This window comes from Diceros bicornis, chromosome 41, assembly GCF_020826845.1.
Source record: "Diceros bicornis minor isolate mBicDic1 chromosome 41, mDicBic1.mat.cur, whole genome shotgun sequence".
Taxonomy (NCBI): domain Eukaryota; kingdom Metazoa; phylum Chordata; class Mammalia; order Perissodactyla; family Rhinocerotidae; genus Diceros; species Diceros bicornis.
Window position 1 is genome coordinate 16,107,545 of NC_080780.1, and position 144,179 is coordinate 16,251,723.

A 144,179-nucleotide genomic window follows, 5' to 3' on the forward strand; every position below is an offset into this window, starting at 1 on the left:
AATGTTTGTTAGGAAGTATGTGATCCTTACTAGCTGGAAGTAAGGGTGTTGGGGCAGGAAGTTATTTCTAGAGGTTGGACACATACCAAGTTTACCTCAGTTCTGGGCATCTTTGAAATACCTATAAACTTGTTCCTTCATAGGAACTTGCAACTTTGAATGAGAATGTGCTTGCTTACAGCAACGTGCTATATGTTCTGAATGCCCGAATTGGGAATCTGTGTCAAAACTTTGTTAGGAATTATGTGACCCTTACTAGCTGGAAGTAAGGGAGATGGGGCATGAAGTTATTTCTAGGAGTTGGAGACATACCAAATTTAGCTCAGTCCTGGGCATCTTTGAAATACCTATACAAACTTGTTCCCACATAGTAACTTGCAACTTTGAATGAGAATGTGCTTGCTTACAGCAACGTGCTATATGTTCTGAATGCCCGAATTGGGAATCTGTGTCAAATGTTTGTTAGGAATTATGTGATCCTTACTAGCTGGAAGTAAGGGTGTTGGGGCAGGAAGTTATTTCTAGAGGTTGGACACATACCAAGATTAGCTCAGTTCTGGGCATATTTGAAATACCTATAAACTTGTTCCTTCATAGTAACTTGCAACTTTGAATGAGAATGTGCTTGCTTACAGCAACGTGCTATATGTTCTGAATGCGCGAATTGTGAATCTGTGTCAAAACTTTGTTAGGAATTATGTGATCCTTACTAGCTGGAAGTAAGGGAGATGGAGCATGAAGTTATTTCTAGGAGTTGGAGACATACCAAATTTAGCTCAGTCCTGGGCATCTTTGAAATACCTATACAAACTTGTTCCCACATAGTAACTTGCATCTTTGAATGAGAATGTGCTTGCTTACAGCAACGTGCTATATGTTCTGAATGCCCGAATTGGGAATCTGTGTCAAAACTTTGTTAGGAATTATGTGATCCTTACTAGCTGGAAGTAAGGGAGATGGGGCATGAAGTTATTTCCAGGAGTTGGAGACATACCAAGTTTAGCTCAGTTCTGGGCAACTTTGAAATACCTATACAAACTTGTTCCTACATAGTAACTTGCAACATTGAATGAGAATGTGCTTGCTTACAGCAACGTGCTATATGTTCTGAATGCCCGAATTGGGAATCTGTGTCAAAACTTTGCTACGAATTATGTGATCCTTACTAGCTGGAAGTAAGGGAGATGGGGCATGAAGTTATTTCTAGGAGTTGGAGACACACAACCTTTAGCTGAGTTCTGGGCATCTTTGAAATACCTATACAAACTTGTTCCTACATTGTAACTTGCAACTTTGAATGAGAATGTGCTTGCTTACAGCAACGTGCTATATGTTCTGAATGCTCGAATTGGGAATCTGTGTCAAAACTTTGTTAGGAATTATGTGATCCTTACTAGCTGGAAGTAAGGGAGATGGGGCATGAAGTTATTTCTAGCAGTTGGAGACATACCAAGTTTAGCTCAGTTCTGGGCATCTTTGAAATACCTATACAGACTTGTTCCTACATAGTAACTTGAAACTTTGAATGACAATGAGCTTGCTTACAGCAACGTGCTACATGTTCTGAATGCCCGAATTGGGAATCTGTGTCAAAAGTTTCTTAGGAATTATGTGATCCTTACTAGCTGGAAGTAAGGGAGATGGGTTATGAAGTTATTGCTAGGAGATGGAGACATACAACGTTTAGCTCAGTTCTGGGCATCTTTGAAATACCTATACAAACTTGTTTCTACATAGTAACTTGCAACTTTGAATGAGAATGTGCTTGCTTACAGCAACGTGCTATATGTTCTGAATGCCCGAATTGGGAATCTGTGTCAAAACTCTTTTAGGAATTATGTGATCCTTACTAGCTGGAAGGAAGGGAGATGGGGCATGAAGTTATTTCTGGGAGTTGAAGAAACACAACCCTTAGCTCAGTACTGGGCATCTTTGAAATACCTATACAAACTTGTTCCTACATAGTAACTTGCAACTTTGAATGAGAATGTGCTTGCTTACAGCAACGTGCTATATGTTCTGAATGCCCGAATTGGGAATCTGTGTCAAAAGTTTCTTAGGAATTATGTGATCCTTACTAGCTGGAAGTAAGGGAGATGGGGCATGAAGTTATTGCTAGGAGTTGGAGACATACAACGTTTAGCTCAGTTCTGGGCATCTTTGAAATACCTATACAAACTTGTTCCTACATAGTAACTTGCAACTTTGAATGAGAATGTGCTTGCTTATAGCAACGTGCTATATGTTCTGAATGCCCGAATTGGGAATCTGTGTCAAAAGTTTCTTAGGAATTATGTGATCCTTGCTAGGTGTAAGTAAGGGAGATGGGGCATGAAGTTATTTCTAGGAGTTGGAGACATACCAAGTTTAGCTCAGTTCTGGGCATCTTTGAAATACCTATACAAACTTGTTCCTACATAGTAACTTGCCACTTTGAATGAGAATGTGCTTGCTTACAGCAACGTGCTATATGTTCTGAATGCCCGAATTGGGAATCTGTGTCAAAAGTTTCTTAGGAATTATGTGATCCTTACTAGCTGGAAGTAACGGAGATGGGGCATGAAGTTATTTCTAGGAGTTGGAGACATACCAAGTTCAACTCAGTTCTGGGCATCTTTGAAATATCTATACAAACTTGTTCCTACATAGTAACTTGCAACTTTGAATGAGAATGTGCTTGCTTACAGCAACGTTCTATATGTTCTGAATGCCTGAATTGGGAATCTGTGTCAAAACTTTGTTAGGAATTATGTGATCCTTATTGGCTGGAAGTAAGGGAGATGGGGCATGAAGTTATTTCTAGGAGTTGGAGACATACCAAGTTTAGCTCAGTTCTGGGCATCTTTCAAATACCTATACAAACTTGTTCCGACATAGTAACTTGCAACTTTGAATGAGAATGTGCTTGCTTACAGCAACGTGCTATATGTTCTGAATTCCCGAATTGGGAATCTGTGTCAAAACTTTGTTAGGAATTATGTGATCCTTACTAGCTGGAAGTAAGGGAGATGGGGCATGAAGTTATTTCTAGGAGTTGGAGACATACAACGTTTAGCTCAGTTCTGGGCATCTTTGAAATACCTATACAAACTTGTTCCTACATAGTAACTTGCAACTTTGAATGAGAATGTGCTTGCTTACAGCAACGTGCTATATTTTCTGAATGCCCGAATTGGGAATCTGTGTCAAAACTCTTTCAGGAATTATGTGACCCTACTAGCTGGAAGGAAGGGAGATGGGGCATGAAGTTATTTCTGTGAGTTGAAGAAACACAACCCTTAGCTCAGTACTGGGCATCTTTGAAATACCTATACAAACTTGTTCCTACATAGTAACTTGCAACTTTGAATGAGAATGTGCTTGCTTACAGCAACGTGCTATATGTTCTGAATGCCCGAAATGGTAATGTGTGTCAAAACGTTGTTAGGAATTATGTGATCCTTACTAGCTGGAAGTAACGGTGATGGTGCATGAAGTTATTTCTAGGAGTTGGAGACATACCAAGTATAGCTCACTTCTGGGCATCTTTGAAATACCTATACAAACTTGTTCCTACATAGTAATTTGCAACTTTGAATGAGAATGTGCTTGCTTACAGCAACGTGCTATATGTTCTGAATGCCCGAATTGGGAATCTGTGTCAAATGTTTGTTAGGAATTATGTGATCCTTACTAGCTAGAAGTAAGGGAGATGGGGAATGAAGTTATTTCTAGGAGTTGGACACATGCCAAGTTTAGCTCAGTTCTGGGCATCTTTGAAATACCTATACAAACTTGTTCCTACATCGTTATTTGCAACTTTGAATGAGAATGTGCTTGCTTACAGCAACGTGCTATATGTTCTGAATGCCCGAATTGGGAATCTGTGTCAAAACTTTGTTAGGAATTATGTGATCCTTACTAGATGGAAGTAAGGGAGATGGGGCATGAAGTTATTTCTAGGAGTTGGAAACATACAACGTTTAGCTCAGTTCTGGGCATCTTTGAAATACCTTTACAAACTTGTTCCTACGTAGTAACTTGCAACATTGAATGAGAATGTGCTTGCTTATAGCAACGTGCTACATGTTCTGAATGCCCGAATTGGGAATCTGTGTCAAAATTCTGTTAGGAATTATGTGATCCTTACTAGCTGGAAGTAAGGGAGATGGGGCATGAAGTTATTTCTAGGACTTGGAGAAATACCAAGTTTAGCTCAGTTCTGGGCATCTTTGAAATACCTATACAAACTTTTTCCTACATAGTAACTTGCAACTTTGAATGAGAATGTGCTTTCTTACAGCAACGTGCTACATGTTCTGAATGCCCGAATTGGGAATCTGTGTCAAAACTTTGTTAGGAATTATGTGATCCTTACTAGCTGGAAGTAAGGGAGATGGGGCATGAAGTTATTTCTAGGAGTTGGAGACATACCAAGTTTAGCTCAGTTCTGGGCATCTTTGAAATACCTATACAAACCTGTTCCTACATAGTAACTTGCAACTTTGAATGAGAATGTGCTTGCTTACAGCAACGTGCTATATGTTCTGAATGCCCGAATTGGGAATCTGTGTCAAAACTTTGTTAGAAATTATGTGATCCTTACTAGCTGGAAGTAAGGGAGATGGGGCATGAAGTTATTTCTAGGAGTTTTAGACATACAACGTTTAGCTCAGTTCTGGGCATCTTTGAAATACCTATACAAACTTGTTCCTACATAGTAACTTGCAACTTTGAATGAGAATGTGCTTGCTTACAGCAACGTGCTATACGTTCTGAATGCCCGAATTGGGAATCTGTGTCAAAACTTTGTTAGGAATTCTGTGATCCTTACTAGCTGGAAGTAAGGGAGATGGGGCATGAAGTTATTTCTAGGAGTTGGAGACATACAAAGTTTAGCTCAGTTCTGGGCATCTTTGAAATACCTATACAAACTTGTTCCTACATAGGAACTTGCAACTTTGAATGAGAATGTGCTTGCTTACAGCAACGTGCTATATGTTCTGAATGCCCGAATTGGGAATCTGTGTCAAAAGTTGTTTAGAAATTATGTGATCCTTACTAGCTGGAAGTAAGGGAGATGGGGCATGAAGTTATGTCTAGGAGTTGGAGACATACCAAGTTTAGCTCAGTTCTGTGCATCTTTGAAATACCTATACAAACTTGTTCCTACATAGTAACTTGCAAATTTGAATGAGAATGTGCTTGCTTACAGCAATGTGATATATGTTCTTAATGCCAGAATTGGGAATCTGTGTCAAAACTTTGTTAGGAATTATGTGATCCTTACTAGCCTGAAGTAAGGGTGTTGGGGCATGAAGTTATTTCTAGAGGTTGGACACATACCAAGTTTAGCTTACTTCTGGGCATCTTTGAAATACCTATACAAACTTGTTCCTACATAGTAACTTGCAACTTTGAATGAGAATGTGCTTGCTTACAGCAACGTGCTATATGTTCTGAATGCCCGAATTGGGAATCTGTGTCAAATGTTTGTTAGGAAGTATGTGATCCTTACTAGCTGGAAGTAAGGGTGTTGGGGCAGGAAGTTATTTCTAGAGGTTGGACACATACCAAGTTTAGCTCAGTTCTGGGCATCTTTGAAATACCTATAAACTTGTTCCTTCTTAGGAACTTGCAACTTTGAATGAGAATGTGCTTGCTTACAGCAACGTGCTATATGTTCTGAATGCCCGAATTGGGAATCTGTGTCAAAACTTTGTTAGGAATTATGTGACCCTTACTAGCTGGAAGTAAGGGAGATGGGGCATGAAGTTATTTCTAGGAGTTGGAGACATACCAAATTTAGCTCAGTCCTGGGCATCTTTGAAATACCTATACAAACTTGTTCCCACATAGTAACTTGCAACTTTGAATGAGAATGTGCTTGCTTACAGCAACGTGCTATATGTTCTGAATGCCCGAATTGGGAATCTGTGTCAAATGTTTGTTAGGAATTATGTGATCCTTACTAGCTGGAAGTAAGGTGTTGGGGCAGGAAGTTATTTCTAGAGGTTGGACACATACCAAGATTAGCTCAGTTCTGGGCATATTTGAAATACCTATAAACTTGTTCCTTCATAGTAACTTGCAACTTTGAATGAGAATGTGCTTGCTTACAGCAACGTGCTATATGTTCTGAATGCGCGAATTGTGAATCTGTGTCAAAACTTTGTTAGGAATTATGTGATCCTTACTAGCTGGAAGTAAGGGAGATGGAGCATGAAGTTATTTCTAGGAGTTGGAGACATACCAAATTTAGCTCAGTCCTGGGCATCTTTGAAATACCTATACAAACTTGTTCCCACATAGTAACTTGCATCTTTGAATGAGAATGTGCTTGCTTACAGCAACGTGCTATATGTTCTGAATGCCCGAATTGGGAATCTGTGTCAAAACTTTGTTAGGAATTATGTGATCCTTACTAGCTGGAAGTAAGGGAGATGGGGCATGAAGTTATTTCCAGGAGTTGGAGACATACCAAGTTTAGCTCAGTTCTGGGCAACTTTGAAATACCTATACAAACTTGTTCCTACATAGTAACTTGCAACATTGAATGAGAATGTGCTTGCTTACAGCAACGTGCTATATGTTCTGAATGCCCGAATTGGGAATCTGTGTCAAAACTTTGCTACGAATTATGTGATCCTTACTAGCTGGAAGTAAGGGAGATGGGGCATGAAGTTATTTCTAGGAGTTGGAGACACACAACCTTTAGCTGAGTTCTGGGCATCTTTGAAATACCTATACAAACTTGTTCCTACATTGTAACTTGCAACTTTGAATGAGAATGTGCTTGCTTACAGCAACGTGCTATATGTTCTGAATGCTCGAATTGGGAATCTGTGTCAAAACTTTGTTAGGAATTATGTGATCCTTACTAGCTGGAAGTAAGGGAGATGGGGCATGAAGTTATTTCTAGCAGTTGGAGACATACCAAGTTTAGCTCAGTTCTGGGCATCTTTGAAATACCTATACAGACTTGTTCCTACATAGTAACTTGAAACTTTGAATGACAATGAGCTTGCTTACAGCAACGTGCTACATGTTCTGAATGCCCGAATTGGGAATCTGTGTCAAAAGTTTCTTAGGAATTATGTGATCCTTACTAGCTGGAAGTAAGGGAGATGGGGTATGAAGTTATTGCTAGGAGATGGAGACATACAACGTTTAGCTCAGTTCTGGGCATCTTTGAAATACCTATACAAACTTGTTTCTACATAGTAACTTGCAACTTTGAATGAGAATGTGCTTGCTTACAGCAACGTGCTATATGTTCTGAATGCCCGAATTGGGAATCTGTGTCAAAACTCTTTTAGGAATTATGTGATCCTTACTAGCTGGAAGGAAGGGAGATGGGGCATGAAGTTATTTCTGGGAGTTGAAGAAACACAACCCTTAGCTCAGTACTGGGCATCTTTGAAATACCTATACAAACTTGTTCCTACATAGTAACTTGCAACTTTGAATGAGAATGTGCTTGCTTACAGCAACGTGCTATATGTTCTGAATGCCCGAATTGGGAATCTGTGTCAAAACGTTGTTAGGAATTATGTGATCCTTACTAGCTGGAAGTAAGGGAGATGGGGCATGAAGTTATTTCTAGGAGTTGGAGACATACCAAGTTTAGCTAAGTTCTGGGTATCTTTGAAATACCTATACAAACTTGTTCCTTCATAGTAACTTGCAACTTTGAATGAGAATGTGCTTGCTTACAGCAACGTGCTATATGTTCTGAATGCCCGAATTGGGAATCTGTGTCAAAAGTTTGTTAGGAATTATGTGATCCTTACTAGCTGGAAGTAAGGGAGATGGGGCATGAAGTTATTTCTAGGAGTTGGAGACATACCAAGTTTAGCTCAGTTCTGGGCATCTTTGAAATACCTATACAAACTTGTTCCTACATAGTAACTTGCAACTTTGAATGAGAATGTGCTTGCTTACAGCAACGTGCTATATGTTCTGAATGCCCGAATTGGGAATCTGTGTCAAAACTTTGTTAGGAATTATGTGATCCTTACTAGCTGGAAGTAAGGGAGATGGGGCATGAAGTTATTTCTCGGAGTTGGAGACATACAACGTTTAGCTCAGTTCTGGGCATCTTTGAAATACCTATACAAACTTGTTCCTACATAGTAACTTGCAACTTTGAATGAGAATGTGCTTGCTTACAGCAACGTGCTATATGTTCTGAATGCCCGAATTGGGAATGTGTGTCAAAACGTTGTTAGGAATTATGTGATCCTTACTAGCTGGAAGTAACGGTGATGGTGCATGAAGTTATTTCTAGGAGTTGGAGACATACCAAGTATAGCTCACTTCTGGGCATCTTTGAAATACCTATACAAACTTGTTCCTACATAGTAACTTGCAACTTTGAATGAGAATGTGCTTGCTTACAGCAACGTGCTATATGTTCTGAATGCCCGAATTGGGAATCTGTGTTAAATGTTTGTTAGGAATTATGTGATCCTTACTATCTAGAAGTAAGGGAGATGGGGCATGAAGTTATTTCTAGGAGTTGGACACATGCCAAGTTTAGCTCAGTTCTGGGCATCTTTGAAATACCTATACAAACTTGTTCCTACATCGTAATTTGCAACTTTGAATGAGAATGTGCTTGCTTACAGCAACGTGCTACATGTTCTGAATGCCCGAATTGGGAATCTGTGTCAAAATTTTGTTAGGAATTATGTTATCCTTACTAGCTGGAAGTAAGGGAGATGGGGCATGAAGTTATTTCTAGGACTTGGAGAAATACCAAGTTTAGCTCAGGTCTGGGCATCTTTGAAATACCTATACAAACTTGTTCCTACATAGTAACTTGCAACTTTGAATGAGAATGTGCTTTCTTACAGCAACGTGCTACATGTTCTGAATGCCCGAATTGGGAATCTGTGTCAAAACTTTGTTAGGAATTATGTGATCTTTACTAGCTGGAAGTAAGGGAGATGGGGCATGAAGTTATTTCTAGGAGTTGGAGACATACCAAGTTTAGCTCAGTTCTGGGCATCTTTGAAATACCTATACAAACCTGTTCCTACATAGTAACTTGCAACTTTGAATGAGAATGTGCTTGCTTACAGCAACGTGCTATATGTTCTGAATGCCCGAATTGGGAATCTGTGTCAAAACTTTGTTAGAAATTATGTGATCCTTACTAGCTCGAAGTAAGGGAGATGGGGCATGAAGTTATTTCTAGGAGTTGGAGACATACAACGTTTAGCTCAGTTCTGGGCATCTTTGAAATACCTATACAAACTTGTTCCTACATAGTAACTTGCAACTTTGAATGAGAATGTGCTTGCTTACAGCAACGTGCTATACGTTCTGAATGCCCGAATTGGGAATCTGTGTCAAAACTTTGTTAGGAATTCTGTGATCCTTACTAGCTGGAAGTAAGGGAGATGGGGCATGAAGTTATTTCTAGGAGTTGGAGACATACAACGTTTAGCTCAGTTCTGGGCATCTTTGAAATACCTATACAAACTTGTTCCTACATAGGAACTTGCAACTTTGAATGAGAATGTGCTTGCTTACAGCAACGTGCTATATGTTCTGAATGCCCGAATTGGGAATCTGTGTCAAATGTTTGTTAGGAAGTATGTGATCCTTACTAGCTGGAAGTAAGGGTGTTGGGGCAGGAAGTTATTTCTAGAGGTTGGACACATACCAAGTTTAGCTAAGTTCTGGGCATCTTTGAAATACCTATAAACTTGTTCCTTCATAGGAACTTGCAACTTTGAATGAGAATGTGCTTGCTTACAGCAACGTGCTATATGTTCTGAATGCCCGAATTGGGAATCTGTGTCATAACTTTGTTAGGAATTGTGTGACCCTTACTAGCTGGAAGTAAGGGAGATGGGGCATGAAGTTATTTCTAGGAGTTGGAGACATACCAAATTTAGCTCAGTCCTGGGCATCTTTGAAATACCTATACAAACTTGTTCCCACATAGTAACTTGCAACTTTGAATGAGAATGTGCTTGCTTACAGCAACGTGCTATATGTTCTCAATGCCCGAATTGGGAATCTGTGTCAAATGTTTGTTAGGAATTATGTGATCCTTACTAGCTGGAAGTAAGGGTGTTGGGGCAGGAAGTTATTTCTAGAGGTTGGACACATACCAAGATTAGCTCAGTTCTGGGCATATTTGAAATACCTATAAACTTGTTCCTTCATAGTAACTTGCAACTTTGAATGAGAATGTGCTTGCTTACAGCAACGTGCTATATGTTCTGAATGCCCGAATTGGGAATCTGTGTCAAAACTCTTTTAGGAATTATGTGATCCTTACTAGCTGGAAGGAAGGGAGATGGGGCATGAAGTTATTTCTGGGAGTTGAAGAAACACAACCCTTAGCTCAGTACTGGGCATCTTTGAAATACCTATACAAACTTGTTCCTACATAGTAACTTGCAACTTTGAATGAGAATGTGCTTGCTTACAGCAACGTGCTATATGTTCTGAATGCCCGAATTGGGAATCTGTGTCAAAACGTTGTTAGGAATTATGTGATCCTTACTAGCTGGAAGTAAGGGAGATGGGGCATGAAGTTATTTCTAGGAGTTGGAGACATACCAAGTTTAGCTAAGTTCTGGGTATCTTTGAAATACCTATACAAACTTGTTGCTTCATAGTAACTTGCAACTTTGAATGAGAATGTGCTTGCTTACAGCAACGTGCTATATGTTCCGAATGCCCGAATTGGGAATCTGTGTCAAAAGTTTGTTAGGAATTATGTGATCCTTACTAGCTGGAAGTAAGGGAGATGGGGCATGAAGTATTTCTAGGAGTTGGACACATGCCAAGTTTAGCTCAGTTCTGGGCATCTTTGAAATACCTATACAAACTTGTTCCTACATAGTAACTTGCAACTTTGAATGAGAATGTGCTTGCTTACAGCAACTTGCTACATGTTCTGAATGCCCGAATTGGGAATCTGTGTCAAAAGTTTGTTAGGAATTATGGGATCCTTACTAGCTGGAAGTAAGGGAGATGGGGCATGAAGTTATTTCTAGGAGTTGGAGACATACAACGTTTAGCTCAGTTCTGGGCATCTTTGAAATACCTATACAAACTTGTTCCCACATAGTAACTTGCAACTTTGAATGAGAATGTGCTTGCTTACAGCAACGTGCTATATGTTCTGAATGCCCGAATTGGGAATCTGTGTCAAAACTTTGTTAGGAATTATGTGATCCTTACTAGCTGGAAGTAAGGGAGATGGGGCATGAAGTTATTTCTAGGAGTTGGAGACATACAAAGTTTAGCTCAGTTCTGGGCATCTTTGAAATACCTATACAAACTTGTTCCTGCATAGCAACTTGCAACTTTGAATGAGAATGTGCTTGCTTACAGCAACATGCTATATGTTCTGAATGCCCGAATTGGGAATCTGTGTCAAAACTCTTTTAGGAATTATGTGATCCTTACTAGCTGGAAGGAAGGGAGATGGGGCATGAAGTTATTTCTGGGAGTTGAAGAAACACAACCCTTAGCTCAGTACTGGGCATCTTTGAAATACCTATACAAACTTGTTCCTACATAGTAACTTGCAACTTTGAATGAGAATGTGCTTGCTTACAGCAACGTGCTATATGTTCTGAATGCCCGAATTGGGAATCTGTGTCAAAACGTTGTTAGGAATTATGTGATCCTTACTAGCTGGAAGTAAGGGAGATGGGGCATGAAGTTATTTCTAGGAGTTGGAAACATACCAAGTATAGCTCACTTCTGGGTATCTTTGAAATACCTATACAAACTTGTTCCTTCATAGTAACTTGCAACTTTGAATGAGAATGTGCTTGCTTACAGCAACGTGCTATATGTTCTGAATGCCCGAATTGGGAATCTGTGTCAAAAGTTTGTTAGGAATTATGTGATCCTTACTAGCTGGAAGTAAGGGAGATGGGGCATGAAGTATTTCTAGGAGTTGGACACATGCCAAGTTTAGCTCAGTTCTGGGCATCTTTGAAATACCTATACAAACTTGTTCCTACATAGGAACTTGCAACTTTGAATGAGAATGTGCTTGCTTACAGCAACGTGCTGTATGTTCTGAATGCCCGAATTGGGAATCTGTGTCAAAACTTTGTTAGGAATTATGTGATCCTTACTAGATGGAAGTAAGGGAGATGGGGCATGAAGTTATTTCTAGGAGTTGGAGACATACAACGTTTAGCTCAGTTCTGGGCATCTTTGAAATACCTATACAAACTTGTTCCTACATAGTAACTTGCAACTTTGAATGAGAATGTGCTTGCTTACAGCAACGTGCTACACGTTCTGAATGCCCGAATTGGGAATCTGTGTCAAAAGTTTGTTAGGAATTATGTGATCCTTACTAGCTGGAAGTAAGGGAGATGGGGCATGAAGTTATTTCTAGGAGTTGGAGACACACAACCTTTAGCTCAGTTCTGGGCATCTTTGAAATACCTATACAAACTTGTTCCTACATAGTAACTTGCAACTTTGAATGAGAATGTGCTTGCTTACAGCAACGTGCTATATGTTCTGAATGCCCGAATTGGGAATCTGTGTCAAAAGTTTCTTAGGAATTATGTGATCCTTACTAGCTGGAAGTAAGGGAGATGGGGCATGAAGTTATTGCTAGGAGTTGGAGACATACAACGTTTAGCTCAGTTCTGGGCATCTTTGAAATACCTATACAAACTTCTTCCTACATAGGAACTTGCAACTTTGAATAAGAATGTGCTTGCTTACAGCAACGTGCTATATGTTCTGAATGCCCGAATTGGGAATCTGTGTCAAATGTTTCTCAGGAATTATGTGATCCTTGCTAGCTGGAAGTAAGGGAGATGGGGCATGAAGTTATTTCTAGGAGTTGGAGACATACCAAGTTTAGCTCAGTTCTGGGCATCTTTGAAATATCTATACAAACTTGTTCCTACATAGTAACTTGCAACTTTGAATGAGAATGTGCTTGCTTACAGCAACGTGCTACATGTTCTGAATGCCCGAATTGGGAATCTGTGTCAAAAGTTTGTTAGGAATTATGTGATCCTTACTAGCTGGAAGTAAGGGAGATGGGGCATGAAGTTATTTCTAGGAGTTGGAGACATACAACGTTTAGCTCAGTTCTGGGCATCTTTGAAATACCTATACAAACTTGTTCCCACATAGTAACTTGCAACTTTGAATGAGAATGTGCTTGCTTACAGCAACGTGCTATATGTTCTGAATGCCCGAATTGGGAATGTCTGTCAAAACGTTGTTAGGAATTATGTGATCCTTACTAGCTGGAAGTAAGGGTGATGGTGCATGAAGTTATTTCTAGGAGTTGGAGACATACCAAGTATAGCTCACTTCTGGGAATCTTTGAAATATCTATACAAACTTGTTCCTACATAGTAACTTGCAACTTTGAATGAGAATGTGCTTGCTTACAGCAACGTGCTATATGTTCTGAATGCCCGAATTGGGAATCTGTGTCAAAAGTTTGTTAGGAATTATGTGATCCTTACTAGCTGGAAGTAAGGGAGATGGGGCATGAAGTTATTTCTAGGAGTTGGACACATGCCAAGTTTAGCTCAGTTCTTGGCATCTTTGAAATACCTATACAAACTTGTTCCTACATCGTAACTTGAAACTTTGAATGAGAATGTGCTTGCTTACAGCAACGTGCTATATGTTCTGAATGCCCGAATTGGGAATCTGTCTCAAAACTTTGTTAGGAATTATGTGATCCTTACTAGATGGAAGTAAGGGAGATGGGGCATGAAGTTATTTCTAGTAGTTGGAGACATACAACGTTTAGCTCAGTTCTGGGCATCTTTGAAATACCTATACAAACTTGTTCCTACATAGTAACTTGCAACTTTGAATGAGAATGTGCTTGCTTACAGCAACGTGCTATATGTTCTGAATGCCAGAATTGGGAATCTGTGTCAAAAGTTGTTTAGAAATTATGTGATCCTTACTAGCTGGAAGTAAGGGAGATGGGGCATGAAGTTATGTCTAGGAGTTGGATACATACCAAGTTTAGCTCAGTTCTGTGCATCTTTGAAATACCTATACAAACTTGTTCCTACATAGTAACTTGCAACTTTGAATGAGAATGTGCTTGCTTACAGCAACGTGCTATATGTTCTGAATGCCCGAATTGGGAATCTGTGTCAAAAGTTGTTTAGAAATTATGTGATCCTTACTAGCTGGAAGTAAGGGAGATGGGGCACGAAGTTATTTCTAGGAGTTGGAGACATACCAATTTTAGCTCAGTTCTGGGCATCTTTGAAATACCTATACAAACCTGTTCCTACATAGTAACTTGCAACTTTGAATGAGAATGTGCTTGCTTACAGCAACGTGCTATATGTTCTGAATGCCCGAATTGGGAATCTGTGTCAAAACTTTGTTAGAAATTATGTGATCCTTACTAGCTGGAAGTAAGGGAGATGGGGCATGAAGTTATTTCTAGGAGTTGGAGACATACAACGTTTAGCTCAGTTCTGGGCATCTTTGAAATACCTATACAAACTTGTTCCTACATAGTAACTTGCAACTTTGAATGAGAATGTGCTTGCTTACAGCAACGTGCTATATGTTCTGAATGCCCGAATTGGGAATCTGTGTCAAAACTTTGTTAGGAATTCTGTGATCCTTACTAGCTGGAAGTAAGGGAGATGGGGCATGAAGTTATTTCTAGGAGTTGGAGACATACAACGTTTAGCTCAGTTCTGGGCATCTTTGAAATACCTATACAAACTTGTTCCTACATAGGAACTTGCAACTTTGAATGAGAATGTGCTTGCTTACAGCAACGTGCTATATGTTCTGAATGCCCGAATTGGGAATCTGTGTCAAAACTTTGTTAGGAATTATGTGATCCTTACTAGCTGGAAGTAAGGGAGATGGGGCATGATGATATTTCTAGGAGTTGGAGACATACAACGTTTAGCTCAGTTCTGTGCATCTTTGAAATACCTATACAAACTTGTTCCTACATAGTAACTTGCAACTTTGAATGAGAATGTGCTTGCTGACAGCAATGTGATACAGGTTCTGAATGCCAGAATTGGGAATCTGTGTCAAAACTTTGTTAGGAATTATGTGATCCTTACTAGCTGGAAGTAAGGGTGTTGGGGCATGAAGTTATTTCTAGAGGTTGGACACATACCAAGTTTAGCTCACTTCTGGGCATCTTTGAAATATCTATACAAACTTGTTCCTACATAGTAACTTGCAACTTTGAATGAGAATGTGCTTGCTTACAGCAACGTGCTATATGTTCTGAATGCCCGAATTGGGAATCTGTGTCAAATGTTTGTTAGGAAGTATGTGATCCTTACTAGCTGGAAGTAAGGGTGTTGGGGCAGGAAGTTATTATTAGAGGTTGGACACATACCAAGTTTAGCTCAGTTCTGGGCATCTTTGAAATACCTATAAACTTGTTCCTTCATAGGAACTTGCAACTTTGAATGAGAATGTGCTTGCTTACAGCAACGTGCTATATGTTCTGAATGCCCGAATTGGGAATCTGTGTCAAAACTTTGTTAGGAATTATGTGATCCTTACTTGCTGGAAGTAAGGGAGATGGGGCATGAAGTTATTTCTAGGAGTTGGAGACATACCAAGTTGAGCTCAGTTCTGGGCATCTTTGAAATACCTATACAAACATGTTCCTACATAGTAACTTGCAACTTTGAATGAGAATGTGCTTGCTTACAGCAACGTGCTACATGTTCTGAATGCCCGAATTGGGAATCTGTGTCAAAACTTTGTTAGGAATTATGTGATCCTTACTAGCTGGAAGTAAGGGAGATGGGGCATGAAGTTATTTCTAGGAGTTGGAGACATACCAAGTTTAGCTCAGTTCTGGGCATCTTTGAAATACCTATACAAACCTGTTCCTACATAGTAACTTGCAACTTTGAATGAGAATGTGCTTGCTTACAGCAACGTGCTATATGTTCTGAATGCCCGAATTGGGAATCTGTGTCAAAACTTTGTTAGAAATTATGTGATCCTTACTAGCTGGAAGTAAGGGAGATGGGGCATGAAGTTATTTCTAGGAGTTGGAGACATATAACGTTTAGCTCAGTTCTGGGCATCTTTGAAATACCTATACAAACTTGTTCCTACATAGTAACTTGCAACTTTGAATGAGAATGTGCTTGCTTACAGCAACGTGCTATATGTTCTGAAAGCCCGAATTGGGAATCTGTGTCAAAACTTTGTTAGGAATTCTGTGATCCTTACTAGCTGGAAGTAAGGGAGATGGGGCATGAAGTTATTTCTAGGAGTTGGAGACATACAACGTTTAGCTCAGTTCTGGGCATCTTTGAAATACCTATACAAACTTGTTCCTCCATAGGAACTTGCAACTTTGAATGAGAATGTGCTTGCTTACAGCAACGTGCTATATGTTCTGAATGCCCGAATTGGGAATCTGTGTCAAAACTTTGTTAGGAATTATGTGATCCTTACTAGCTGGAAGTAAGGGAGATGGGGCATGATGTTATTTCTAGGAGTTGGAGACATACAACGTTTAGCTCAGTTCTGGGCATCTTTGAAATACCTATACAAACTTGTTCCTACATAGTAACTTGCAACTTTGAATGAGAATGTGCTTGCTTACAGCAACGTGCTATATGTTCTGAATGCTCGAATTGGGAATCTGTGTCAAAAGTTGTTTAGAAATTATGTGATCCTTACTAGCTGGAAGTGAGGGAGATGGGGCATGAAGTTATGTCTAGGAGTTGGAGACATACCAAGTTTAGCTCACTTCTGGGCATCTTTGAAATACCTATACAAACTTGTTCCTACATAGTAACATGCAACTTTGAATGAGAATGTGCTTGCTTACAGCAACGTGCTATATGTTCTGAATGCCCGAATTGGGAATCTGTGTCAAATGTTTGTTAGGAAGTATGTGATCCTTACTAGCTGGAAGTAAGGGTGTTGGGGCAGGAAGTTATTTCTAGAGGTTGGACACATACCAAGTTTAGCTCAGTTCTGGGCATCTTTGAAATACCTATAAACTTGTTCCTTCATAGGAACTTGCAACTTTGAATGAGAATGTGCTTGCTTACAGCAACGTGCTATATGTTCTGAATGCCCGAATTGGGAATCTGTGTCAAAAATTTGTTAGGAATTATGTGATCATTACTTGCTGGAAGTAAGGGAGATGGGGCATGAAGTTATTTCTAGGAGTTGGATACATACCAAGTTTAGCTCAGTTCTGGGCATCTTTGAAATACCTATACAAACTTGTTCCTACATAGTAACTTGCAACTTTAAATGAGAATGTGCTTGCTTACAGCAACGTGCTATATGTTCTGAATGCCCGAATTGGGAATCTGTGTCAAATGTTTGTTAGGAATTATGTGATCCTTACTAGCTGGAAGTAAGGGTGTTGGGGCAGGAAGTTATTTCTAGAGGTTGGACACATACCAAGATTAGCTCAGTTCTGGGCATCTTTGAAATACCTATAAACTTGTTCCTTCATAGTAACTTGCAACTTTGAATGAGAATGTGCTTGCTTACAGCAACGTGCTATATGTTCTGAATGCGCGAATTGGGAATCTGTGTCAAAACTTTGTTAGGAATTATGTGATCCTTACTAGCTGGAAGTAAGGGAGATGGGGCATGAAGTTATTTCTAGGAGTTGGAGACATACCAAATTTAGCTCAGTCCTGGGCATCTTTGAAATACCTATAGAAACTTGTTCCCACGTAGTAACTTGCAACTTTGAATGAGAATGTGCTTGCTTACAGCAACCTGCTATATGTTCTGAATGCCCGAATTGGGAATCTGTGTCAAAACTTTGTTAGGAATTATGTGATCCTTACTAGCTGGAAGTAAGGGAGATGGGGCATGAAGTTATTTCTAGGAGTTGGAGACATACCAAGTTTAGCTCAGTTCTGGGCATCTTTGAAATACCTATACAAACTTGTTCCTACATAGTAACTTGCAACTTTGAATGAGAATGTGCTTGCTTACAGCAACGTGCTATATGTTTTGAATGCCCGAATTGGGAATCTGTGTCAAAACTTTCTTAGAAATTATGTGATCCTTACTAGCTGGAAGTAAGGGAGATGGGGCATGAAGTTATTTCTAGGAGTTGGAGACATACAACGTTTAGCTCAGTTCTGGGCAACTTTGAAATACCTATACAAACTTGTTCCTACATAGTAACTTGCAACTTTGAATGAGAATGTGCTTGCTTACAGCAACGTGCTATATGTTCTGAATGCCCGAATTTGGAATCTGTGTCAAAACTTTGTTAGGAATTATGTGATCCTTACTAGCTGGAAGTAAGGGAGATGGGGCATGAAGTTATTTCTAGGAGTTGGAGACACACAACGTTTAGCTCAGTTCTGGGCATCTTTGAAATACCTATACAAACTAGTTCCTACATAGTAACTTGCAACTTTGAATGAGAATGTGCTTGCTTACAGCAACGTGCTATATGTTCTGAATGCCCGAATTGGGAATCTGTGTCAAAACTTTGTTAGGAATTATGTGATCCTTACTAGCTGGAAGTAAGGGAGATGGGGCATGAAGTTATTTCTAGGAGTTGGAGACATACAACGTTTAGCTCAGTTCTGGGCATCTTTGAAATACCTATACAAACTTGTTCCTACATAGTAACTTGAAACTTTGAATGACAATGAGCTTGCTTACAGCAACGTGCTATATGTTCTGAATGCCCAAATTGGGAATCTGTGTCAAAACTTTGTTAGGAATTATGTGATCCTTACTAGCTGGAAGTAAGGGAGATGGGGCATGAAGTTATTTCTAGGAGTTGGACACATGCCAAGTTTAGCTCAGTTCTGGGCATCTTTGAAATACCTATACAAACTTGTTCCTACATAGGAACTTGCAACTTTGAATGAGAATGTGCTTGCTTACAGCAACGTGCTGTATGTTCTGAATGCCCGAATTGGGAATCTGTGTCAAAACTTTGTTAGGAATTATGTGATCCTTACTAGATGGAAGTAAGGGAGATGGGGCATGAAGTTATTTCTAGGAGTTGGAGACATACCAAGTTTAGCTCAGTTCTGGGCATCTTTGAAATACCTATACAAACTTGTTCCTACATAGTAACTTGCAACTTTGAATGAGAATGTGCTTGCTTACAGCAACGTGCTACATGTTCTGAATGCCCGAATTGGGAATCTGTGTCAAAAGTTTGTTAGGAATTATGTGATCCTTACTAGCTGGAAGTAAGTGAGATGGGGCATGAATTTATTTCTAGGAGTTGGAGACACACAACCTTTAGCTCAGTTCTGGGCATCTTTGAAATACCTATACAAACTTGTTCCTACATAGTAACTTGCCACTTTGAATGAGAATGTGCTTGCTTACAGCAACGTGCTATATGTTCTGAATGCCCGAATTGGGAATCTGTGTCAAAAGTTTCTTAGGAATTATGTGATCCTTACTAGATGGAAGTAAGGGAGATGGGGCATGAAGTTATTGCTAGGAGTTGGAGACATACAACGTTTAGCTCAGTTCTGGGCATCTTTGAAATACCTATACAAACTTGTTCCTACATAGGAACTTGCAACTTTGAATGAGAATGTGCTTGCTTATAGCAACGTGCTATATGTTCTGAATGCCCGAATTGGGAACCTGTGTCAAAAGTTTCTCAGGAATTATGTGATCCTTGCTAGCTGGAAGTAAGGGAGATGGGGCATGAAGTTATTTCTAGGAGTTGGAGACATACCAAGTTTAGCTCAGTTCTGGGCATCTTTGAAATATCTATACAAACTTGTTCCTACATAGTAACTTGCAACTTTGAATGAGAATGTGCTTGCTTACAGCAACGTGCTAAATGTTCTGAATCCCCGAATTGGGAATCTGTGTCAAAACTTTGTTAGGAATTATGTGATCCTTACTAGCTGGAAGTAAGGGAGATGGGGCATGAAGATATTTCTAGGAGTTGGAGACATACCAAGTTTAGTTCAGTTCTGGGCATCTTTGAAATACCTATGCAAACTTGTTCCTACATAGTAACTTGCAACTTTGAATGAGAATGTGCTTGCTTACAGCAACGTGCTATATGTTCTGAATGCCCGAATTGGGAATCTGTGTCAAAACTTTGTTAGGAATTATGTGATCCTTACTAGCTGGAAGTAAGGGAGATGGGGCATGAAGTTATTTCTAGGAGTTGGAGACATACCAAGTTTAGCTCAGTTCTGGGCATCTTTGAAATACCTATACAAACTTGTTCCTACATAGTAACTTGCAACTTTGAATGAGAATGTGCTTGCTTACAGCAACGTGCTATATGTTTTGAATGCCCGAATTGGGAATCTGTGTCAAAACTTTCTTAGAAATTATGTGATCCTTACTAGCTGGAAGTAAGGGAGATGGGGCATGAAGTTATTTCTAGGAGTTGGAGACATACAACGTTTAGCTCAGTTCTGGGCAACTTTGAAATACCTGTACAAACTTGTTCCTACATAGTAACTTGCAACTTTGAATGAGAATGTGCTTGCTTACAGCAACGTGCTATATGTTCTGAATGCCCGAATTTGGAATCTGTGTCAAAACTTTGTTAGGAATTATGTGATCCTTACTAGCTGGAAGTAAGGGAGATGGGGCATGAAGTTATTTCTAGGAGTTGGAGACACACAACGTTTAGCTCAGTTCTGGGCATCTTTGAAATACCTATACAAACTAGTTCCTACATAGTAACTTGCAACTTTGAATGAGAATGTGCTTGCTTACAGCAACGTGCTATATGTTCTGAATGCCCGAATTGGGAATCTGTGTCAAAACTTTGTTAGGAATTATGTGATCCTTACTAGCTGGAAGTAAGGGAGATGGGGCATGAAGTTATTTCTAGGAGTTGGAGACATACAACGTTTAGCTCAGTTCTGGGCATCTTTGAAATACCTATACAAACTTGTTCCTACATAGTAACTTGAAACTTTGAATGACAATGAGCTTGCTTACAGCAACGTGCTATATGTTCTGAATGCCCAAATTGGGAATCTGTGTCAAAACTTTGTTAGGAATTATGTGATCCTTACTAGCTGGAAGTAAGGGAGATGGGGCATGAAGTTATTTCTAGGAGTTGGACACATGCCAAGTTTAGCTCAGTTCTGGGCATCTTTGAAATACCTATACAAACTTGTTCCTACATAGGAACTTGCAACTTTGAATGAGAATGTGCTTGCTTACAGCAACGTGCTGTATGTTCTGAATGCCCGAATTGGGAATCTGTGTCAAAACTTTGTTAGGAATTATGTGATCCTTACTAGATGGAAGTAAGGGAGATGGGGCATGAAGTTATTTCTAGGAGTTGGAGACATACCAAGTTTAGCTCAGTTCTGGGCATCTTTGAAATACCTATACAAACTTGTTCCTACATAGTAACTTGCAACTTTGAATGAGAATGTGCTTGCTTACAGCAACGTGCTACATGTTCTGAATGCCCGAATTGGGAATCTGTGTCAAAAGTTTGTTAGGAATTATGTGATCCTTACTAGCTGGAAGTAAGTGAGATGGGGCATGAATTTATTTCTAGGAGTTGGAGACACACAACCTTTAGCTCAGTTCTGGGCATCTTTGAAATACCTATACAAACTTGTTCCTACATAGTAACTTGCCACTTTGAATGAGAATGTGCTTGCTTACAGCAACGTGCTATATGTTCTGAATGCCCGAATTGGGAATCTGTGTCAAAAGTTTCTTAGGAATTATGTGATCCTTACTAGATGGAAGTAAGGGAGATGGGGCATGAAGTTATTGCTAGGAGTTGGAGACATACAACGTTTAGCTCAGTTCTGGGCATCTTTGAAATACCTATACAAACTTGTTCCTACATAGGAACTTGCAACTTTGAATGAGAATGTGCTTGCTTATAGCAACGTGCTATATGTTCTGAATGCCCGAATTGGGAACCTGTGTCAAAAGTTTCTCAGGAATTATGTGATCCTTGCTAGCTGGAAGTAAGGGAGATGGGGCATGAAGTTATTTCTAGGAGTTGGAGACATACCAAGTTTAGCTCAGTTCTGGGCATCTTTGAAATATCTATACAAACTTGTTCCTACATAGTAACTTGCAACTTTGAATGAGAATGTGCTTGCTTACAGCAACGTGCTAAATGTTCTGAATCCCCGAATTGGGAATCTGTGTCAAAACTTTGTTAGGAATTATGTGATCCTTACTAGCTGGAAGTAAGGGAGATGGGGCATGAAGATATTTCTAGGAGTTGGAGACATACCAAGTTTAGTTCAGTTCTGGGCATCTTTGAAATACCTATGCAAACTTGTTCCTACATAGTAACTTGCAACTTTGAATGAGAATGTGCTTGCTTACAGCAACGTGCTATATGTTCTGAATGCCCGAATTGGGAATCTGTGTCAAAACTTTGTTAGGAATTATGTGATCCTTACTAGCTGGAAGTAAGGGAGATGGGGCATGAAGTTATTTCTAGGAGTTGGAGACATACATCGTTTAGCTCAGTTCTGGGCATCTTTGAAATACCTATACAAACTTGTTCCTACATAGTACCTTGCAACTTTGAATGAGAATGTGCTTGCTTACAGCAACGTGCTATATGTTCTGAATGCCCGAATTGGGAATCTGTGTCAAAAGTTTGTTAGGAATTATGTGATCCTTACTAGCTGGAAGTAAGGGAGATGGGGCATGAAGTTATTTCTAGGAGTTGGACACATGCCAAGTTTAGCTCAGTTCTGGGCATCTTTGAAACACCTATACAAACTTGTTCCTACATAGTAACTTGCAACTTTGAATGAGAATGTGCTTGCTTACAGCAATGTGATATATGTTCTGAATGCCAGAATTGGGAATCTGTGTCAAAACTTTGTAAGGAATTATGTGATCCTTACTAGCTGGAAGTAAGGGTGTTGGGGCATGAAGTTATTTCTAGAGGTTGGACACATACCAAGTTTAGCTCACTTCTAGGCATCTTTGAAATACCTATACAAACTTGTTCCTACATAGTTACTTGCAACTTTGAATGAGAATGTGCTTGCTTACAGCAACGTGCTATATGTTCTGAATGCCCGAATTGGGAATCTGTGTCAAATGCTTGTTAGGAAGTATGTGATCCTTACTAGCTGGAAGTAAGGGTGATGGGGCAGGAAGTTATTTCTAGAGGTTGGACACATACCAAGATTAGCTCAGTTCTGGGCATCTTTGAAATACCTATAAACTTGTTCCTTCATAGTAACTTGCAACTTTGAATGAGAATGTGCTTGCTTACAGCAACGTGCTATATGTTCTGAATGCGCGAATTGGGAATCTGTGTCAAAACTTTGTTAGGAATTATGTGATCCTTACTAGCTGGAAGTAAGGGAGATCGGGCATGAAGTTATTTCTAGGAGTTGGAAACATACCAAATTTAGCTCAGTCCTGGGCATCTTTGAAATACCTATACAAACTTGTTCCCACATAGTAACTTGCAACTTTGAATGAGAATGTGCTTGCTTACAGCAACGTGCTATATGTTCTGAATGCCCGAATTGGGAATCTGTGTCAAAACTTTGTTAGGAATTATGTGATCCTTACTAGCTGGAAGTAAGGGAGATGGGGCATGAAGTTATTTCTAGGAGTTTGAGACATACCAAGTATAGCTCACTTCTGGGTATCTTTGAAATACCTATACAAACTTGTTCCTTCATAGTAACTTGCAACTTTGAATGAGAATGTGCTTGCTTACAGCAACGTGCTATATGTTCTGAATGCCCGAATTGGGAATCTGTGTCAAAAGTTTGTTAGGAATTATGTGATCCTTACTAGCTGGAAGTAAGGGAGATGGGGCATGAAGTTATTTCTAGGAGTTGGACACATGCCAAGTTTAGCTCAGTTCTGGGCATCTTTGAAATACCTTTACAAACTTGTTCCTACATAGGAACTTGCAACTTTGAATGAGAATGTGCTTGCTTACAGCAACGTGCTGTATGTTCTGAATGCCCGAATTGGGAATCTGTGTCAAAAGTTTGTTAGGAATTATGTGATCCTTACTAGCTGGAATTAAGGGAGATGGGGCATGAAGTTATTTCTAGGAGTTGGAGACACACAACCTTTAGCTCAGTTCTGGGCATCTTTGAAATACCTATACAAACATGTTCCTACATAGTAACTTGCCACTTTGAATGAGAATGTGCTTGCTTACAGCAACGTGCTATATGTTCTGAATGCCCGAATTGGGAATCTGTGTCAAAACTTTGTTAGGAATTATGTGATCCTTACTAGCTTGAAGTAAGGGAGATGGGGCATGAATTTATTGCTAGGAGTTGGAGACATACAACGTTTAGCTCAGTTCTGGGCATCTTTGAAATACCTATACAAACTTGTTCCTACATAGGAACTTGCAACTTTGAATGAGAATGTGCTTGCTTACAGCAACGTGCTATATGTTCTGAATGCCCGAATTGGGAATCTGTGTCAAAACATTGTTAGGAATTATGTGATCCTTACTAGCTGGAAGTAAGGGAGATGGGGCATGAAGTTATTTCTAGGAGTTGGAGACATACAACGTTTAGCTCAGTTCTGGGCATCTTTGAAATACCTATACAAACTTGTTCCTACATAGTAACTTGCAACTTTGAATGAGAATGTGCTTGCTTACAGCAACGTGCTATATGTTCTGATTGCCCGAATTGGGAATCTGTGTCAAATGTTTGTTAGGAAGTATGTGATCCTTACTAGCTAGAAGTAAGGGAGTTGGGGCATGAAGTTATTTCTAGAGGTTGGACACATACCCAGTTTAGCTCAGTTCTGGGCATCTTTGAAATACCTATAAACTTGTTCCTTCATAGGAACTTGCAACTTTGAATGAGAATGTGCTTGCTTACAGCAACGTGCTATATGTTCTGAATGCCCGAATTGGGAATCTGTGTCAAAACTTTGTTAGGAATTATGTGATCCTTACTTGCTGGAAGTAAGGGAGATGGGGCATGAAGTTATTTCTAGGAGTTGGATACATACCATGTTTAGCTCAGTTCTGGGCATCTTTGAAATACCTATACAAACTTGTTCCTACATAGTAACTTGCAACTTTGAATGAGAATGTGCTTGCTTACAGCAACGTGCTATATGTTATGAATGCCTGAATTGGGAATCTGTGTCAAAACATTGTTAGAAATAATGTGATCCTTATTAGCTGGAAGTAAGGGAGATGGGGCATGAAGTTATTTCTAGGAGTTGGAGAGATAGCAAGTTTAGCTCAGTTCTTGGCATCTTTGAAATACCTATACAAACTTGTTCCTACATAGTATCTTGCAACTTTGAATGAGAATGTGCTTGCTTACAGCAACGTGCTATATGTCCTGAATGCCCGAATTGGGAATCTGTGTCAAAACTTTGTTAGAAATTATGTGATCCTTACTAGCTGGAAGTAAGGGAGATGGGGCATGAAGTTATTTCTAGGAGTTGGAGACATACAACGTTTAGCTCAGTTCTGGGCATCTTTGAAATACCTATACAAACATGTTCCTACATAGTAACTTGCCACTTTGAATGAGAATGTGCTTGCTTACAGCAACGTTATACATATTCTGAATGCCCGAATTGGGAATCTGTGTCAAAACTTTGTTAGGAATTACATGATCCTTACTAGCTGGAAGTAAGGGAGATAGGGCATGAAGTTATTTCTAGGAGTTGGAGACATACTAAGTTTAGCTCAGTTCTGGGCATCTTTGAAATACGTATACAAACTTGTTCCTACATAGTAACTTGCAACTTTGAATGAGAATGTGCTTGCTTACAGCAACGTGCTACATGTTCTGAGTGCCTGAATTGGGAATCTGTGTCATTACTTTGTTGGAAAATATGTGATCCTTACTAGCTGGAAGTTGGGAGATGGGGCATGAAGATATTTCTAGGAGTTGGAGACACACAACGTTTAGCTCAGTTCTGGGCATCTTTGAAATACCTATACAAACTTGTTCCTACATAGTAACTTGCAACTTTGAATGAGAATGTGCTTGCTTACAGCAACGTGCTATATGTTCTGATTGCCCGAATTGGGAATCTGTGTCAAATGTTTGTTAGGAAGTATGTGATCCTTACTAGCTAGAAGTAAGGGAGTTGGGGCAGGAATTTATTTCTAGAGGTTGGACACATACCCAGTTTAGCTCAGTTCTGGGCATCTTTGAAATACCTATAAACTTGTTCCTTCATAGGAACTTGCAACTTTGAATGAGAATGTGCTTGCTTACAGCAACGTGCTATATGTTCTGAATGCCCGAATTGGGAATCTGTGTCAAAACTTTGTTAGGAATTATGTGATCCTTACTTGCTGGAAGTAAGGGAGATGGGGCATGAAGTTATTTCTAGGAGTTGGATACATACCATGTTTAGCTCAGTTCTGGGCATCTTTGAAATACCTATACAAACTTGTTCCTACATAGTAACTTGCAACTTTGAATGAGAATGTGCTTGCTTACAGCAACGTGCTATATGTTATGAATGCCTGAATTGGGAATCTGTGTCAAAACATTGTTAGAAATAATGTGATCCTTATTAGCTGGAAGTAAGGGAGATGGGGCATGAAGTTATTTCTAGGAGTTGGAGAGATAGCAAGTTTAGCTCAGTTCTTGGCATCTTTGAAATACCTATACAAACTTGTTCCTACATAGTATCTTGCAACTTTGAATGAGAATGTGCTTGCTTACAGCAACGTGCTATATGTCCTGAATGCCCGAATTGGGAATCTGTGTCAAAACTTTGTTAGAAATTATGTGATCCTTACTAGCTGGAAGTAAGGGAGATGGGGCATGAAGTTATTTCTAGGAGTTGGAGACATACAACGTTTAGCTCAGTTCTGGGCATCTTTGAAATACCTATACAAACATGTTCCTACATAGTAACTTGCCACTTTGAATGAGAATGTGCTTGCTTACAGCAACGTTATACATATTCTGAATGCCCGAATTGGGAATCTGTGTCAAAACTTTGTTAGGAATTACATGATCCTTACTAGCTGGAAGTAAGGGAGATAGGGCATGAAGTTATTTCTAGGAGTTGGAGACATACTAAGTTTAGCTCAGTTCTGGGCATCTTTGAAATACGTATACAAACTTGTTCCTACATAGTAACTTGCAACTTTGAATGAGAATGTGCTTGCTTACAGCAACGTGCTACATGTTCTGAGTGCCTGAATTGGGAATCTGTGTCATTACTTTGTTGGAAAATATGTGATCCTTACTAGCTGGAAGTTGGGAGATGGGGCATGAAGATATTTCTAGGAGTTGGAGACACACAACGTTTAGCTCAGTTCTGGGCATCTTTGAAATACCTATACAAACTTGTTCCTACATTGTAACTTGCAACTTTGAATGAGAATGTGCTTGCTTACAGCAACGTGCTATATGTTCTTAATGCCCGAATTGGGAATCTGTGTCAAAACTTTGTTAGGAATTATGTGATCCTTACTAGCTGGAAGTAAGGGAGATGGGGCATGAAGTTATTTCTAGGAGTTGGAGACATACAACGTTTAGCTCAGTTCTGGGCACCTTTGAAAGTCCTATACAAACTTATTGCTACATAGTAACTTGCAACTTTGAATGAGAATGTGCTTGCTTACAGCAACGTGCTATATGATCTGAATGCCCGAATTGGGAATCTGTGTCAAAACTTTGTTAGGAATTATGTGATCCTTACTAGCTGGAAGTAAGGGTGTTGCGGCATAAGTTATTTCTAGAGGTTGGACACATACCAAGTTTAGCTCAGTTCTGGTCATCTTTGAAATACCTACACAAACTTGTTCCTTCATAGTAACTTGCAACTTTGAATGAGAATGTGCTTGCTTACAGCAACGTGCTATATGTTCTGAATGCCCGAATTGGGAATCTGTGTCAAAACTTTGTTAGGAATTATGTGATCCTTACTAGCTGGAAGTAAGGGAGATGGGGCATGAAGTTATTTCTAGGAGTTGGAGACATACCAAGTTTAGCTCTGTTCTGGGCATCTTTGAAATACCTATACAAACTTGTTCCTACATAGTAACTTGCAACTTTGAATGAGAATGTGCTTGCTTACAGCAACGTGCTATATGTTCGAATGCCCGAATTGGGAATCTGTGTCAAAACTTTGTTAGAAAGTATGTGATCCTTACTAGCTGGAAGTAAGGGAGATGGGGTATGAAGTTATTTCTAGGAGTTGGAGACATACCAAGTTTAGCACAGTCACGGGCATCTTTGAAATACCTATACAAACTTGTTCCTACATAGTAACTTGCAACTTTGAATGAGAATGTGCTTGCTTACAGCAACGTGCTATATGTTCTGAATGCCCGAATTGGGAATCTGTGTCAAAACTTTGTTAGGAATTATGTGATCCTTACTAGCTTGAAGTACGGGAGTTGGCGCATGAAGTTATTTCTAAGAGTTGGAGACATACCAAGTTGAGGTCAGTTCTGGGCATCTTTGAACGTCCTATACAAACTTGTTCCTACATAGTAACTTGCAAATTTGAATGAGAATGTGCTTGCTTACAGTAACGTGCTATATGTTCTGAATGCCCGAATTGGGAATCTTTGTCAAAACTTTGTTAGGAATTATGTGATCCTCACTAGCTGGAAGTACGGGAGTTGGGGCATGAAGTTATTTCTAGGAGTTGGAGACATACCAAGTTTAGCTCAGTTCTGGGCATCTTTGAAATACCTATACAAACATGTTCCTACATAATAACATGCAACTTTGAATGAGAATGTGCTTGCTTACAGAAACGTGCTATATGTTCTGAATGCCCGAATTGGGAATCTGTGTCAAAACTCTTTTAGGAATTATGTGATCCTTACTAGCTGGAAGGAAGGGAGATGGGGCATGAAGTTATTTCTGGGAGTTGAAGAAACACAACCCTTAGCTCAGGACTGGGCATCTTTGAAATACCTATACAAACTTGTTCCTACATAGTAATTTGCAACATTGAATGAGAATGTGCTTGCTTACAGCAACGTGCTATATGTTCTGAATGCCCGAATTGGGAATCTGTGTCAAAACGTTGTTAGGAATTATGTGATCCTTACTAGCTGGAAGTAAGGGAGATGGGGCATGAAGTTATTTCTAGGAGTTGGAGACATACCAAGTATAGCTCACTTCTGGGTATCTTTGAAATACCTATACAAACTTGTTCCTTCACAGTAACTTGCAACTTTGAATGAGAATGTGCTTGCTTACAGCAACGTGCTATATGTTCTGAATGCCCGAATTGGGAATCTGTGTCAAAAGTTTGTTAGGAATTATGTGATCCTTACTAGCTGGAAGTAAGGGAGATGGGGCATGAAGTTATTTCTAGGAGTTGGACACATGCCAAGTTTAGCTCAGTTCTGGGCATCTTTGAAATACCTATACAAACTTGTTCCTACATAGGAACTTACAACTTTGAATGAGAATGTGCTTGCTTACAGCAACGTGCTGTATGTTCTGAATGCCCGAATTGGGAATCTGTGTCAAAATTTTGTTAGGAATTATGTGATCCTTACTAGCTGGAATTAAGGGAGATGGGGCATGAAGTTATTTCTAGGAGTTGGAGACACACAACCTTTAGCTCAGTTCTGGGCATCTTTGAAATACCTATACAAACATGTTCCTACATAGTAACTTGCCACTTTGAATGAGAATGTGCTTGCTTACAGCAACGTGCTATATGTTCTGAATGCCCGAATTGGGAATCTGTGTCAAAAGTTTCTTAGGAATTATGTGATCCTTACTAGCTTGAAGTAAGGGAGATGGGGCATGAAGTTATTGCTAGGAGTTGGAGACATACAACGTTTAGCTCAGTTCTGGGCATCTTTGAAATACCTATACAAACTTGTTCCTACATAGGAACTTGCAACTTTGAATGAGAATGTGCTTGCTTACAGCAACGTGCTATATGTTCTGAATGCCCGAATTGGGAATCTGTGTCAAAACTTTGTTAGGAATTATGTGATCCTTACTAGCTGGAAGTAAGGGAGATGGGGCATGAAGTTATTTCTAGGAGTTGGAGACATACAACGTTTAGCTCAGTTCTGGGCATCTTTGAAATACCTATACAAACTTGTTCCTACATAGTAACTTGCAACTTTGAATGAGAATGTGCTTGCTTACAGCAACGTGCTATATGTTCTGATTGCCCGAATTGGGAATCTGTGTCAAATGTTTGTTAGGAAGTATGTGATCCTTACTAGCTGGACGTAAGGGAGTTGGGGCAGGAATTTATTTCTAGAGGTTGGACACATACCAAGTTTAGCTCAGTTCTGGGCATCTTTGAAATACCTATAAACTTGTTCCTTCATAGGAACTTGCAACTTTGAATGAGAATGTGCTTGCTTACAGCAACGTGCTATATGTTCTGAATGCCCGAATTGGGAATCTGTGTCAAAACTTTGTTAGGAATTATGTGATCCTTACTTGCTGGAAGTAAGGGAGATGGGGCATGAAGTTATTTCTAGGAGTTGGATACATACCATGTTTAGCTCAGTTCTGGGCATCTTTGAAATACCTATACAAACTTGTTCCTACATAGTAACTTGCAACTTTGAATGAGAATGTGCTTGCTTACAGCAACGTGCTATATGTTATGAATGCCTGAATTGGGAATCTGTGTCAAAACATTGTTAGAAATAATGTGATCCTTATTAGCTGGAAGTAAGGGAGATGGGGCATGAAGTTATTTCTAGGAGTTGGAGAGATAGCAAGTTTAGCTCAGTTCTTGGCATCTTTGAAATACCTATACAAACTTGTTCCTACATAGTATCTTGCAACTTTGAATGAGAATGTGCTTGCTTACAGCAACGTGCTATATGTCCTGAATGCCCGAATTGGGAATCTGTGTCAAAACTTTGTTAGAAATTATGTGATCCTTGCTAGCTGGAAGTAAGGGAGATGGGGCATGAAGTTATTTCTAGGAGTTGGAGACATACAACGTTTAGCTCAGTTCTGGGCATCTTTGAAATACCTATACAAACATGTTCCTACATAGTAACTTGCCACTTTGAATGAGAATGTGCTTGCTTACAGCAACGTGATACATATTCTGAATGCCCGAATTGGGAATCTGTGTCAAAACTTTGTTAGGAATTATGTGATCCTTACTAGCTGGAAGTACGGGAGTTGGCGCATGAAGTTATTTCTAGGAGTTGGAGACATACCAAGTTGAGGTCAGTTCTGGGCATCTTTGAACGTCCTATACAAACTTGTTCCTACATAGTAACTTGCAAATTTGAATGAGAATGTGCTTGCTTACAGTAACGTGCTATATGTTCTGAATGACCGAATTGGGAATCTTTGTCAAATCTTTGTTAGGAATTATGTGATCCTTACTAGCTGGAAGGAAGGGAGATGGGGCATGAAGTTATTTCTGGGAGTTGAAGAAACACAACCCTTAGCTCAGGACTGGGCATCTTTGAAATACCTATACAAACTTGTTCCTACATAGTAATTTGCAACATTGAATGAGAATGTGCTTGCTTACAGCAACGTGCTATATGTTCTGAATGCCCGAATTGGGAATCTGTGTCAAAACCTTGTTAGGAATTATGTGATCCTTACTAGCTGGAAGTAAGGGAGATGGGGCATGAAGTTATTTCTAGGAGTTGGAGACATACCAAGTATAGCTCACTTCTGGGTATCTTTGAAATACCTATACAAACTTGTTCCTTCACAGTAACTTGCAACTTTGAATGAGAATGTGCTTGCTTACAGCAACGTGCTATATGTTCTGAATGCCCGAATTGGGAATCTGTGTCAAAAGTTTGTTAGGAATTATGTGATCCTTACTAGCTGGAAGTAAGGGAGATGGGGCATGAAGTTATTTCTAGGAGTTGGACACATGCCAAGTTTAGCTCAGTTCTGGGCATCTTTGAAATACCTATACAAACTTGTTCCTACATAGGAACTTGCAACTTTGAATGAGAATGTGCTTGCTTACAGCAACGTGCTGTATGTTCTGAATGCCCGAATTGGGAATCTGTGTCAAAAGTTTGTTAGGAATTATGTGATCCTTACTAGCTGGAAGTAAGGGAGATGGGGCATGAAGTTATTTCTAGGAGTTGGAGACACACAACCTTTAGCTCAGTTCTGGGCATCTTTGAAATACCTATACAAACTTGTTCCTACATAGTAACTTGCCACTTTGAATGAGAATGTGCTTGCTTACAGCAACGTGCTATATGTTCTGAATGCCCGAATTGGGAATCTGTGTCAAAAGTTTCTTAGGAATTATGTGATCCTTACTAGCTTGAAGAAAGGGAGATGGGGCATGAAGTTATTTCTAGGAGTTGGAGACATACAACGTTTAGCTCAGTTCTGGGCATCTTTGAAATACCTATACAAACTTGTTCCTACATAGGAACTTGCAACTTTGAATGAGAATGTGCTTGCTTACAGCAACGTGCTATATGTTCTGAATGCCCGAATTGGGAATCTGTGTCAAAACTTTGTTAGGAATTATGTGATCCTTACTAGCTGGAAGTAAGGGAGATGGGGCATGAAGTTATTTCTAGGAGTTGGAGACATACAACGTTTAGCTCAGTTCTGGGCATCTTTGAAATACCTATACAAACTTGATCCTACATAGTAACTTGCAACTTTGAATGAGAATGTGCTTGCTTACAGCAACGTGCTATATGTTCTGAATGCCCGAAATGGGAATCTGTGTCAAATGTTTGTTAGGAAGTATGTGATCCTTACTAGCTGGAAGTAAGGGAGTTGGGGCAGGAAGTTATTTCTAGAGGTTGGACACATACCAAGTTTAGCTCAGTTCTGGGCATCTTTGAAATACCTATACAAACTTGTTCCTACATAGGAACTTGCAACTTTGAATGAGAATGTGCTTGCTTACAGCAACGTGCTATATGTTCTGAATGCCCGAATTGGGAATCTGTGTCAAAACTTTGTTAGGAATTATGTGATCCTTACTTGCTGGAAGTAAGGGAGATGGGGCATGAAGTTATTTCTAGGAGTTGGATACATACCATGTTTAGCTCAGTTCTGGGCATCTTTGAAATACCTATACAAACTTGTTCCTACATAGTAACTTGCAACTTTGAATGAGAATGTGCTTGCTTACAGCAACGTGCTATATGTTATGAATGCCTGAATTGGGAATCTGTGTCAAAACATTGTTAGAAATAATGTGATCCTTACTAGCTGGAAGTAAGGGAGATGGGGCATGAAGTTATTTCTAGGAGTTGGAGAGATAGCAAGTTTAGCTCAGTTCTTGGCATCTTTGAAATACCTATACAAACTTGTTCCTACATAGTATCTTGCAACTTTGAATGAGAATGTGCTTGCTTACAGCAACGTGATACATATTCTGAATGCCCGAATTGGGAATCTGTGTCAAAACTTTGTTAGGAATTACATGATCCTTACTAGCTGGAAGTAAGGGAGATAGGGCATGAAGTTATTTCTAGGAGTTGGAGACATACTAAGTTTAGCTCAGTTCTGGGCATCTTTGAAATACGTATACAAACTTGTTCCTACATAGTAACTTGCAACTTTGAATGAGAATGTGCTTGCATACAGCAACGTGCTACATGTTCTGAGTGCCTGAATTGGGAATCTGTGTCATTACTTTGTTGGAAAATATGTGATCCTTACTAGCTGGAAGTTGGGAGATGGGGCATGAAGATATTTCTAGGAGTTGGAGACACACAACGTTTAGCTCAGTTCTGGGCATCTTTGAAATACCTATACAAACTTGTTCCTACATAGTAACTTGCAACTTTGAATGAGAATGTGCTTGCTTACAGCAACGTGCTATATGTTCTGAATGCCCGAATTGGGAATCTGTGTCAAAACTTTGTTAGGAATTATGTGATCCTTACTAGCTGGAAGTAAGGGAGATGGGGCATGAAGTTATTTCTAGGAGTTGGAGACATACAACGTTTAGCTCAGTTCTGGGCATCTTTGAAATACCTATACAAACTTGTTCCTACATAGTAACTTGCAACTTTGAATGAGAATGTGCTTGCTTACAGCAACGTGCTATATGTTCTGAATGCCCGAATTGGGAATCTGTGTCAAAACTTTGTTAGGAATTATGTGATCCTTACTAGCTGGAAGTAAGGGAGATGGGGCATGAAGTTATTTCTAGGAGTTGGAGACATACAACGTTTAGCTCAGTTCTGGGCATCTTTGAAATACCTATACAAACTTGTTCCTACATAGTAACTTGGAACTTTGAATGAGAATGTGCTTGCTTACAGCAACGTGCTATATGTTCTGAATGCCCGAATTGGGAATCTGTGTCAAATGTTTGTTAGGAAGTATGTGATCCATACTAGCTGGAAGTAAGGGAGTTGGGGCAGGAAGTTATTTCTAGAGGTTGGACACATACCAAGTTTAGCTCAGTTCTGGGCATCTTTGAAATACCTATACAAACTTGTTCCTACATAGTAACTTGCAACTTTGAATGAGAATGTGCTTGCTTACAGCAACGTGCTATATGTTATGAATGCCTGAATTGGGAATCTGTGTCAAAACATTGTTAGAAATAATGTGATCCTTACTAGCTGGAAGTAAGGGAGATGGGGCATGAAGTTATTTCTAGGAGTTGGAGAGATAGCAAGTTTAGCTCAGTTCTTGGCATCTTTGAAATACCTATACAAACTTGTTCCTACATAGTATCTTGCAACTTTGAATAAGAATGTGCTTGCTTACAGCAACGTGATACATATTCTGAATGCCCGAATTGGGAATCTGTGTCAAAACTTTGTTAGGAATTACATGATCCTTACTAGCTGGAAGTAAGGGAGATAGGGCATGAAGTTATTTCTTGGAGTTGGAGACATACTAAGTTTAGCTCAGTTCTGGGCATCTTTGAAATACGTATACAAACTTGTTCCTACATAGTAACTTGCAACTTTGAATGAGAATGTGCTTGCATACAGCAACGTGCTACATGTTCTGAGTGCCTGAATTGGGAATCTGTGTCATTACTTTGTTGGAAAATATGTGATCCTTACTAGCTGGAAGTTGGGAGATGGGGCATGAAGATATTTCTAGGAGTTGGAGACACACAACGTTTAGCTCAGTTCTGGGCATCTTTGAAATACCTATACAAACTTGTTCCTACATAGTAACTTGCAACTTTGAATGAGAATGTGCTTGCTTACAGCAACGTGCTATATGTTCTTAATGCCCGAATTGGGAATCTGTGTCAAAACTTTGTTAGGAATTATGTGATCCTTACTAGCTGGAAGTAAGGGAGATGGGGCATGAAGTTATTTCTAGGAGTTGGAGACATACAACGTTTAGCTCAGTTCTGGGCATCTTTGAAAGTCCTATACAAACTTATTGCTACATAGTAACTTGCAACTTTGAATGAGAATGTGCTTGCTTACAGCAACGTGCTATATGTTCTGAATGCCCGAATTGGGAATCTGTGTCAAAACTTTGTTAGGAATTATGTGATCCTTACTAGCTGGAAATAAGGGAGATGGGGCATGAAGTTATTTCTAGGAGTTGGAGACATACCAAGTTTAGCTCAGTTCTGGGCATCTTTGAAATACCTATACAAACTTGTTCCTACATAGTAACTTGCAACTTTGAATGAGAATGTGCTTGCTTACAGCAACGTGCTATATGTTCGAATGCCCGAATTGGGAATCTGTGTCAAAACTTTGTTAGAAAGTATGTGATCCTTACTAGCTGGAAGTAAGGGAGATGGGGTATGAAGTTATTTCTAGGAGTTGGAGACATACCAAGTTTAGCACAGTCACGGGCATCTTTGAAATACCTATACAAACTTGTTCCTACATAGTAACTTGCAACTTTGAATGAGAATGTGCTTGCTTACAGCAACGTGCTATATGTTCTGAATGCCCGAATTGGGAATCTGTGTCAAAATTTTGTTAGGAATTATGTGATCCTTACTAGCTGGAAGTAAGGGAGATGGGGCATGAAGTTATTTCTAGGAGTTGGAGACATACCAAGTTTAGCTCAGTTCGGGGCATCTTTGAAATACCTATACAAAATTGTTCCTACATAGTAACTTGCGTCTTCTAATGAGAATGTGCTTGCTTACAGCAACGTGCTATATGTTCTGAATGCCCGAATTGGGAATCTGTGTCAAAACTTTGTTAGGAATTATGTGATACTTACTAGCTTGAAGTACGGGAGTTGGCGCATGAAGTTATTTCTAGGAGTTGGAGACATACCAAGTTGAGGTCAGTTCTGGGCATCTTTGAACGTCCAATACAAACTTGTTCCTACATAGTAACTTGCAAATTTGAATGAGAATGTGCTTGCTTACAGTAACGTGCTATATGTTCTGAATGCCCGAATTGGGAATCTGTGTCAAAACTTTGTTAGGAATTATGTGATCCTTACTAGCTGGAAGTACGGGAGTTGGGGCATGAAGTTATTTCTAGGAGTTGGAGACATACCAAGTTTAGCTCAGTTCTGGGCATCTTTGAAATACCTATACAAACAAGTTCCTACATAATAACATGCAACTTTGAATGAGAATGTGCTTGCTTACAGCAACGTGCTATATGTTGTGAATGCCCGAATTGGGAATTTGTGTCAAATCTTTGTTAGGAATTATGTGATCCTTACTAGATGGAAGTAAGGGAGATGGGGCATGTAGTTATTTTTAGGAGTTGGAGACATACAACGTTTAGTTCAGTTCTGGGCATCTTTGAAAGTCCTATACAAACTTGTTCATACATAGTAACTTTCAACTTTGAATGAGAATGTGCTTGCTTACAGCAACGTGCTATATGTTCTCATTGCCCGAATTGGGAATCTGTGTCAAAACATTGTTAGGAATTATGTGATCCTTACTAGCTGGAAGTAAGGGAGATGGGGTATGAAGTTATTTCTGGGAGTTGGAGACACAAGAATTTTTTCTCAGTTCTGGGCATCTTTGAAATACCTATACAAACTTGTTCCTACATAGTAACTTGCTACTTTGAATGAGAATGTGCTTGCTTACAGCAACGTGCTACATGTTCTGAATGCCCGAATTGGGAATCTGTGTCAAAACTTTGTTAGGAATTATGTGATCCTTACTAGCTGAAAGTACGGGAGTTGGGGCATGAAGTTATTTCTAGGAGTTGGACACATACCAAGTTTAGTTCAGTTCTGGGCATCTTTGAAATACCTATACAAACTTGTTCCTACATAGTAACTTGCAAATTTGAATGAGAATGTGCTTGCTTACAGCAACGTGCTATATGTTCTGAATGCCCGAATTGGGAATCTGTGTCAAATCTTTGTTAGGAATTATGTGATCCTTACTAGCTGGAAGTAAGGGAGATGGGGCATGAAGTTATTTCTAGGAGTTGGAGACATACAACGTTTAGGTCAGTTCTGGGCATCTTTGAAAGTCCTATACAAACTTGTTCCTACATAGTAACTTGCCACTTTGAATGAGAATGTGCTTGCTTACAGCAACGTGCTATATGTTCTGAATGCCCGAATTGGGAATCTGTGTCAAATGTTTGTTAGGAAGTATGTGATCCTTACTAGCTGGAAGTAAGGGAGATGGGGCATGAAGTTATTTCTAGGAGTTGGAGACATAAAACGTTTAGCTCAGTTCTGGGCATCTTTGAAATACCTATAAAAACTTGTTCCTTCATAGTAACTTGCAACTTTGAATGAGAATGTGCTTGCTTACAGCAACGTGCTATATGTTCTGAATGCCCGAATTGGGAATCTGTGTCAAAAGTTTGTTAGGAATTATGTGATCCTTACTAGCTGGAAGTAAGGGAGATGGGGCATGAAGTTATTTCTAGGAGTTGGACACATGCCAAGTTTAGCTCAGTTCTGGGCATCTTTGAAATACCTATACAAACTTGTTCCTACATAGGAACTTGCAACTTTGAATGAGAATGTGCTTGCTTACAGCAACGTGCTGTATGTTCTGAATGCCCGAATTGGGAATCTGTGTCAAAAGTTTGTTAGGAATTATGTGATCCTTACTAGCTGGAAGTAAGGGAGATGGGGCATGAAGTTATTTCTAGGAGTTGGAGACACACAACCTTTAGCTCAGTTCTGGGCATCTTTGAAAGTCCTATACAAACTTGTTCCTACATAGTAACTTGCCACTTTGAATGAGAATGTGCTTGCTTACAGCAACGTGCTATATGTTCTGAATGCCCGAATTGGGAATCTGTGTCAAAAGTTTCTTAGGAATTATGTGATCCTTACTAGCTTGAAGTAAGGGAGATGGGGCATGAAGTTATTGCTAGGAGTTGGAGACATACAACGTTTAGCTCAGTTCTGGGCATATTTGAAATACCTATACAAACTTGTTCCTACATAGGAACTTGCACCTTTGAATGTGAATGTGCTTGCTTACAGCAACGTGCTATATGTTCTGAATGCCCGAATTGGGAATCTGTGTCAAAACTTTGTTAGGAATTACGTGATCCTTACTAGCTGGAAGTAAGGGAGATGGGGCATGAAGTTATTTCTAGGAGTTGGAGACATACAACGTTTAGCTCAGTTCTGGGCATCTTTGAAATACCTATACAAACTTGTTCCTACATAGTAACTTGCAACTTTGAATGAGAATGTGCTTGCTTACAGCAACGTGCTATATGTTCTGAATGCCCGAATTGGGAATCTGTGTCAAATGTTTGTTAGGAAGTATGTGATCCTTACTAGCTGGAAGTAAGGGAGTTGGGGCAGGAAGTTATTTCTAGAGGTTGGACACATACCAAGTTTAGCTCAGTTCTGGGCATCTTTGAAATACCTATAAACTTGTTCCTTCATAGGAACTTGCAACTTTGAATGAGAATGTGCTTGCTTACAGCAACGTGCTATATGTTCTGAATGCCCGAATTGGGAATCTGTGTCAAAACTTTCTTAGGAATTATGTGATCCTTACTTGCTGGAAGTAAGGGAGATGGGGCATGAAGTTATTTCTAGGAGTTGGATACATACCATGTTTAGCTCAGTTCTGGGCATCTTTGAAATACCTATACAAACTTGTTCCTACATAGTAACTTGCAACTTTGAATGAGAATGTGCTTGCTTACAGCAACGTGCTATATGTTATGAATGCCTGAATTGGGAATCTGTGTCAAAACATTGTTAGAAATAATGTGATCCTTACTAGCTGGAAGTAAGGGAGATGGGGCATGAAGTTATTTCTAGGAGTTGGAGAGATAGCAAGTTTAGCTCAGTTCTTGGCATCTTTGAAATACCTATACAAACTTGTTCCTACATAGTATCTTGCAACTTTGAATGAGAATGTGCTTGCTTACAGCAACGTGCTATATGTCCTGAATGCCCGAATTGGGAATCTGTGTCAAAACTTTGTCATAAATTATGTGATCCTTACTAGCTGGAAGTAAGGGAGATGGGGCATGAAGTTATTTCTAGGAGTTGGAGACATACAACGTTTAGCTCAGTTCTGGGCATCTTTGAAATACGTATACAAACTTGTTCCTACATAGTAACTTGCAACTTTGAATGAGAATGTGCTTGCTTACAGCAACGTGCTACAAGTTCTGAGTGCCTGAATTGGGAATCTGTGTCATTACTTTGTTGGAAAATATGTGATCCTTACTAGCTGGAAGTTGGGAGATGGTGCATGAAGATATTTCTAGGAGTTGGAGACACACAACGTTTAGCTCAGTTCTGGGCATCTTTGAAATACCTATACAAACTTGTTCCTACATAGTAACTTGCAACTTTGAATGAGAATGTGCTTGCTTACAGCAACGTGCTATATGTCCTGAATGCCCGAATTGGGAATCTGTGTCAAAACTTTGTTAGAAATTATGTGATCCTTACTAGCTGGAAGTAAGGGAGATGGGGGATGAAGTTATTTCTAGGAGTTGGAGACATACAACGTTTAGCTCAGTTCTAGGCATCTTTGAAATACCTATACAAACATGTTCCTACATAGTAACTTGCTACTTTGAATGAGAATGTGCTTGCTTACAGCAACGTGATACATATTCTGAATGCCCGAATTGGGAATCTGTGTCAAAACTTTGTTAGGAATTACATGATCCTTACTAGCTGGAAGTAAGGGAGATAGGGCATGAAGTTATTTCTAGGAGTTGGAGACATACTAAGTTTAGCTCAGTTCTGGGCATCTTTGAAATACGTATACAAACTTGTTCCTACATAGTAACTTGCAACTTTGAATGAGAATGTGCTTGCTTACAGCAACGTGCTACATGTTCTGAGTGCCTGAATTGGGAATCTGTGTCATTACTTTTTGGAAAATATGTGATCCTTACTAGCTGGAAGTTGGGATATGGGGCATGAAGATATTTCTAGGAGTTGGAGACACACAACCTTTAGCTCAGTTCTGGGCATCTTTGAAATACCTATACAAACTTGTTCCTACATAGTAACTTGCAACTTTGAATGAGAATGTGCTTGCTTACAGCAACGTGCTATATGTTCTTAATGCCCGAATTGGGAATCTGTGTCAAAACTTTGTTAGGAATTATGTGATCCTTACTAGCTGGAAGTAAGGGAGATGGGGCATGAAGTTATTTCTAGGAGTTGGAGACATACAACGTTTAGCTCAGTTCTGGGCACCTTTGAAAGTCCTATACAAACTTATTGCTACATAGTAACTTGCAACTTTGAATGAGAATGTGCTTGCTTACAGCAACGTGCTATATGATTTGAATGCCCGAATTGGGAATCTGTGTCAAAACTTTGTTAGGAATTATGTGATCCTTACTAGCTGGAAGTAAGGGTGTTGCGGCATAAGTTATTTCTAGAGGTTGGACACATACCAAGTTTAGCTCAGTTCTGGTCATCTTTGAAATACCTACACAAACTTGTTCCTTCATAGTAACTTGCAACTTTGAATGAGAATGTGCTTGCTTACAGCAACGTGCTATATGTTCTGAATGCCCGAATTGGGAATCTGTGTCAAAACTTTGTTAGGAATTATGTGATCCTTACTAGCTGGAAGTAAGGGAGATGGGGCATGAAGTTATTTCTAGGAGTTGGAGACATACCAAGTTTAGCTCAGTTCTGGGCATCTTTGAAATACGTATACAAACTTGTTCCTACATAGTAACTTGCAACTTTGAATGAGAATGTGCTTGCTTACAGCAACGTGCTATATGTTCGAATGCCCGAATTGGGAATCTCTGTCAAAAGTTTGTTAGGAATTATGTGATCCTTACTAGCTGGAAGTAAGGGAGATGGGGCATGAAGTTATTTCTAGGAGTTGGAGACATACCAAGTTTAGCACAGTCACGGGCATCTTTGAAATACCTATACAAACTTGTTCCTACATAGTAACTTGCAACTTTGAATGAGAATGTGCTTGCTTACAGCAACGTGCTATATGTTCTGAATGCCCGAATTGGGAATCTGTGTCAAAATTTTGTTAGGAATTATGTGATCCTTACTAGCTGGAAGTAAGGGAGATGGGGCCTGAAGTTATTTCTAGGAGTTGGAGACATACCAAGTTTAGCTCAGTTCGGGGCATCTTTGAAATACCTATACAAACTTGTTCCTACATAGTAACTTGCATCTTCTAATGAGAATGTGCTTGCTTACAGCAACGTGCTATATGTTCTGAATGCCCGAATTGGGAATCTGTGTCAAAACTTTGTTAGGAATTATGTCATCCTTACTAGCTTGAAGTACGGGAGTTGGCGCATGAAGTTATTTCTAGGAGTTGGAGACATACCAAGTTGAGGTCAGTTCTGGGCATCTTTGAACGTCCTATACAAACTTGTTCCTACATAGTAACTTGCAAATTTGAATGAGAATGTGCTTGCTTACAGTAACGTGCTATATGTTCTGAATGCCCGAATTGGGAATCTTTGTCAAAACTTTGTTAGGAATTATGTGATCCTTACTAGCTGGAAGTACGGGAGTTGGGGCATGAAGTTATTTCTAGGAGTTGGAGACATACCAAGTTTAGCTCAGTTCTGGGCATCTTTGAAATACCTATACAAACATGTTCCTACATAATAACATGCAACTTTGAATGAGAATGTGCTTGCTTACAGAAACGTGCTATATGTTCTGAATGCCCGAATTGGGAATCTGTGTCAAAACTCTTTTAGGAATTATGTGATCCTTACTAGCTGGAAGTAAGGGAGATGGGGCATGAAGTTATTTCTGGGAGTTGAAGAAACACAACCCTTAGCTCAGGACTGGGCATCTTTGAAATACCTATACAAACTTGTTCCTACATAGTAATTTGCAACATTGAATGAGAATGTGCTTGCTTACAGCAACGTGCTATATGTTCTGAATGCCCGAATTGGGAATCTGTGTCAAAACGTTGTTAGGAATTATGTGATCCTTACTAGCTGGAAGTAAGGGAGATGGGGCATGAAGTTATTTCTAGGAGTTGGAGACATACCAAGTATAGCTCACTTCTGGGTATCTTTGAAATACCTATACAAACTTGTTCCTTCATAGTAACTTGCAACTTTGAATGAGAATGTGCTTGCTTACTGCAACGTGCTATATGTTCTGAATGCCCGAATTGGGAATCTGTGTCAAAAGTTTGTTAGGAATTATGTGATCCTTACTAGCTGGAAGTAAGGGAGATGGGGCATGAAGTTATTTCTAGGAGTTGGACACATGCCAAGTTTAGCTCAGTTCTGGGCATCTTTGAAATACCTATACAAACTTGTTCCTACATAGGAACTTGCAACTTTGAATGAGAATGTGCTTGCTTACAGCAACGTGCTGTATGTTCTGAATGCCCGAATTGGGAATCTGTGTCAAAAGTTTGTTAGGAATTATGTGATCCCTACTAGCTGGAAGTAAGGGAGATGGGGCATGAAGTTATTTCTAGGAGTTGGAGACACACAACCTTTAGCTCAGTTCTGGGCATCTTTGAAATACCTATACAAACTTGTTCCTACATAGTAACTTGCCACTTTGAATGAGAATGTGCTTGCTTACAGCAACGTGCTATATGTTCTGAATGCCCGAATTGGGAATCTGTGTCAAAAGTTTCTTAGGAATTATGTGATCCTTACTAGCTTGAAGTAAGGGAGATGGGGCATGAAGTTATTGCCAGGAGTTGGAGACATACAACGTTTAGCTCAGTTCCGGGCATCTTTGAAATACCTATACAAACTTGTTCCTACATAGGAACTTGCAACTTTGAATGAGAATGTGCTTGCTTACAGCAACGTGCTATATGTTCTGAATGCCCGAATTGGGAATCTGTGTCAAAACTTTGTTAGGAATTATGTGATCCTTACTAGCTGGAAGTAAGGGAGATGGGGCATGAAGTTATTTCTAGGAGTTGGAGACATACAACGTTTAGCTCAGTTCTGGGCATCTTTGAAATACCTATACAAACTTGTTCCTACATAGTAACTTGCAACTTTGAATGAGAATGTGCTTGCTTACAGCAACGTGCTATATGTTCTTAATGCCCGAATTGGGAATCTGTGTCAAATGTTTGTTAGCAAGTATGTGATCCTTACTAGCTGGAAGTAAGGGAGTTGGGGCAGGAAGTTATTTCTAGAGGTTGGACACATACCAAGTTTAGCTCAGTTCTGGGCATCTTTGAAATACCTATAAACTTGTTCCTTCATAGGTACTTGCAACTTTGAATGAGAATGTGCTTGCTTACAGCAACGTGCTATATGTTCTGAATGCCCGAATTGGGAATCTGTGTCAAAACTTTGTTAGGAATTATGTGATCCTTACTTGCTGGAAGTAAGGGAGATGGGGCATGAAGTTATTTCTAGGAGTTGGATACATACCATGTTTAGCTCAGTTCTGGGCATCTTTGAAATACCTATACAAACTTGTTCCTACATAGTAACTTGCAACTTTGAATGAGAATGTGCTTGCTTACAGCAACGTGCTATATGTTCTGAATGCCCGAATTGGGAATCTGTGTCAAAACTTTGTTAGGAATTATGTGATCCTTACTAGCTGGAAGTAAGGGAGATGGGGCATGAAGTTATTTCTAGGAGTTGGAGACATACCAAGTTTAGCTCAGTTCTGGGCATCTTTGAAATACGTATACAAACTTGTTCCTACATAGTAACTTGCAACTTTGAATGAGAATGTGCTTGCTTACAGCAACGTGCTATATGTTCGAATGCCCGAATTGGGAATCTCTGTCAAAAGTTTGTTAGGAATTATGTGATCCTTACTAGCTGGAAGTAAGGGAGATGGGGCATGAAGTTATTTCTAGGAGTTGGAGACATACCAAGTTTAGCACAGTCACGGGCATCTTTGAAATACCTATACAAACTTGTTCCTACATAGTAACTTGCAACTTTGAATGAGAATGTGCTTGCTTACAGCAACGTGCTATATGTTCTGAATGCCCGAATTGGGAATCTGTGTCAAAATTTTGTTAGGAATTATGTGATCCTTACTAGCTGGAAGTAAGGGAGATGGGGCCTGAAGTTATTTCTAGGAGTTGGAGACATACCAAGTTTAGCTCAGTTCGGGGCATCTTTGAAATACCTATACAAACTTGTTCCTACATAGTAACTTGCATCTTCTAATGAGAATGTGCTTGCTTACAGCAACGTGCTATATGTTCTGAATGCCCGAATTGGGAATCTGTGTCAAAACTTTGTTAGGAATTATGTCATCCTTACTAGCTTGAAGTACGGGAGTTGGCGCATGAAGTTATTTCTAGGAGTTGGAGACATACCAAGTTGAGGTCAGTTCTGGGCATCTTTGAACGTCCTATACAAACTTGTTCCTACATAGTAACTTGCAAATTTGAATGAGAATGTGCTTGCTTACAGTAACGTGCTATATGTTCTGAATGCCCGAATTGGGAATCTTTGTCAAAACTTTGTTAGGAATTATGTGATCCTTACTAGCTGGAAGTACGGGAGTTGGGGCATGAAGTTATTTCTAGGAGTTGGAGACATACCAAGTTTAGCTCAGTTCTGGGCATCTTTGAAATACCTATACAAACATGTTCCTACATAATAACATGCAACTTTGAATGAGAATGTGCTTGCTTACAGAAACGTGCTATATGTTCTGAATGCCCGAATTGGGAATCTGTGTCAAAACTCTTTTAGGAATTATGTGATCCTTACTAGCTGGAAGTAAGGGAGATGGGGCATGAAGTTATTTCTGGGAGTTGAAGAAACACAACCCTTAGCTCAGGACTGGGCATCTTTGAAATACCTATACAAACTTGTTCCTACATAGTAATTTGCAACATTGAATGAGAATGTGCTTGCTTACAGCAACGTGCTATATGTTCTGAATGCCCGAATTGGGAATCTGTGTCAAAACGTTGTTAGGAATTATGTGATCCTTACTAGCTGGAAGTAAGGGAGATGGGGCATGAAGTTATTTCTAGGAGTTGGAGACATACCAAGTATAGCTCACTTCTGGGTATCTTTGAAATACCTATACAAACTTGTTCCTTCATAGTAACTTGCAACTTTGAATGAGAATGTGCTTGCTTACTGCAACGTGCTATATGTTCTGAATGCCCGAATTGGGAATCTGTGTCAAAAGTTTGTTAGGAATTATGTGATCCTTACTAGCTGGAAGTAAGGGAGATGGGGCATGAAGTTATTTCTAGGAGTTGGACACATGCCAAGTTTAGCTCAGTTCTGGGCATCTTTGAAATACCTATACAAACTTGTTCCTACATAGGAACTTGCAACTTTGAATGAGAATGTGCTTGCTTACAGCAACGTGCTGTATGTTCTGAATGCCCGAATTGGGAATCTGTGTCAAAAGTTTGTTAGGAATTATGTGATCCCTACTAGCTGGAAGTAAGGGAGATGGGGCATGAAGTTATTTCTAGGAGTTGGAGACACACAACCTTTAGCTCAGTTCTGGGCATCTTTGAAATACCTATACAAACTTGTTCCTACATAGTAACTTGCCACTTTGAATGAGAATGTGCTTGCTTACAGCAACGTGCTATATGTTCTGAATGCCCGAATTGGGAATCTGTGTCAAAAGTTTCTTAGGAATTATGTGATCCTTACTAGCTTGAAGTAAGGGAGATGGGGCATGAAGTTATTGCCAGGAGTTGGAGACATACAACGTTTAGCTCAGTTCCGGGCATCTTTGAAATACCTATACAAACTTGTTCCTACATAGGAACTTGCAACTTTGAATGAGAATGTGCTTGCTTACAGCAACGTGCTATATGTTCTGAATGCCCGAATTGGGAATCTGTGTCAAAACTTTGTTAGGAATTATGTGATCCTTACTAGCTGGAAGTAAGGGAGATGGGGCATGAAGTTATTTCTAGGAGTTGGAGACATACAACGTTTAGCTCAGTTCTGGGCATCTTTGAAATACCTATACAAACTTGTTCCTACATAGTAACTTGCAACTTTGAATGAGAATGTGCTTGCTTACAGCAACGTGCTATATGTTCTTAATGCCCGAATTGGGAATCTGTGTCAAATGTTTGTTAGCAAGTATGTGATCCTTACTAGCTGGAAGTAAGGGAGTTGGGGCAGGAAGTTATTTCTAGAGGTTGGACACATACCAAGTTTAGCTCAGTTCTGGGCATCTTTGAAATACCTATAAACTTGTTCCTTCATAGGTACTTGCAACTTTGAATGAGAATGTGCTTGCTTACAGCAACGTGCTATATGTTCTGAATGCCCGAATTGGGAATCTGTGTCAAAACTTTGTTAGGAATTATGTGATCCTTACTTGCTGGAAGTAAGGGAGATGGGGCATGAAGTTATTTCTAGGAGTTGGATACATACCATGTTTAGCTCAGTTCTGGGCATCTTTGAAATACCTATACAAACTTGTTCCTACATAGTAACTTGCAACTTTGAATGAGAATGTGCTTGCTTACAGCAACGTGCTACATGTTCTGAATGCCCGAATTGGGAATCTGTGTCAAAACTTTGTTAGGAATTATGTGATCCTTACTAGCTGATAGTACGGGAGTTGGGGCATGAAGTTATTTCTAGGAGTTGGACACATACAAAGTTTAGTTCAGTTCTGGGCATCTTTGAAATACCTATACAAACTTGTTCCTACATAGTAACTTGCAACTTTGAATGAGAATGTGCTTGCTTACAGCAACGTGCTATATGTTCTCATTGCCCGAATTGGGAATCTGTGTCAAAACATTGTTAGTAATTATGTGACCCTTACTAGCTGGAAGTAAGGGAGATGGGGTATGAAGTTATTTCTGGGAGTTGGAGACACACGAATTTTTTCTCAGTTCTGGGCATCTTTGAAATACCTATACAAACGTGTTCCTACATAGTAACTTGCTACTTTGAATGAGAATGTGCTTGCTTACAGCAACGTGCTACATGTTCTGAATGCCCGAATTGGGAATCTGTGTCAAAACTTTGTTAGGAATTATGTGATCCTTACTAGCTGAAAGTACGGGAGTTGGGGCATGAAGTTATTTCTAGGAGTTGGACACATATCAAGTTTAGTTCAGTTCTGGGCATCTTTGAAATACCTATACAAACTTGTTCCTACATAGTAACTTGCAACTTTGAATGAGAATGTGCTTGCTTACAGCAACGTGCTATATGTTCTGAATGCCCGAATTGGGAATCTGTGTCAAATCTTTGTTAGGAATTATGTGATCCTTACTAGCTGGAAGTAAGGGAGATGGGGCATGAAGTTATTTCTAGGAGTTGGAGACATACAACGTTTAGGTCAGTTCTGGGCATCTTTGAAAGTCCTATACAAACTTGTTCCTACATAGTAACTTGCAACTTTGAATGAGAATGTGCTTGCTTACAGCAACGTGCTATATGTTCTGAATGCCCGAATTGGGAATCTGTGTCAAATGTTTGTTAGGAAGTATGTGATCCTTACTAGCTGGAAGTAAGGGAGATGGGGCATGAAGTTATTTCTAGGATTTGGAGACATACCAAGTATAGCTCACTTCTGGGTATCTTTGAAATACCTATACAAACTTGTTCCTTCATAGTAACTTGCAACTTTGAATGAGAATGTGCTTGCTTACAGCAACGTGCTATATGTTCTGAATGCCCGAATTGGGAATCTGTGTCGAAAGTTTGTTAGGAATTATGTGATCCTTACTAGCTGGAAGTAAGGGAGATGGGGCATGAAGTTATTTCTAGGAGTTGGACACATGCCAAGTTTAGCTCAGTTCTGGGCATCTTTGAAATACCTATACAAACTTGTTCCTACATAGGAACTTGCAACTTTGAATGAGAATGTGCTTGCTTACAGCAACGTGCTGTATGTTCTGAATGCCCGAATTGGGAATCTGTGTCAAAAGTTTGTTAGGAATTATGTGATCCTTACTAGCTGGAAGTAAGGGAGATGGGGCATGAAGTTATTTCTAGGAGTTGGAGACACACAACCTTTAGCTCAGTTCTGGGCATCTTTGAAATACCTATACAAACTTGTTCCTACATAGTAACTTGCAACTTTGAATGAGAATGTGCTTGCTTACAGCAACGTGCTATATTTTCTGAATGCCCGAATTGGGAATCTGTGTCAAATGTTTGTTAGGAAGTATGTGATCCTTACTAGCTGGAAGTAAGGGAGTTGGGGCAGGAAGTTATTTCTAGAGGTTGGACACATACCAAGTTTAGCTCAGTTCTGGGCATCTTTGAAATACCTATAAACTTGTTCCTTCATAGGAACTTGCAACTTTGAATGAGAATGTGCTTGCTTACAGCAACGTGCTATATGTTCTGAATGCCCGAATTGGGAATCTGTGTCAAAACTTTGTTAGGAATTATGTGATCCTTACTTGCTGGAAGTAAGGGAGATGAGGCATGAAGTTATTTCTAGGAGTTGGATACATACCATGTTTAGCTCAGTTCTGGGCATCTTTGAAATACCTATACAAACTTGTTCCTACATAGTAACTTGCAACTTTGAATGAGAATGTGCTTGCTTACAGCAACGTGCTATATGTTATGAATGCCTGAATTGGGAATCTGTGTCAAAACATTGTTAGAAATATTGTGATCCTTACTAGCTGGAAGTAAGGGAGATGGGGCATGAAGTTATTTCTAGGAGTTGGAGAGATAGCAAGTTTAGCTCAGTTCTTGGCATCTTTGAAATACCTATACAAACTTGTTCCTACATAGTATCTTGCAACTTTGAATGAGAATGTGCTTGCTTACAGCAACGTGCTATATGTCCTGAATGCCCGAATTGGGAATCTGTGTCAAAACTTTGTTATAAATTATGTGATCCTTACTAGCTGGAAGTAAGGGAGATGGGGCATGAAGTTATTTCTAGGAGTTGGAGACATACAACGTTTAGCTCAGTTCTGGGCATCTTTGAAATACGTATACAAACTTGTTCCTACATAGTAACTTGCAACTTTGAATGAGAATGTGCTTGCTTACAGCAACGTGCTATATGTTCTGAATGCCCGAATTGGGAATCTGTGTCAAAACTTTGTTAGGAATTATGTGATCCTTACTAGCTGGAAGTAAGGGTGTTGCGGCATAAGTTATTTCTAGAGGTTGGACACATACCAAGTTTAGCTCAGTTCTGGTCATCTTTGAAATACCTACACAAACTTGTTCCTTCATAGTAACTTGCAACTTTGAATGAGAATGTGCTTGCTTACAGCAACGTGCTATATGTTCTGAATGCCCGAATTGGGAATCTGTGTCAAAACTTTGTTAGGAATTATGTGATCCTTACTAGCTGGAAGTAAGGGAGATGGGGCATGAAGTTATTTCTAGGAGTTGGAGACATACCAAGTTTAGCTCAGTTCTGGGCATCTTTGAAATACCTATACAAACTTGTTCCTACATAGTAACTTGCAACTTTGAATGAGAATGTGCTTGCTTACAGCAACGTGCTATATGTTCGAATGCCCGAATTGGGAATCTGTGTCAAAACTTTGTTAGAAAGTATGTGATCCTTACTAGCTGGAAGTAAGGGAGATGGGGTATGAAGTTATTTCTAGGAGTTGGAGACATACCAAGTTTAGCACAGTCACGGGCATCTTTGAAATACCTATACAAACTTGTTCCTACATAGTAACTTGCAACTTTGAATGAGAATGTGCTTGCTTACAGCAACGTGCTATATGTTCTGAATGCCCGAATTGGGAATCTGTGTCAAAATTTTGTTAGGAATTATGTGATCCTTACTAGCTGGAAGTAAGGGAGATGGGGCATGAAGTTATTTCTAGGGGTTGGAGACATACCAAGTTTAGCTCAGTTCGGGGCATCTTTGAAATACCTATACAAACTTGTTCCTACATAGTAACTTGCATCTTCTAATGAGAATGTGCTTGCTTACAGCAACGTGCTATATGTTCTGAATGCCCGAATTGGGAATCTGTGTCAAAACATTGTTATGAATTATGTGATCCTTACTAGCTTGAAGTACGGGAGTTGGCGCATGAATTTATTTCTAGGAGTTGGAGACATACCAAGTTGAGGCCAGTTCTGGGCATCTTTGAACGTCCTATACAAACTTGTTCCTACATAGTAACTTGCAAATTTGAATGAGAATGTGCTTGCTTACAGTAACGTGCTATATGTTCTGAATGCCCGAATTGGGAATCTGTGTCAAAACTTTGTTAGGAATTATGTGATCCTTACTAGCTGTAAGTACGGGAGTTGGGGCATGAAGTTATTTCTAGGAGTTGGAGACATACGAAGTTTAGCTCAGTTCTGGGCATCTTTGAAATACCTATACAAACAAGTTCCTACATAATAACATGCAACTTTGAATGAGAATGTGCTTGCTTACAGAAACGTGCTATATGTTCTGAATGCCCGAATTGGGAATCTGTGTCAAAACTTTGTTAGGAGTTATGTGATCCTTACTAGCTGGAAGTAAAGGAGATGGGGCATGAGGTTATTTCTAGGAGTTGGAGACATAGGAAGTTTAGCTCTGTTCTGGGCATCTTTGAAATACCTATACAAACTTGTTCCTACATAGTAACTTGCAAATTTGAATGAGAATGTGCTTGCTTACAGCAACGTGCTATATGTCCTGAATGCCCGAATTGGGAATCTGTGTCAAAACTTTGTTAGGAATTATGTGATCCTTACTAGCTGGAAGTACGGGAGTTGGGGCATGAAGTTATTTCTAGGAGTTGGAAACATACCAAGTTTAGCTCATTTCTGGGCATCTTTGAAATACCTATACAAACGTGTTCCTACATAGTAACTTGCAACTTTGAATGAGAATGTGCTTGCTTACAGCAACGTGCTATATGTTCTGAATGCCCGAATTGGGAATCTGTGTCAAAACTTTCTTAGAAATTATGTGATCCTTACTAGATGGAAGTAAGAGAGATGGGGCATGAAGTTATTTCTAGGAGTTGGAGACAGACAACGTTTAGCTCAGTTCTGGGCATCTTTGAAAGTCCTATACAAACTTGTTCCTACATAGTAACTTGCAACTTTGAATGAGAATGTGCTTGCTTACAGCAACGTGCTATATGTTCTGAATGCCCGAATTGGGAATCTGTGTCAAATGTTTGTTAGGATGTATGTGATCCTTACTAGCTGGAAGTAAGGGAGATGGGGCATGATTTTATTTCTAGGAGTTTGAGACATACCAAGTATAGCTCACTTCTGGGTATCTTTGAAATACCTATACAAACTTGTTCCTTCATAGTAACTTGCAACTTTGAATGAGAATGTGCTTGCTTACAGCAACGTGCTATATGTTCTGAATGCCCGAATTGGGAATCTGTGTCAAAAGTTTGTTAGGAATTATGTGATCCTTACTAGCCTGAAGTAAGGGAGATGGGGCATGAAGTTATTTCTAGGAGTTGGACACATGCCAAGTTTAGCTCAGTTCTGGGCATCTTTGAAATACCTATACAAACTTGTTCCTACATAGTAACTTGCAACTTTGAATGAGAATGTGCTTGCTTACAGCAACGTGCTGTATGTTCTGAATGCCCGAATTGGGAATCTGTGTCAAAACTTTGTTAGGAATTATGTGATCCTTACTAGCTGGAAGTAAGGGAGATGGGGCATGAAGTTATTTCTAGGAGTTGGAGACACACCACCTTTAACTCAGTTCTGGGCATCTTTGAAATACCTATACAAACTTGTTCCTACATAGTAACTTGCCACTTTGAATGAGAATGTGCTTGCTTACAGCAACGTGCTATATGTTCTGAATGCCCGAATTGGGAATCTGTGTCAAACGTTTCTTAGGAATTATGTGATCCTTACTAGCTTGAAGTAAGGGAGATGGGGCATGAAGTTATTGCTAGGAGTTGGAGACATACAACGTTTAGCTAAGTTCTGGGCATCTTTGAAATACCTATACAAACTTGTTCCTACATAGGAACTTGCAACTTTGAATGAGAATGTGCTTGCTTACAGCAACGTGCTATATGTTCTGAATGCCCGAATTGGGAATCTGTGTCAAAACTTTGTTAGGAATTATGTGATCCTTACTAGCTGGAAGTAAGGGAGATGGGGCATGAAGTTTTTTCTAGGAGTTGGAGACATACAACGTTTAGCTCAGTTCTGGGCATCTTTGAAATACCTATACAAACTTGTTCCTACATAGTAAGTGCAACTTTGAATGAGAATGTGCTTGCTTACAGCAACGTGCTATATGTTCTGAATGCCCGAATTGGGAATCTGTGTCAAATGTTTGTTAGGAAGTATGTGATCCTTACTAGCTGGAAGTAAGGGAGTTGAGGCAGGAAGTTATTTCTAGAGGTTGGACACATACCAAGTTTAGCTCAGTTCTGGGCATCTTTGAAATACCTATAAACTTGTTCCTTCATAGGAACTTGCAACTTTGAATGAGAATGTGCTTGCTTACAGCAACGTGCTATATGTTCTCATTGCCCGAATTGGGAATCTGTGTCAAAACATTGTTAGGAATTATGTGATCCTTACTAGCTGGAAGTAAGGGAGATGGGGTATGAAGTTATTTCTGGGAGTTGGAGACACACGAAGTTTATCTCAGTTCTGGGCATCTTTGAAATACCTATACAAACTTGTTCCTACATAGTAACTTGCTACTTTGAATGAGAATGTGCTTGCTTACAGCAACGTGCTACATGTTCTGAATGCCCGAATTGGGAATCTGTGTCAAAACTTTGTTAGGAATTATGTGATCCTTACTAGCTGAAAGTACGGGAGTTGGGGCATGAAGTTATTTCTAGGAGTTGGACACATATCAAGTTTAGTTCAGTTCTGGGCATCTTTGAAATACCTATACAAACTTGTTCCTACATAGTAACTTGCAACTTTGAATGAGAATGTGCTTGCTTACAGCAACGTGCTATATGTTCTGAATGCCCGAATTGGGAATCTGTGTCAAATCTTTGTTAGGAATTATGTGATCCTTACTAGATGGAAGTAAGGGAGATGGGGCATGAAGTTATTTCTAGGAGTTGGAGACAGACAACGTTTAGCTCAGTTCTGGGCATCTTTGAAATACCTATACAAACTGGTTCCTACATTGTAACTTGCAACTTTCAATGAGAATGTGCTTGCTTACAGCAACGTGCTATAAGTTTTGAATGCACCAATTTGGAATTTGTGTCAAAACTTTGTTAGGAATTATGTGATCCTTACTAGATAGAAGTAAGGGAGATGGGGCATGAAGTTATTTCTAGGAGTTGGAGACATACCAAGTTTAGCTCAGTTCTGGGTATCTTTGAAATACCTATACAAACTTGTTCCTACATAGTAACTTGCTACTTTGAATGAGAATGTGCTTGCTTACAGCAACGTGCTACATATTCTTAATGCCCGAATTAGGAATCTGTGTCAAAACTTTGTTAGGAATTACATGATCCTTACGAGCTGGAAGTAAGGGAGATGGGGCATGAAGTTATTTCTAGGAGTTGGAGACATACCAAGTTTAGCTCAGTTCTGGGCATCTTTGAAATACGTATACAAACTTGTTCCTACATAGTAACTTGCAACTTTGAATGAGAATGTGCTTGCTTACAGCAACGTGCTACATGTTCTGAGTGCCTGAATTGGGAATCTGTGTCAAAACTTTGTTAGGAATTATATGATCCTTACTAGCTAGAAGTTGGGAGATGGGGCATGAAGTTATTTCTAGGAGTTGGAGACACACAACGTTTAGCTCAGTTCTGGGCATCTTTGAAATACCTATACAAACTGGTTCCTACATAGTAACTTGCAACTTTGAATGAGAATGTGCTTACTTACAGCAACGTTCTATATGTTCTGAATGCCCGAATTGGGAATCTGTGTCAAAACTTTGTTAGGAATCATGTGATCTTTAGTAGCTGGAAGTAAGGGAGATGGGGTATGAAGTTATTTCTGGGAGTTGGAGACACACCAAGTTTGGCACAGTTCGGGGCATCTATGAAATACCTATACAAACTTGTTCCTACATAGTAACTTGCAACTTTGAATGAGAATGTGCTTGCTTACAGCAACGTGCTATATGTTCTGAATGCCCGAATTGGGAGTCTGTGTCAAAACTTTGTTAGGAATTATGTGATCCTTACTAGCTGGAAGTAAGGGAGATGGGGCATGAAGTTATTTCTAGGAGTTGGAGACAAACCAAGTTTAGCTCAGTTCTGGGCATCTTTGAAATACCTATACAAACTTTTTCCTACATAGTAACTTGCATCTTTGAATGAGAATTTGCTTGCTTACAGCAACGTGCTATATGTTCTGAATGCCTGAATTGGGAATCTGTGTCAAAACTTTGTTTGGAATTATGTGATCCTTACTAGCTGGAAGTACGGGAGATGGGTCATGAAGTTATTTCTAGGAGTTGGAGGCATACCAAGTTTAGCTCACTTCTGGGCATCTTTGAAATACCTATACAAACTTGTTGCTACATAGTAACTTGCAACTTTGAATGAGAATGTGCTTGCTTACAGCAACGTGCTATATGTTCTGAATGTCCGAATTGGGAATCTGTGTCAAAACTTTGTTAGGAATTATGTGATCCTTACTAGCTGAAAGAAAAGGAGATGGGGCATGAAGTTATTTCTAGGAGTTGGAGAGATAGCAAGTTTAGCTCAGTTCTGGGCATCTTTGAAATACCTATACAAACTTGTTCCTACATAGTAACTTGCAACTTTGATTGAGAATGTGCTTGCTTACAGCAACGTGCTATATGTCGTGAATGCCCGAATTGGGAATCTGTGTCAAAACATTGTTAGGAATTATGTGATCCTTACTAGATGGAAGTAAGGGAGATGGGGCATGAAGTTATTTCTAGGAGTTGGAGACATACCAAGTTTAGCTCAGTTCTGGGCATCTTTGAAATACCTATACAAACTTGTTCCTACATAGTAACTTGCTACTTTGAATCAGTATGTGCTTGCTTACAGCAAAGTGCTACATGTTCTGAATGCCCGAATTAGGAATCTGTGTCAAAACTTTGTTAGGAATTTCATGATCCTTACTAGCTGGAAGTAAGGGAGATGGGGCATGAAGTTATTTCTAGGAGTTGGAGACATACCAAGTTTAGCTCAGTTCTGGGCATCTTTGAAATACGTATACAAACTTGTTCCTACATAGTAACTTGCAACTTTGAATGAGAATGTGCTTGCTTACAGCAACGTGCTACATGTTCTGAGTGCCTGAATTGGGAATCTGTGTCAAAACTTTGTTAGGAATTATGTGATCCTTACTAGCTGGAAGTTGGGAGATGGGGCATGAAGTTATTTCTAGGAGTTGGAGACACACAACGTTTAGCTCAGTTCTGGGCATCTTTGAAATACCTATACAAACTGGTTCCTACATTGTAACTTGCAACTTTGAATGAGAATGTGCTTACTTACAGCAACGTTCTATATGTTCTGAATGCCCGAATTGGGAATCTGTGTCGAACTTTGTTAGGAATCATGTGATCTTTAGTAGCTGGAAGTAAGGGAGATGGGGTATGAAGTTATTTCTGGGATTTGGAGACACACCAAGTTTAGCACAGTTCGGGACATCTTTGAAATACCTATACAAACTTGTTCCTACATAGTAACTTGCAACTTTGAATGAGAATGTGCTTGCTTACAGCAACGTGCTATATGTTCTGAATGCCTGAATTGGGAATCTGTGTCAAAACTTTGTTAGGAATTATGTGATCCTTACTAGCTGGAAGTACGGGAGATGGGTCATGAAGTTATTTCTAGGAGTTGGAGGCATACCAAGTTTAGCTCAGTTCTGGGCATCTTTGAAAGTCCCATACAAACTTGTTGCTACATAGTAACTTGCAACTTTGAATGAGAATGTGCTTGCTTACAGCAACGTGCTATATGTTCTGAATGTCCGAATTGGGAATCTGTGTCAAAACTTTGTTAGGAATTATGTGATCCTTACCAGCTGGAAGTAAAGGAGATGGGGCATGAAGTTATTTCTAGGAGTTGGAGACATACCAAGTTTAGCTCAGTTCTGGGCATCTTTGAAATACCTATACAAACTTGTTCCTACATAGTAACTTGCAACTTTGATTGAGAATGTGCTTGCTTACAGCAACGTGCTATGAAGTTATTTCTAGGAGTTGGAGACACACAACGTTTAGCTCAGTTCTGGGCATCTTTGAAATGCCTATACAAACTTGTTCCTACATAGTAACTTGCAACTTTGAATGAGAATGTGCTTGCTTACAGCAACGTGCTATATGTTCTGAATGCCCGAATTGGGAATCTGTGTCAAAACTTTGTTAGGAATTATGTGATCTTTAGTAGCTGGAAGTAAGGGAGATGGGGTATGAAGTTATTTCTGGGAGTTGGAGACACACCAAGTTTAGCACAGTTCGGGGCATCTTTGAAATACCTATACAAACTTGTTCCTACATAGTAACTTGCAACTTTGAATGAGAATGTGCTTGCTTACAGCAACGTGCTATATGTTCTGAATGCCCGAATTGGGAGTCTGTGTCAAAACTTTGTTAGGAATTATGTGATCCTTACTAGCTGAAAGTACGGGAGTTGGGGCATGAAGTTATTTCTAGGAGTTGGACACATACCAAGTTTAGTTCAGTTCTGGGCATTTTTGAAATACCTATACAAACTTGTTCCTACATAGTAACTTGCAACTTTGAATGAGAATGTGCTTGCTTACAGCAACGTGCTATATGTTCTGAATGCCCGAATTGGGAATCTGTGTCAAAACTTTCTTAGAAATTATGTGATCCTTACTAGATGGAAGTAAGGGAGATGGGGCATGAAGTTATTTCTAGGAGTTGGACACATATCAAGTTTCGCTCAGTTCTGGGCATCTTTGAAATACCTATACAAACTTGTTCCTACATAGTAACTAGCAACTTTCAATGAGAATGTGCTTGCTTACAGCAACGTGCTATATGTTGTGAATGCCCGAATTGGGAATCTGTGTCAAAACTTTGTTAGGAATTATGTGATCCTTACTAGATGGAAGTAAGGGAGATGGGGCATGAAGTTATTCCCAGGAGTTGGAGACACACAACGTTTAGCTCAGTTCTGGGCATCTTTGAAAGTCCTATACAAACTTGTTCCTACATAGTAACTTGCAACTTTGAATGTGAATGTGCTTGCTTACAGAAACGTGCTATATGTTCTGAATGCCCGAATAGGGAATCTGTGTCAAATCTTTGTAAGGAATTATGTGATCCTTACTAGCTGGAAGTAAGAGAGATGGGGCATGAAGTTATTTCTAGGAGTTGGAGACATACAACGTTTAGCTCAGTTCTGGGCATCTTTGAAATACCTATACAAACTGGTTCCTACATAGTAACTTGCAACTTTGAATGAGAATGTGCTTACTTACAACTACGTTCTATATGTTCTGAATGCCCGAATTGGGAATCTGTGTCAAAACTTTGTTAGGAATTATGTGATCTTTAGTAGCTGGAAGTAAGGGAGATGGGGTATGAAGTTATTTCTGGGAGTTGGAGACACACCAATTTTAGCACAGTTCGGGGCATCTTTGAAATACCTATACAAACTTGTTCCTACATAGTAACTTGCAACTTTGAATGAGAATGTGCTTGCTTACAGCAACGTGCTATATGTTCTGAATGCCCGAATTGGGAGTCTGTGTCAAAACTTTGTTAGGAATTATGTGATCCTTACTAGCTGGAAGTAAGGGAGATGGGGCATGAAGTTATTTCTAGGATTTGGAGACAAACCGAGTTTAGCTCAGTTCTGGGCATCTTTGAAATACCTATACAAACTTGTTCCTACATAGTAACTTGCATCTTTTAATGAGAATTTGCTTGCTTACAGCAACGTGCTACATGTTCTGAATGCCTGAATTGGGAATCTGTGTCAAAATTTTGTTAGGAATTATGGGATCCTTACTAGCTGGAAGTACGGGAGATGGGTCATGAAGTTTTTTCTAGGAGTTGGAGGCATACCAAGTTTAGCTCAGTTCTGGGCATCTTTGAAATACCTATACAAACTTGTTGCTACATAGTAACTTGCAACTTTGAATGAGAATGTGCTTGCTTACAGCAACGTGCTATATGTTCTGAATGTCCGAATTGGGAATCTGTGTCAAAACTTTGTTAGGAATTATGTGATCCTTACTAGCTGAAAGTAAAGGAGATGGGGCATGAAGTTATTTCTAGGAGTTGGAGAGATAGCAAGTTTAGCTCAGTTCTGGGCATCTTTGAAATACCTATACAAACTTGTTCCTACATAGTAACTTGCAACTTTGATTGAGAATGTGCTTGCTTACAGCAACGTGCTATATGTCCTGAATGCCCGAATTGGGAATCTGTGTCAAAACTTTGTTAGGAATTATGTGATCCTTACTAGATGGAAGTAAGGGAGATGGGGCATGAAGTTATTTCTAGGAGTTGGAGACATACCAAGTTTAGCTCAGTTCTGGGCATCTTTGACATACCTATACAAACTTGTTCCTAAATAGTAACTTGCTACTTTGAATGAGAATGTGCTTGCTTACAGCAACGTGCTACATGTTCTGAGTGCCTGAATTGGGAATCTGTGTCAAAACTTTGTTAGGAATTATGTTATCCTTACTAGCTGGAAGTTGGGATATGGGGCATGAAGTTATTTCTAGGAGTTGGAGACACACAACGTTTAGCTCAGTTCTGGGCATCTTTGAAATACCTATACAAACTGGTTCCTACATAGTAACTTGCAACTTTGAATGAGAATGTGCTTACTTACAGCAACGTTCTATATGTTCTGAATGCCCGAATTGGGAATCTGCGTCAAAACTTTGTTAGGAATCATGTGATCCTTACTAGCTGGAAGTAAGGGAGATGGGGTATGAAGTTATTTCTGGGAGTTGGAGACACACCAAGTTTAGCACAGTTCGGGGCATCTTTGAAATACCTATACAAACTTGTTCCTACATAGTAACATGCATCTTTGAATCAGAATGTGCTTGCTTACAGCAACGTGCTATATGTTCTGAATGCCCGAATTGGAAATCTGTGTCAAAACTTTGTTAGGAATTATGTGATCCTTACTAGCTGGAAGTACGGGAGATGGGGCATGAAGGTTTTTCGAGGAGTTGGAGACATACCAAGTTTAGCTCAGTTCTGGGCATCTTTGAAATACCTATACAAACTTGTTCCTACATAGTAACTTGCAACTTTGAATGTGAAAGTGCTTGCTTACAGAAACGTGCTATATGTTCTGAATGCCCGAATTGGGAATCTGTGTCAAATCTTTGTTAGGAATTATGTGATCCTTACTACCTGGAAGTAAGGGAGATGGGGCATGAAGTTATTTCTAGGAGTTGGAGACATACAAAGTTTAGCTCAGTTCTGGGCATCTTTGAAATACCTATACAAACTGGTTCCTACATAGTAACTTGCAACTTTGAATGAGAATGTGCTTACTTACAGCAACGTTCTATATGTTCTGAATGCCCGATTGGGAATCTGTGTCAAAACTTTGTTAGGAATCATGTGATCTTTAGTAGCTGGAAGTAAGGGAGATGGGGTATGAAGTTATTTCTGGGAGTTGGAGACACACCAAGTTTAGCACAGTTCGGGGCATCTTTGAAATACCTATACAAACTTGTTCCTACATAGTAACTTGCATCTTTGAATGAGAATTTGCTTGCTTACAGCAACGTGCTACATGTTGTGAATGCCTGAATTGGGAATCTGTGTCAAAACTTTGTTAGGAATTATGTGGTCCTTACTAGCTGGAAGTACGGGAGATGGGTCATGAAGTTATTTCTAGGAGTTGGAGGCATACCAAGTTTAGCTCAGTTCTGGGCATCTTTGAAATACCTATACAAACTTGTTGCTACATAGTAACTTGCAACTTTGAATGAGAATGTGCTTGCTTACAGCAACGTGCTATATGTTCTGAATGCCCGAATTGGGAGTCTGTGTCAAAACTTTGTTAGGAATTATGTGATCCTTACTAGCTGAAAGAAAAGGAGATGGGGCATGAAGTTATTTCTAGGAGTTGGAGAGATAGCAAGTTTAGCTCAGTTCTGGGCATCTTTGAAATACCTATACAAACTTGTTCCTACATAGTAACTTGCAACTTTGATTGAGAATGTGCTTGCTTACAGCAACGTGCTATATGTCCTGAATGCCCGAATTGGGAATCTGTGTCAAAACTTTGTTAGGAATTATGTGATCCTTACTAGATGGAAGTAAGGGAGATGGGGCATGAAGTTATTTCTAGGAGTTGGAGACATACCAAGTTTAGCTCAGTTCTGGGCATCTTTGAAATACCTATACAAACTTGTTCCTACATAGTAACTTGCTACTTTGAATGAGAATGTGCTTGCTTACAGCAACGTGCTACATGTACTGAATGCCCGAATCAGAAATCTGTGTCAAAACTTTGTTAGGAATCATGTGATCCTTACTAGCTGGAAGTTGGGAGATGGGGCATGAAGTTATTTCTAGGAGTTGGAGACACACAACGTTTAGCTCAGTTCTGGGATTCTTTGAAATACCTATACAAACTGGTTCCTACATTGTAACTTGCAACTTTGAATGAGAATGTGCTTACTTACAGCAACGTTCTATATGTTCTGAATGCCCGAATTGGGAATCTGTGTCGAACTTTGTTAGGAATCATGTGATCTTTAGTAGCTGGAAGTAAGGGAGATGGGGTATGAAGTTATTTCTGGGAGTTGGAGACAACCGAGTTTAGCACAGTTCGGGACATCTTTGAAATACCTATACAAACTTGTTCCTACATAGTAACTTGCAACTTTGAATGAGAATGTGCTTGCTTACAGCAACGTGCTATATGTTCTGAATGCCCGAATTGGGAGTCTGTGTCAAAACTTTGTTAGGAATTATGTGATCCTTACTAGCTGGAAGTAAGGGAGATGGGGCATGAAATTATTTCTAGGAGTTGGAGACAAACCAAGTTTAGCTCAGTTCTGGGCATCTTTGTAATACTTATACAAACTTGTTCCTACATAGTAACTTGCATCTTTGAATGAGAATTTGTTTGCTTACAGCAACGTGCTATATGTTCTGAATGCCTGAATTGGGAATCTGTGTCAAAACTTTTTTAGGAATTATGTGATCCTTACTAGCTGGAAGTACGGGAGATGGGTCATGAAGTTATTTCTAGGAGTTGGAGGCATACCAAGTTTAGCTCAGTTCTGGGCATCTTTGGAAGTCCCATACAAACTTGTTGCTACATAGTAACTTGCAACTTTGAATGAGAATGTGCTTGCTTACAGCAACGTGCTATATGTTCTGAATGTCCGAATTGGGAATCTGTGTCAAAACTTTGTTAGGAATTATGTGATCCTTACCAGCTGGAAGTAAAGGAGATGGGGCATCAAGTTATTTCTAGGAGTTGGAGAGATAGCAAGTTTAGCTAAGTTCTGGGCATCTTTCAAATACCTATACAAACTTGTTCCTACATAGTAACTTGCAACTTTGATTGAGAATGTGCTTGCTTACAGCAACGTGCTATGAAGTTATTTCTAGGAGTTTGAGACACACAACGTTTAGCTCAGTTCTGGGCATCTTTGAAATGCCTATACAAACTTGTTCCTACATAGTAACTTGCAACTTTGAATGAGAATGTGCTTGCTTACAGCAACGTGCTATATGTTCTGAATGCCCGAATTGGGAATAAGTGTCAAAACTTTGTTAGGAATTATGTGATCTTTAGTAGCTGGAAGTAAGGGAGATGGGGTATGAAGTTATTTCTGGGAGTTGGAGACACACCAAGTTTAGCACAGTTCGGGGCATCTTTAAAATACCTATACAAACTTATTGCTACATAGTAACTTGCAACTTTGAATGAGAATGTGCTTGCTTACAGCAACGTGCTATATGTTCTGAATGTCCGAATTGGGAATCTGTGTCAAAACTTTGTTAGGAATTATGTGATCCTTACTAGCTGAAAGTAAAGGAGATGGGGCATGAAGTTATTTCTAGGAGTTGGAGAGATAGCAAGTTTAGCTCAGTTCTGGGCATCTTTGAAATACCTATACAAACTAGTTCCTACATAGTAACTTGCAACTTTGATTGAGAATGTGCTTGCTTACAGCAACGTGCTATATGTCCTGAATGCCCGAATTGGGAATCTGTGTCAAAACTTTGTTAGGAATTATGTGATCCTTACTAGATGGAAGTAAGGGAGATGGGGCATGAAGTTATTTCTAGGAGTTGGAGACATACCAAGTTTAGCTCAGTTCTGGGCATCTTTGAAATACCTATACAAACTTGTTCCTACATAGTAACTTGCTACTTTGAATGAGAATGTGCTTGCTTACAGCAACGTGCTACATGTTCTGAGTGCCTGAATTGGGAATCTGTGTCAAAACTTTGTTAGGAATTATGTGATCCTTACTAGCTGGAAGTTGGGAGATGGGGCATGAAGTTATTTCTAGGAGTTGGAGACACACAACGTTTAGCTCAGTTCTGGGCATCTTTGAAATACCTATACAAACTGGTTCCTACATAGTAACTTGCAACTTTGAATGAGAATGTGCTTACTTACAGCAACGTGCTATATGTTCTGAATGCCCGAATTGGGAGTCTGTGTCAAAACTTTGTTAGGAATTATGTGATCCTTACTAGCTGGAAGGAAGGGAGATGGGGCATGAAGTTATTTCTAGGAGTTGGAGACAAACCGAGTTTAGCTCAGTTCTGGGCATCTTTGAAATACCTATACAAACTTGTTCCTACATAGTAACTTGCATCTTTGAATGAGAATTTGCTTGCTTACAGCAACGTGCTACATGTTGTGAATGCCTGAATTGGGAATCTGTGTCAAAACTTTGTTAGGAATTATGTGATCCTTACTAGCTGGAAGTACGGGAGATGGGTCATGAAGTTATTTCTAGGAGTTGGAGGCATACCAAGTTTAGCTAAGTTCTGGGCATCTTTGAAATACCTATACAAACTTGTTGCTACATAGTAACTTGCAACTTTGAATGAGAATGTGCTTGCTTACAGCAACGTGCTATATGTTCTGAATGTCCGAATTGGGAATCTGTGTCAAAACTTTGTTAGGAATTATGTGATCCTTACTAGCTGAAAGTAAAGGAGATGGTGCATAAAGTTATTTCTAGGAGTTGGAGATAGCAAGTTTAGCTCAGTTCTGGGCATCTTCGAAATACCTATACAAACTTGTTCCTACATAGTAACTTGCAACTTTGAATGTGAATGTGCTTGCTTACAGAAACGTGCTATATGTTCTGAATGCCCGAATAGGGAATCTGTGTCAAATCTTTGTAAGGAATTATGTGATCCTTACTAGCTGGAAGTAAGAGAGATGGGGCATGAAGTTATTTCTAGGAGTTGGAGACATACAACGTTTAGCTCAGTTCTGGGCATCTTTGAAATACCTATACAAACTGGTTCCTACATAGTATCTTGCAACTTTGAATGAGAATGTGCTTACTTACAACTACGTTCTATATGTTCTGAATGCCCGAATTGGGAATCTGTGTCAAAACTTTGTTAGGAATTATGTGATCTTTAGTAGCTGGAAGTAAGGGAGATGGGGTATGAAGTTATTTCTGGGAGTTGGAGACACACCAATTTTAGCACAGTTCGGGGCATCTTTGAAATACCTATACAAACTTGTTCCTACATAGTAACTTGCAACTTTGAATGAGAATGTGCTTGCTTACAGCAACGTGCTATATGTTCTGAATGCCCGAATTGGGAGTCTGTGTCAAAACTTTGTTAGGAATTATGTGATCCTTACTAGCTGGAAGTAAGGGAGATGGGGCATGAAGTTATTTCTGGGAGTTGGAGACACACCAAGTTTGTCACAGTTCGGGGCATCTTTGAAATACCTATACAAACTTGTTCCTACATAGTAACTTGCAACTTTGAATGAGAATGTGCTTGCTTACAGCAACGTGCTATATGTTCTGAATGCCCGAATTGGGAGTCTGTGTCAAAACTTTGTTAGGAATTATGTGATCCTTACTAGCTGGAAGTAAGGGAGATGGGGCATGAAGTTATTTCTAGGAGTTGGAGACATACCAAGTTTAGCTCAGTTCTGGGCATCTTTGAAATACCTATACAAACTTGTTCCTACATAGTAACTTGCTACTTTGAATGAGAATGTGCTTGCTTACAGCAACGTGCTACATGTTCTGAATGCCCGAATTAGGAATCTGTGTCAAAACTTTGTTAGGAATTACATGATCCTTACTAGCTGGAAGTAAGGGAGATGGGGCATGAAGTTATTTCTAGGAGTTGGAGACATACCAAGTTTAGCTCAGTTCTGGGCATCTTTGAAATACGTATACAAACTTGTTCCTACATAGTAACTTGCAACTTTGAATGAGAATGTGCTTGCTTACAGAAACGTGCTACATGTTCTGAGTGCCTGAATTGGGAATCTGTGTCAAAACTTTGTTAGGAATTATGTGATCCTTACTAGCTGGAAGTTGGGAGATGGGGCATGAAGTTATTTCTAGGAGTTGGAGACACACAACGTTTACCTCAGTTCTGGGCATCTTTGAAAGTCCCATACAAACTTGTTCCTACATAGTAACTTGCAACTTTGAATGAGAATGTGCTTGCTTACAGCAACGTGCTATATGTTCTGAATGCCCGAATTGGGAATCTGTGTCAAAACTTTGTTAGGAATTATGTGATCCTTACCAGCTGGAAGTAAGGGTGTTGCGGCATGAAGTTATTTCTAGAGATTGGACACATACCAAGTTTAGCTCAGTTCTGTGCATCTTTGAAATACCTATACAAACTTGTTCCTTCATAGTAACTTGCAACATTAATGAGAATGTGCTTGCTTACAGCAACGTGCTATATGTTCTGAATGCCCGAATTGGGAATCTGTGTCAAAACTTTGTTAGGAATTATGTGATCCTTACCAGCTGGAAGTAAGGGTGTTGCGGCATGAAGTTATTTCTAGAGATTGGACACATACCAAGTTTAGCTCAGTTCTGTGCATCTTTGAAATACCTATACAAACTTGTTCCTTCATAGTAACTTGCAACATTAATGAGAATGTGCTTGCTTACAGCAACGTGCTATATGTTCTGAATGCCCGAATTGGGAATCTGTGTCAAAACTTTGTTAGGAATTATGTGATCCTTACTAGCTGGAAGTAAGGGAGATGGGGCATGAAGTTATTTCTAGGAGTTGGAGACATACCAAGTTTAGCTCAGTTCTGGGCATCTTTGAAATACCTATACAAACTTGTTCCTACATAGTAACTTGCAACTTTGAATGAGAATGTGCTTGCTTATAGCAACGTGCTATATGTTCTGAATGCCCGAATTGGGAATATGTGTCAAAACTTTGTTAGAAATTATGTGATCCTTACTAGCTGGAAGTAAGGGAGATGGGGTATGAAGTTATTTCTAGAAGTTGGAGACATACCTAGTTTAGCACAGTCACGGGCATCTTTGTAATACCTATACAAACTTGTTCCTACATAGTAACTTGCAACTTTCAATGAGAATGTGCTTGCTTACAGCAACGTGCTATATGTTATGAATGCCCGAATTGGGAATTTGTGTCAAAACATTGTTAGAAATTATGTGATCCTTACTAGCTGGAAGTAAGGGAGATGGGGCATGAAGTTATTTCTAGGAGTTGGAGACATACCAAGTTTAGCTCAGTTCGGGGCATCTTTGAAATACCTATACAAACTTGTTCCTACATAGTAACTTGCATCTTCTAATGAGAATGTGCTTGCTTACAGCAACGTGCTATATGTTCTGAATGCCCGAATTGGGAATCTGTGTCAAAACTTTGTTAGGAATTATGTGATCCTTACTAGCTGGAAGTACGGGAGTTGGGGCATGAAGTTATTTCTAGGAGTTGGACACATACCAAGTTTAGCTCATATCTGGGCATCTTTGAAATACCTATACAAACGTGTTCCTACATAGTAACTTGCAAGTTTGAATGAGAATGTGCTTGCTTACAGCAACGTGCTATATGTTCTGAATGCCCGAATTGGGAATCTGTGTCAAAACTTTCTAAGAAATTATGTGATCCTTACTAGATAGAAGTAAGGTAGATGGGGCATGAAGTTATTTCTAGGAGTTGGAGACAGACAACGTTTAGCTCAGTTCTGGGCATCTTTGAAATACCTATAGAAACTGGTTCCTACATTGTAACTTGCAACTTTCAATGAGAATGTGCTTGCTTACAGCAACGTGCTATATGTTCTGAATGCCCGAATTGGGAATCTGTGTCAAAACTTTGTTAGGAATTATGTGATCCTTACTAGATGGAAGTAAGGGAGATGGGACATGAAGTTCTTTCTAGGAGTTGGAGACATACAACGTTTAGCTCAGTTCTGGGCATCTTTGATAGTCCTATACAAACTTATTCCTACATAGTAACTTGCAACTTTGAATGAGAATGTGCTTGCTTACAGCAACGTGCTACATGTTCTGAGTGCCTGAATTGGGAATCTGTGTCAAAACTTTGTTAGGAATTATGTGATCCTTACTAGCTGGAAGTTGGGAGATGGGGCATGAAGTTATTTCTAGGAGTTGGAGACACACAACGTTTAGCTCAGTTCTGGGCATCTTTGAAATACCTATACAAACTTGTTCCTACATAGTAACTTGCAACTTTGAATGAGAATGTGCTTGCTTACAGCAACGTGCTGTATGTTCTGAATGCCCGAATTGGGAATCTGTGTCAAAACTTTGTTAGGAATTATGTGATCCTTACTAGCTGGAAGTAAGGGAGATGGGGCATGAAGTTATTTCTAGGAGTTGGAGGCATACAACGTTTAGCTCAGTTCTGGGCATCTTTGAAAGTCCCATACAAACTTGTTCCTACATAGTAACTTGCAACTTTGAATGAGAATGTGCTTGCTTACAGCAACGTGCTATATGTTCTGAATGCCCGAATTGGGAATCTGTGTCAAAACTTTGTTAGGTATTATGTGATCCTTACCAGCTGGAAGTAAGGGTGTTGCGGCATGAAGTTATTTCTAGAGATTGGACACATACCAAGTTTAGCTCAGTTCTGGGCATCTTTGAAATACCTATACAAACTTGTTCCTTCATGGTAACTTGCAAATTTAATGAGAATGTGCTTGCTTACAGCAACGTGCTATATGTTCTGAATGCCCGAATTGGGAATCTGTGTCAAAACTTTGTTAGGAATTATGTGATCCTTACTAGCTGGAAGTAAGGGAGATGGGGCATGAAGTTATTTCTAGGAGTTGGAGACATACCAAGTTTAGCTCAGTTCTGGGCATCTTTGAAATACCTATACAAACTTGTTCCTACATAGTAACTTGCTAATTTGAATGAGAATGTGCTTGCTTACAGCAACGTGCTACATGTTCTGAATGCCCGAATTAGGAATCTGTGTCAAAACTTTGTTAGGAATTACATGATCCTTACTAGCTTTAAGTAAGGGAGATGGGGCATGAAGTTATTTCTAGGAGTTGGAGACATACCAAGTTTAGCTCAGTTCTGGGCATCTTTGAAATACGTATACAAACTTGTTCCTACATAGTAACTTGCAACTTTGAATGAGAATGTGCTTACTTACAGCAACGTTCTATATGTTCTGAATGCCCGAATTGGGAATCTGTGTCAAAACTTTGTTAGGAATCATGTGATCTTTAGTAGCTGGAAGTAAGGGAGATGGGGTATGAAGTTATTTCTGGGAGTTGGAGACACACCAAGTTTGGCACAGTTCGGGGCATCTTTGAAATACCTATACAAACTTGTTACTACATAGTAACTTGCAACTTTGAATGAGAATGTGCTTGCTTACAGCAACGTGCTATATGTTCTGAATGCCCGAATTGGGAGTCTGTGTCAAAACTTTGTTAGGAATTATGTGATCCTTACTAGCTGGAAGTAAGGGAGATGGGGCATGAAGTTATTTCTAGGAGTTGGAGTCATACCAAGTTTAGCTCAGTTCTGGGCATCTTTGAAATACCTATACAAACTTGTTCCTACATAGTAACTTGCTACTTTGAATGAGAATGTGCTTGCTTACAGCAACGTGCTACATGTTCTGAATGCCCGAATTGGGAATCTGTGTCAAAACTTTGTTAGGAATTACATGATCCTTACTAGCTGGAAGTAAGGGAGATGGGGCATGAAGTTATTTCTAGGAGTTGGAGACATACCAAGTTTAGCTCAGTTCTGGGCATCTTTGAAATACGTATACAAACTTGTTCCTACATAGTAACTTGCAACTTTGAATGAGAATGTGCTTGCTTACAGAAACGTGCTACATGTTCTGAGTGCCTGAATTGGGAATCTGTGTCAAAACTTTGTTAGGAATTATGTGATCCTTACTAGCTGGAAGTTGGGAGATGGGGCATGAAGTTATTTCTAGGAGTTGGAGACACACAACGTTTAGCTCAGTTCTGGGCATCTTTGAAATACCTATACAAACTGGTTCCTACATTGTAACTTGCAACTTTGAATGAGAATGTGCTTACTTACAGCAACGTTCTATATGTTCTGAATGCCCGAATTGGGAATCTGTGTCAAAACTTTGTTAGGAATCATGTGATCTTTAGAAGCTGGAAGTAAGGGAGATGGGGTATGAAGTTATTTCTGGGAGTTGGAGACACACCAAGTTTAGCACAGTTCGGGACATCTTTGAAATACCTATACAAACTTGTTCCTACATAGTAACTTGCAACTTTGAATGAGAATGTGCTTGCTTACAGCAACGTGCTATATGTTCTGAATGCCCGAATTGGGAGTCTGTGTCAAAACTTTGTTAGGAATTATGTGATCCATACTAGCTGGAAGTAAGGGAGATGGGGCATGAAATTATTTCTAGGAGTTGGAGACAAACCAAGTTTAGCTCAGTTCTGGGCATCTTTGTAATACTTATACAAACTTGTTCCTACATAGTAACTTGCAACTTTGAATGAGAATGTGCTTGCTTACAGCAACATGCTATATGTTCTGATTGCCCGAATTGGGAATCTGTCTCAAAACTTTGTTAGGAATTATGTGATCCTTACTAGCTGGAAGTAAGGGAGATGGGGCATGAAGTTATTTCTAGGAGTTGGAGACATACAACGTTTAGCTCAGTTCTGGGCATCTTTGAAAGTCCCATACAAACTTGTTCCTACATAGTAACTTGCAACTTTGAATGAGAATGTGCTTGCTTACAGCAACGTGCTATATGTTCTGAATGCCCGAATTGGGAATCTGTGTCAAAACTTTGTTAGGAATTATGTGATCCTTACCAGCTGGAAGTAAGGGTGTTGCGGCATGAAGTTATTTCTAGAGATTGGACACATACCAAGTTTAGCTCAGTTCTGGGCATCTTTGAAATACCTATACAAACTTGTTCCTTCATAGTAACTTGCAACTTTAATGAGAATGTGCTTGCTTACAGCAACGTGCTATATGTTCTGAATGCCCGAATTGGGAATCTGTGTCAAAACTTTGTTAGGAATTATGTGATCCTTACTAGCTGGAAGTAAGGGAGATGGGGCATGAAGTTATTTCTAGGAGTTGGAGACATACCAAGTTTAGCTCAGTTCTGGGCATCTTTGAAATACCTATACAAACTTGTTCCTACATAGTAACTTGCAACTTTGAATGAGAATGTGCTTGCTTACAGCAACGTGCTATATGTTCTGAATGCCCGAATTGGGAATCTGTGTCAAAACTTTGTTAGAAATTATGTGATCCTTACTAGCTGGAAGTAAGGGAGATGGGGTATGAAGTTATTTCTAGAATTTGGAGACATACCTAGTTTAGCACAGTCACGGGCATCTTTGTAATACCTATACAAACTTGTTCCTACATAATAACTTGCAACTTTCAATGAGAATGTGCTTGCTTACAGCAACGTGCTATATGTTATGAATGCCCGAATTGGGAATCTGTGTCAAAACATTGTTAGAAATTATGTGATCCTTACTAGCTGGAAGTAAGGGAGATGGGGCATGAAGTTATTTCTAGGAGTTGGAGACATACCAAGTTTAGCTCAGTTCGGGGCATCTTTGAAATACCTATACAAACTTGTTCCTACATAGTAACTTGCATCTTCTAATGAGAATGTGCTTGCTTACAGCAACGTGCTATATGTTCTGAATGCCCGAATTGGGAATCTGTGTCAAAACTTTGTTAGGAATTATGTGATCCTTACTAGCTGGAAGTACGGGAGTTGGGGCATGAAGTTATTTCTAGGAGTTGGACACATACCAAGTTTAGCTCATATCTGGGCATCTTTGAAATACCTATACAAACGTGTTCCTACATAGTAACTTGCAAGTTTGAATGAGAATGTGCTTGCTTACAGCAACGTGCTATATGTTCTGAATGCCCGAATTGGGAATCTGTGTCAAAACTTTCTAAGAAATTATGTGATCCTTACTAGATAGAAGTAAGGGAGATGGGGCATGAAGTTATTTCTAGGAGTTGGAGACAGACAACGTTTAGCTCAGTTCTGGGCATCTTTGAAATACCTATAGAAACTGGTTCCTACATAGTAACTTGCAACTTTCAATGAGAATGTGCTTGCTTACAGCAACGTGCTACATGTTCTGAGTGCCTGTATTGGGAATCTGTGTCAAAACTTTGTTAGGAATTATGTGATCCTTACTAGCTGGAAGTTGGGAGATGGTGCATGAAGTTATTTCTAGGAGTTGGAGACACACAACGTTTAGCTCAGTTCTGGGCATCTTTGAAATACCTATACAAACTTGTTCCTACATAGTAACTTGCAACTTTGAATGAGAATGTGCTTGCTTACAGCAACGTGCTGTATGTTCTGAATGCCCGAATTGGGAATCTGTGTCAAAACTTTGTTAGGAATTATGTGATCCTTACTAGCTGGAAGTACGGGAGATGGGGCATGAAGTTATTTCTAGGAGTTGGAGGCATACAACGTTTAGCTCAGTTCTGGGCATCTTTGAAAGTCCCATACAAACTTGTTCCTACATAGTAACTTGCAACTTTGAATGAGAATGTGCTTGCTTACAGCAACGTGCTATATGTTCTGAATGCCCGAATTGGGAATCTGTGTCAAAACTTTGTTAGGAATTATGTGATCCTTACCAGCTGGAAGTAAGGGTGTTGCGGCATGAAGTTATTTCTAGAGATTGGACACATACCAAGTTTAGCTCAGTTCTGGGCATCTTTGAAATACCTATACAAACTTGTTCCTTCATAGTAACTTGCAACTTTAATGAGAATGTGCTTGCTTACAGCAACGTGCTATATGTTCTGAATGCCCGAATTGGGAATCTGTGTCAAAACTTTGTTAGGAATTATGTGATCCTTACTAGCTGGAAGTAAGGGAGATGGGGCATGAAGTTATTTCTAGGAGTTGGAGACATACCAAGTTTAGCTCAGTTCTGGGCATCTTTGAAATACCTATACAAACTTGTTCCTACATAGTAACTTGCAACTTTGAATGAGAATGTGCTTGCTTACAGCAACGTGCTATATGTTCTGAATGCCCGAATTGGGAATCTGTGTCAAAACTTTGTTAGGAATTATGTGATCCTTACTAGCTGGAAGTAAGGGAGATGGGGCATGAAGTTATTTCTAGGAGTTGGAGACATACCAAGTTTAGCTCAGTTCTGGGCATCTTTGAAATACCTATACAAACGTGTTCCTACATAGTAACTTGCAACTTTGAAAGAGAATGTGCTTGATTACAGCAACGTGCTATATGCTCTGAATGCCCGAATTGGGAATCTGTGTCAAAACTTTGTTAGGAATTATGTGATCCTTACTAGCTGGAAGTACGGGAGATGGGGCATGAAGTTATTTCTAGGAGTTGGAGGCATACAACGTTTAGCTCAGTTCTGGGCATCTTTGAAAGTCCCATGCAAACTTGTTCCTACATAGTAACTTGCAACTTTGAATGAGAATGTGCTTGCTTACAGCAACGTGCTATATGTTCTGAATGCCCGAATTGGGAATCTGTGTCAAAACTTTGTTAGGAATTATGTGATCCTTACCAGCTGGAAGTAAGGGTGTTGCGGCATGAAGTTATTTCTAGAGATTGGACACATACCAAGTTTAGCTCAGTTCGGGGCATCTTTGAAATACTTATACAAACTTGTTCCTACATAGTAACTTGCATCTTCTAATGAGAATGTGCTTGCTTACAGCAACGTGCTATATGTTTTGAATGCCCGAATTGGGAATCTGTGTCAAAACTTTGTTAGGAATTATGTGATCCTTACTAGCTGGAAGTACGGGAGTTGGGGCATGAAGTTATTTCTAGGAGTTGGAGACATACCAAGTTGAGGTCAGTTCTGGGCATCTTTGAAATACCTATACAAACTTGTTGCTACATAGTAACTTGCAACTTTGAATGAGAATGTGCTTGCTTACAGCAACGTGCTATATGGTCTGAATGTCCGAATTGGGAATCTGTGTCAAAACTTTGTTAGGAATTATGTGATCCTTACTAGCTGAATGTAAAGGAGATGGGGCATGAAGTTATTTCTAGGAATTGGAGAGATAGCAAGTTTAGCTCAGTTCTGGGCATCTTTGAAATACCTATACAAACTTGTTCCTACATAGTAACTTGCAACTTTGAATGAGAATGTGCTTGCTTACAGCAACGTGCTATATGTTCTGAATGCCCGAATTGGGAATCTGTGTCAAAACTTTGTTAGGAATTATGTGATCCTTACTAGATGGAAGTAAGGGAGATGGGGCATGAAGTTATTTCTAGGAGTTGGAGACATACCAAGTTTAGCTCAGTTCTGGGCATCTTTGAAATACCTATACAAACTTGTTCCTACATAGTAACTTGCTAATTTGAATGAGAATGGGCTTGCTTACAGCAACGTGCTACATGTTCTGAATGCCCGAATTGGGAATCTGTGTCAAAACTTTGTTAGGAATTATGTGATCCTTACTAGCTGGAAGTTGGGAGATGGGGCATGAAGTTATTTCTAGGAGTTGGAGACACACAACGTTTAGCTCAGTTCTGGGCATCTTTGAAATACCTATACAAACTTGTTCCTACATAGTAACTTGCAACTTTGAATGAGAATGTGCTTGCTTACAGCAACGTGCTATATGTTCTGAATGCCCGAATTGGGAATCTGTGTCAAAACTTTGTTAGGAATTATGTGATCCTTACTAGCTGGAAGTAAGTGAGATGGGGCATGAAGTTATTTCTAGGAGTTGGAGGCATACAACGTTTAGCTCAGTTCTGGGCATCTTTGAAAGTCCCATACAAACTTGTTCCTACATAGTAACTTGCAACTTTGAATGAGAATGTGCTTGCTTACAGCAACGTGCTATATGTTCTGAATGCCCGAATTGGGAATCTGTGTCAAATCTTTGTTAGGAATTATGTGATCCTTACCAGCTGGAAGTAAGGGTGTTGCGGCATGAAGTTATTTCTAGAGATTGGACACATACCAAGTTTAGCTCAGTTCTGGGCATCTTTGAAATACCTATACAAACTTGTTCCTTCATAGTAACTTGCAACTTTAATGAGAATGTGCTTGCTTACAGCAACGTGCTATATGTTCTGAATGCCCGAATTGGGAATCTGTGTCAAAACTTTGTTAGGAATTATGTGATCCTTACTAGCTGGAAGTAAGGGAGATGGGGCATGAAGTTATTTCTAGGAGTTGGAGACATACCAAGTTTAGCTCAGTTCTGGGCATCTTTGAAATACCTATACAAACTTGTTCCTACATAGTAACTTGCAACTTTGAATGAGAATGTGCTTGCTTACAGCAACGTGCTATATGTTCTGAATGCCCGAATTGGGAATCTGTGTCAAAACTTTGTTAGAAATTATGTGATCCTTACTGTCTGGAAGTAAGGGAGATGGGGTATGAAGTTATTTCTAGGAGTTGGAGACATACCAAGTTTAGCACAGTCACGGGCATCTTTGTAATACCTATACAAACTTGTTCCTACATAGTAACTTGCAACTTTGAATGAGAATGTGCTTGCTTACAGCAACGTGCTATATGTTATGTATGCCTGAATTGGGAATCTGTGTCAAAACATTGTTAGAAATTATGTGATCCTTACTAGCTGGAAGTAAGTGAGATGGGGCATGAAGTTATTTCTAGGAGTTGGAGACATACCAAGTTTAGTTCAGTTCGGGGCATCTTTGAAATACCTATACAAACTTGTTCCTACATAGTAACTTGCATCTTCTAATGAGAATGTGCTTGCTTACAGCAACGTGCTATATGTTCTGAATGCCCGAATTGGGAATCTGTGTCAAAACTTTGTTAGGAATTGTGTGATCCTTACTAGCTGGAAGTACGGGAGTTGGGGCATGAAGTTATTTCTAGGAGTTGGACACATACCAAGTTTAGCTCAGTTCTGGGCATCTTTGAAATACCTATACAAACGTGTTCCTACATAGTAACTTGCAACTTTGAGTGAGAATGTGCTTGCTTACAGCAACGTGCTATATGTTCTGAATGCCCGAATTGGGAATCTGTGTCAAAACTTTCTAATAAATTATGTGATCCTTACTAGATGGAAGTAAGGGAGATGGGGCATGAAGTTATTTCTAGGAGTTGGAGACAGACAACGTTTAGCTCAGTTCTGGGCATCTTTGAAAGTCCCATGCAAACTTGTTCCTACATAGTAACTTGCAACTTTGAATGAGAATGTGCTTGCTTACAGCAACGTGGTATATGTTCTGAATGCCCGAATTGGGAATCTGTGTCAAAACTTTGTTAGGAATTATGTGATCCTTACTAGATGGAAGTAAGGGAGATGGGGCATGAAGTTATTTCTAGGAGTTGGAGACATACAACGTTTAGCTCAGTTCTGGGCATCTTTGATAGTCCTATACAAACTTATTCCTACATAGTAACTTGCAACTTTGAATGAGAATGTGCTTGCTTACAGCAAGGTGCTATATGTTCTGAATGTCCGAATTGGGAAACTGTGTCAAAACTTTGTTAGGAATTACATGATCCTTACTAGCTGGAAGTAAGGGAGATAGGGCATGAAGTTATTTCTAGGAGTTGGAGACATACTAAGTTTAGCTCAGTTCTGAGCATCTTTGAAATACGTATACAAACTTGTTCCTACATAGTAACTTGCAACTTTGAATGAGAATGTGCTTGCTTACAGCAACGTGCTACATGTTCTGAGTGCCTCAATTGGGAATCTGTGTCATTACTTTGTTGGAAAATATGTGATCCTTACTAGCTGGAAGTTGGGAGATGGGGCATGAAGATATTTCTAGGAGTTGGAGACACACAACGTTTAGCTCAGTTCTGGGCATCTTTGAAATACCTATACAAACTTGTTCCTACATAGTAACTTGCTACTTTGAATGAGAATGGGCTTGCTTACAGCAACGTGCTACATGTTCTGAATGCCCGAATTGGGAATCTGTGTCAAAACTTTGTTAGGAATTATGTGATCCTTACTAGCTGGAAGTTGGGAGATGGGGCATGAAGTTATTTCTAGGAGTTGGAGACACACAACGTTTAGCTCAGTTCTGGGCATCTTTGAAATACCTATACAAACTTGTTCCTACATAGTAACTTGCAACTTTGAATGAGAATGTGCTTGCTTACAGCAACGTGCTATATGTTCTGAATGCCCGAATTGGGAGTCTGTGTCAAAACTTTGTTAGGAATTATGTGATCCTTACTAGCTGGAAGTAAGGGAGATGGGGCATGAAGTTATTTCTAGGAGTTGGAGGCATACAACGTTTAGCTCAGTTCTGGGCACCTTTGAAAGTCCCATACAAACTTGTTCCTACATAGTAACTTGCAATTTTGAATAAGAATGTGCTTGCTTACAGCAACGTGCTATATGTTCTGAATGCCCGAATTGGGATCTGTGTCAAATCTTTGTTAGGAATTATGTGATCCTTACCAGCTGGAAGTAAGGGTGTTGCGGCATGAAGTTATTTCTAGAGATTGGACACATACCAAGTTTAGCTCAGTTCTGGGCATCTTTGAAATACCTATACAAACTTGTTCCTTCATAGTAACTTGCAACTTTAATGAGAATGTGCTTGCTTACAGCAACGTGCTATATGTTCTGAATGCCCGAATTGGGAATCTGTGTCAAAACTTTGTTAGGAATTATGTGATCCTTACTAGCTGGAAGTAAGGGAGATGGGGCATGAAGTTATTTCTAGGAGTTGGAGACATACCAAGTTTAGCTCAGTTCTGGGCATCTTTGAAATACCTATACAAACTTGTTCCTACATAGTAACTTGCAACTTTGAATGAGAATGTGCTTGCTTACAGCAACGTGCTATATGTTCTGAATGCCCGAATTGGGTATCTGTGTCAAAACTTTGTTAGGAATTATGTGATCCTTACTAGATGGAAGTAAGGGAGATGGGGCATGAAGTTATTTCTAGGAGTTGGAGACATACCAAGTTTAGCTCAGTTCTGGGCATCTTTGAAATACCTATACAAACTTGTTCCTACATAGTAACTTGCTACTTTGAATGAGAATGGGCTTGCTTACAGCAACGTGCTACATGTTCTGAATGCCCGAATTGGGAATCTGTGTCAAATCTTTGTTAGGAATTATGTGATCCTTACTAGCTGGAAGTTGGGAGATGGGGCATGAAGTTATTTCTAGGAGTTGGAGACACACAACTTTTAGCTCAGTTCTGGGCATCTTTGAAATACCTATACAAACTTGTTCCTACATAGTAACTTGCAACTTTGAATGAGAATGTGCTTGCTTACAGCAACGTGCTATATGTTGTGAATGCCCGAATTGGGAATCTGTGTCAAAACTTTGTTAGGAATTATGTGATCCTTACTAGCTGGAAGTAAGGGAGATGGGGCATGAAGTTATTTCTAGGAGTTGGAGGCATACAACGTTTAGCTCAGTTCTGGGCATCTTTGAAAGTCCCATACAAACTTGTTCCTACACAGTAACTTGCAACTTTGAATGAGAATGTGCTTGCTTACAGCAACGTGCTATATGTTCTGAATGCCCGAATTGGGAATCTGTGTCAAATCTTTGTTAGGAATTATGTGATCCTTACCAGCTGGAAGTAAGGGTGTTGCGGCATGAAGTTATTTCTAGAGATTGGACACATACCAAGTTTAGCTCAGTTCTGGGCATCTTTGAAATACCTATACAAACTTGTTCCTTCATAGTAACTTGCAACTTTAATGAGAATGTGCTTGCTTACAGCAACGTGCTATATGTTCTGAATGCCCGAATTGGGAATCTGTGTCAAAACTTTGTTAGGAATTATGTGATCCTTACTACCTGGAAGTTAGGGAGATGGGGCATGAAGTTATTTCTAGGAGTTGGAGACATACCAAGTTTAGCTCAGTTCTGGGCATCTTTGAAATACCTATACAAACTTGTTCCTACATAGTAACTTGCAACTTTGAATGAGAATGTGCTTGCTTACAGCAACGTGCTATATGTTCTGAATGCCCGAATTGGGAATCTGTGTCAAAACTTTGTTAGGAATTATGTGATCCTTACTAGATGGAAGTAAGGGAGATTGGGCATGAAGTTATTTCTAGGAGTTGGAGACATAGAACGTTTAGCTCAGTTCTGGGCATCTTTGATAGTCCTATACAAACTTATTCCTACATAGTAACTTGCAACTTTGAATGAGAATGTGCTTGCTTACAGCAACGTGCTACATGTTCTGAGTGCCTGAATGGGGAATCTGTGTCATTACTTTGTTGGAAAATATGTGATCCTTACTAGCTGGAAGTTGGGAGATGGGGCATGAAGATATTTCTAGGAGTTGGAGACACACAACGTTTAGCTCAGTTCTGGGCATCTTTGAAATACCTATACAAACTTGTTCCTACATAGTAAATTGCAACTTTGAATGAGAATGTGCTTGCTTACAGCAACGTGCTATATGTTCTGAATGCCCGAATTGGGAATCTGTGTCAAAACTTTGTTAGGAATTATGTGATCCTTACTAGCTGGAAGTAAGGGAGATGGGGCATGAAGTTATTTCTAGGAGTTGGAGACATACAACGTTTAGCTCAGTTCTGGGCATCTTTGAAAGTCCTATACAAACTTATTGCTACATAGTAACTTGCAACTTTGAATGAGAATGTGCTTGCTTACAGCAACGTGCTATATGTTCTGAATGCCCGAATTGGGAATCTGTGTCAAAACTTTGTTAGGAATTATGTGATCCTTACTAGCTGGAAGTAAGGGTGTTGCGGCATGAAGTTATTTCTAGAGGTTGGACACATACCAAGTTTAGCTCAGTTCTCGTCATCTTTGAAATACCTACACAAACTTGTTCCTTCATAGTAACTTGCAACTTTGAATGAGAATGTGCTTGCTTACAGCAACGTGCTATATGTTCTGAATGCCCGAATTGGGAATCTGTGTCAAAACTTTGTTAGGAATTATGTGATCCTTACTAGCTGGAAGTAAGGGAGATGGGGCATGAAGTTATTTCCATGAGTTGGAGACATACCAAGTTTAGCTCAGTTCTGGGCATCTTTGAAATACCTATACAAACTTGTTCCTACATAGTAACTTGCAACTTTGAATGAGAATGTGCTTGCTTACAGCAACGTGCTATATGTTCTGAATGCCCGAATTGGGAATCTGTGTCAAAACTTTGTTAGAAATTATGTGATCCTTACTAGCTGGAAGTAAGGGAGATGGGGTATGAAGTTATTTCTAGGAGTTGGAGACATACCAAGTTTAGCACAGTCACGGGCATCTTTGAAATACCTATACAAACTTGTTCCTACATAGTAACTTGCAACTTTGAATGAGAATGTGCTTGCTTACAGCAACGTGCTATATGTTCTGAATGCCCGAATTGGGAATCTGTGTCAAAAGTTTGTTAGAAATTATGTGATCCTTACTAGCTGGAAGTAAGGGAGATGGGGCATGAAGTTATTTCTAGGAGTTGGAGACATACCAAGTTTAGCTCAGTTCTGGGCATCTTTGAAATACCTATACAAACTTGTTCCTACATAGTAACTTGCAACTTTGAATGAGAATGTGCTTGCTTACAGCAACGTGCTATATGTTCTGAATGCCCGAATTGGGAATCTGTGTCAAAACTTTGTTAGGAATTATGTGATCCTTACTAGCTGGAAGTAAGGGAGATGGGGCATGAAGTTATTTCTAGGAGTTGGAGACATACCAAGTTTAGCTCAGTTCTGGGCATCTTTGAAATACCTATACAAACATGTTCCTACATAATAACATGCAACTTTGAATGAGAATGTGCTTGCTTACAGAAACGTGCTATATGTTCTGAATGCCCGAATTGGGAATCTGTGTCAAAACTTTGTTAGGAATTACATGATCCTTACTAGCTGGAAGTAAGGGAGATGGGGCATGAAGTTATTTCTAGGAGTTGGAGACATACCAAGTTTAACTCAGTTCTGGGCATCTTTGAAATACGTATACAAACTTGTTCCTACATAGTAACTCGCAACTTTGAATGAGAATGTGCTTGCTTACAGCAATGTGCTACATGTTCTGAGTGCCTGAATTGGGAATCTGTGTCAAAACTTTGTTAGGAATTATGTGATCCTTACTAGCTGGAAGTTGGGAGATGGGGCATGAAGTTATTTCTAGGAGTTGGAGACACACAACGTTTAGCTCAGTTCTGGGCATCTTTGAAATACCTATACAAACTTGTTCCTACATAGTAACTTGCAACTTTGAATGAGAATGTGCTTGCTTACAGCAACGTGCTATATGTTCTGAATGCCCGAATTGGGAATCTGTGTCAAAACTTTGTTAGGAATTATGTGATCCTTACTAGCTGGAAGTAAGGGAGATGGGGCATGAAGTTATTTCTAGGAGTTGGAGGCATACAACGTTTAGCTCAGTTCTGGGCATCTTTGAAAGTCCCATACAAACTTGTTCCTACATAGTAACTTGCAACTTTGAATGAGAATGTGTAGCTTACAGCAACGTGCTATATGTTCTGAATGCCCGAATTGGGAATCTGTGTCAAAACTTTGTTAGGAATTATGTGATCCTTACCAGCTGGAAGTAAGGGTGTTGCGGCATGAAGTTATATCTAGAGTTTGGACACATACCAAGTTTAGCTCTGTTCTGGGCATCTTTGAAATACCTATACAAACTTGTTCCTTCATAGTAACTTGCAACTTTAATGAGAATGTGCTTGCTTACAGCAACGTGCTATATGTTCTGAATGCCCGAATTGGGAATCTGTGTCAAAACTTTGTTAGGAATTATGTGATCCTTACTAGCTGGAAGTAAGGGAGATGGGGCATGAAGTTATTTCTAGGAGTTGGAGACATACCAAGTTTAGCTCAGTTCTGGGCATCTTTGAAATACCTATACAAACTTGTTCCTACATAGTAACTTGCAACTTTGAATGAGAATGTGCTTGCTTACAGCAACGTGCTATATGTTATGAATGCCTGAATTGGGAATCTGTGTCAAAACATTATTAGAAATTATGTGATCCTTACTAGCTGGAAGTAAGGGAGATGGGGCATGAAGTTATTTCTAGGAGTTGGAGAGATAGCAAGTTTCGCTCAGTTCTGGGCATCTTTGAAATACCTATACAAACTTGTTCCTACATAGTAACTTGCAACTTTGAATGAGAATGTGCTTGCTTACAGCAACGTGCTATATGTCCTGAATGCCCGAATTGGGAATCTGTGTCAAAACTTTGTTAGGAATTATGTGATCCTTACTAGCTGGAAGTAAGGGAGATGGGGCATGAAGTTATTTCTAGGAGTTGGAGACATACCAAGTTTAGCTCAGTTCTGGGCATCTTTGAAATACCTATACAAACTGGTTCCTACATAGTAACTTGCTACTTTGAATGAGAATGTGCTTGCTTACAGCAACGTGATACATGTTCTGAATGCCCGAATTGGGAATCTGTGTCAAAACTTTGTTAGGAATTACATGATCCTTACTAGCTGGAAGTAAGGGAGATAGGGCATGAAGTTATTTCTAGGAGTTGGAGACATACTAAGTTTAGCTCAGTTCTGGGCATCTTTGAAATACGTATACAAACTTGTTCCTACATAGTAACTTGCAACTTTGAATGAGAATGTGCTTGCTTACAGCAACGTGCTACATGTTCTGAGTGCCTGAATTGGGAATCTGTGTCATTACTTTGTTGGAAAATATGTGATCCTTACTAGCTGGAAGTTGGGAGATGGGGCATGAAGATATTTCTAGGAGTTGGAGACACACAACGTTTAGCTCAGTTCTGGGCATCTTTGAAATACCTATACAAACTTGTTCCTACATAGTAACTTGCAACTTTGAATGAGAATGTGCTTGCTGACAGCAACGTGCTATATGTTCTGAATGCCCGAATTGGGAATCTGTGTCAAAACTTTGTTAGGAATTATGTGATCCTTACTAGATGGAAGTAAGGGTGTTGCGGCATAAGTTATTTCTAGAGGTTGGACACATACCAAGTTTAGCTCAGTTCTGGTCATCTTTGAAATACCTACACAAACTTGTTCCTTCATAGTAACTTGCAACTTTGAATGAGAATGTGCTTGCTTACAGCAACGTGCTATATGTTCTGAATGCCCGAATTGGGAATCTGTGTCAAAACTTTGTTAGGAATTATGTGATCCTTACTAGCTGGAAGTAAGGGAGATGGGGCATGAAGTTATTTCTAGGAGTTGGAGACATACCAAGTTTAGCTCAGTTCTGGGCATCTTTGAAATACCTATACAAACTTGTTCCTACATTGTAACTTGCAACTTTGAATGAGAATGTGCTTGCTTACAGCAACGTGCTGTGTGTTCGAATGCCCGAATTGGGAATCTGTGTCAAATCGTTGTTAGAAAGTATGAGATCCTTACTAGCTGGAAGAAAGGGAGATGGGGTATGAAGCTATTTCCATGAGTTGGAGACATACCAAGTTTAGCACAGTCACGGGCATCTTTGAAATACCTATACAAACTTGTTCCTACATAGTAACTTGCAACTTTGAATGAGAATGTGCTTGCTTACAGCAACGTGCTATATGTTCTGAATGCCCGAATTGGGAATCTGTGTCAAAACTTTGTTAGGAATTATGTGATCCTTACAAGCTGAAAGTACGGGAGTTGGGGCATGAAGTTATTTCTAGGAGTTGGACACATACAAAGTTTAGTTCAGTTCTGGGCATCTTTGAAATTCCTATACAAACTTGTTCCTACATAGTAACTTGCAACTTTGAATGAGAATGTGCTTGCTTACAGCAACGTGCTATATGTTGTGAATGCCCGAATTGGGAATTTGTGTCAAATCTTTGTTAGGAATTATGTGATCCTTACTAGATGGAAGTAAGGGAGATGGGGCATGAAGTTATTTTTAGGAGTTGGAGACATACAACGTTTAGTTCAGTTCTGGGCATCTTTGAAAGTCCTATACAAACTTGTTCCTACATAGTAACTTGCAACTTTGAATGAGAATGTGCTTGCTTACAGCAACGTGCTATATGTTCTGATTGCCCGAATTGGGAATCTGTGTCAAAACATTGTTAGGAATTATGTGATCCTTACTAGCTGGAAGTAAGGGAGATGGGGTATGAAGTTATTTCTGGGAGTTGGAGACACACGAAGTTTAGCTCAGTTCTGGGCATCTTTGAAATACCTATACAAACTTGTTCCTACATAGTAACTTGCTACTTTGAATGAGAATGTGCTTGCTTACAGCAACGTGCTACATGTTCTGAATGCCCGAATTGGGAATCTGTGTCAAAACTTTGTTAGGAATTATGTGATCCTTACTAGCTGAAAGTACGGGAGTTGGGGCATGAAGTTATTTCTAGGAGTTGGACACATACCAAGTTTAGTTCAGTTCTGGGCATCTTTGAAATACCTATACAAACTTGTTCCTACATAGTAACTTGCAACTTTGAATGAGAATGTGCTTGCTTACAGCAACGTGCTATATGTTCTGAATGCCCGAATTGGGAATCGGTGTCAAAACTTTGTTAGGAATTATGTGATCCTTACTAGCTGGAAGTACGGGTGTTGGGGCATGAAGTTATTTCTAGGAGTTGGAGAGATAGCAAGTTTAGCTCAGTTCTGGGCATCTTTGAAATATCTATACAAACTTGCTGCTTCATAGTAACTTGCAACTTTGATTGAGAATGTGCTTGCTTACAGCAACGTGCTATATGTCCTGAATGCCCGAATTGGGAATCTGTGTCAAAACTTTGTTAGGAATTATGTGATCCTTACTAGATGGAAGTAAGGGAGATGGGGCATGAAGTTATTTCTAGGAGTTGGAGACATACCAAGTTTAGCTCAGTTCTGGGCATCTTTGAAATACCTATACAAACTTGTTCCTACATAGTAACTTGCTACTTTGAATGAGAATGTGCTTGCTTACAGCAACGTGCTATATGTTCTGAATGTCCGAATTGGGAATCTGTGTCAAAACTTTGTTAGGAATTATGTGATCCTTACTAGCTGGAAGTAAGGGAGATGGGGCATGAAGTTATTTCTAGGAGTTGGAGACATACCAAGTTTAGCTCAGTTCTGGGCATCTTTGAAATACCTATACAAACTTGTTCCTACATTGTAACTTGCAACTTTGAATGAGAATGTGCTTGCTTACAGCAACGTGCTGTGTGTTCGAATGCCCGAATTGGGAATCTGTGTCAAATCGTTGTTAGAAAGTATGAGATCCTTACTAGCTGGAAGAAAGGGAGATGGGGTATGAAGCTATTTCCATGAGTTGGAGACATACCAAGTTTAGCACAGTCACGGGCATCTTTGAAATACCTATACAAACTTGTTCCTACATAGTAACTTGCAACTTTGAATGAGAATGTGCTTGCTTACAGCAACGTGCTATATGTTCTGAATGCCCGAATTGGGAATCTGTGTCAAAACTTTGTTAGGAATTATGTGATCCTTACAAGCTGAAAGTACGGGAGTTGGGGCATGAAGTTATTTCTAGGAGTTGGACACATACAAAGTTTAGTTCAGTTCTGGGCATCTTTGAAATACCTATACAAACTTGTTCCTACATAGTAACTTGCAACTTTGAATGAGAATGTGCTTGCTTACAGCAACGTGCTATATGTTGTGAATGCCCGAATTGGGAATTTGTGTCAAATCTTTGTTAGGAATTATGTGATCCTTACTAGATGGAAGTAAGGGAGATGGGGCATGAAGTTATTTTTAGGAGTTGGAGACATACAACGTTTAGTTCAGTTCTGGGCATCTTTGAAAGTCCTATACAAACTTGTTCCTACATAGTAACTTGCAACTTTGAATGAGAATGTGCTTGCTTACAGCAACGTGCTATATGTTCTGATTGCCCGAATTGGGAATCTGTGTCAAAACATTGTTAGGAATTATGTGATCCTTACTAGCTGGAAGTAAGGGAGATGGGGTATGAAGTTATTTCTGGGAGTTGGAGACACACGAAGTTTAGCTCAGTTCTGGGCATCTTTGAAATACCTATACAAACTTGTTCCTACATAGTAACTTGCTACTTTGAATGAGAATGTGCTTGCTTACAGCAACGTGCTACATGTTCTGAATGCCCGAATTGGGAATCTGTGTCAAAACTTTGTTAGGAATTATGTGATCCTTACTAGCTGAAAGTACGGGAGTTGGGGCATGAAGTTATTTCTAGGAGTTGGACACATACCAAGTTTAGTTCAGTTCTGGGCATCTTTGAAATACCTATACAAACTTGTTCCTACATAGTAACTTGCAACTTTGAATGAGAATGTGCTTGCTTACAGCAACGTGCTATATGTTCTGAATGCCCGAATTGGGAATCGGTGTCAAAACTTTGTTAGGAATTATGTGATCCTTACTAGCTGGAAGTACGGGTGTTGGGGCATGAAGTTATTTCTAGGAGTTGGAGAGATAGCAAGTTTAGCTCAGTTCTGGGCATCTTTGAAATATCTATACAAACTTGCTGCTTCATAGTAACTTGCAACTTTGATTGAGAATGTGCTTGCTTACAGCAACGTGCTATATGTCCTGACTGCCCGAATTGGGAATCTGTGTCAAAACTTTGTTAGGAATTATGTGATCCTTACTAGATGGAAGTAAGGGAGATGGGGCATGAAGTTATTTCTAGGAGTTGGAGACATACCAAGTTTAGCTCAGTTCTGGGCATCTTTGAAATACCTATACAAACTTGTTCCTACATAGTAACTTGCTACTTTGAATGAGAATGTGCTTGCTTACAGCAACGTGCTATATGTTCTGAATGTCCGAATTGGGAATCTGTGTCAAAACTTTGTTAGGAATTATGTGATCCTTACTAGCTGAAAGTAAAGGAGATGGGGCATGAAGTTATTTCTAGGAGTTGGAGAGATAGCAAGTTTAGCTCAGTTCTGGGCATCTTTGAAATACCTATACAAACTTGTTCCTACATAGTAACTTGCAACTTTGATTGAGAATGTGCTTGCTTACAGCAACGTTCTATATGTCCTGAATGCCCGAATTGGGAATCTGTGTCAAAACATTGTTAGGAATTATGTGATCCTTACTAGATGGAAGTAAGGGAGATGGGGCATGAAGTTATTTTTAGGAGTTGGAGACATACCAAGTTTAGCTCAGTTCTGGGCATCTTTGAAATTCTATACAAACTTGTTCCTACATAGTAACTTGCTACTTTGAATGAGAATGTGCTTGCTTACAGCAACGTGCTACATGTTCTGAATGCCCGAATTGGGAATCTGTGTCAAAACTTTGTTAGGAATTACATGATCCTTACTAGCTGGAAGTAAGGGAGATGGGGCATGAAGTTATTTCTAGGAGTTGGAGACATACAACGTTTAGCTCAGTTCTGGGCATCTTTGAAATACGTATACAAACTTGTTCCTACATAGTAACTTGCAAGTTTGAATGAGAATGTGCTTGCTTACAGCAACGTGCTACATGTTCTGAGTGCCTGAATTGGGAATCTGTGTCAAAACTTTGTTAGGAATTATGTGATCCTTACTAGCTGGAAGTTGGGAGATGGGGCATGATGTTATTTCTAGGAGTTGGAGACACACAACGTTTAGCTCAGTTCTGGGCATCTTTGAAATACCTATACAAACTTGTTCCTACATAGTAACTTGCAACTTTGAATGAGAATGTGCTTGCTTACAGCAACGTGCTATATGTTCTGAATGCCCGAATTGGGAATCTGTGTCAAAATTTGTTAGGAATTATGTGATCCTTACTAGCTGGAAGTAAGGGTGTTGCGGCATGAAGTTATTTGTAGAGGTTGGACACATACCAAATTTAGCTGAGTCCTGGGCATCTTTGAAATACCTATACAAACTTGTTCCTTCATAGTAACTTGCAACTTTGAATGAGAATGTGCTTGCTTACAGCAACGTGCTATATGTTCTGAATGCCCGAATTGGGAATCAGTGTCAAAACTTTGTTAGGAATTATGTGATCCTTACTAGCTGGAAGTAAGGGAGATGGGGCATGAAGTTATTTCTAGGAGTTGGAGACATACCAAGTTTAGCTCAGTTCTGGGCATCTTTGAAATACCTATACAAACTTGTTCCTACATAGTAACTTGCAACTTTGAATGAGAATGTGCTTGCTTACAGCAACGTGCTATATGTTCTGAATGCCCGAATTGGGAATCTGTGTCAAAACTTTGTTAGAAATTATGTGATCCTTACTAGCTGGAAGTAAGGGAGATGGGGTATGAAGTTATTTCTAGGAGTTGGAGACATACCAAGTTTAGCACAGTCACGGGCATCTTTGAAAAACCTATACAAACTTGTTCCTACATAGTAACTTGCAACTTTGAATGAGAATGTGCTTGCTTACAGCAACGTGCTATATGTTCTGAATGCCCGAATTGGGAATCTGTGTCAAAACTTTGTTAGGAATTATGTGATCCTTACCAGCTGGAAGTAAGGGTGTTGCGGCATGAAGTTATTTCTAGAGGTTGGACACATACCAAGTTTAGCTCAGTTCTGGGCATCTTTGAAATACCTATACAAACTTGTTCCTTCATAGTAACTTGCAACATTTAATGAGAATGTGCTTGCTTACAGCAACGTGCTATATGTTCTGAGTGCCCGAATTGGGAATCTGTGTCAAAACTTTGTTAGGAATTATGTGAACCTTACTTGCTGGAAGTAAGGGAGTTGGGGCATGAAGTTATTTCTAGGAGTTGGAGACATACCAAGTTTAGCACAGTCACGGGCATCTTTGAAATACCTATACAAACTTGTTCCTACATAGTAACTTGCAACTTTGAATGAGAATGTGCTTGCTTACAGCAACGTGCTATATGTTATGAATGCCCGAATTGGGAATCTGTGTCAAAACTTTGTTAGGAATTATGTGATCCTTACTAGCTGGAAGTAAGGGAGATGGGGCATGAAGTTATTTCTAGGAGTTGGAGACATACCAAGTTTAGCTCAGTTCGGAGCATCTTTGAAATACCTATACAAACTTGATCCTACATAGTAACTTGCATCTTCTAATGAGAATGTGCTTGCTTACAGCAACGTGCTATATGTTCTGAATGCCCGAATTGGGAATCTGTGTCAAAACTTTGTTAGGAATTATGTGATCCTTACTAGCTGGAAGTACGGGAGTTGGGGCATGAAGTTATTTCTAGGAGTTGGAGACATACCAAGTTGAGGTCAGTTCTGGGCATCATTGAAAGTCCTATACAAACTTGTTCCTACATAGTAACTTGCAAATTTGAATGAGAATGTGCTTGCTTACAGCAACGTGCTATATGTTCTGAATGCCCGAATTGGGAATCTGTGTCAAAACTTTGTTAGGAATTATGTGATCCTTACTAGCTGGAAGTACGGGAGTTGGGGCATGAAGTTATTTCTAGGAGTTGGACACATACCAAGTTTAGCTCATTTCTGGGCATCTTTGAAATACCTATACAAACGTGTTCCTACATAGTAACTTGCAACTTTGAATGAGAATGTGCTTGCCTACAGCAACGTGCTATATGTTCTGAATGCCCTAATTGGGAATCTGTGTCAAAACTTTCTAAGAAATTATGTGATCCTTACTAGATGGAAGTAAGGGAGATGGGGCATGAAGTTATTTCTAGGAGTTGGAGACATACAACGTTTAGCTCAGTTCGGGGCATCTTTGAAATACCTATAGAAACTGGTTCCTACATAGTAACTTGCAACTTTCAATGAGAATGTGCTTGCTTACAGCAACGTGCCATATGTTCTGAATGCCCGAATTGGGAATCTGTGTCAAAACTTTGTTAGAAATTATGAGATCCTTACTAGCTGGAAGTAAGGTTCATGGGGTATGAAGTTATTTCTAGGAGTTGGAGACATACCAAGTTTAGCACAGTCACGGGCATCTTTGAAACACCTATACAAACTTGTTCCTACATAGTAACTTGCAACTTTGAATGAGAATGTGCTTGCTTACAGCAACGTGCTATATGTTCTGAATGCCCGAATTGGGAATCTGTGTCAAAACTTTGTTAGGAATTATGTGATCCTTACTAGCTGGAAGTAAGGGAGATGGGGCATGAAGTTATTTCTAGGAGTTGGAGACATACCAAGTTTAGCTCAGTTCTGGGCATCTTTGAAATACCTATACAAACTTGTTCCTACATAGTAACTTGCAACTTTGAATGAGAATGTGCTTGCTTACAGCAACGTGCTATATGTTCTGAATGCCCGAATTGGGAATCTGTGTCAAAACTTTGTTAGGAATTATGTGATCCTTACTAGCTGGAAGTAAGGGAGTTGGGTAATGAAGTTATTTCTAGGAGTTGGAGACATACCAAGTTTAGCTCAGTTCTGGGCATCTTTGAAAGTCCTATACAAACTTGTTCCTACATAGTAACTTGCAACTTTGAATGAGAATGTGCTTGCTTACAGCAACGTGCTATATGTTCTGAATGCCCGAATTGGGAATCTGTGTCAAAACTTTTTTAGGAATTATGTGATCCTTACTAGCTGGAAGTAAGGGAGATGGGGCATGAAGTTATTTCTAGGAGTTGGAGACATACAACATTTAGCTCAGTTCTGGGCATCTTTGAAATACCTATACAAACTTGTTCCTACATAGTAACTTGCAACTTTGAATGAGAATGTGCTTGCTTACGGCAACGTGCTATATATTCTGAATGCCCGAATTGGGAATCTGTGTCAAAACTTTCTTAGGAATTATGTGATCCTTACTAGCTGGAAGTAAGGGAGATGGGGCATGAAGTTATTTCTCGGATTGGAGACATACATCGTTTAGCTCAGTTCTGAGCATCTTTGAAATACCTATACAAACTTGTTCCTACATAGTAACTTGCAACTTTGAATGAGAATGTTCTTGCTTACAGCAACGTGCTATATGTTCTGAATGCCCGAATTGGGAATCTGTGTCAAAACTTTCTTGGAAATTATGTGATCCTTACTAGATGGAAGTAAGGGAGATGGGGCATGAAGTTATTTCTAGGAGTTGGAGACATACAACGTTTAGCTCAGTTCTGGGCATCTTTGAAATACCTATACAAACTGGTTCCTACATAGTAACTTGCAACTTTGAATGAGAATGTGCTTGCTTACAGCAACGTGCTACATGTTCTGAATGCCCGAATTGGGAATCTGTGTCAAAAATTTGTTAGAAATTATGTGATCCTTACTAGCTGGAAATAAGGGAGATGGGACATGAAGTTATTCCTAGGAGTAGGAGACACACAACGTTTAGCTCAGTTCTGGGCATCTTTGAAATACCTATACAAACTTGTTCCTACATAGTAACTTGCCACTTTGAATGAGAATGTGCTTGCTTACAACAACGTGCTATATGTTCTGAATGCACGAATTGGGAATCTGTGTCAAAACTTTGTTAGGAATTATGTGATCCTTACTAGCTGGAAGTAAGGGCGATGGGGCATGAAGTTATTTCCAGGAGTTGGAGACATACCAAGTTTAGCTCAGTTCTGGGCATCTTTGAAATACCTATACAAACTTGTTCCTACATAGTAACTTGCAACTTTGAATGAGAATGTGCTTGCTTACAGCAACGTGCTATATGTTCTGAATGCCCGAATTGGGAATCTGTGTCAAAACTTTGTTAGGAATTATGTGATCCTTACTAGGTTGAAGTAAGTGAGTTGGGGCATGAAATTATTTCTAGGAGTTGGAGACATAACAAGTTTAGCTCAGTTCTGGGCATCTTTGAAAGTGCTATACAAACTTGTTCCTACATAGTAACTTGCAACTTTGAATGAGAATGTGCTTGCTTACAGCAACGTGGTATATGTTCTGAATGCCCGAATTGGGAATCTGTGTCAAATCTTTGTTAGGAATTATGTGATCCTTACTATCTGGAAGTAAGAGAGTTGGGGCATGAAGTTATTTCTAGGAGTTGGAGTCATACAACATTTAGCTCAGTTCTGGGCATCTTTGAAATACCTACACAAACTTGTTCCTACATAGTAACTTGCAACTTTGAATGAGAATGTGCTTGCTTACGGCAACGTGCTATATATTCTGAATGCCCGAATTGGGAATCTGTGTCAAAACTTTCTTAGGAATTATGTGATCCTTACTAGATGGAAGTAAGGGAGATGGGGCATGAAGTTATTTCTAGGAGTTGGAGACATACGTCGTTTAGCTCAGTTCTGAGCATCTTTGAAATACCTATACAAACTTGTTCCTACATAGTAACTTGCAACTTTGAATGAGAATGTGCTTGCTTACAGCAACGTGCTATATGTTCTGAATGCCCGAATTGGGAATCTGTGTCAAAACTTTCTTGGAAATTATGTGAAACTTACTAGATGGAAGTAAGGGAGATGGGGCATGAAGTTATTACTAGGAGTTGGAGACATACAACGTTTAGCTCAGTTCTGGGCATCTTTGAAATACCTATACAAACTGGTTCCTACATAGTAACTTGCAACTTTGAATGAGAATGTGCTTGCTTACAGCAACGTGCTATATGTTCTGAATGCCCGAATTGGGAATCTGTGTCAAAACTTTGTTAGGAATTATGTGATTCTCACTAGCTGGAAGTAAGAGAGATGGAGTATGAAGTTATTTCTGGGAGTTGGAGACACACCAAATTTAGGATAGTTCGGGGCATCTTTGAAATACCTATACAAACTTGTTCCTACATAGTAATTTGCAACTTTCAATGAGAATGTGCTTGCTTACAGGAACGTGCTATATGTTCTGAATGCCCGAATTGGGAATCAGGGTCAAATCTTTGTTAGGAATTATGTGATCCTTACTAGCTGGAAGTAAGGGAGTTGGGGCATGAAGTTATTTCTGGGAGTTGGAGACATACCAAGTTTAGCTCAGTTCTGGGCATCTTTGAAATACCTATACAAACTTGTTCCTACATAGTAACTTGCAACTTTGAATGAGAATGTGCTTGCTTACAGCAACGTGCTATATTTTCTGAATGCCCGAATTGGGAATCTGTGTCAAAACTTTGTTAGGAATTATGTGATCCTTACTAGCTGGAAGTAAGTGAGATGGGGCATGAAGTTATTTCTAGGAGTTGGAGACATACAACGTTTAGCTCAATTCTGGGCATCTTTGAAATAGCTATTCAAACTGATTCCTACATAGTTACTTGCAACTTTGAATGAGAATGTGCTTGCTTACAGCAACGTGCTACATGTTCTGAATGCCCGAATTGGGAATCTGTGTCAAAACTTTGTTAGAAATTATGTGATCCTTACTAGCTGGAAATAAGGGAGATGGGACATGAAGTTATTTCTAGGAGTAGGAGACACACAACGATTAGCTCAGTTCTGGGCATCTTTGAAATACCTATACAAACTTGTTCCTACATATTAACTTGCCACTTTGAATGAGAATGTGCTTGCTTACAACAACGTGCTATATGTTCTGAATGCACGAATTGGGAATCTGTGTCAAAACTTTGTTAGGAATTATGTGATCCTTACTAGCTGGAAGTAAGGGCGATGGGGCATGAAGTTATTTCCAGGAGTTGGAGACATACCAAGTTTAGCTCAGTTCTGGGCATCTTTGAAATACCTATACAAACTTGTTCCTACATAGTAACTTGCAACTTTGAATGAGAATGTGCTGGCTTACAGCAACGTGCTATATGTTCTGAAAGCCCGAATTGGGAATCTGTGTCAAAACTTTGTTAGGAATAATGTGATCCTTACTAGGTGGAAGTAAGGGAGTTGGGGCATGAAGTTATTTCTAGGAGTTGGAGACATAACAAGTTTAGCTCAGTTCTGGGCATCTTTGAAAGTGCTATACAAACTTGTTCCTACATAGTAACTTGCAACATTGAATGAGAATGTGCTTGCTTACAGCAACGTGGTATATGTTCTGAATGCCCGAATTGGGTATCTGTGTCAAATCTTTGTTAGGAATTATGTGATCCTTACTATCTGGAAGTAAGAGAGTTGGGGCATGAAGTTATTTCTAGGAGTTGGAGACATACAACATTTAGCTCAGTTCTGGGCATCTTTGAAATACCTATACAAACTTGTTCCTACATAGTAACTTGCAACTTTGAATGAGAATGTGCTTGCTTACGGCAACGTGCTATAAATTCTGAATGCCCGAATTGGGAATCTGTGTCAAAACTTTCTTAGGAATTATGTGATCCTTACTAGATGGAAGTAAGGGAGATGGGGCATGAAGTTATTTCTAGGAGTTGGAGACATACGTCGTTTAGCTCAGTTCTGAGCATCTTTGAAATACCTATACAAACTTGTTCCTACATAGTAACTTGCAACTTTGAATGAGAATGTGCTTGCTTACAGCAACGTGCTATATGTTCTGAATGCCCGAATTGGGAATCTGTGTCAAAACTTTCTTGGAAATTATGTGAAACTTACTAGATGGAAGTAAGGGAGATGGGGCATGAAGTTATTACTAGGAGTTGGAGACATACAACGTTTAGCTCAGTTCTGGGCATCTTTGAAATACCTATACAAACTGGTTCCTACATAGTAACTTGCAACATTGAATGAGAATGTGCTTGCTTACAGCAACGTGCTATATGTTCTGAATGCCCGAATTGGGAATCTGTGTCAAAACTTTGTTAGGAATTATGTGATTCTCACTAGCTGGAAGTAAGAGAGATGGAGTATGAAGTTATTTCTGGGAGTTGGAGACACACCAAATTTAGCATAGTTCGGGGCATCTTTGAAATACCTATAGAAACTGGTTCCTACATAGTAACTTGCAACTTTCAATGAGAATGTGCTTGCTTACAGCAACGTGCCATATGTTCTGAATGCCCGAATTGGGAATCTGTGTCAAAACTTTGTTAGAAATTATGAGATCCTTACTAGCTGGAAGTAAGGTTCATGGGGTATGAAGTTATTTCTAGGAGTTGGAGACATACCAAGTTTAGCACAGTCACGGGCATCTTTGAAACACCTATACAAACTTGTTCCTACATAGTAACTTGCAACTTTGAATGAGAATGTGCTTGCTTACAGCAACGTGCTATATGTTCTGAATGCCCGAATTGGGAATCTGTGTCAAAACTTTGTTAGGAATTATGTGATCCTTACTAGCTGGAAGTAAGGGAGATGGGGCATGAAGTTATTTCTAGGAGTTGGAGACATACCAAGTTTAGCTCAGTTCTGGGCATCTTTGAAATACCTATACAAACTTGTTCCTACATAGTAACTTGCAACTTTGAATGAGAATGTGCTTGCTTACAGCAACGTGCTATATGTTCTGAATGCCCGAATTGGGAATCTGTGTCAAAACTTTGTTAGGAATTATGTGATCCTTACTAGCTGGAAGTAAGGGAGTTGGGTAATGAAGTTATTTCTAGGAGTTGGAGACATACCAAGTTTAGCTCAGTTCTGGGCATCTTTGAAAGTCCTATACAAACTTGTTCCTACATAGTAACTTGCAACTTTGAATGAGAATGTGCTTGCTTACAGCAACGTGCTATATGTTCTGAATGCCCGAATTGGGAATCTGTGTCAAAACTTTTTTAGGAATTATGTGATCCTTACTAGCTGGAAGTAAGGGAGATGGGGCATGAAGTTATTTCTAGGAGTTGGAGACATACAACATTTAGCTCAGTTCTGGGCATCTTTGAAATACCTATACAAACTTGTTCCTACATAGTAACTTGCAACTTTGAATGAGAATGTGCTTGCTTACGGCAACGTGCTATATATTCTGAATGCCCGAATTGGGAATCTGTGTCAAAACTTTCTTAGGAATTATGTGATCCTTACTAGCTGGAAGTAAGGGAGATGGGGCATGAAGTTATTTCTCGGATTGGAGACATACATCGTTTAGCTCAGTTCTGAGCATCTTTGAAATACCTATACAAACTTGTTCCTACATAGTAACTTGCAACTTTGAATGAGAATGTTCTTGCTTACAGCAACGTGCTATATGTTCTGAATGCCCGAATTGGGAATCTGTGTCAAAACTTTCTTGGAAATTATGTGATCCTTACTAGATGGAAGTAAGGGAGATGGGGCATGAAGTTATTTCTAGGAGTTGGAGACATACAACGTTTAGCTCAGTTCTGGGCATCTTTGAAATACCTATACAAACTGGTTCCTACATAGTAACTTGCAACTTTGAATGAGAATGTGCTTGCTTACAGCAACGTGCTACATGTTCTGAATGCCCGAATTGGGAATCTGTGTCAAAAATTTGTTAGAAATTATGTGATCCTTACTAGCTGGAAATAAGGGAGATGGGACATGAAGTTATTCCTAGGAGTAGGAGACACACAACGTTTAGCTCAGTTCTGGGCATCTTTGAAATACCTATACAAACTTGTTCCTACATAGTAACTTGCCACTTTGAATGAGAATGTGCTTGCTTACAACAACGTGCTATATGTTCTGAATGCACGAATTGGGAATCTGTGTCAAAACTTTGTTAGGAATTATGTGATCCTTACTAGCTGGAAGTAAGGGCGATGGGGCATGAAGTTATTTCCAGGAGTTGGAGACATACCAAGTTTAGCTCAGTTCTGGGCATCTTTGAAATACCTATACAAACTTGTTCCTACATAGTAACTTGCAACTTTGAATGAGAATGTGCTTGCTTACAGCAACGTGCTATATGTTCTGAATGCCCGAATTGGGAATCTGTGTCAAAACTTTGTTAGGAATTATGTGATCCTTACTAGGTTGAAGTAAGTGAGTTGGGGCATGAAGTTATTTCTAGGAGTTGGAGACATAACAAGTTTAGCTCAGTTCTGGGCATCTTTGAAAGTGCTATACAAACTTGTTCCTACATAGTAACTTGCAACTTTGAATGAGAATGTGCTTGCTTACAGCAACGTGGTATATGTTCTGAATGCCCGAATTGGGAATCTGTGTCAAATCTTTGTTAGGAATTATGTGATCCTTACTATCTGGAAGTAAGAGAGTTGGGGCATGAAGTTATTTCTAGGAGTTGGAGTCATACAACATTTAGCTCAGTTCTGGGCATCTTTGAAATACCTACACAAACTTGTTCCTACATAGTAACTTGCAACTTTGAATGAGAATGTGCTTGCTTACGGCAACGTGCTATATATTCTGAATGCCCGAATTGGGAATCTGTGTCAAAACTTTCTTAGGAATTATGTGATCCTTACTAGATGGAAGTAAGGGAGATGGGGCATGAAGTTATTTCTAGGAGTTGGAGACATACGTCGTTTAGCTCAGTTCTGAGCATCTTTGAAATACCTATACAAACTTGTTCCTACATAGTAACTTGCAACTTTGAATGAGAATGTGCTTGCTTACAGCAACGTGCTATATGTTCTGAATGCCCGAATTGGGAATCTGTGTCAAAACTTTCTTGGAAATTATGTGAAACTTACTAGATGGAAGTAAGGGAGATGGGGCATGAAGTTATTACTAGGAGTTGGAGACATACAACGTTTAGCTCAGTTCTGGGCATCTTTGAAATACCTATACAAACTGGTTCCTACATAGTAACTTGCAACTTTGAATGAGAATGTGCTTGCTTACAGCAACGTGCTATATGTTCTGAATGCCCGAATTGGGAATCTGTGTCAAAACTTTGTTAGGAATTATGTGATTCTCACTAGCTGGAAGTAAGAGAGATGGAGTATGAAGTTATTTCTGGGAGTTGGAGACACACCAAATTTAGGATAGTTCGGGGCATCTTTGAAATACCTATACAAACTTGTTCCTACATAGTAATTTGCAACTTTCAATGAGAATGTGCTTGCTTACAGGAACGTGCTATATGTTCTGAATGCCCGAATTGGGAATCAGGGTCAAATCTTTGTTAGGAATTATGTGATCCTTACTAGCTGGAAGTAAGGGAGTTGGGGCATGAAGTTATTTCTGGGAGTTGGAGACATACCAAGTTTAGCTCAGTTCTGGGCATCTTTGAAATACCTATACAAACTTGTTCCTACATAGTAACTTGCAACTTTGAATGAGAATGTGCTTGCTTACAGCAACGTGCTATATTTTCTGAATGCCCGAATTGGGAATCTGTGTCAAAACTTTGTTAGGAATTATGTGATCCTTACTAGCTGGAAGTAAGTGAGATGGGGCATGAAGTTATTTCTAGGAGTTGGAGACATACAACGTTTAGCTCAATTCTGGGCATCTTTGAAATAGCTATTCAAACTGATTCCTACATAGTTACTTGCAACTTTGAATGAGAATGTGCTTGCTTACAGCAACGTGCTACATGTTCTGAATGCCCGAATTGGGAATCTGTGTCAAAACTTTGTTAGAAATTATGTGATCCTTACTAGCTGGAAATAAGGGAGATGGGACATGAAGTTATTTCTAGGAGTAGGAGACACACAACGATTAGCTCAGTTCTGGGCATCTTTGAAATACCTATACAAACTTGTTCCTACATATTAACTTGCCACTTTGAATGAGAATGTGCTTGCTTACAACAACGTGCTATATGTTCTGAATGCACGAATTGGGAATCTGTGTCAAAACTTTGTTAGGAATTATGTGATCCTTACTAGCTGGAAGTAAGGGCGATGGGGCATGAAGTTATTTCCAGGAGTTGGAGACATACCAAGTTTAGCTCAGTTCTGGGCATCTTTGAAATACCTATACAAACTTGTTCCTACATAGTAACTTGCAACTTTGAATGAGAATGTGCTGGCTTACAGCAACGTGCTATATGTTCTGAAAGCCCGAATTGGGAATCTGTGTCAAAACTTTGTTAGGAATAATGTGATCCTTACTAGGTGGAAGTAAGGGAGTTGGGGCATGAAGTTATTTCTAGGAGTTGGAGACATAACAAGTTTAGCTCAGTTCTGGGCATCTTTGAAAGTGCTATACAAACTTGTTCCTACATAGTAACTTGCAACATTGAATGAGAATGTGCTTGCTTACAGCAACGTGGTATATGTTCTGAATGCCCGAATTGGGTATCTGTGTCAAATCTTTGTTAGGAATTATGTGATCCTTACTATCTGGAAGTAAGAGAGTTGGGGCATGAAGTTATTTCTAGGAGTTGGAGACATACAACATTTAGCTCAGTTCTGGGCATCTTTGAAATACCTATACAAACTTGTTCCTACATAGTAACTTGCAACTTTGAATGAGAATGTGCTTGCTTACGGCAACGTGCTATAAATTCTGAATGCCCGAATTGGGAATCTGTGTCAAAACTTTCTTAGGAATTATGTGATCCTTACTAGATGGAAGTAAGGGAGATGGGGCATGAAGTTATTTCTAGGAGTTGGAGACATACGTCGTTTAGCTCAGTTCTGAGCATCTTTGAAATACCTATACAAACTTGTTCCTACATAGTAACTTGCAACTTTGAATGAGAATGTGCTTGCTTACAGCAACGTGCTATATGTTCTGAATGCCCGAATTGGGAATCTGTGTCAAAACTTTCTTGGAAATTATGTGAAACTTACTAGATGGAAGTAAGGGAGATGGGGCATGAAGTTATTACTAGGAGTTGGAGACATACAACGTTTAGCTCAGTTCTGGGCATCTTTGAAATACCTATACAAACTGGTTCCTACATAGTAACTTGCAACATTGAATGAGAATGTGCTTGCTTACAGCAACGTGCTATATGTTCTGAATGCCCGAATTGGGAATCTGTGTCAAAACTTTGTTAGGAATTATGTGATTCTCACTAGCTGGAAGTAAGAGAGATGGAGTATGAAGTTATTTCTGGGAGTTGGAGACACACCAAATTTAGCATAGTTCGGGGCATCTTTGAAATACCTATACAAACTTGTTCCTACATAGTAATTTGCAACTTTCAATGAGAATGTGCTTGCTTACAGGAACGCGCTATATGTTCTGAATGCCCGAATTGGGAATCAGGGTCAAATCTTTGTTAGGAATTATGTGATCCTTACTAGCTGGAAGTAAGGGAGTTGGGGCATGAAGTTATTTCTGGGAGTTGGAGACACACCAAGTTTAGCTCAGTTCTGGGCATCTTTGAAATACCTATACAAACTTGTTCCTACATAGTAACTTGCAACTTTGAATGAGAATGTGCTTGCTTACAGCAACGTGCTATATTTTCTGAATGCCCGAATTGGGAATCTGTGTCAAAACTTTGTTAGGAATTATGTGATCCTTACTAGCTGGAAGTAAGGGAGATGGGGCCTGAAGTTATTTCTAGGAGTTGGAGACATACAACGTTTAGCTCAATTCTGGGCATCTTTGAAATACCTATTCAAACTGATTCCTACATAGTTACTTGCAACTTTGAATGAGAATGTGCTTGCTTACAGCAACGTGCTATATGTTCTGAATGCCCGAATTGGGAATCTGTGTCAAAACTTTGTTAGGAATTATGTGATCCTTACTAGCTGGAAGTACGGAAGATGGGGTATGAAGTTATTTCTGGGAGTTGGAGACACACCAAGTTTAGCACAGTTCGGGGCATCTTTGAAATACTTATACAAACTTGTTCCTACATAGTAACTTGCAACTTTGAATGAGAATGTGCTTGCTCACAGGAACGTGCTATATGTTCTGAATGCCCGAATTGGTAATTGTGTCAAAACTTTGTTAGGAATTATGTGATCCTTACTAGCTGGAAGTAAGGGAGATGGGGCATGAAGTTATTTCTAGGAGTTGGAAACATACAACATTTAGCTCAGTTCTGGGCATCTTTGAAATACCTATATAAACTTGTTCCTACATAGTAACTTGCAACTTTGAATGAGAATGTGCTTGCTTACGGCAACGTGCTATATATTCTGAATGCCCGAATTGGGAATCTGTGTCAAAACTTTCTTAGGAATTATGTGATCCTTACTAGATGGAAGTAAGGGAGATGGGGCTTGAAGTTATTTCTAGGAGTTGGAGGCATACCAAGTTTAGCTCAGTTCTGGGCATCTTTGAAATACCTATACAAACTTGTTCCTTCATAGTAACTTGCAACTTTGAATGAGAATGTGCTTGCTTACAGAAACGTGCTATATGTTCTGAATGCCCGAATTGGGAATCTGTGTCAAAACTTTCTTAGAAATTATGTGATGCTTACTAGATGGAAGTAAGGGAGATATGGCATGAAGTTATTTCTAGGAGTTGGAGACATACCAAGTTTAGCTCAGTTCTGGGCATCTTTGAAATACCTATACAAACTTGTTCCTTCATAGTAACTTGCAACTTTGAATGAGAATGTGCTTGCTTACAGCAACGTGCTATATGTTCTGAATGCCCGAATTGGGAATCTGTGTCAAACATTTGTTAGGAATTATGTGATCCTTACTAGCTGGAAGTAAGGGAGATGGGGCATGAAGTTATTTCTAGGAGTTGGAGACAATCCAAGTTTAGCTCTCTTCTGGGCATCTTTGAAATACCTATACAAACTTGTTCCTACATAGCAACTTGCATCTTTGAATGAGAATGTGCTTGCTTACAGCAACGTGCTATATGTTCTGAATGCCCTAATTGGGAATCTGTGTCAAAACTTTGTTAGGAATTATGTGATCCGTACTATCTGGAAGTACGGGAGATGGGGCATGAAGTTATTTGTAGGAGTTGGAGGCATACCAAGTTTAGCACAGTTCGGGGCATCTTTGAAATACCTATACAAACTTGTTCCTACATAGTAACTTTCAACTTTGAATGAGAATGTGCTTGCTTACAGCAACGTGCTATATGTTCTGAATGCCCGATTTGGGAATGTGTGTCAAAACTTTGTTAGGAATTATGTGATCCTTACTAGCTGGAAGTAAAGGAGATGGGGCATGAAGTTATTTCTAGGAGTTGAAGAGATAGCAAGTTTAGCTCAGTTCTGGGCATCTTTGAAATACCTATACAAACTTGTTCCTACATAGTAACTTGCAACTTTGAATGAGAATGTGCTTGCTTACAGCAACGTGCTACATGTTCTGAATGCCCGAATTGGGAATCTGTGTCAAAACTTTGTTAGAAATTATGTGATCCTTACTAGATGGAAGTAAGGGAGATGGGGAATGAAGTTATTTCTAGGAGTTGAAGACATACAACTTTTAGCTCAGTTCTCGGCATCTTTGAAATACCTATACAAACTGGTTCCTACATAGTATCTTGCAACTTTGAATGAGAATGTGCTAGGTTACAGCAACGTGCTATATGTTCTGAATGTCCGAATTGGGAATCTGTGTCAAAACTTTGTTAGGAATTATGTGATCCTTACTAGCTGGAAGTAAGGGAGATGGGGCATGAAGTTATTTCTAGGAGTTGGAGACATACCAAGTTTAGCTCAGTTCTGGGCATCTTTGAAATACCTATACAAACTTGTTCCTACATAGTAACTTGCAACTTTGAATGAGAATGTGCTTGCTTACAGCAACGTGCTATATGTTCTGAATGCCCGAATTGGGAATCTGTGTCAAAACTTTGCTAGGAATTATGTGATCCTTACAAGCTGGAAGTAAGGAAGTAGGGGCATGAAGTTATTTCTAGGAGTTGGAGACATACCAAGTTTAGATCAGTTCTGGGCATCTTTGAAAGTCCTATACAAACTTGTTCCTACATAGTAACTTGCAACTTTGAATGAGAATGTGCTTGCTTACAGCAACGTGCTATATGTTCTGAATGCCCGAATTGGGAATCTGTGTCAAAACTTTGTTAGGAATTATGTGATCCTTACTAGCTGGAAGTAAGGGAGTTGGGGCATGAAGTTATTTCTAGGAGTTGGACACATATCAAGTTTAGCTCAGTTCTGGGCATCTTTGAAATCCCTATACAAACTTGTTCCTTCATAGTAACTTGCAACTTTGAATGAGAATGTGCTTGCTTACAGAAACGTGCTATATGTTCTGAATGCCCGAATTGGGAATCTGTGTCAAATCTTTCTTAGAATATTTGTGATGCTTACTAGATGGAAGTAAGGGAGATAGGGCATGAAGTTATTTCTAGGAGTTGGAGACATATCAAGTTTAGCTCAGTTGTGGGCATCTTTGAAATACCTATACAAACTTGTTCCTACATAGTAACTTGCAACTTTGAATGAGAATGTGCTTGCTTACAGCAACGTGCTATATGTTCTGAATGCCCGAATTGGGAATCTGTGTCAAACCTTTGTTAGGAATTATGTGATCCTCACTAGCTGGAAGTAAGGGAGATGTGGTATGAAGTTATTTCTGGGAGTTGGAGACACACCAAGTTTAGCACAGTTCGGGGCATCTTTGAAATACCTATACAAACTTGTTCCTACATAGTAACTTGCAACTTTGAATGAGAATGTGCTTGCTTACAGCAACGTGCTACATGTTCTGAATGCCCGAATTGGGAATCTGTGTCAAAACTTTGTTAGGAATTATGTGATCCTTACTAGCTGGAAGTAAGAGAGATGGGGCAAGAAGTTATTTCTAGGATTTGGAGACAATCCAAGTTTAGCTCAGTTCTGGGCATCTTTGAAATACCTATACTAACTTGTTCCTACATAGCAACTTGCATCTTTGAATGAGAATGTGCTTGCTTACAGCAACGTGCTATATGTTCTGATGCCCGAATTGGGAATCTGTGTCAAAACTTTGTTAGGAATTATGTGATCCTTTCTAGCTGGAAGTACGGGAGATGGGGCATGAAGTTATTTCTAGGAGTTGGAGACATACAACGTTTAGCTCAGTTCTGGGCATCATTGAAATACTTATACAAACTGGTTCCTACATAGTAACTTGCAACTTTGAATGAGAATGTGCTTGCTTACAGCAACGTGCTATATGTTCTGAATGCCCTAATTGGGAATCTGTGTCAAAACTTTGTTAGGAATTATGTGATCCGTACTATCTGGAAGTATGGGAGATGGGGCATGAAGTTATTTCTAGGAGTTGGAGGCATACCAAGTTTAGCACAGTTCGGGGCATCTTTGAAATACCTATACAAACTTGTTCCTACATAGTAACTTACAACTTTCAATGAGAATGTGCTTGCTTACAGCAACGTGCTATATGTTCTGAATGCCCGATTTGGGAATGTGTGTCAAAGCTTTGTTAGGAATTATGTGATCCTTACGAGCTGGAAGTAAAGGAGATGGGGCATGAAGTTATTTCTAGGAGTTGAAGAGATAGCAAGTTTAGCTCAGTTCTGGGCATCTTTGAAATACCTATACAAACTTGTTCCTACATAGTAACTTGCAACTTTGAATGAGAATGTGCTTGCTTACAGCAACGTGCTACATGTTCTGAATGCCCGAATTGGGAATCTGTGTCAAAACTTTGTTAGAAATTATGTGATCCTTACTAGCTGGAAGTAAGGGAGATGGGGCATGAAGTTATTTCTAGGAATTGGAGACTCACAACGTTTAGCTCAGTTCTGGGCATCTTTGAAAGTCCTATACAAACTTGTTCCTACATAGTAACTTGCAACTTTGAATGAGAATGTGCTTGCTTACAGCAACGTGCTATATGTTCTGAATGCCCGAATTGGGAATCTGTGTCAAAACTTTGTTAGGAATTATGTGATCCTTACTAGCTGGAAGTAAGGGAGTTGGGGCATGAAGTTATTTCTAGGAGTTGGACACATACCAAGTTTAGCTCAGTTCTGGGCATCTTTGAAATACCTATACAAACTTGTTCCTTCATAGTAACTTGCAACTTTGAATGAGAATGTGCTTGCTTACAGCAACGTGCTATATGTTCTGAATGCCCGAATTGGGAATCTGTGTCAAACCTTTGTTAGGAATTATGTGATCCTCACTAGCTGGAAGTAAGGGAGATGGGGTATGAAGTTATTTCTGGGAGTTGGAGACACACCAAGTTTAGCACAGTTCGGGGCATCTTTGAAATACCTATACAAACTTGTTCCTACATAGTAACTTGCAACTTTGAATGAGAATGTGCTTGCTTACAGCAACGTGCTACATGTTCTGAATGCCCGAATTGGGAATCTGTGTCAAAACTTTGTTAGGAATTATGTGATCCTTACTAGCTGGAAGTAAGGGAGATGGAGCAAGAAGTTATTTCTAGGAGTTGGAGACAATCCAAGTTTAGCTCAGTTCTGGGCATCTTTGAAATACCTATACAAACTTGTTCCTACATAGCAACTTGCATCTTTGAATGAGAATGTGCTTGCTTACAGCAACGTGCTATATGTTCTGATGCCCGAATTGGGAATCTGTGTCAAAACTTTGTTAGGAATTATGTGATCCTTTCTAGCTGGAAGTACGGGAGATGGGGCATGAAGTTATTTCTAGGAGTTGGAGGCATACCAAGTTTAGCTCAGTTCTGGGCATCTTTGAAATACCTATACAAACTTGTTCCTTCATAGTAACTTGCAACTTTGAATGAGAATGTGCTTGCTTACGGCAACGTGCTATATATTCTGAATGCCCGAATTGGGAATCTGTGTCAAAACTTTCTTAGGAATTATGTGATCCTTACTAGATGGAAGTAAGGGAGATGGGGCATGAAGTTATTTCTAGGAGTTGGAGACATACATCGTTTTGCTCAGTTCTGGGCATCTTTGAAATACTTATAGAAAGTTGTTCCTACATAGTAACTTGCAACTTTGAATGAGAATGTGCTTGCTTACAGCAATGTGCTATATGTTCTGAATGCCCTAATTGGGAATCTGTGTCAAAACTTTCTTGGAAATTATGTGATCCTTACTAGATGGAAGTAAGGGAGATGTGGCATGAAGTTATTTCTAGGAGTTGGAGACTCACAACGTTTAGCTCAGTTCTGGGCATCTTTGAAAGTCCTATACAAACTTGTTCCTACATAGTAACTTGCAACTTTGAATGAGAATATGCTTGCTTACAGCAACGTGCTATATGTTCTGAATGCCCGAATTGGGAATCTGTGTCAAAACTTTGTTAGGAATTATGTGATCCTTACTAGCTGGAAGTAAGGGAGATGGAGCAAGAAGTTATTTCTAGGAGTTGGAGACAATCCAAGTTTAGCTCAGTTCTGGGCATCTTTGAAATACCTATACAAACTTGTTCCTACATAGCAACTTGCATCTTTGAATGAGAATGTGCTTGCTTACAGCAACGTGCTATATGTTCTGATGCCCGAATTGGGAATCTGTGTCAAAACTTTGTTAGGAATTATGTGATCATTTCTAGCTGGAAGTACGGGAGATGGGGCATGAAGTTATTTCTAGGAGTTGGAGGCATACCAAGTTTAGCTCAGTTCTGGGCATCTTTGAAATACCTATACAAACTTGTTCCTTCATAGTAACTTGCAACTTTGAATGAGAATGTGCTTGCTTACGGCAACGTGCTATATATTCTGAATGCCCGAATTGGGAATCTGTGTCAAAACTTTCTTAGGAATTATGTGATCCTTACTAGATGGAAGTAAGGGAGATGGGGCATGAAGTTATTTCTAGGAGTTGGAGACATACATCGTTTAGCTCAGTTCTGGGCATCTTTGAAATACTTATAGAAACTTGTTCCTACATAGTAACTTGCAACTTTGAATGAGAATGTGCTTGCTTACAGCAATGTGCTATATGTTCTGAATGCCCTAATTGGGAATCTGTGTCAAAACTTTCTTGGAAATTATGTGATCCTTACTAGATGGAAGTAAGGGAGATGTGGCATGAAGTTATTTCTAGGAGTTGGAGACTCACAACGTTTAGCTCAGTTCTGGGCATCTTTGAAAGTCCTATACAAACTTGTTCCTACATAGTAACTTGCAACTTTGAATGAGAATGTGCTTGCTTACAGCAACGTGCTATATGTTCTGAATGCCCGAATTGGGAATCTGTGTCAAAACTTTGTTATTAATTATGTGATCCTTACTAGCTGGAAGTAAGGGAGTTGGGGCATGAAGTTATTTCTAGCAGTTGGACACATACCAAGTTTAGCTCAGTTCTGGGCATCTTTGAAATACCTATACAAACTTGTTCCTTCATAGTAAATTGCAACTTTGAATGAGAATGTGCTTGCTTACAGCAACGTGCTATATGTTCTGAATGCCCGAATTGGGAATCTGTGTCAAATCTTTGTTAGAAATTATGTGATCCTTACTAGATGGAAGTAAGGGAGATGGGGAATGAAGTTATTTCTAGGAGTTGGAGACATACAACTTTTAGCTCAGTTCTGGGCATCTTTGAAATACCTATACAAACTGGTTCCTACATAGTATCTTGCAACTTTGAATGAGAATGTGCTAGGTTACAGCAACGTGCTATATGTTCTGAATGCCCGAATTGGGAATCTGTGTCAAAACTTTGTTAGGAATTATGTGATCCTTACTAGCTGGAAGTAAGTGAGATGGGGCATGAAGTTATTTCTAGGAGTTGGAGACATACCAAGTTTAGCTCAGTTCTGGGCATCTTTGAAATACCTATACAAACTTGTTCCTACATAGTAACTTGCAACTTTGAATGAGAATGTGCTTGCTTACAGCAACGTGCTATATGTTCTGAATGCCCGAATTGGGAATCTGTGTCAAAACTTTTTTAGGAATTATGTGATCCTTACAAGCTGGAAGTAAGGAAGTAGGGGCATGAAGTTATTTCTAGGAGTTGGAGACATACCAAGTTTAGCTCAGTTCTGGACATCTTTGAAAGTCCTATACAAACTTGTTCCTACATAGTAACTTGCAACTTTGAATGAGAATGTGCTTGCTTACAGCAACGTGCTATATGTTCTGAATGCCCGAATTGGGAATCTGTGTCAAATGTTTCTTAGAATTTTTGTGATGCTTACTAGATGGAAGTAAGGGAGATAGGGCATGAAGTTGTTTCTAGGAGTTGGAGACATACCAAGTTTAGCTCAGTTCTGGGCATCTTTGAAATACCTATACAAACTTGTTCCTACATAGTAACTTGCAACTTTGAGTGAGAATGTGCTTGCTTACAGCAACGTGCTATATGTTCTGAATGCCCGAATTGGGAATCTCTGTCAAAACTTTGTTAGGAATTATGTGATCCTTACTAGCTGGAAGTAAGGGAGATGGGGCATGAAGTTATTTCTAGGAGTTGGAGACATACCATGTTTAGCTCAGTTCGGGGCATCTTTGAAATATCTATACCATCTTGTTCCTACATAGTAACTTGCAACTTTGAGTGAGAATGTGCTTGCTTAAAGCAACGTGCTATATGTTCTGAATGCCCGAATTGGGAATCTGTGTCAAAACTTTGTTAGGAATTATGTGATCCTTACTAGCTGGAAGTAAGGGAGATGGGGCATGAAGTTATTCCTAGGGGTTGGAGACATACCAAGTTTAGCTCAGTTCTGGGCATCTTTAAAATACCTATACAAACTTGTTCCTTCATAGTAACTTGCAACTTTGAATGAGAATGTGCTTGCTTACAGCAACGTGCTACATGTTCTGAATGCCCGAATTGGGAATATGTGTCAAATCTTTGTTAGAAATTATGTGATCCTTACTAGCTGGAAGTAAGGGAGATGGGACATGAAGTTATTTCTAGGAGTAGGAGACACACAACGTTTAGCTCAGTTCTGGGCATGTTTGAAATACCTATACAAACTTGTTCCTGCATAGTAACTTGCAACTTTGAATGAGAATGTGCTTGCTTACAGCAACGTGCTATATGTTCTGAATGCCCGAATTGGGAATCTGTGTCAAAACTTTGCTAGGTATTATGTGATCCTTACTAGCTGGAAGTAAGGGAGTTGGGACATGAAGTTATTTCTAGGAGTTGGAGACATACCAAGTTTAGCTCAGTTTGGGCATCTTTGAAAGTCATACACAAACTTGTTCCTACATAGTAACTTGCAACTTTGAATGAGAATGTGCTTGCTTACAGCAACGTGCTATATGTTCTGAATGCCCGAATTGGGAATCTGTGTCAAAACTTTGTTAGGAATTATGTGATCATTACTAGCTGGAAGTAAGGGAGTTGGGGCATGAAGTTATTTCTAGGAGTTGGACACATACCAAGTTTAGCTCAGTTCTGGGCATCTTTGAAATACCTATACAAACTTGTTCCTTCATAGTAACTTGCAACTTTGAATGAGAATGTGCTTGCTTACAGAAACGTGCTATATGTTCTGAATGCCCGAATTGGGAATCTGTGTCAAATCCTTCTTAGAATTTTTGTGATGCTTACTAGATCGAAGTAAGGGAGATAGGGCATGAAGTTATTTCTAGTAGTTGGAGACATACCAAGTTTAGCTCAGTTCTGGGCATCTTTGAAATACCTATACAAACTTGTTCCTTCATAGTAACTTGCAACTTTAGAATGACAATGTGCTTGCTTACAGCAACGTGCTATATGTTCTGAATGACCGAATTGGGAATCTGTGTCAAACCTTTGTTAGGAATTATGTGATCCTCACTAGCTGGAAGTAAGGGAGATGGGGTATGAAGTTATTTCTGGGAGTTGGAGACACACCAAGTTTAGCACAGTTCGGGGCATCTTTGAAATACCTATACAAACTTGTTCCTACATAGTAACTTGCAACTTTGAATGAGAATGTGCTTGCTTACAGCAACGTGCTACATGTTCTGAATGCCCGAATTGGGAATCTGTGTCAAAACTTTGTTAGGAATTATGTGATCCTTACTAGCTGGAAGTAAGGGAGATGGAGCAAGAAGTTATTTCTAGGAGTTGGAGACAATCCAAGTTTAGCTCAGTTCTGGGCATCTTTGAAATACCTATACAAACTTGTTCCTACATAGCAACTTGCATCTTTGAATGAGAATGTGCTTGCTTACAGCAACGTGCTATATGTTCTGATACCCGAATTGGGAATCTGTGTCAAAACTTTGTTAGGAATTATGTGATCCTTTCTAGCTGGAAGTACGGGAGATGGGGCATGAAGTTATTTCTAGGAGTTGGAGGCATACCAAGTTTAGCTCAGTTCTGGGCATCTTTGAAATACCTATACAAACTTGTTCCTTCATAGTAACTTGCAACTTTGAATGAGAATGTGCTTGCTTACGGCAACGTGCTATATATTCTGAATGCCCGAATTGGGAATCTGTGTCAAAACTTTCTTAGGAATTATGTGATCCTTACTAGATGGAAGTAAGGGAGATGGGGCATGAAGTTATTTCTAGGAGTTGGAGACATACATCGTTTAGCTCAGTTCTGGGAATCTTTGAAATACTTATAGAAACTTGTTCCTACATAGTAACTTGCAACTTTGAATGAGAATGTGCTTGCTTACAGCAATGTGCTATATGTTCTGAATGCCCTAATTGGGAATCTGTGTCAAAACTTTCTTGGAAATTATGTGATCCTTACTAGATGGAAGTAAGGGAGATGGGGCATGAAGTTATTTCTAGGAGTTGGTGACATACAACGTTTAGCTCAGTTCTGGGCATCATTGAAATACTTATACAAACTGGTTCCTACATAGTAACTTGCAACTTTGAATGAGAATGTGCTTGCTTACAGCAACGTGCTATATGTTCTGAATGCCCGAATTGGGAATCTGTGTCAAAACTTTGTTAGAAATTATGTGATCCTTACTAGATGGAAGTAAGGGAGATGGGGAATGAAGTTATTTCTAGGAGTTGGAGACATACAACTTTTAGCTCAGTTCTGGGCATCTTTGAAATACCTATACAAACTGGTTCCTACATAGTATCTTGCAACTTTGAATGAGAATGTGCTAGGTTACAGCAACGTGCTATATGTTCTGAATGCCCGAATTGGGAATCTGTGTCAAAACTTTGTTAGGAATTATGTGATCCTTACTAGCTGGAAGTAAGGGAGATGGGGCATGAAGTTATTTCTAGGAGTTGGAGACATACCAAGTTTAGCTCAGTTCTGGGCATCTTTGAAATACCTATACAAACTTGTTCCTACATAGTAACTTGCAACTTTGAATGAGAATGTGCTTGCTTACAGCAACGTGCTATATGTTCTGAATGCCCGAATTGGGAATCTGTGTCAAAACTTTTTTAGGAATTATGTGATCCTTACAAGCTGGAAGTAAGGAAGTAGGGGCATGAAGTTATTTCTAGGAGTTGGAGACATACCAAGTTTAGCTCAGTTCTGGGCATCTTTGAAAGTCCTATACAAACTTGTTCCTACATAGTAACTTGCAACTTTGAATGAGAATGTGCTTGCTTACAGCAACGTGCTATATGTTCTGAATGCCCGAATTGGGAATCTGTGTCAAAACATTGTTAGGAATTATGTGATCCTTACCAGCTGGAAGTAAGGGAGTTGGGGCATGAAGTTATTTCTAGGAGTTGGACACATACCAAGTTTAGCTCAGTTCTGGGCATCTTTGAAATACCTATACAAACTTGTTCCTTCATAGTAACTTGCAACTTTGAATGAGAATGTGCTTGCTTACAGAAACGTGCTATATGTTCTGAATGCCCGAATTGGGAATCTGTGTCAAATCTTTCTTAGAATTTTTGTGATGCTTACTAGATGGAAGTAAGGGAGATAGGGCATGAAGTTATTTCTAGGAGTTGGAGACATACCAAGTTTAGCTCAGTTCTGGGCATCTTTGAAATACCTATACAAACTTGTTCCTACATAGTAACTTGCAACTTTGAGTGAGAATGTGCTTGCTTACAGCAACGTGCTATATGTTCTGCATGCCCGAATTGGGAATCTGTGTCAAAACTTTGCTAGGAACTAGGTGATCCTTACTAGCTGGAAGTAAGGGAGTAGGGGTATGAAGTTATTTCTAGGATTTGGAGACATACCAAGCTTAGCTCAGTTCTGGGCATCTTTGAAAGTCCTATACAAACTTGTTCCTACATAGTAACTTGCAACTTTGAATGAGAATGTGCTTGCTTACAGCAACGTGCTATATGTTCTGAATGCCCGAATTGGGAATCTGTGTCAAAACTTTGTTAGGAATTATGTGATCCTTACTAGCTGGAAGTAAGGGAGTTGGGGCATGAAGTTATTTCTAGGAGTTGGACACATACCAAGTTTAGCTCAGTTCTGGGCATCTTTGAAATACCTATACAAACTTGTTCCTTCATAGTAACTTGCAACTTTGAATGAGAATGTGCTTGCTTACAGAAACGTGCTATATGTTCTGAATGCCCGAATTGGGAATCTGTGTCAAATCTTTCTTAGAATTTTTGTGATGCTTACTAGATGGAAGTAAGGGAGATAGGGCATGAAGTTATTTCTAGGAGTTGGAGACATACCAAGTTTAGCTCAGTTCTGGGCATCTTTGAAATACCTATACAAACTAGTTCCTATATAGTAACTTGCAACTTTGAATGAGAATGTGCTTGCTTACAGCAACGTGCTATATGTTCTGAATGCCCGAATTGGGAATCTGTGTCAAAACTTTGTTAGAAATTATGTGATCCTTACTAGATGGAAGTAAGGGAGATGGGGCATGAAGTTATTTCTAGGAGTTGGAGACATACCATGTTTAGCTCAGTTCTGGACATCTTTGAAATACCTATACAAACTGGTTCCTACATAGTAACTTGCCACTTGGAGTGAGTATGTGCTTGCTTACAGCAACGTGCTATATGTTCTGAATGCCCGAATTGGGAATCTGTGTCAAAACTTTGTTAGGAATTATGTGATCCTTACTAGCTGGAAGTAAGGGAGATGGGGCATGAAGTTATTCCTAGGGGTTGGAGACATACCAAGTTTAGCTCAGTTCTGGGCATCTTTAAAATACTTATACAAACTTGTTCCTACATAGTATCTTGCAACTTTGAATGAGAATGTGCTTGCTTACAGCAACGTGCTATATGTTCTGAATGCCCGAATTGGGAATCTGTGTCAAAACTTTGTTAGGAATTATGTGATCCTTACTAGCTGGAAGTAAGGGTGTTGGGGCATGAAGTAATTTCTAGAGGTTGGACACATACCATGTTTAGCTCAGTTTTGGGCATCTTTGAAATACCTATACAAACTTGTTGCTTCATAGTAACTTGCAACTTTGAATGAGAATGTGCTTGCTTACAGCAACGTGCTACATGTTCTGAATGCCCGAATTGGGAATCTGTGTCAAAACTTTGTTAGGAATTACGTGATCCTTACTAGCTGGAAGTAAGGGAGATGGGGCATGAAGTTATTTCTAGAAGTTGGAGACATACCAAGTTTAGCTCAGTTCTGGGCATCTTTGAAATACCTAAACAAACTTGTTCCTACATAGTAACTTGCAACTTTGAATGAGAATGTGCTTGCTTACAGCAACGTGCTACATGTTCTGAATGCCCGAATTGGGAATCTGTTTCAAAACTTTGTTAGAAATTATGTGATCCTTACTAGCTGGAAGTAAGGGAGATGGGGCATGAAGTTATTTCTAGGAGTTGGAGACAAACAACGTTTAGCTCAGTTCTGGGCATCTTTGAAATACCTATACAAACTTGTTCCTACATAGTAAATTGCAACTTTGAATGAGAATGTGCTTGCTTACAGCAACGTGCTATATGTTCTGAATGCCCGAATTGGGAATCTCTGTCAAAACTTTGTTAGGAATTATGTGATCCTTACTAGCTGGAAGTAAGGGAGATGGGGCATGAAGTTATTTCTAGGAGTTTGAGACATACCATGTTTAGCTCAGTTCGGGGCATCTTTGAAATACCTATACAAACTGGTTCCTACATAGTAACTTGCCACTTGGAATGAGAATGTGCTTGCTTACAGCAACGTGCTATATGTTCTGAATGCCCGAATTGGGAATCTGTGTCAAATCTTTGTTAGGAATTATGTGATCCTTACTAGCTGGAAGTAAGGGAGATGGGGCATGAAGTTATTCCTAGGGGTTGGAGACATACCAAGTTTAGCTCAGTTCTGGGCATCTTTAAAATACTTATACAAACTTGTTCCTACATAGTATCTTGCAACTTTGAATGAGAATGTGCTTGCTTACAGCAACGTGCTATATGTTCTGAATGCCCGAATTGGGAATCTGTGTCAAAACTTTGTTAGGAATTATGTGATCCTTACTAGCTGGAAGTAAGGGTGTTGGGGCATGAAGTTATTTCTAGAGGTTGGACACATACCATGTTTAGCTCAGTTTTGGTCATCTTTGAAATACCTATACAAACTTGTTGCTTCATAGTAACTTGCAACTTTGAATGAGAATGTGCTTGCTTACAGCAACGTGCTACATGTTCTGAATGCCCGAATTGGGAATCTGTTTCAAAACTTTGTTAGAAATTATGTGATCCTTACTACCTGGAAGTAAGGGAGATGGGGCATGAAGTTATTTCTAGGTGTTGGAGACAAACAACGTTTAGCTCAGTTCTGGGCATCTTTGAAATACCTATACAAACTTGTTCCTACATAGTAACTTGCAACTTTGAATGAGAATGTGCTTGCTTACAGCATCGTGCTATATGTTCTGAATGCCCGAATTGGGAATCTCTGTCAAAACTTTGTTAGGAATTATGTGATCCTTACTAGCTGGAAGTAAGGGAGATGGGGCATGAAGTTATTCCTAGGGGTTGGAGACATACCAAGTTTAGCTCAGTTCTGGGCATCTTTAAAATACCTATACAAACTTGTTCCTACATAGTAACTTGCAACTTTGAATGAGAATGTGCTTGCTTACAGCAACGTGCTTTATGTTCTGAATGCCCGAATTGGGAATCTGTGTCAAACCTTTGTTAGGAATTATGTGATCCTTACTAGCTGGAAGTAAGGGAGATGGGGCATGAAGTTATTTCTAGGAGTTGGAGACATACCAAGTTTAGCTCAGTTCTGGGCATCTTTGAAATACCTATACAAACTTGTTCCTACATAGTAACTTGCAACTTTGAATGAGAATGTGCTTGCTTACAGCAACGTGCTATATGTTCTGAATGCCCGAATTGGGAATCTGTATCAAAACATTGCTAGGAATTATGTGATCCTTACAAGCTGGAAGTAAGGAAGTAGGGGCATGAAGTTATTTCTAGGAGTTGGAGACATACCAAGTTTAGCTCAGTTCTGGGTATCTTTGAAAGTCCTATACAAACTTGTTCCTACATAGTAACTTGCAACTTTGAATGAGAATGTGCTTGCTTACAGCAACGTGCTATATGTTCTGAATGCCCGAATTGGGAATCTGTGTCAAAACTTTGTTAGGAATTATGTGATCCTTACTAGCTGGAAGTAAGGGAGTTGGGGCATGAAGTTATTTCTAGGAGTTGGACACATACCAAGTTTAGCTCAGTTCTGGGCATCTTTGAAATACCTATACAAACTTGTTCCTTCATAGTAACTTGCAACTTTGAATGAGAATGTGCTTGCTTACAGAAACGTGCTATATGTTCTGAATGCCCGAATTGGTAATCTGTGTCAAATCTTTCTTAGAATTTTTGTGATGCTTACTAGATGGAAGTAAGGGAGATAGGGCATGAAGTTATTTCTAGGAGTTGGAGACATACCAAGTTTAGCTCAGTTCTGGGCATCTTTGAAATACCTATACAAACTTGTTCCTACATAGTAACTTGCAACTTTGAATCAGAATGTGCTTGCTTACAGCAACGTGCTATATGTTCTGAATGCCCGAATTGGGAATCTGTGTCAAAACTTTGCTAGGAACTAGGTGATCCTTACTAGCTGGAAGTAAGGGAGTAGGGGTATGAAGTTATTTCTATGATTTGGAGACATACCAAGCTTAGCTCAGTTCTGGGCGTCTTTGAAAGTCCTATACAAACTTGTTCCTACATAGTAACTTGCAACTTTGAATGAGAATGTGCTTGCTTACAGCAACGTGCTATATGTTCTGAATGCCCGAATTGGGAATCTGTGTCAAAACTTTGTTAGGAATTATGTGATCCTTACTAGCTGGAAGTAAGGGAGATGGGGCATGAAGTTATTCCTAGGGGTTGGAGACATACCAAGTTTAGCTCAGTTCTGGGCATCTTTAAAATACTTATACAAACTTGTTCCTACATAGTATCTTGCAACTTTGAATGAGAATGTGCTTGCTTACAGCAACGTGCTATATGTTCTGAATGCCCGAATTGGGAATCTGTGTCAAAACTTTGTTAGGAATTATGTGATCCTTACTAGCTGGAAGTAAGGGTGTTGGGGCATGAAGTTATTTCTAGAGGTTGGACACATACCATGTTTAGCTCAGTTTTGGGCATCTTTGAAATACCTATACAAACTTGTTGCTTCATAGTAACTTGCAACTTTGAATGAGAATGTGCTTGCTTACAGCATCGTGCTATATGTTCTGAATGCCCGAATTGGGAATCTCTGTCAAAACTTTGTTAGGAATTATGTGATCCTTACTAGCTGGAAGTAAGGGAGATGGGGCATGAAGTTATTCCTAGGGGTTGGAGACATACCAAGTTTAGCTCAGTTCTGGGCATCTTTAAAATACCTATACAAACTTGTTGCTACATAGTAACTTGCAACTTTGAATGAGAATGTGCTTGCTTACAGCAACGTGCTATATGTTCTGAATGCCCGAATTGGGAATCTGTGTCAAAACTTTGTTAGAAATTATGTGATCCTTACTAGCTGGAAGTAAGTGAGATGGGGCATGAAGTTATTTCTAGGAGTTGGAGACATACAACGTTTAGCTCAATTCTGGGCATCTTTGAAATACCTATACAAACTTGTTCCTACATAGTAACTTACAACTTTCAATGAGAATGTGCTTGCTTACAGCAACGTGCTATATGTTCTGAATGCCCGAATTGGGAATCTGTGTCAAAACTTTGTTAGGAATTATGTGATCCTTACTAGCTGGAAGTAAGGGAGATGGGGCATGAAGTTTTTCTAGGAGTTGGAGACATACCAAGTTTAGCTCAGTTCTGGGCATCTTTGAAATACCTATACACACTTGTTCCTACATAGTAACTTGCAACTTTGAATGAGAATGTGCTTGCTTACAGCAACGTGCTATATGTTCTGAATGCCCGAATTGGGAATCTGTGTCAAAACTTTGCTAGGAATTATGTGATCCTTACTAGCTGGAAGTAAGGGAGTTGGGACATGAAGTTATTTCTAGGAGTTGGAGACATACCAAGTTTAGCTCAGTTCTGGGCATCTTTGAAAGCCCACACAAACTTGTTCCTACATAGTAACTTGCAACTTTGAATGAGAATGTGCTTGCTTACAGCAACGTGCTATATGTTCTGAATGCCCGAATTGGGAATCTGTGTCAAAACTTTGTTAGGAATTATGTGATCCTTACTATCTGGAAGTAAGGGAGTTGGGGCTTGAAGTTATTTCTAGGAGTTGGACACATACCAAGTTTAGCTCACTTCTGGGCATCTTTGAAATACCTATACAAACTTGTTCCTTCATAGTAACTTGCAACTTTGAATGAGAATGTGCTTGCTTACAGCAACGTGCTATATTTTCTGAATGCCCGAATTGGGAATCTGTGTCAAAACTTTGTTAGGAATTATGTGATCCTTACTAGCTGGAAGTAAGGGAGATGGGGCATGAAGTTATTTCTAGGAGTTGGAGACATACAACATTTAGCTCAGTTCTGGGCATCTTTGAAATACCTATACAAACTTGTTCCTACATAGTAACTTGCAACTTTGAATGAGAATGTGCTTGCTTACGGCAACGTGCTATATATTCTGAATGCCCGAATTGGGAATCTGTGTCAAAACTTTCTTAGGAATTATGTGATCCTTACTAGATGGAAGTAAGGGAGATGGGGCTTGAAGTTATTTCTAGGAGTTGGAGGCATACCAAGTTTAGCTCAGTTCTGGGCATCTTTGAAATACCTATACAAACTTGTTCCTTCATAGTAACTTGCAACTTTGAATGAGAATGTGCTTGCTTACAGCAACGTGCTATATGTTCTGAATGCCCGAATTTGGAATCTGTGTCAAACCTTTGTTAGGAATTATGTGATCCTCACTAGCTGGAAGTAAGGGAGATGGGGTATGAAGTTATTTCTGGGAGTTGGAGACACACCAAGTTTAGCACAGTTCGGGGCATCTTTGAAATACCTATACAAACTTGTTCCTACATAGTAACTTGCAACTTTGAATGAGAATGTGCTTGCTTACAGCAACATGCTACATGTTCTGAATGCCCGAATTAGGAATCTGTGTCAAAACTTTGTTAGGAATTATGTGATCCTTACTAGATGGAAGTAAGGGAGATGGGGCATGAAGTTATTTCTAGGAGTTGGAGACATACCAAGTTTAGCTCAGTTCTGGGCATCTTTGAAATACCTATACAAACTGGTTCCTACATAGTAACTTGCCACTTGGAATGAGAATGTGCTTGCTTACAGCAACGTGCTATATGTTCTGAATGCCCGAATTGGGAATCTGTGTCAAAACTTTGTTAGGAATTATGTGATCCTTACTAGCTGGAAGTAAGGGAGATGGGGCATGAAGTTATTCCTAGGGGTTGGAGACATACCAAGTTTAGCTCAGTTCTGGGCATCTTTAAAATACTTATACAAACTTGTTCCTACATAGTATCTTGCAACTTTGAATGAGAATGTGCTTGCTTACAGCAACGTGCTATATGTTCTGAATGCCCGAATTGGGAATCTGTGTCAAAACTTTGTTAGGAATTATGTGATCCTTACTAGCTGGAAGTAAGGGTGTTGGGGCATGAAGTTATTTCTAGAGGTTGGACACATACCATGTTTAGCTCAGTTCTGGGCATCTTTGAAATACCTATACAAACTTGTTGCTTCATAGTAACTTGCAACTTTGAATGAGAATGTGCTTGCTTACAGAAACGTGCTACATGTTCTGAATGCCCGAATTGGGAATCTGTGTCAAAACTTTGTTAGGAATTACGTGATCCTTACTAGCTGGAAGTATGGGAGATGGGGCATGAAGTTATTTCTAGGAGTTGGAGACATACCAAGTTTAGCTCAGTTCTGGGCATCTTTGAAATACCTAAACAAACTTGTTCCTACATAGTAACTTGCAACTTTGAATGAGAATGTGCTTGCTTACAGCAACGTGCTACATGTTCTGAATGCCCGAATTGGGAATCTGTGTCAAAACTTTGCTAGGAACTAGGTGATCCTTACTAGCTGGAAGTAAGGGAGTAGGGGTATGAAGTTATTTCTATGATTTGGAGACATACCAAGCTTAGCTCAGTTCTGGGCGTCTTTGAAAGTCCTATACAAACTTGTTCCTACATAGTAACTTGCAACTTTGAATGAGAATGTGCTTGCTTACAGCAACGTGCTATATGTTCTGAATGCCCGAATTGGGAATCTGTGTCAAAACTTTGTTAGGAATTATGTGATCCTTACTAGCTGGAAGTAAGGGAGTTGGGGCATGAAGTTATTTCTAGGAGTTGGACACATACCAAGTTTAGCTCAGTTCTGGGCATCTTTGAAATACCTATACAAACTTGTTCCTTCATAGTAACTTGCAACTTTGAATGAGAATGTGCTTGCTTACAGAAACGTGCTATATGTTCTGAATGCCCGAATTGGGAATCTGTGTCAAATCTTTCTTAGAATTTTTGTGATGCTTACTAGATGGAAGTAAGGGAGATAGGGCATGCAGTTATTTCTAGGAGTTGGAGACATACCAAGTTTAACTCAGTTCTGGGCATCTTTGAAATACCTATACAAACTTGTTCCTACATAGTAACTTGCAACTTTGAATGAGAATGTGCTTGATTACAGCAACGTGCTATATGTTCTGAATGCCCGAATTGGGAATCTGTGTCAAAACTTTGTTAGAAATTATGTGATCCTTACTAGATGGAAGTAAGGGAGATGGGGCATGAAGTTATTTCTAGGAGTTGGAGACATACCAAGTTTAGCTCAGTTCTGGGCATCTTTGAAATACCTATACAAACTGGTTCCTACATAGTAACTTGCCACTTGGAATGAGAATGTGCTTGCTTACAGCAACGTGCTATATGTTCTGAATGCCCGAATTGGGAATCTGTGTCAAATCTTTGTTAGTAATTATGTGATCCTTACTAGCTGGAAGTAAGGGAGATGGGGCATGAAGTTATTCCTAGGGGTTGGAGACATACCAAGTTTAGCTCAGTTCTGGGCATCTTTAAAATACTTATACAAACTTGTTCCTACATAGTATCTTGCAACTTTGAATGAGAATGTGCTTGCTTACAGCAACGTGCTATATGTTCTGAATGCCCGAATTGGGAATCTGTGTCAAAATTTGTTAGGAATTATGTGATCCTTACTAGCTGGAAGTAAGGGTGTTGGGGCATGAAGTTATTTCTAGAGGTTGGACACATACCATGTTTAGCTCAGTTTTGGGCATCTTTGAAATACCTATACAAACTTGTTGCTTCATAGTAACTTGCAACTTTGAATGAGAATGTGCTTGCTTACAGCAACGTGCTACATGTTCTGAATGCCCGAATTGGGAATCTGTGTCAAAACTTTGTTAGGAATTACGTGATCCTTACTAGCTGGAAGTAAGGGAGATGGGGCATGAAGTTATTTCTAGGAGTTGGAGACATACCAAGTTTAGCTCAGTTCTGGGCATCTTTGAAATACCTAAACAAACGTGTTCCTACATAGTAACTTGCAACTTTGAATGAGAATGTGCTTGCTTACAGCAACGTGCTTCATGTTCTGAATGCCCGCATTGGGAATCTGTTTCAAAACTTTGTTAGAAATTATGTGATCCTTACTACCTGGAAGTAAGGGAGATGGGGCATGAAGTTATTTCTAGGAGTTGGAGACAAACAACGTTTAGCTCAGTTCTGGGCATCTTTGAAATACCTATACAAACTTGTTCCTACATAGTAACTTGCAACTTTGAATGAGAATGTGCTTGCTTACAGCATCGTGCTATATGTTCTGAATGCCCGAATTGGGAATCTCTGTCAAAACTTTGTTAGGAATTATGTGATCCTTACTAGCTGGAAGTAAGGGAGATGGGGCATGAAGTTATTCCTAGGGGTTGGAGACATACCAAGTTTAGCTCAGTTCTGGGCATCTTTAAAATACCTATACAAACTTGTTCCTTCATAGTAACTTGCAACTTTGAATGAGAATGTGCTTGCTTACAGCAACGTGCTATATGTTCTGAATGCCCGAATTGGGAATCTGTGTCAAAACTTTGTTAGAAATTATGTGATCCTTACTAGCTGGAAGTAAGGGAGATGGGGCATGAAGTTATTTCTAGGAGTTGGAGACATACAACGTTTAGCTCAATTCTGGGCATCTTTGAAATACCTATACAAACTTGTTCCTACATAGTAACTTACAACTTTCAATGAGAATGTGCTTGCTTACAGCAACGTGCTATATGTTCTGAATGCCCGAATTGGGAATCTGTGTCAAATCTTTGTTAGGAATTATGTGATCCTTACTAGCTGGAAGTAAGGGAGATGGGGCATGAAGTTTTTCTAGGAGTTGGAGACATACCAAGTTTAGCTCAGTTCTGGGCATCTTTGAAATACCTATACACACTTGTTCCTACATAGTAACTTGCAACTTTGAATGAGAATGTGCTTGCTTACAGCAACGTGCTATATGTTCTGAATGCCCGAATTGGGAATCTGTGTCAAAACTTTGCTAGGAATTATGTGATCCTTACTAGCTGGAAGTAAGGGAGTTGGGACATGAAGTTATTTCTAGGAGTTGGAGACATACCAAGTTTAACTCAGTTCTGGGCATCTTTGAAAGCCCACACAAACTTGTTCCTACATAGTAACTTGCAACTTTGAATGAGAATGTGCTTGCTTACAGCAACGTGCTATATGTTCTGAATGCCCGAATTGGGAATCTGTGTCAAAACTTTGTTAGGAATTATGTGATCCTTACTATCTGGAAGTAAGGGAGTTGGGGCTTGAAGTTATTTCTAGGAGTTGGACACATACCAAGTTTAGCTCACTTCTGGGCATCTTTGAAATACCTATACAAACTTGTTCCTTCATAGTAACTTGCAACTTTGAATGAGAATGTGCTTGCTTACAGCAACGTGCTATATGTTCTGAATGCCCGAATTGGGAATCTGTGTCAAAACTTTGTTAGGAATTATGTGATCCTTACTAGCTGGAAGTAAGGGAGATGGGGCATGAAGTTATTCCTAGGGGTTGGAGACATACCAAGTTTAGCTCAGTTCTGGGCATCTTTAAAATACCTATACAAACTTGTTCCTACATAGTAACTTGCAACTTTGAATGAGAATGTGCTTGCTTACAGCAACGTGCTATATGTTCTGAATGCCCGAATTGGGAATCTGTGTCAAAACTTTGTTAGAAATCATGTGATCCTTACTAGCTGGAAGTAAGGGAGATGGGGCATGAAGTTATTTCTAGGAGTTGGAGACATACAACGTTTAGCTCAATTCTGGGCATCTTTGAAATACCTATACAAACTTGTTCCTTCATAGTAACTTGCAACTTTGAATGAGAATGTGCTTGCTTACGGCAACGTGCTATATATTCTGAATGCCCGAATTGGGAATCTGTGTCAAAACTTTTTTAGGAATTATGTGATCCTTACTAGCTGGAAGTAAGGGAGATGGGGCATGAAGTTATTTCTAGGAGTTGGAGACATACAACATTTAGCTCAGTTCTGGGCATCTTTGAAATACCTATACAAACTTGTTCCTACATAGTAACTTGCAACTTTGAATGAGAATGTGCTTGCTTACGGCAACGTGCTATATATTCTGAATGCCCGAATTGGGAATCTGTGTCAAAACTTTCTTAGGAATTATGTGATCCTTACTAGATGGAAGTAAGGAAGATGGGGCTTGAAGTTATTTCTAGGAGTTGGAGGCATACGAAGTTTAGCTCAGTTCTGGGCATCTTTGAAATACCTATACAAACTTGTTCCTGCATAGTAACTTGCAACTTTGAATGAGAATGTGCTTGCTTACAGAAACGTGCTATTTGTTCTGAATGCCCGAATTGGGAATCTGTGTCAAAACTTTCTTTGAAATTATGTGATGCTTACTAGATGGAAGTAAGGGAGATATGGCATGAAGTTATTTCTAGGAGTTGGAGACATACCAAGTTTAGCTCAGTTCTGGGCATCTTTGAAATACCTATACAAACTTGTTCCTACATAGTAACTTGCAACTTTGAATGAGAATGTGCTTGCTTACAGCAACGTGCTATATGTTCTGAATGCCCGAATTGGGAATCTGTGTCAAACCTTTGTTAGGAATTATGTGATCCTCACTAGCTGGAAGTAAGGGAGATGGGGTATGAAGATATTTCTGGGAGTTGGAGACACACCAAGTTTAGCACAGTTCGGGGCATCTTTGAAATACCTATACAAACTTGTTCCTACATAGTAACTTGCAACTTTGAATGAGAATGTGCTTGCTTACAGCAACGTGCTACATGTTCTGAATGCCCGAATTGGGAATCTGTGTCGAAACTTTCTTAGGAATTATGTGATCCTTACTAGCTGGAAGTAAGGGAGATGGGGCAAGAAGTTATTTCTAGGAGTTGGAGACAAACCAAGTTTAGCTCAGTTCTGGGCATCTTTGAAATACCTATACAAACTTGTTCCTACATAGCAACTTGCATCTTTGAATGAGAATGTGCTTGCTTACAGCAACGTGCTATATGTTCTGATGCCCGAATTGGGAATCTGTGTCAAAACTTTGTTAGGAATTCTGTGATCCTTTCTAGCTGGAAGTACGGGAGATGGGGCATGAAGTTATTTCTAGGAGTTGGAGGCATACCAAGTTTAGCTCAGTTCTGGGCATCTTTGAAATACCTATACAAACTTGTTCCTTCATAGTAACTTGCAACTTTGAATGAGAATGTGCTTGCTTACGGCAACGTGCTATATATTCTGAATGCCCGAATTGGGAATCTGTGTCAAAACTTTCTTAGGAATTATGTGATCCTTACTAGATGGAAGTAAGGGAGATGGGGCATGAAGTTATTTCTAGGAGTTGGAGACATACATCGTTTAGCTCAGTTCTGGGCATCTTTGAAATACCTATAGAAACTTGTTCCTACATAGTAACTTGCAACTTTGAATGAGAATGTGCTTGCTTACAGCAATGTGCTATATGTTCTGAATGCCCGAATTGGGAATCTGTGTCAAAACTTTCTTGGAAATTATGTGATCCTTACTAGATGGAAGTAAGGGACATGGGGCATGAAGTTATTTCTAGGAGTTGGAGACATACAACGTTTAGCTCAGTTCTGGGCATCATTGAAATACTTATACAAACTGGTTCCTACATAGTAACTTGCAACTTTGAATGAGAATGTGCTTGCTTACAGCAACGTGCTATATGTTCTGAATGCCCGAATTGGGAATCTGTGTCAAACCTTTGTTAGGAATTATGTGATCCTTACTAGCTGGAAGTAAGGGAGATGGGGCATGAAGTTATTTCTAGGAGTTGGAGACAATCCAAGTTTAGCTCTGTTCTAGGCATCTTTGAAATACCTATACAAACTTGTTCCTACATAGCAACTTGCATCTTTGAATGAGAATGTGCTTGCTTACAGCAACGTGCTATATGTTCTGAATGCCCTAATTGGGAATCTGTGTCAAAACTTTGTTAGGAATTATGTGATCCGTACTATCTGGAAGTACGGGAGATTGGGCATGAAGTTATTTCTAGGAGTTGGAGGCATACCAAGTTTAGCACAGTTCGGGGCATCTTTGAAATACCTATACAAACTTGTTCCTACATAGTAACTTGCAACTTTGAATGAGAATGTGCTTGCTTACAGCAACGTGCTATATGTTCTGAATGCCCGATTTGGGAATGTGTGTCAAAACTTTGTTAGGAATTATGTGATCCTTACTAGCTGGAAGTAAAGGAGATGGGGCATGAAGTTATTTCTAGGAGTTGAAGAGATAGCAAGTTTAGCTCAGTTCTGGGCATCTTTGAAATACCTATACAAACTTGTGCCTACATAGTAACTTGCAACTTTGAATGAGAATGTGCTTGCTTACAGCAACGTGCTACATGTTCTGAATGCCCGAATTGGGAATCTGTGTCAAAACATTGTTAGAAATTATGTGATCCTTACTAGCTGGAAGTAAGGGAGATGGGGCATGATGTTATTTCTAGGAGTTGGAGACTCACAACGTTTAGCTCAGTTCTGGGCATCTTTGAAAGTCCTATACAAACTTGTTCCTACATAGTAACTTGCAACTTTGAATGAGAATGTGCTTGCTTACAGCAACGAGCTATATGTTCTGAATGCCCGAATTGGGAATCTGTGTCAAAACTTTGTTAGGAATTATGTGATCCTTACTAGCTGGAAGTAAGGGAGATGGGGCATGAAGTTATTTCTAGGAGTTGGAGACATACCAAGTTTAGCTCAGTTCTGGGCATCTTTGAAATACCTATACAAACTTGTTCCTACATAGTAACTTGCAACTTTGAATGAGAATGTGCTTGCTTACGGCAACGTGCTATATATTCTGAATGCCCGAATTGGGAATCTGTGTCAAAACTTTCTTAGGAATTATGTGATCCTTACTAGATGGAAGTAAGGGAGATGGGGCATGAAGTTATTTCTAGGAGTTGGAGACATACATCGTTTAGCTCAGTTCTGGGCATCTTTGAAATACCTATAGAAACTTGTTCCTACATAGTAACTTGCAACTTTAAATGAGAATGTGCTTGCTTACAGCAATGTGCTATATGTTCTGAATGCCCGAATTGGGAATCTGTGTCAAAACTTTCTTGGAAATTATTTGATCCTTACTAGATGGAAGTAAGGGACATGGGGCATGAAGTTATTTCTAGGAGTTGGAGACATACAACGTTTAGCTCAGTTCTGGGCATCATTGAAATACTTATACAAACTGGTTCCTACATAGTAACTTGCAACTTTGAATGAGAATGTGCTTGCTTACAGCAACGTGCTATATGTTCTGAATGCCCGAATTGGGAATCTGTGTCAAACCTTTGTTAGGAATTATGTGATCCTTACTAGCTGGAAGTAAGGGAGATGGGGCATGAAGTTATTTCTAGGAGTTGGAGACAATCCAAGTTTAGCTCTGTTCTAGGCATCTTTGAAATACCTATACAAACTTGTTCCTACATAGCAACTTGCATCTTTGAATGAGAATGTGCTTGCTTACAGCAACGTGCTATATGTTCTGAATGCCCTAATTGGGAATCTGTGTCAAAACTTTGTTAGGAATTATGTGATCCGTACTATCTGGAAGTACGGGAGATGGGGCATGAAGTTATTTCTAGGAGTTGGAGGCATACCAAGTTTAGCACAGTTCGGGGCATCTTTGAAATACCTATACAAACTTGTTCCTACATAGTAACTTGCAACTTTGAATGAGAATGTGCTTGCTTACAGCAACGTGCTATATGTTCTGAATGCCCGATTTGGGAATGTGTGTCAAAACTTTGTTAGGAATTATGTGATCCTTACTAGCTGGAAGTAAAGGAGATGGGGCATGAAGTTATTTCTAGGAGTTGAAGAGATAGCAAGTTTAGCTCAGTTCTGGGCATCTTTGAAATACCTATACAAACTTGTGCCTACATAGTAACTTGCAACTTTGAATGAGAATGTGCTTGCTTACAGCAACGTGCTACATGTTCTGAATGCCCGAATTGGGAATCTGTGTCAAAACATTGTTAGAAATTATGTGATCCTTACTAGCTGGAAGTAAGGGAGATGGGGCATGATGTTATTTCTAGGAGTTGGAGACTCACAACGTTTAGCTCAGTTCTGGGCATCTTTGAAAGTCCTATACAAACTTGTTCCTACATAGTAACTTGCAACTTTGAATGAGAATGTGCTTGCTTACAGCAACGAGCTATATGTTCTGAATGCCCGAATTGGGAATCTGTGTCAAAACTTTGTTAGGAATTATGTGATCCTTACTAGCTGGAAGTAAGGGAGATGGGGCATGAAGTTATTTCTAGGAGTTGGAGACATACCAAGTTTAGCTCAGTTCTGGGCATCTTTGAAATACCTATACAAACTTGTTCCTACATAGTAACTTGCAACTTTGAATGAGAATGTGCTTGCTTACGGCAACGTGCTATATATTCTGAATGCCCGAATTGGGAATCTGTGTCAAAACTTTCTTAGGAATTATGTGATCCTTACTAGATGGAAGTAAGGGAGATGGGGCATGAAGTTATTTCTAGGAGTTGGAGACATACATCGTTTAGCTCAGTTCTGGGCATCTTTGAAATACCTATAGAAACTTGTTCCTACATAGTAACTTGCAACTTTGAATGAGAATGTGCTTGCTTACAGCAATGTGCTATATGTTCTGAATGCCCGAATTGGGAATCTGTGTCAAAACTTTCTTGGAAATTATTTGATCTTTACTAGATGGAAGTAAGGGACATGGGGCATGAAGTTATTTCTAGGAGTTGGAGACATACAACGTTTAGCTCAGTTCTGGGCATCATTGAAATACTTATACAAACTGGTTCCTACATAGTAACTTGCAACTTTGAATGAGAATGTGCTTGCTTACAGCAACGTGCTATATGTTCTGAATGCCCGAATTGGGAATCTGTGTCAAACCTTTGTTAGGAATTATGTGATCCTTACTAGCTGGAAGTAAGGGAGATGGGGCATGAAGTTATTTCTAGGAGTTGGAGACAATCCAAGTTTAGCTCTGTTCTAGGCATCTTTGAAATACCTATACAAACTTGTTCCTACATAGCAACTTGCATCTTTGAATGAGAATGTGCTTGCTTACAGCAACGTGCTATATGTTCTGAATGCCCTAATTGGGAATCTGTGTCAAAACTTTGTTAGGAATTATGTGATCCGTACTATCTGGAAGTACGGGAGATTGGGCATGAAGTTATTTCTAGGAGTTGGAGGCATACCAAGTTTAGCACAGTTCGGGGCATCTTTGAAATACCTATACAAACTTGTTCCTACATAGTAACTTGCAACTTTGAATGAGAATGTGCTTGCTTACAGCAACGTGCTATATGTTCTGAATGCCCGATTTGGGAATGTGTGTCAAAACTTTGTTAGGAATTATGTGATCCTTACTAGCTGGAAGTAAAGGAGATGGGGCATGAAGTTATTTCTAGGAGTTGAAGAGATAGCAAGTTTAGCTCAGTTCTGGGCATCTTTGAAATACCTATACAAACTTGTGCCTACATAGTAACTTGCAACTTTGAATGAGAATGTGCTTGCTTACAGCAACGTGCTACATGTTCTGAATGCCCGAATTGGGAATCTGTGTCAAAACATTGTTAGAAATTATGTGATCCTTACTAGCTGGAAGTAAGGGAGATGGGGCATGATGTTATTTCTAGGAGTTGGAGACTCACAACGTTTAGCTCAGTTCTGGGCATCTTTGAAAGTCCTATACAAACTTGTTCCTACATAGTAACTTGCAACTTTGAATGAGAATGTGCTTGCTTACAGCAACGAGCTATATGTTCTGAATGCCCGAATTGGGAATCTGTGTCAAAACTTTGTTAGGAATTATGTGATCCTTACTAGCTGGAAGTAAGGGAGATGGGGCATGAAGTTATTTCTAGGAGTTGGAGACATACCAAGTTTAGCTCAGTTCTGGGCATCTTTGAAATACCTATACAAACTTGTTCCTACATAGTAACTTGCAACTTTGAATGAGAATGTGCTTGCTTACGGCAACGTGCTATATATTCTGAATGCCCGAATTGGGAATCTGTGTCAAAACTTTCTTAGGAATTATGTGATCCTTACTAGATGGAAGTAAGGGAGATGGGGCATGAAGTTATTTCTAGGAGTTGGAGACATACATCGTTTAGCTCAGTTCTGGGCATCTTTGAAATACCTATAGAAACTTGTTCCTACATAGTAACTTGCAACTTTGAATGAGAATGTGCTTGCTTACAGCAATGTGCTATATGTTCTGAATGCCCGAATTGGGAATCTGTGTCAAAACTTTCTTGGAAATTATTTGATCCTTACTAGATGGAAGTAAGGGACATGGGGCATGAAGTTATTTCTAGGAGTTGGAGACATACAACGTTTAGCTCAGTTCTGGGCATCATTGAAATACTTATACAAACTGGTTCCTACATAGTAACTTGCAACTTTGAATGAGAATGTGCTTGCTTACAGCAACGTGCTATATGTTCTGAATGCCCGAATTGGGAATCTGTGTCAAACCTTTGTTAGGAATTATGTGATCCTTACTAGCTGGAAGTAAGGGAGATGGGGCATGAAGTTATTTCTAGGAGTTGGAGACAATCCAAGTTTAGCTCTGTTCTAGGCATCTTTGAAATACCTATACAAACTTGTTCCTACATAGCAACTTGCATCTTTGAATGAGAATGTGCTTCCTTACAGCAACGTGCTATATGTTCTGAATGCCCTAATTGGGAATCTGTGTCAAAACTTTGTTAGGAATTATGTGATCCGTACTATCTGGAAGTACGGGAGATGGGGCATGAAGTTATTTCTAGGAGTTGGAGGCATACCAAGTTTAGCACAGTTCGGGGCATCTTTGAAATACCTATACAAACTTGTTCCTACATAGTAACTTGCAACTTTGAATGAGAATGTGCTTGCTTACAGCAACGTGCTATATGTTCTGAATGCCCGATTTGGGAATGTGTGTCAAAACTTTGTTAGGAATTATGTGATCCTTACTAGCTGGAAGTAAAGGAGATGGGGCATGAAGTTATTTCTAGGAGTTGAAGAGATAGCAAGTTTAGCTCAGTTCTGGGCATCTTTGAAATACCTATACAAACTTGTGCCTACATAGTAACTTGCAACTTTGAATGAGAATGTGCTTGCTTACAGCAACGTGCTACATGTTCTGAATGCCCGAATTGGGAATCTGTGTCAAAACATTGTTAGAAATTATGTGATCCTTACTAGCTGGAAGTAAGGGAGATGGGGCATGATGTTATTTCTAGGAGTTGGAGACTCACAACGTTTAGCTCAGTTCTGGGCATCTTTGAAAGTCCTATACAAACTTGTTCCTACATAGTAACTTGCAACTTTGAATGAGAATGTGCTTGCTTACAGCAACGAGCTATATGTTCTGAATGCCCGAATTGGGAATCTGTGTCAAAACTTTGTTAGGAATTATGTGATCCTTACTAGCTGGAAGTAAGGGAGATGGGGCATGAAGTTATTTCTAGGAGTTGGAGACATACCAAGTTTAGCTCAGTTCTGGGCATCTTTGAAATACCTATACAAACTTGTTCCTACATAGTAACTTGCAACTTTGAATGAGAATGTGCTTGCTTACGGCAACGTGCTATATATTCTGAATGCCCGAATTGGGAATCTGTGTCAAAACTTTCTTAGGAATTATGTGATCCTTACTAGATGGAAGTAAGGGAGATGGGGCATGAAGTTATTTCTAGGAGTTGGAGACATACATCGTTTAGCTCAGTTCTGGGCATCTTTGAAATACCTATAGAAACTTGTTCCTACATAGTAACTTGCATCTTTGAATGAGAATGTGCTTGCTTACAGCAATGTGCTATATGTTCTGAATGCCCGAATTGGGAATCTGTGTCAAAACTTTCTTGGAAATTATTTGATCTTTACTAGATGGAAGTAAGGGACATGGGGCATGAAGTTATTTCTAGGAGTTGGAGACATACAACGTTTAGCTCAGTTCTGGGCATCATTGAAATACTTATACAAACTGGTTCCTACATAGTAACTTGCAACTTTGAATGAGAATGTGCTTGCTTACAGCAACGTGCTATATGTTCTGAATGCCCGAATTGGGAATCTGTGTCAAACCTTTGTTAGGAATTATGTGATCCTTACTAGCTGGAAGTAAGGGAGATGGGGCATGAAGTTATTTCTAGGAGTTGGAGACAATCCAAGTTTAGCTCTGTTCTAGGCATCTTTGAAATACCTATACAAACTTGTTCCTACATAGCAACTTGCATCTTTGAATGAGAATGTGCTTGCTTACAGCAACGTGCTATATGTTCTGAATGCCCTAATTGGGAATCTGTGTCAAAACTTTGTTAGGAATTATGTGATCCGTACTATCTGGAAGTACGGGAGATGGGGCATGAAGTTATTTCTAGGAGTTGGAGGCATACCAAGTTTAGCACAGTTCGGGGCATCTTTGAAATACCTATACAAACTTGTTCCTACATAGTAACTTGCAACTTTGAATGAGAATGTGCTTGCTTACAGCAACGTGCTATATGTTCTGAATGCCCGAATTGGGAATCTGTGTCAAAACTTTGTTAGGAATTATGTGATCCTTACTAGATGGAAGTAAGGGAGATGGGGCATGAAGTTATTTCTAGGAGTTGGAGACATACATCGTTTAGCTCAGTTCTGGGCATCTTTGAAATACCTATAGAAACTTGTTCCTACATAGTAACTTGCAACTTTGAATGAGAATGTGCTTGCTTACAGCAATGTGCTATATGTTCTGAATGCCCGAATTGGGAATCTGTGTCAAAACTTTCTTGGAAATTATTTGATCCTTACTAGATGGAAGTAAGGGACATGGGGCATGAAGTTATTTCTAGGAGTTGGAGACATACAACGTTTAGCTCAGTTCTGGGCATCATTGAAATACTTATACAAACTGGTTCCTACATAGTAACTTGCAACTTTGAATGAGAATGTGCTTGCTTACAGCAACGTGCTATATGTTCTGAATGCCCGAATTGGGAATCTGTGTCAAACCTTTGTTAGGAATTATGTGATCCTTACTAGCTGGAAGTAAGGGAGATGGGGCATGAAGTTATTTCTAGGAGTTGGAGACAATCCAAGTTTAGCTCTGTTCTAGGCATCTTTGAAATACCTATACAAACTTGTTCCTACATAGCAACTTGCATCTTTGAATGAGAATGTGCTTCCTTACAGCAACGTGCTATATGTTCTGAATGCCCTAATTGGGAATCTGTGTCAAAACTTTGTTAGGAATTATGTGATCCGTACTATCTGGAAGTACGGGAGATGGGGCATGAAGTTATTTCTAGGAGTTGGAGGCATACCAAGTTTAGCACAGTTCGGGGCATCTTTGAAATACCTATACAAACTTGTTCCTACATAGTAACTTGCAACTTTGAATGAGAATGTGCTTGCTTACAGCAACGTGCTATATGTTCTGAATGCCCGATTTGGGAATGTGTGTCAAAACTTTGTTAGGAATTATGTGATCCTTACTAGCTGGAAGTAAAGGAGATGGGGCATGAAGTTATTTCTAGGAGTTGAAGAGATAGCAAGTTTAGCTCAGTTCTGGGCATCTTTGAAATACCTATACAAACTTGTGCCTACATAGTAACTTGCAACTTTGAATGAGAATGTGCTTGCTTACAGCAACGTGCTACATGTTCTGAATGCCCGAATTGGGAATCTGTGTCAAAACATTGTTAGAAATTATGTGATCCTTACTAGCTGGAAGTAAGGGAGATGGGGCATGATGTTATTTCTAGGAGTTGGAGACTCACAACGTTTAGCTCAGTTCTGGGCATCTTTGAAAGTCCTATACAAACTTGTTCCTACATAGTAACTTGCAACTTTGAATGAGAATGTGCTTGCTTACAGCAACGAGCTATATGTTCTGAATGCCCGAATTGGGAATCTGTGTCAAAACTTTGTTAGGAATTATGTGATCCTTACTAGCTGGAAGTAAGGGAGATGGGGCATGAAGTTATTTCTAGGAGTTGGAGACATACCAAGTTTAGCTCAGTTCTGGGCATCTTTGAAATACCTATACAAACTTGTTCCTACATAGTAACTTGCAACTTTGAATGAGAATGTGCTTGCTTACGGCAACGTGCTATATATTCTGAATGCCCGAATTGGGAATCTGTGTCAAAACTTTCTTAGGAATTATGTGATCCTTACTAGATGGAAGTAAGGGAGATGGGGCATGAAGTTATTTCTAGGAGTTGGAGACATACATCGTTTAGCTCAGTTCTGGGCATCTTTGAAATACCTATAGAAACTTGTTCCTACATAGTAACTTGCATCTTTGAATGAGAATGTGCTTGCTTACAGCAATGTGCTATATGTTCTGAATGCCCGAATTGGGAATCTGTGTCAAAACTTTCTTGGAAATTATTTGATCTTTACTAGATGGAAGTAAGGGACATGGGGCATGAAGTTATTTCTAGGAGTTGGAGACATACAACGTTTAGCTCAGTTCTGGGCATCATTGAAATACTTATACAAACTGGTTCCTACATAGTAACTTGCAACTTTGAATGAGAATGTGCTTGCTTACAGCAACGTGCTATATGTTCTGAATGCCCGAATTGGGAATCTGTGTCAAACCTTTGTTAGGAATTATGTGATCCTTACTAGCTGGAAGTAAGGGAGATGGGGCATGAAGTTATTTCTAGGAGTTGGAGACAATCCAAGTTTAGCTCTGTTCTAGGCATCTTTGAAATACCTATACAAACTTGTTCCTACATAGCAACTTGCATCTTTGAATGAGAATGTGCTTGCTTACAGCAACGTGCTATATGTTCTGAATGCCCTAATTGGGAATCTGTGTCAAAACTTTGTTAGGAATTATGTGATCCGTACTATCTGGAAGTACGGGAGATGGGGCATGAAGTTATTTCTAGGAGTTGGAGGCATACCAAGTTTAGCACAGTTCGGGGCATCTTTGAAATACCTATACAAACTTGTTCCTACATAGTAACTTGCAACTTTGAATGAGAATGTGCTTGCTTACAGCAACGTGCTATATGTTCTGAATGCCCGATTTGGGAATGTGTGTCAAAACTTTGTTAGGAATTATGTGATCCTTACTAGCTGGAAGTAAAGGAGATGGGGCATGAAGTTATTTCTAGGAGTTGAAGAGATAGCAAGTTTAGCTCAGTTCTGGGCATCTTTGAAATACCTATACAAACTTGTGCCTACATAGTAACTTGCAACTTTGAATGAGAATGTGCTTGCTTACAGCAACGTGCTACATGTTCTGAATGCCCGAATTGGGAATCTGTGTCAAAACATTGTTAGAAATTATGTGATCCTTACTAGCTGGAAGTAAGGGAGATGGGGCATGATGTTATTTCTAGGAGTTGGAGACTCACAACGTTTAGCTCAGTTCTGGGCATCTTTGAAAGTCCTATACAAACTTGTTCCTACATAGTAACTTGCAACTTTGAATGAGAATGTGCTTGCTTACAGCAACGAGCTATATGTTCTGAATGCCCGAATTGGGAATCTGTGTCAAAACTTTGTTAGGAATTATGTGATCCTTACTAGCTGGAAGTAAGGGAGATGGGGCATGAAGTTATTTCTAGGAGTTGGAGACATACCAAGTTTAGCTCAGTTCTGGGCATCTTTGAAATACCTATACAAACTTGTTCCTACATAGTAACTTGCCACTTTGAATGAGAATGTGCTTGCTTACAGCAACGTGCTATATGTTCTGAATGCCCGAATTGGGAATCTGTGTCAAAACTTTGCTAGGAATTATGTGATCCTTACAAGCTGGAAGTAAGGAAGTAGGGGCATGAAGTTATTTCTAGGAGTTGGAGACATACCAAGTTTAGCTCAGTTCTGGGCATCTTTGAAAGTCCTATACAAACTTGTTCCTACATAGTAACTTGCAACTTTGAATGAGAATGTGCTTGCTTACAGCAGCGTGCTATATGTTCTGAATGCCCGAATTGGGAATCTGTGTCAAAACTTTGTTAGGAATTATGTGATCCTTACTAGCTGGAAGTAAGGGAGTTGGGGCATGAAGTTATTTCTAGGAGTTGGACACATACCAAGTTTAGCTCAGTTCTGGGCATCTTTGAAATACCTATACAAACTTGTTCCTTCATAGTAACTTGCAACTTTGAATGAGAATGTGCTTGCTTACAGAAACGTGCTATATGTTCTGAATGCCCGAATTGGGAATCTGTGTCAAATCTTTCTTAGAATTTTTGTGATGCTTACTAGATGGAAGTAAGGGAGATAGGGCATGAAGTTATTTCTAGGAGTTGGAGACATACCAAGTTTAGCTCAGTTCTGGGCATCTTTGAAATACCTATACAAACTTGTTCCTACATAGTAACTTGCAACTTTGAATGAGAATGTGCTTGCTTACAGCAACGTGCTATATGTTCTGAATGCCCGAATTGGGAATCTGTGTCAAAACTTTGCTAGGAACTAGGTGATCCTTACTAGCTGGAAGTAAGGGAGTAGGGGTATGAAGTTATTTCTAGGATTTGGAGACATACCAAGCTTAGCTCAGTTCTGGGCATCTTTGAAAGTCCTATACAAACTTGTTCCTACATAGTAACTTGCAACTTTGAATGAGAATGTGCTTGCTTACAGCAACGTGCTATATGTTCTGAATGCCCGAATTGGGAATCTGTGTCAAAACTTTGTTAGGAATTATGTGATCCTTACTAGCTGGAAGTAAGGGAGTTGGGGCATGAAGTTATTTCTAGGAGTTGGACACATACCAAGTTTAGCTAAGTTCTGGGCATCTTTGAAATACCTATACAAACTTGTTCCTTCATAGTAACTTGCAACTTTGAATGAGAATGTGCTTGCTTAAAGAAACGTGCTATATGTTCTGAATGCCCGAATTGGGAAGCTGTGTCAAAACTTTCTTAGAAATTATGTGATGCTTACTAGATGGAAGTAAGGGAGATAGGGCATGAAGTTATTTCTAGGACTTGGAGACATACCAAGTTTAGCTCAGTTCTGGGCATCTTTGAAATACCTATACAAACTTGTTCCTACATAGTAACTTGCAACTTTGAATGAGAATGTGCTTGCTTACAGCAACGTGATATATGTTCTGAATGCCCGAATTGGGAAACTGTGTCAAAACTTTGTTAGAAATTATGTGATCCTTAATAGATGGAAGTAAGGGAGATGGGGTATGAATTTTTTTCTAGGAGTTGGAGACATACCAAGTTTAGCTCAGCTCGGGGCATCTTTGAAATACCTATACAATCTTGTTCCTACATAGTAACTTGCAACTTTGAATGAGAATGTGCTTGCTTAAAGCAACGTGCTATATGTTCTGAATGCCCGAATTGGGAATCTGTGTCAAAACTTTGTTAGGAATTATGAGATCCTTACTAGCTGGAAGTAAGGGAGATGTGGCATGAAGTTATTACTAGGGGTTGGAGACATACCAAGTTTAGCTCAGTTCTGTGCATTTTTGAAATACCTATACAAACTTGTTCCTTCATAGTAACTTGCAACTTTGAATGACAATGTGCTTGCTTACAGCAACGTGCTATATGTTCTGAATGCCCGAATTGGGAATCTGTGTCAAAACTTTGTTAGGAATTATGTGATCCTTCTAGCTGGAAGTAAGGGAGATGGGGCATGAAGTTATTTCTAGGAGTTGGAGACAAAACAAGTTTAGCTCAGTTCTGGACATCTTTGAAATACCTATACAAACTTGTTACTACATAGTAACTTGCAACTTTGAATGAGAATGTGCTTGCTTACAGCAACGTGCTATATGTTCTGAATGCCCGAATTGGGAATCTGTGTCAAAACTTTGTTAGAAATTATGTGATCCTTACTAGATGGAAGTAAGGGAGATGGGGCATGAAGTTATTTCTAGAAGTTGGAGACATACCAAGTTTAGCTCAGTTCTGGGCATCTTTGAATGTCCTATACAAACTTGTTCCTACATAGTAACTTGCAACTTTGAATGAGAATGTGCTTGCTTACAGCAACGTGCTGTATGTTCTGAATGCCCGAATTGGGAATCTGTGTCAAAACTTTGTTAGGAATTATGTGATCCTTACTAGCTGGAAGTAAGGGAGTGGGGCATGAAGTTATTTCTAGGAGTTGGAGACAAACCAAGATTAGCTCAGTTCTGGGCATCTTTGAAATACCTATACAAACTTGTTCCTACATAGTAACTTGCATCTTTGAATGAGAATGTGCTTGCTTACAGCAACGTGCTACATGTTCTGAATGCCCGAGTGGGAATCTGTGTCAAAACTTTGTGAGAAATTATGTGATCCTTACTAGATGGAAGTAAGGGAGATGGGGCATGAAGTTGTTTCTAGGACTTGGAGACACACAACGTTTAGCTCAGTTCTGGGCATCTTTGAAATACCTATACAAACTTGTTCCTACATAGTAACTTGCAACTTTGAATGAGAATGTGCTTGCTTACAGCAACGTGCTATATGTTCTGAATGCCCGAATTGGGAATCTGTGTCAAAACTTTTTAGGAATTATGTGATCCTTACTAGCTGGAAGTAAGTGAGATGGGGCATGAAGTTATATCTAGGAGTTGGAGACATACCCACTTTCGCTCAGTTCTGGGCATCTTTGAAATACCTATACAAACTTGTTCCTACATAGTAACTTGCAACTTTGAATGAGAATGTGCTTGCTTACAGCAACGTGCTATATGTTCTGAATGCCCGATTTGGGAATGTGTGTCAAAACTTTGTTAGGAATTATGTGATCCTTACTAGCTGGAAGTAACGGAGATGGGGCATGAAGTTATTTCTAGGAGTTGAAGAGATAGCAAGTTTAGCTCAGTTCTGGGCATCTTTGAAATACCTATACAAACTTGTTCCTACATAGTAACTTGCCACTTTGAATGAGAATGTGCTTGCTTACAGCAACGTGCTACATGTTCTGAATGCCCGAATTGGGAATCTGTGTCAAAACATTGTTAGAAATTATGTGATCCTTACTAGCTGGAAGTAAGGGAGATGGGGCATGATGTTATTTCTAGGAGTTGGAGACTCACAACGTTTAGCTCAGTTCTGGGCATCTTTGAAAGTCCTATACAAACATGTTCCTACATAGTAACTTGCAACTTTGAATGAGAATGTGCTTGCTTACAGCAACGAGTTATATGTTCTGAATGCCCGAATTGGGAATCTGTGTCAAAACTTTGTTAAGAATTATGTGATCCTTACTAGCTGGAAGTAAGGGAGATGGGGCATGAAGTTATTTCTAGGAGTTGGAGACATACCAAGTTTAGCTCAGTTCTGGGCATCTTTGAAATACCTATACAAACTTGTTCCTACATAGTAACTTGCAACTTTGAATGAGAATGTGCTTGCTTACAGCAACGTGCTATATGTTCTGAATGCCCGAATTGGGAATCTGTGTCAAAACTTTGCTAGGAATTATGTGATCCTTACAAGCTGGAAGTAAGGAAGTAGGGGCATGAAGTTATTTCTAGGAGTTGGAGACATACCAAGTTTAGCTCAGTTCTGGGCATCTTTGAAAGTCCTATACAAACTTGTTCCTACATAGTAACTTGCAACTTTGAATGAGAATGTGCTTGCTTACAGCAACGTGCTATATGTTCTGAATGCCCGAATTGGGAATCTGTGTCAAAACTTTGTTAGGAATTATGTGATCCTTACTAGCTGGAAGTAAGGGAGTTGGGGCATGAAGTTATTTCTAGGAGTTGGACACATACCAAGTTTAGCTCAGTTTTGGGCATCTTTGAAATACCTATACAAACTTGTTCCTTCATAGTAACTTGCAACTTTGAATGAGAATGTGCTTGCTTACAGAAACGTGCTATATGTTCTGAATGCCCGAATTGGGAATCTGTGTCAAATCTTTCTTAGAATTTTTGTGATGCTTACTAGATGGAAGTAAGGGAGATAGGGCATGAAGTTATTTCTAGGAGTTGGAGACATACCAAGTTTAGCTCAGTTCTGGGCATCTTTGAAATACCTATACAAACTTGTTCCTACATAGTAACTTGCAACTTTGAATGAGAATGTGCTTGCTTACAGCAACGTGCTATATGTTCTGAATGCCTGAATTGGGAATCTGTGTCAAAACTTTGCTAGGAACTAGGTGATCCTTACTAGCTGGAAGTAAGGGAGTAGGTCTATGAAGTTATTTCTAGGATTTGGAGACATACCAAGCTTAGCTCAGTTCTGGGCATCTTTGAAAGTCCTATACAAACTTGTTGCTACATAGTAACTTGCAACTTTGAATGAGAATGTGCTTGCTTACAGCAACGTGCTATATGTTCTGAATGCCCGAATTGGGAATCTGTGTCAAAACTTTGTTAGGAATTATGTGATCCTTACTAGCTGGAAGTAAGGGAGTTGGGGCATGAAGTTATTTCTAGGAGTTGGACACATACCAAGTTTAGCTCAGTTCTGGGCATCTTTGAAATACCTATACAAACTTGTTCCTTCATAGTAACTTGCAACTTTGAATGAGAATGTGCTTGCTTACAGAAACGTGCTATATGTTCTGAATGCCCGAATTGGGAATCTGTGTCCAATCTTTCTTAGAATTTTTGTGATGCTTACTAGATGGAAGTAAGGGAGATAGGGCATGAAGTTATTTCTAGGAGTTGGAGACATACCAAGTTTAGCTCAGATCTGGGCATCTTTGAAATATCTATACAAACTTGTTCCTACATAGTAACTTGCAACTTTGAATGAGAATGTGCTTGCTTACAGCAACGTGCTATATGTTCTGAATGCCCGAATTGGGAATCTGTGTCAAAACTTTGTTAGAAATTATGTGATCCTTACTAGATGGAAGTAAGGGAGATGGGGCATGAAGTTATTTCTAGGACTTGGAGACACACAACGTTTAGCTCAGTTCTGGGCATCTTTGAAATACCTATACAAACTTGTTCCTACATAGTAACTTGCAACTTTGAATGAGAATGTGCTTGCTTACAGCAACGTGCTATATGTTCTGAATGCCCGAATTGGGAATCTGTGTCAAAACTTTGTTAGGAATTATGTGATCCTTACTAGCTGGAAGTAAGGGAGTTGGGGCATGAAGTTATTTCTAGGAGTTGGACACATACCAAGTTTAGCTAAGTTCTGGGCATCTTTGAAATACCTATACAAACTTGGTCCTTCATAGTAACTTGCAACTTTGAATGAGAATGTGCTTGCTTAAAGAAACGTGCTATATGTTCTGAATGCCCGAATTGGGAAGCTGTGTCAAAACTTTCTTAGAAATTATGTGATGCTTACTAGATGGAAGTAAGGGAGATAGGGCATGAAGTTATTTCTAGGACTTGGAGACATACCAAGTTTAGCTGAGTTCTGGGCATCTTTGAAAAACCTATACAAACTTGTTCCTACATAGTAACTTGCAACTTTGAATGAGAATGTGCTTGCTTACAGCAACGTGATATATGTTCTGAATGCCCGAATTGGGAAACTGTGTCAAAACTTTGTTAGAAATTATGTGATCCTTAATAGATGGAAGTAAGGGAGATGGGGTATGAATTTTTTTCTAGGAGTTGGAGACATACCAAGTTTAGCTCAGCTCGGGGAATCTTTGAAATACCTATACAATCTTGTTCCTACATAGTAACTTGCAACTTTGAATGAGAATGTGCTTGCTTAAAGCAACGTGCTATATGTTCTGAATGCCCGAATTGGGAATCTGTGTCAAAACTTTGTTAGGAATTATGAGATCCTTACTAGCTGGAAGTAAGGGAGATGTGGCATGAAGTTATTACTAGGGGTTGGAGACATACCAAGTTTAGCTCAGTTCTGTGCATTTTTGAAATACCTATACAAACTTGTTCCTTCATAGTAACTTGCAACTTTGAATGACAATGTGCTTGCTTACAGCAACGTGCTATATGTTCTGAATGCCCGAATTGGGAATCTGTGTCAAAACTTTGTTAGGAATTATGTGATCCTTCTAGCTGGAAGTAAGGGAGATGGGGCATGAAGTTATTTCTAGGAGTTGGAGACAAAACAAGTTTAGCTCAGTTCTGGACATCTTTGAAATACCTATACAAACTTGTTGCTACATAGTAACTTGCAACTTTGAATGAGAATGTGCTTGCTTACAGCAACGTGCTATATGTTCTGAATGCCCGAATTGGGAATCTGTGTCAAAACTTTGTTAGAAATTATGTGATCCTTACTAGATGGAAGTAAGGGAGATGGGGCATGAAGTTATTTCTAGGAGTTGGAGACATACCAAGTTTAGCTCAGTTCTGGGCATCTTTGAACGTCCTATACAAACTTGTTCCTACATAGTAACTTGCAACTTTGAATGAGAATGTGCTTGCTTACAGCAACGTGCTGTATGTTCTGAATGCCCGAATTGGGAATCTGTGTCAAAACTTTGTTAGGAATTATGTGATCCTTACTAGCTGGAAGTAAGGGAGTGGGGCATGAAGTTATTTCTAGGAGTTGGAGACAAACCAAGATTAGCTCAGTTCTGGGCATCTTTGAAATACCTATACAAACTTGTTCCTACATAGTAACTTGCATCTTTGAATGAGAATGTGCTTGCTTACAGCAACGTGCTACATGTTCTGAATGCCCGAGTGGGAATCTGTGTCAAAACTTTGTGAGAAATTATGTGATCCTTACTAGATGGAAGTAAGGGAGATGGGGCATGAAGTTGTTTCTAGGACTTGGAGACACACAACGTTTAGCTCAGTTCTGGGCATCTTTGAAATACCTATACAAACTTGTTCCTACATAGTAACTTGCAACTTTGAATGAGAATGTGCTTGCTTACAGCAACGTGCTATATGTTCTGAATGCCCGAATTGGGAATCTGTGTCAAAACTTTTTAGGAATTATGTGATCCTTACTAGCTGGAAGTAAGTGAGATGCGGCATGAAGTTATATCTAGGAGTTGGAGACATACCCACTTTAGCTCAGTTCTGGGCATCTTTGAAATACCTATACAAACTTGTTCCTACATAGTAACTTGCAACTTTGAATGAGAATGTGCTTGCTTACAGCAACGTACTATATGTTCTGAATGCCCGAATTGGGAATCTGTGTCAAAACTTTGTTAGGAATTATGTGATCCTTACTAGCTGGAAGTAAGGGATATGGAGTATGAACTTTTTTCTAGGAGTTGGAGACATACCAAGTTTAGCACAGTTCGGGGCATCTTTGAAATACCTATACAAACTTGTTCCTACATAGTAACTTGCAACTTTGAATGAGAATGTGCTTGCTTACAGCAACGTGCTGTATGTTCTGAATGCCCGAATTGGGAATCTGTGTCAAAACTTTGTTAGGAATTATGTGATCCTTACTAGCTGGAAGTAAGGGAGTTGGGCATGAAGTTATTTCTAGGAGTTGGAGACAAACCAAGATTAGCTCAGTTCTGGGCATCTTTGAAATACCTATACAAACTTGTTCCTACATAGTAACTTGCATCTTTGAATGAGAATGTGCTTGCTTACAGCAACGTGCTACATGTTCTGAATGCCCGAGTGGGAATCTGTGTCAAAACTTTGTTAGAAATTATGTGATCCTTACTAGCTGGAAGTTACGGAGTGGGGCATGAAGTTATTTCTAGGAGTTGGAGACATACCAAGTTTAGCTCAGTTCTGGGCATCTTTGAAAGTCCTATACAAACTTGTTCCTTCATAGTAACTTGCATCTTTGAATGAGAATGTGCTTGCTTACAGCAACGTGCTATATGTTCTGAATGCCCGAATTGGGAATCTGTGTCAAAACTTTGTTAGGAATTATGTGATCCTTACTAGATGGAAGTACGGGAGATGGGGCATGAAGTTATTTCTAGGAGTTGGAGGTATACCAAGTTTAGCTCAGTTCTGGGCATCTTTGAAATACGTATACAAACTTGTTCCTACATAGTAATTTGCAACATTGAATGAGAATTTGCTTGCTTACAGCAACGTGCTACATGTTCTGAATGCCCGAGTGGGAATCTGTGTCAAAACTTTGTTAGAAATTATGTGATCATTACTAGATGAAAGTAAGGGAGATGGGGCATGAAGTTATTTCTAGGACTTGGAGACACTCAACGTTTAGCTCAGTTCTGGGCATCTTTGAAATACCTATACAAACTTGTTCCTACATAGTAACCTTCAACTTTGAATGAGAATGTGCTTGCTTACAGCAACGTGCTATATGTTCTGAATGCCCGAATTGGGAATCTGTGTCAAAACTTTGTTAGGAATTATGTGATCCTTACTAGCTGGAAGTAAGGGAGTTGGGGCATGAAGTTATTTCTAGGAGTTGGACACATACCAAGTTTAGCTAAGTTCTGGGCATCTTTGAAATACCTATACAAATTTGTTCCTTCATAGTAACTTGCAACTTTGAATGAGAATGTGCTTGCTTAAAGAAACGTGCTATATGTTCTGAATGCCGGAATTGGGAAGCTGTGTCAAAAATTTCTTAGAAATTATGTGATGCTTACCAGATGGAAGTAAGGGAGATAGGGCATGAAGTTATTTCTAGGAGTTGGAGACATACCAAGTTTAGCTCAGCTCGGGGCATCTTTGAAATACCTATACAATCTTGTTCCTACATAGTAACTTGCAACTTTAAATGAGAATGTGCTTGCTTAAAGCAACGTGCTATATGTTCTGAATGCCCGAATTGGGAATCTGTGTCAAAATTTTGTTAGGAATTATGAGATCCTTACTAGCTGGAAGTAAGGGAGATGTGGCATGAAGTTATTCCTAGGAGTTGGAGACATACCAAGTTTAGCTCAGTTCTGTGCATTTTTGAAATACCTATACAAACTTGTTCCTTCATAGTAACTTGCAACTTTGAATGAGAATGTGCTTGCTTACAGCAACGTGCTATATGTTCTGAATGCCCGAATTGGGAATCTGTGTCAAAACTTTGTTAGGAATTATGTGATCCTTACTAGCTGGAAGTAAGGGAGATGGGGCATGAAGTTATTTCTAGGAGTTGGAGACATACATCGTTTAGCTCAGTTCTGGGCATCTTTGAAATACCTATAGAAACTTGTTCCTACATAGTAACTTGCAACTTTGAATGAGAATGTGCTTGCTTACAGCAATGTGCTATATGTTCTGAATGCCCGAATTGGGAATCTGTGTCAAACCTTTCTTGGAAATTATGTGATCCTTACTAGATGGAAGTAAGGGACATGGGGCATGAAGTTATTTCTAGGAGTTGGAGACATACAACGTTTAGCTCAGTTCTGGGCATCATTGAAATACTTATACAAACTGGTTCCTACATAGTAAATTGCAACTTTGAATGAGAATGTGCTTGCTTACAGCAACGTGCTATATGTTCTGAATGCCCGAATTGGGAATCTGTGTCAAACCTTTGTTAGGAATTATGTGATCCTTACTAGCTGGAAGTAAGGGAGATGGGGCATGAAGTTATTTCTAGGAGTTGGAGACAATCCAAGTTTAGCTCTGTTCTAGGCATCTTTGAAATACCTATACAAACTTGTTCCTACATAGCAACTTGCATCTTTCAATGAGAATGTGCTTGCTTACAGCAACGTGCTATATGTTCTGAATGCCCGAATTGGGAATCTGTGTCAAAACTTTGTTAGGAATTATGTGATGCGTACTATCTGGAAGTACGGGAGATGGGGCATGAAGTTATTTCTAGGAGTTGGAGGCATACCAAGTTTAGCACAGTTCGGGGCATCTTTGAAATACCTATACAAACTTGTTCCTACATAGTAACTTGCAACTTTGAATGAGAATGTGCTTGCTTACAGCAACGTGCTATATGTTCTGAATGCCCGATTTGGGAATGTGTGTCAAAACTTTGTTAGGAATTATGTGATCCTTACTAGCTGGAAGTAAAGGAGATGGGGCATGAAGTTATTTCTAGGAGTTGAAGAGATAGCAATTTAGCTCAGTTCTGGGCATCTTTGAAATACCTATACAAACTTGTGCCTACATAGTAACTTGCAACTTTGAATGAGAATGTGCTTGCTTACAGCAACGTGCTACATGTTCTGAATGCCCGAATTGGGAATCTTTGTCAAAACATTGTTAGAAATTATGTGATCCTTACTAGCTGGAAGTAAGGGAGATGGGGCATGATGTTATTTCTAGGAGTTGGAGACTCACAACGTTTAGCTCAGTTCTGGGCATCTTTGAAAGTCCTATACAAACTTGTTCCTACATAGTAACTTGCAACTTTGAATGAGAATGTGCTTGCTTACAGCAACGAGCTATATGTTCTGAATGCCCGAATTGGGAATCTGTGTCAAAACTTTGTTAGGAATTATGTGATCCTTACTAGCTGGAAGTAAGGGAGATGGGGCATGAAGTTATTTCTAGGAGTTGGAGACATACCAAGTTTAGCTCAGTTCTGGGCATCTTTGAAATACCTATACAAACTTGTTCCTACATAGTAACTTGCAACTTTGAATGAGAATGTGCTTGCTTACAGCAACGTGCTATATGTTCTGAATGCCCGAATTGGGAATCTGTGTCAAAACTTTGCTAGGAATTATGTGATCCTTACAAGCTGGAAGTAAGGAAGTAGGGGCATGAAGTTATTTCTAGGAGTTGGAGACATACCAAGTTTAGCTCAGTTCTGGGCATCTTTGAAAGTCCTATACAAACTTGTTCCTACATAGTAACTTGCAACTTTGAATGAGAATGTGCTTGCTTACAGCAACGTGCTATATGTTCTGAATGCCCGAATTGGGAATCTGTGTCAAAACTTTTTTAGGAATTATGTGATCCTTACTAGCTGGAAGTAAGGGAGTTGGGGCATGAAGTTATTTCTAGGAGTTGGACACATACCAAGTTTAGCTCAGTTCTGGGCATCTTTGAAATACCTATACAAACTTGTTCCTTCATAGTAACTTGCAACTTTGAATGAGAATGTGCTTGCTTACAGAAACGTGCTATATGTTCTGAATGCCCGAATTGGGAATCTGTGTCAAATCTTTCTTAGAATTTTTGTGATGCTTACTAGATGGAAGTAAGGGAGATAGGGCATGAAGTTATTTCTAGGAGTTGGAGACATACCAAGTTTAGCTCATTTCTGGGCATCTTTGAAATACCTATACAAACTTGTTCCTACATAGTAACTTGCAACATTGAATGAGAATGTGCTTGCTTACAGCAACGTGCTATATGTTCTGAATGACCGAATTGGGAATCTGTGTCAAAACTTTGCTAGGAACTAGGTGATCCTTACTAGCTGGAAGTAAGGGAGTAGGGGTATGAAGTTATTTCTAGGATTTGGAGACATACCAAGCTTAACTCAGTTCTGGGCATCTTTGAAAGTCGTATACAAACTTGTTCCTACATAGTAACTTGCAACTTTGAATGAGAATGTGCTTGCTTACAGCAACGTGCTATATGTTCTGAATGCCCGAATTGGGAATCTGTGTCAAAACTTTGTTAGGAATTATGTGATCCTTACTAGCTGGAAGTAAGGGAGTTGGGGCATGAAGTTATTTCTAGGAGTTGGACACATACCAAGTTTAGCTCAGTTCTGGGCATCTTTGAAATACCTATACAAACTTGTTCCTTCATAGTAACTTGCAACTT